Raw genomic sequence first — 130,584 nt, 5'->3', positions numbered from 1 at the left:
GCCCGTTTAATATGCAAATAAATATGTTGGGGCAGCGAGAGTGGCGCATATGTAAATTTGATGAAGCACTTCCTGAAGTCGAGCCGATCCAAGATATTCACAAGATACAAGAGCGCGATCCACACACTCCACGAACAGCGCCCACACGCTTAGCATCCACATTGTAGCGCGCCATTCATTTCGACGGCGACCACGTGGTCGGTTCTTGCCGCCGACTCTCAAGTTCAGGCGAAACACATAGACAAAGCGCGGAGCGCAATAAATAGGCAAAAACGCGAAAGAGAAACAGCAAAAGAAAACAGAAAGAGGAGCAAAGCGTAATGGCATACCACAAAAGAGCGCAAGCAACTAGCAACGATTGTTTACACGAAACGAAAAGAGAACGACAATAGGTTCTCGCTCCCTTTGTTACCGATCCGATAAAAAATTCACTACGAAATTTATCTCATTTTTTGATTCCCCTTTTGGGAAAAATCTCTGTCAGTGTAGCATTGCCCTGAGAAATAATTGAGGAAAACCACATGGTACGCGAAAATATTTCAAAGCGTCGACAGCGCAAACCAGTTGCCGGCAGAGACGAGACAGAGACAGCGAAAGCAGAGCAAAACACAGAGAAAAAAGCGGAAACAAATAGCAAAAAAAAAGTGGCAAAAAAAGTATTCAAAATCAATGACCGGTTCGAGCAGCAACACAAAGAATGATCGACTGTAGTCTAAATTCTGATTTAAATTATTTTTTGCGGATCTGAATTGCTACGATTTTCTCTGCGTTCAAGCTTCAGTAAGAGCGCAGTAATGTAAACAAAACTAATATTGTCGTTGTAGGGGTCACGGCGAAGGTTTACAGTGTACGGGGAGGCAAAAATTCCAAAGCACAAGCCGAAACCAGAACAAATTTGAGGCCAGGCAAAGGTAGAAATACAAAAAGCCGAAACAGAAACAGAATTAAAAACCTAACCTTACCTAATGTGGGCTATGAAGTGGCACGCAACACACTCACATTCACATGCTCTCTTCTCTCTTTGCTGACACACACTCCGCCCCCCCACCGACAAACACACCATTCACTAATACTCAGGCAGCGACAGTATGTACGCGAAAACGTGGTACGCCGGCAGCGACGTCAGCGTCGCTCATATTGCGTCGTTCACAAATTCTTACAGTAAAAAAAATTTGGGAATTAAGAAGGGGAATAGGGCAAAATGATGAAGAAGGGGGCCGAAAGAGCAGACGAGATGAATGTGGCGAGTGGAGAGGGCGGATAAAAGAGAAACGTTTTTTTAGATATGGTTTTGGCAGGTAAAAAGTTTCTAGTTTGTGGGAGAATTCTTAGCGGATGCTTCGAAATGAAACACCCTACGAAAAATGGAAACAGACTGAAAGCGTTCAGCGTGACCTCTGTGATTTAATAGTAATTAGCCGCTTTTATCAGGAGCCACCTTAATAAATAAACAATATACTTTTTTCTATCCACATATCCTTCCCTTCCCCATTGATCTTGCACTTAAGCTGGCACTCCCACCGCTTAGACACAACACAATCCAAAATGCTCTCTGCCTTGGCCACTTGTTGGATTCTACTTCAGCTGTACTTACGTTCCACAAAACGTTCTCTCTCTTTCACCACCAGAAACACACACGAACTCGCTCTCTCCGCGGACAAACTTTCTCTCGTCGCATGATGTCCTTCGTGAACGTCGATTTCTTACGACAAACTTTTCGCAGCCTTCGGTTCGATTGCTCGACTTGACTCTTCACCCAGTCCAAACCCCCACCCACTGCTCAAACACAGGCTGACTCGCTCGCACCAGAGCGGGATGGCACTTGTGGAAGGACTCGCCTACAGGCAGGTAACGGTAACACGTACCGGAATGCCCGGTCCTTTTCTTGTGACACACTTTCATGGCCGTGCATTCGTGCCCCGTTCCACCTGTGCACACTTAACGCCTTGGTTAATATCCCCGCTCCCGCGCCAAGTGGGTGTGGCCGGGTCGTAGCCAGGAGTCTGCGCAAGAGGTCCTCGCCTCCAATAGGTTGGTCCTTAGCTAGTTGTCCGTTTAATTGCCGACTGGCTGCGGGTCCTTGACGAGCCTCCTGGTTGGATGGGAGCAGCCTAGGGAGCGTAGCGTCTCGCACTGCTGTGTGCTACCCATCCTGCCGCAGGACTCCACCGACGGTTCCTATTGTTCCATCGTTGTCCGTCGGCTATTCCATTGCTCCTTTGATTTGTTTGCCGTCGGGCTTTGTTTGGTGGTTGTTAGGGCTTTCAGCTCTCTCTCCCGCGTCCTTGGATGTAGCTAAATATGTGGCAGGAGACAGAGACAGAGAGAGAAAGAGAGAGAGAGAGTGGGATACGGGAGCGGGGAGTGTAAGTGGGTGACAAATGGTAATGGTCCATTACCATATTGTACGCATACATTACACGTGTATATCATAAAAAGGTGCTTACATATTCACAACCATGGGTACACACACTTATCCGTACGTATGTTTGATCCGGATTCCCCACAGTCCTTGGAGGAATACGAGCAACTCCTCTTCCTTCAGCGTTTCGTCTTTAATTACTTTTGTTATTCAATGGAGACACACAATGATACCCTTACAATGATGTAATGATATGGTTTGGGCGCTGCCATATCAACAAGTTGCCAGCCCCTTGCCCCACGCCCTATTGTTGCCATTCTACTGGTCATCCTTATCATTATCATGGTCCACTTCATGCATCCATTAGGAAAATTATGCTCACGAGTACTGGTCCTCGTACTCACACACTCGTGTGTGTGTGTGTCTGTGTTTCCCCCAACATTTGACCCATTTAAGTCATTATAAAACCTCTTAATTAAACACTTTGTTCTGCGGTCTCCATGTCTATCCCAGAACTTCCCTTTTCCTCCTCAAAGTTGGTGTTTTTGTGGCCTGTGTTTCAGTCTCCGGGGTGGGTATCATATGTACTATTATTTGCTTTGCGTTATTTATGGAACATCTGTAAGGGGGCTTGTCACACCCCAAGGTACTCTTAGACGGAAGGAGAACCATGTAGGGGAAATCTTATTACTTATATTACTTAGATATTACTTATTGAAATCAAAGTAAAGAGTAGATTCTGGAGACGAATCATCTGCATTCTAACAAACTTCGGAGTACTCAGCATCCTTAAGGTTAAGATGGGTATCCAACTACCAAAAAGTAATCGCAATTACCAAACAGGGACAATATTCTTATCCTTGGATAAACATTTGTATCGTAATACACCTGCTATTCAATAATGAGTAGTTTCGAGTTGCGAAATACGTATTTACATACATATGTACACACATTTGTGAGTAGGTCAGAGGGCAAGAAAACGATGTCATCGCAAGCGAAGGCGGAGGGAGGTTGGTTGAATGCGAAGTGGGTGCCCAGCCTCTTACGTACAAGTGTACGAGTATATAGATATGATACGAGTGTATTTCAGGCTGCTTATCGTTGTTATCAATATGACTTCTTATCACTTGAGCAGGTCGAACAGTTGGCCCTGCCTATGTTGGCATTTATTTGCTGTATAAGCTAAACGTGAGGGAAGAAACTACTGAGCTTTAACAATCTTGTGGTCCTGGAGTTACTCAGAACGACTGGATGGAGCGATTCTGTTCTTCAAGAATATTTCCCGTAGTTTGTTCGTAAGTACCCCTTTCTTAAAATCTAATAAACTTGTTCTGCTTCTGAGGCTTCACTGTGCAAACAATTTTTTTTTGCACTTTTGATGGCTACATTGAACCTCTGCTCGAAGTTTTGCTATGCATTTTGCTGCCATTGGAAAATTCTTTGTTTCGCTCATTTGCATGATTATCACTGACTGAGAGAGATATACACATATGTACATATGTATACATATATACATATATGAACGTATGTATGCACTTATAGAGAGTGGGATCAATAATAGCCACTGTGGGGGGAAGCAATTTTTGTGGCAAGGGGCAAGAATTTGCTTAAGCTTTCGTGTGCACTTGTCTCGGCCTTGCTGATTGCAGTTCCACTTCTACAGTATGTGCATATATGTATGTACATATGTATGTATGTATTATTTATACATATATTCGTATGGGTTTTCCTTCTCATATTTGCTTGTTGCCGGGCAATATGAAAATGCAATTGCAATTGCAAACTGCAATTCCCACTCCGTAGAGCATGCGGAAATATGAATTGTTTCTTGGGCTTGAGCCTCCAGACTCTCCTCCTTTGTTCCAATTATAGATGCGAGTTGACTTTATAAGACTGTATCTCTCAAGTATATACGCACATATATTTTATATATATATTTATAATTATATATGTGCCGGTTTGTGTCTGGCGCTTGACTGATATCAGACCGAGGGAGTCGCCACCGTCTGGCGGAATTTCTGAATTGAATGATTCTGATTTCTGCTGCGGCTGCTGCTGCTGCCTCAGAGGTACGGAGTAGTAGGTCCGAGCAGCTGATTGCAAGTTCTTGGATGGCAGGCCCAGCCAGAGCATAAATCATTTCATGAATGAAGTTGAATGCACTGGCAACAAGTTGAGGCGAGGCGATATCCAGCAGACGAGAAGGCATTCTGAAATTCCTGTCATATCGGAGTAAGCGATATTTATGTGTTTGAATGAGAGTGGGAATAAAAGGAACATTTCTGAGATAGTGCCTCGGGATATAAATTAAAGGAATGAAGGTAATATTTCATAATTTATGAGACTTCCCTTCCAGAGAGCATCGCTAAACCTTTCGGAAATATAAATAAAAATTAGTAAAATTTCATTGATTTTCATCTCTAAAATTGGGGCTATAATTTGAGTATAATCAGTTAAGGTATTGTGTAGAAAAACTTGCAGACAAATTGTATCAGCAACCAAAAAATATTCACAGATTCTTCCCACATTTCTCCAGCATTACTTTAATGACCATCATTAGATCATACCTTCAGCTTCTTTGGAGCCGCTAGAACCCTTTGTAATATGCAAATCTTCTTAGTTTTTTTAGGGTTCCACATCCCATGTAACATGTTAGGCATTAAGGAAGACATTTATATTGATTAGTTGATTCATAAATTGAAACTATTCATTCCATAATCATAAATTATGCAGCTTTATTCTGTATAATTAAGCGATTAAAATGTAAAACATTTGCATATCAAATGATGATGGCCAGAAGTGGGGTCGGTCAAACAGCGGGGGAGTTTTTATGGAAAGATGTTGGGGAGGGATGGGCAATGCGATTGCCCTTTTGCCAAGATTTTGCCAACACAGCTGTCGATGGCTCCAGCAGTGGAGCCCTGGAACAATTGCCAAGGCAACCAATAGCCACTAAAAGGCTTAGATAATCCATTAGTGCCCCAAAGGCCAGGCCAAAAGGTATAAAAAGGGCAACAGCCAACAGAGTTGCATAAGCCGCAACGAAGAAGGGATGCTCTTTTGCAGGAATAAAGGAATCGTTTTGAGTTCTCAAGTTCGATTAAAGGCATGAAAGTAGTCATGTAAGAATTTGGATCATGGATTACATTTTATGATAAAAGAATCGACAATGATGAATAGAAGAATGCAATCAGAGATCCTTAGGCGCGCTATACTAGCAATTTTTGAATCTTCTAGGGATTATGCCAGTAATTAAAAAATTGCGATTGATATTGATGAATTGAATCCCTTTTCTACAGTCATTTACCAACAAAGATCCCCTAAATATAGTAGAACATTAAATACGATTTTTTAATGGGCTGTTAAACGATTATTTTATGCCACAAATTCCTAAAACTTGTTACAGAATCTTCGCAGAATCTTCCTTGTTTCTCTTTCTATCAAAGATGTTCTTCCGCTTTGCAGCAAACTTCAGGACAAACCCAACCCATCCTCACTTGAAAAGAGTATTGCAAAGAGGAGACACAAACGTGTCTACATTGCCAGGACGACAGCGATGACGGCGACGACGACGACGACGACGAGAATGTCGAGTAACCCCAATCCCACCTCAATCCCGCCCGCTATATCCTGTGCGTGCGGGTGCGTCTATCTGAGTGTAAGTGTACATGTCTGTGTGTGTGTATGGATGCTCTGGTCGACACAGCAATTTGTACAAGTCAAACCCGTTGGCGCCAAAAGTCTACGGTGCTGCCAATGGCAAAAGGAAAAACCCGAAAACGAAAGATGAAAATCGGCTTAAAAAAGGCGCCCAACCAGCATTGGGCCAAAGAGTGCCAAAGGTGCTGTATAGAGCAGCTCCCCTACACCCCCCTCTTCAGCCCCTAGAGAGGATAATTTATAACCCGACAAACTTTGCGTACAAAAGTTTTGCTCCCTTTACTTTTTTGTTGTTGTTGTGCTGCGTTGCGATGAAAAGTTTTCCACGTTGCGCGGCGTTGGCGATTTTTAATTCTTGCGCTAAATTGTTTAAAAATGTTCGAGAAGAATTCTGCAGAGCACGGAACTTTGACACCACGCCACCCCACCGCCACCTCCTTTCACAGGGATGCCTTCTGTCCACCCACTATTGGCAAAGGGATAACTAACAAAAAAGTTTGTGGCATGTTGACCACTTTGTCGTCGGCCTTTGGCTAGTTTTTTCTCGATATCCTGTTGGCTAAGGGGTGTCCGGGTGTGTTGGTTTTGTGAGCATGTATGTGACGGGCAGGGCAGATTTTATATGTTTGCCTAGCAGCTGTCTATCAGTTTGAATTTACATCTAGAACTTGGATGCCATAAGATGTCATGAAGCAAATTAAATGATAAGAATACTTGTATATAATGGGTAAGATTTTCCCTTCATTGAAAGGGTGATAAATACTTATACTAAGACATATATGTATATATTTATACCTTCCATTCAAAACTTTAATTTTCCACTCACCACCCCAAAAAGCGAACCCAATTAAGGGGTATCCTCTAGGCTTAACAACCTCTGGCCGCCCACCCCCTCACTCGATTCCTCACTTTGTGAAATTTCCGCTTCAGTGTCGATGCAATTTGTATTAGAAAACTTTGCTAGAATCGAAAGAGATAGCGACTAACTGTATAAGAGAGAGAGAAGAGAGAGACAAAAGAGAGGGCAAGAGCGCTTCAAAAGAATTTCAGAGTGCACAAAGTATCTGAAGGCAATAAATTCTTGGTAACGAACATTTTTACCAACTCTGATTTATGCTCAATTAGCAGGCCAGGCCCACCCCTGTTCAGCACCCATTGAATGCTACTGCAATTGCAGATGCAGATACGCAGATATACAGAAACAGATACAGATACGTATCCATAAACCTGACAACGCCTTCACACAACATTCATCAAAATTCTGTTGGTGCTTTTGCTGGCTTGACTTTTATGATATTCCCCCATGCCCATGCCCCTGCCTTGGCCTCTGGCTCTGGTTCCTGCGGTCGTAAAACCATTTAAGTTCCTGCCGCCAACGCCTTGGTGGATTTTATGCACGGTTAACCCGATATCTGCCGGGAGTGTGGGGTTTGTGGGGTTTGTGTGTGATCGTAAAACTATACACGCGCCTGCCCCCTACCACGAAGCGTCATAAAGGCGTCAAAGTCAATTTCTTTTATCCTTCCTTTTGGACCCTTTCATATGCTCTTCGCCTCTTCACGCAATATTTTTTATGACTTAATACGATTTAACAAAGTTTCCCTGCGGGGCGGGAGGCTGAAGAATTTCGTACAGACGAGTATATTATGGGGCAAGATAACTTTTAGAGTTTGCCGCTCGTAAAAATTAATTTAAATTGATTTCTCTGATGAGTCCGAGGCGTGGTTTGGGGCCCGTAATCAGAGCCTGTGGTTCAAGGAACTGGTTAGAGTCCTCCATAAATGCAGTTTCGTGTCAAGCGATTAGCAATGTGATAATCTGGATATTAAAATCTTAGATGCAAAGCACACGATGGAGGACTTGATTGGGTAGAAGGGAGGGATCTTTGGATTACACCTTCGAAGAGAAGCGATCTTTGGTGTTCGATTTTCCTTTTGGATTGGAGTCGAACGCAAAAACATCGAAGGTTCAAAGGTGATATCTAAGAACTAAAAGACTTCTTTGTTAACCAACTTGATTGATGAATAAACTTCTTAAACACGTTTAGAAACCTCTCTTCACAGCATTAAACATCTTCCATAAGCATAAACAACTTCTTTATTGTACGTACCACATGCCACATTAAGATTCGCTCAATTATTTCACTCAATTGCCAGCACTAATTGCATTCTGCGAGAGATGGAGATGGAGCCTGCCATGCTAGCCGATCTCTTATGGCCATACTTGGCACCTAATTTATTCATTATCTAACCATAAATTATATAAGATCTAGGCAAGCGCAGCTGTTGGAAGGGGTAGGGAAGGCTGGAAACCAGTTATCATCATCAACCGAACAATGGCCAGAGCTTTGTCCCAGTTCTAAATTTAGATAAGAAAATTTCCGCTCATAACTCTCATTCGCACAAAGGCACACAGAAACAGACATTAAACAGCGTGAAGAGCGAAGAGAGATGGAAGAAAGTTTAAGCGGTGGCAGCAAAGAAGTTGAGGCGTAGAGAAGAACGGCCAAAAGATTCTCAGAGAGAAAGTGACGAGGTGGCCGAGAGGTTAAGGCGTTGGACTGCTAATCCAATGTGCTCTGCACGCGTGGGTTCGAATCCCATCCTCGTCGATAATCGTTTTTTATTTCATTTTAAACTATTTTTCTTGTACTTTTTAAAAGCCTTACCTATAAGACTTTAGATATGCTATATCTAAATAGAAAATTGAATAAAAGAATATTTTATATTGGCTCTTTTTAGGGATCTATTTTTCCAAGTAATTTTCGGTATAATTTGAACAACAATTTTGTATTTTGTAACAGATTGCTGAGCTTAAAAATTTCTTAAGAACTTCTTCTATATTTTGGTAGATTGATTAATCAAACTTTAATCTTTAAAGCTGTCAAGGAATTCTGCCATGAATATATTTAAACAATAACTTGTGCAATGCAAATTTTAAATTGGCTTCCCAAATGTCACACAATTTTCACTTGAATTCATATTTAACATAAATCGAAGCTTTACTCGACAACTTTCCTGATTTGTTTCTTGCAGTTTTTTCAACAAAATTCTTAAATTTGTTCACCTGCACTTTTGGCAGCCTTTGTCTCTAGGCAACATTTTTTTTCTTCCTTTTTTTTGTGCAATTTCTTGGCTGGAGTCATATATCAATATATATATTTGGCTGCCTGATGTGCGGCTAGGCAGCGGCATAGCCAACGATATGAGCATGAATACGAGTCATCTCCCCAGTCATCCGGCTTAACCCAATTGGCCATAAAGCCAAGAGGCAAGTGGCAAAAGCCAGAGCCGCCTGCCACAAAATTCAGAGGCAGCCACACTTTGCCCTGATGAAAGTGGCGCGCGGCTAAAGGAATGGCAACCAAATGTTTCCACAATTGCTGGCCCGCTCCCCCACCCAACCCATCCTTCTCCAGTCCACACTTGTGGCCAAAAATCACAAAAAATCCAGCAAGAGAGGAAGAGCAAGAGATGGATGGAAAGCCAAGGGAAATGAATTGGATTGAATTGGAATTGTAGGCGATAAAAATAAATCTCTGCGAGTGCGCAACGCGGCGCCGTCAACAGCTGACGTGCTGCAGGATGACAAGAGCAGGGGGAAGCGGGGATTGGCAGTGTGTGGGTTTGGGGTTCTTTGGTAATGATGAAATTGAAAAGTTCTATGTGCAATGGTTGCCCCCCCAGAGCGCTCTCCAACCATTGCCATAAGTCATACAATGAGCAGTTTTGCTTTTGGAAATTTTTTGCATTGCTAGGGTTATGATATTGCTGGCTTAGATTAGGGGTGGAAAGACGAGCTCCCCCTCTCTATACACGCCACTGAGCCTGGGACACACATCAAGTCAACTCTGTTCGAGTCACTTCAATATGCAAATGCTGCTCAATCGAGCTTGTCTCTCATTTTTATGCCCCAACCAGCAAGCAGCAGTACAACACAGCATCCCGAGTGTCCCCAGTGCCACTTTAAAGTCTTGCTGGACAGGACCTCATCAAACATTTGGGCCAACGAATATATTCCTCAACTTTCCCATAGTCGCTCATCAAATTTGATGCCTTTTCTATCGCTGGCCATTCTGCAGCAGCGCGGAGGCTTCATAAAACGAATGGCGAAACACGCACACAAACTTTACGATAGGAACACACAAATTTTTCATTGGGAAAGAGATGCGATGCGATGCCATAAATGGTTTCGGGCTGCTGTCCGCCAAAGTGTCGCTTTGACGATGATGATTCGGACACATTTTTGGGTGGCAGAATGTCCTGCTTATTCCTCTTCATCTGATGATGATGAAGATGAAGATTGTATTGAAATATCTTGTGTATTGGATTAAGCTTAGTGTGGATTGTTTATGGCATGGAACATGCTCGTATATGAGGTTCTATTTGGACACTAATGGGCTATCGAAAGGGTTGGGAACTTGAGGGAAAACGTTTAAATTTTGTAGGCTGTCAATCTTTTAAATGTACTGCTAAGAGCTCTTATATTTTAGCGCATTACTTTCAAAGGAGATGAACATAATATCTGCATGAAACGTCACTCCAGAGTGCCATAAATCCATCAAATTGCACAACAAGACTTTAATATGTTTTCACATTTGCAGAAACTTTTTGCTTCCCCTGAGTTTCCATAATTTGAAACTCATTTGAACTTTAATTCACATTGAAACTTCACCTGCCTTTGCCTCTGTACCTGCCTCAAGGTCGCTTCAGCCAACAAACAAACAAAAAACCTACCAAATTTAAGGCCATGGCAGACATGGTCTTACATGGGCTTACCACCCACGCAACACACAAATGAGCCGGGCAGGGGTAGGGTAAAGGTTTGACCGGGTCTCTGGACAACCCATCGAGCGGGTCGGAGTCGAAGCGTCCGAGAGCTGATTGAATAATCGCACCATTGCCGCCCTGCCGCCCTGCCGCCCTGCCGCTCCGTCTCATGTGGGGAGGACCGTGGAACAAATCGTGTCTAATAGACTGATTAATATACAAGATTTCCAGTTTGGCTCAAGTCAAGTCGAGCAGAGCCTGATGGCAATCTCAATGCCCTGCCCAGCTCTATGCCCCTTGGCCACATCCCTCCATGCCTCGTGTGCCCATCTCTTGGCCACATGTAACACGATTCGTGTGGATTAACTCTGCTTCAAATTGATTGATTGTTAAAATGATGTATAGACATTTGATCGGTTTTTTTCCCACTGCTCGTTTTTGCCTTCTCGCCTTTGGCTTCACTTCTCTTTCCATTCCCCACCTCCCTGCATAGCACCTTCTACATCCAATACTTCCAGCGTCTGGCAGGCCTCACTTCTAATTAGTAACACTCTCAGGCGAAAAATTAATATTTGAAGATTATTTTCTCTCTGGTTTTTTTTTTTTGTATTTTAGCAAACTTTTTTTTTGGTTTGGCAAAAATTGTGAGCACATCAAATTGATTGAACGGAACGAAAGAACAAATTTCGGGGGAGGGTTGGGGATGAATGAGCCATTAGGATGAAACAACCCTTTGGTTTAATGGGAATAAGTAGCAGTATTCATAAAAATTATAATAATGTGATATATTAGTCGGATGTCCGGTTGTGTTCATTGATTTACACACTCCCAAGATACCCTAGAATTTGTGTTTATATGGGGTATATTGGCTATAAAAGGAAAGGCTGATGCTGCAGAGAAACAGATAGAGATAGCAAGGGAGAGGTGGTGAGGTCCCTTCAGAAACATTAAACCTTACTTCACTGCTAAGCCACACTGGGAGAGACCGAGCAAGGGAAACAGCATGAGCAAATCATTGCAAAAATCACTGAAAAGTTGATCAACTAAAAAAAAGTAAACAATTCATTGTAAATTCGTAGACTACAAATTAATTTTTAATCCCAAAGCGAGGTATTCAGCTAGTCGACACCCTTTTCACTCAAAGCTGCCTCCACCAGACAAAGGAAAACTGTTCCGCTGGAAAGTATTGCACTGCTATTTATATTTTATTATCCTTAGCACACATCCCACACTTTTTACCCAGAGATATATGGGATGTACATTTGGTTCCAACTCTGCCTCACCCTCAGCCCCACTCTCGCCTTCTCTTTCCCACTTGGTACACCTTAAGTGCGCTGTGTGGCATCCGTAGTTTGGTTATAAAAAAAAAAAAAAGAAATATTACACATTATGCCAAATTGGCGGAGACTGTCAGGCGACAATAATAACGTTTAAACTTAAATGCATGACACAATGGCAGACAGTTTTAGTGTTTGCCGGTCTTATAAAGTCTACAAAAATACCACGCACTGTAAACGTACACCCTCACAGGCCACCCAACCCCACCCCTCACCCACACCGGATTCGTAAGGGTTATGGTGGTATCCCCCATTGATAAGCAAAGCCTGGGATATGTTTATGCACTTTGGGCTGCCGCACTGGCAAAAGTTCCTCAAAAGCTTATCGCAACTCTTGCTCCAGAGTTTCTGCATACTTGGCTTTTGGTGGTTTTTAGCTAGAGTTTACTTAACGGTAAAATGTGGCAACTGGCAAAGGGGTGGGGGTGGGGGTACAGAGATCGAAAAGAAATGTGCAAAATAACAGTGAAAACTTATTGAATGACTTCGGGACAAAGTGGCAACGTAGCTGCATTAAGTGTAGCTTTAATGGCAGCTGAAACAGTGTTGGGGCAGTGTTGGTAAATGTTCGGATTTTCTGGCCATCAATTCAGAAGTTTATGGACAGAGCTATAGATATTAAACCAGTCTGCTAGAAACATAGTAGCTCGACACTGAAATTCACATTTTAAAGCGTTTAAAAACATTTCTAATTCTACTTAGATGTCTTTTGTTGACGTTTTACAACACTTTATGGTGTTGGAAAATTGTTTTAAGATAATATTACATGTGCCAACTTAGACTTGAGTTGGAGGATGATTTCAAGAGAGTGCAAGCTTCCTTTGAGCATTCAAAACCTTCGCTACAGTCAGGTGGGAATCTCTTAAGATTAACCAATAAAATTACAAATATTTTCACTGAAAAACAAGGTCATCTAATCATCAGATATGACCGCAATTTATTTGATAAAAAATACATAATTTACTTCCCCCCACAACGAAATTTAATTTGTCCCAAAGAAATAACACAATTTTCTCTTTCCTACTCGAGCCATATATCATTTATGTTTCCCTGTTCACCATTCATTATCTCCTCCAGCCACACAACCTTCTGGTAGGCGCTCAATTGTCTACCTAGAGAGTAAGTACCTCGATATCAAGCAGGTCCTGCCCCAAACCAACCACTCCTAATCTCTTGGGCAAGTAGGTAACTTATGTAAATGTTAAACAGACACTAAAAATGAAACAAAAGCAAGCAAAGTAGAATCCGACCTACAGCCCCACACAGCCCCAAAAATGTATTAAGACCCCAAATCTAAGCAAAGGAATAGGAGAAGGGCAAAGCCAAAGGAGAGCACGAGCAGAACCCAGGAGAAACTCAGTGAATCGAAAGGTATAAAGGATGTTTGGAGTCGTTTCGCCTAACGACACTAATAAAATATTGAACAGGCCATCGATAACCGAAAGGAGTTTGCTGCGGACGTCAACGAACCTTGGTGAGGGGCGGCAGCAGGAGTCCTGGGTATCCTGGGTGAGGAGAAACGCTTACGTAGATGGCAAAGATGACGATTAAAACAAATTTCCACGACAACCTGGCGCCGTTTAGCCAACGGAAGGAAGCGAAATTGTTAAACGCAAAAGTTGCAAAATGTCAGGGATACATTATGGGGCATGTGGGGAGCTGGAGGCAAACGGAAGCAAAGACTTTACGAGACACACACACAGACAGACACTCGAGGCGTGTTTGCACCTTGCTACCATAGAAAAGATCTGAGGGGTTACAGGAGGAGATGAAGGAGCCAAGTTGGCAAGTTGCAGACAAGTTTTAAATGAATGAGCATCGGCTTCCGTTCGATGCGTTCGTAGCTGGCCAATGCCCAGAGCTTGGGATATCCCACAAAGCTGTATCTCAGGGTTACAGATGTGTGTGTGTGTGTGTGTGTGTCCATCCTGTGAAGCATGACAATGGCCAAAAGGATGCTTGCTCGAGTGGCGACCACTTGCCAATTGCGATTATGGTTTATGTTCGGACCCCCCGATAAAGGTCGTCAATGGGTCGCCGCTGGGACACCACACACCATCGACGAATCCCTTTCGCCTGGCACACACGACTATCCTTTTCAAGGAGCAAGTTTTCCCACTTCGATATCAGTTACTGTTCGAACTTTTTGCTGACCATTCGAGCGCCTTCAATGGCTCAATTATCCTCCACTCTGTCTGTCAGGCTCTCTCTCGCGAAGGATAACTCCTCGTGGCGTCGCTCAAGCGCACACATACATAACTATACACATAAACACAGTAGATTTGAGCCGAGATTCCGAGTGTTATTAGCGTAATTGGGTTTGCCAGCCAATTATCCATGCAATGGGCCAAAAAGCGGGAACCAAATTTAAAGATTTCCGCACTTCGCCCTCACCCTCTTTCCGGGTGGGCGTTGGTTTTGTCCTTGAATTGAAATGTTAATGCAATTTCTCGCTCACTGGGTGGCAGGAGGAGAAATGTGCAACAGTTCTTGAAAATTGCATTTTCTTAATTTATTTGCTATGCAAATTTATTTATTGACTGACGCACCGAATGTCCAGCGTATGCCACAGACGATGGCATGGCCAGCCATGGCATCACGTTGCAACAGGGATATGCAACACACACACACAGAGAGAGAGAGAGGCCGGGAGACAGACAGTCGATTGCATTCTTCATAAAGGGAAATCCCCCACCAACAGCAGGCAGGGCCAGAGCGATGTGTCATTGAGCCCGAAGGCTGTGCTGTACTTTGGAGGGTGGCGCAAGGGTAATCATGGGTCCCATCAGCAGACAATGTTGCCTTTGCCTCCTTGGCTTTATTTGGTTTTTGAAATTAGAAACTCAAATCAGGTAATCAACGTGAATGTGTGTGTTTGATATAAGCCAATCAATGGAAATAATGCATTTTGTGTATGAAGAATGCATGGGAAATGCAGCAAGAAGTCAAGTTAAAGATCAGTGTAATTAAGAGGGAAAACAACTAGCTTACAGAACACTTCCTCGTTGATCTTTACGGGGTTATAAAGTTGACTAAAAGTAGTCAAGGAGGAGCTCAACACTTCTTGGACAACATTCTGAATATGTCTAGTGGCTTGCCTTACGAATTTCTACAAATTCCTTTTAGTATTTAAGGCTCCAAATTATTGCATAATCCTTCTGTCATTTGTGCCTCGTGTCATGTCCCATCTTTTTCGTAGACTTAAAGGCACTCAAAAAAGACTCCTCAACCACACTGTCCAACAAATTGGAGGAAAAACAATACAAAACCCAACTGTAAAACAGGAAGTGTAACCACAAAAAAGGGCAACAACCCCCTACCCTACCCCTTAAACAACGGGCAAAAGACAATGCAAGTCAAATTACGTCACGCGACCGAAAAATTGTTCGCCCCACACGCGAGAGGGAGATCCCTCTCTCACTCCAAAGCTCACTCCATGCTCATTTCCTCCTTCCCACTGCCCTCGCTCAGCAGCCCCTTCATCTTCCACCACTACTTCTGCTCTTACTCGCATCAAGTATTCTCTTCACTCATCACCCCACACTACTTCACCCATCGGTCTTTCTTCCTTCTCCCACTTTGCCATCTCTGAAACGGTTGCAAAAAATTTACTGTGTGAATTTTGGGCAGCAATCCGCACGTGTATGCATGAACATCCGCACCCAAAAGGAAGAAAGAGAGAGAGAGAGAGAGAGAGTGTGGCGAAAGGATATGTGGCATTGGCAACCACAATGCCAACCGAAATTGCCAACTTAATTTATGTTCGACGCTAATTAGCGCCATAATTTAATTTCCAATTGGAAAAACGAAGAGAGCCAAAAAAACGTTGAAGAGTTTTGGCCTGGCAGAAAGTGGCTGACTAAAGCATTGGGGTTGAAATGCGAATCGAGAACTGTGCTAAAAATGCAATAGGTCCTCCAGAAAAAAAAAAAAAGGACAGCGCCTGTTGCTCTCAATTGGAAATACAGTTATCGGATGCACTCTTTACCACAGAAAACACACACAAAAACGGCACTGCACTTGCGGTAAACACAATTTTCGGCTCTCTCTTTTTTGCTACGCTGGAAAGGGGTTATGACGATTATGGGATGAATTTTGTGCACTAGCCTGAATTAACTTCAGCATTACCTTAGGAATTAGTTTACTATATTTGGAATTATTTGACAGTTCTTCCTGTCTACTTGACTCCCCATCTTCATAACCATTTCCCCCCATTGTTCATTAACTAGTTACTCGTATGGTTATCGTCTTTCAAATAAAGGGTATCTTTTAGTCGCTGCGTATCCCTCTTAAAGAGCATTCTGCTGCTCTTCCATGCACACTGCATGCAAAATGTTGAAAACGAAAAAAATTCTTATCTGTCAAAATAAAATCGAATTAAATGCAGCGCACATATGGAGTGTGTCCCAAAAAACACACGCACACCCCAACACACAGTCACCCTCCTCCCTGCACCCATTTCAAAGCAGCGCCACAGCTCCCCCCGCTACACGCCACGAAAGCGCTGCCCCCACTGACAAATGATGTTGACCGCCCATGGTCATGGATGCTAATTAATCTTGATTTTCAACGGAACCCCAGGCGAAGGAGTGCAAGCAAGAAGAGAGAGAAGGATAGGAAGAGGGGTAGAGAGAGAGGTTGAGTTAGAGATGGAGCTGGCGAGAACGCTAGGAGTGGATATCCTTACGTCAAAGTGACAATTAAATTAATCATGATGGCAAACGATTATGTCAACAGGACACACTGACACAGACCAACCGCTGCGAAGGCGGCATGGAGGGTCAGTTCAGGATACGGACGCGTGCATATGGTAGTCACTGTGTAAGTCCGTACACATACGGGGAAAGGAAACCCTCGGCCAGGGCTAAAATCTAATTATATTCGACATCAAACTTATAATTAACATTTTGACCGCAGCACAAAATTTTGCAAAAAGCTAAAAAGAAACTGCAGAAAAAGTGGAGAAAAGTAGCAGGAGAAATGTGTAGGAGGCAACAAACACACACACACACACACACTCTTCACCCGAAGGCATGTGCAAGAGACATTTTTAATTAGTTTTGCGGTTAACACACAAACTAAAATTCAAATTTAAAGAAATTTAAACTTAAAGAAAAATGTCATAAAATAAAATTAAATTTAAAGAGTTTTTGATTGGAATTCAATATGCATTCTCGTGAAATCTGGAAATATTTCAAGTACTTTTGGTGTTTTCCATCAATCTTTAATGAAACCAAATGCAAAATTCAAATAAAATTAAAACAAAAATAATTCAATTCAAGCAAAAATCTAACATATTTCGATTACTCATCTTTTTTGCCAACTAAATTAAACAATGACCATATTTCTGGGAGTTTTATTGCTTTTACTATTCATTTGGATTGTGATTAAGGAACCCTAATATCAAATCAAATTTCAAATTCACGCGCCTAAGTATTCCACACAAATTGGCAGCACTCAATGAACCAGCAGTTGGCGAACTTTGAACATAGTTCTTAGCAGTGCTACCAGACCAGGTATGTGGCAGCGCCTACGTTTCAACCAGGTGCCGCCGAAAGAATTTCATCCCTGTGTAGTTTTCAAGTCGCAAATCTAAAAATCAACTCAATTTTTGTTGACTTTTTTTTGCTTAAATCTCATTTTCTAAGCACTAGAGCAGAAAGGAGTTTCTAAAAGTGGCAAAACTTAAAACAAACTAATTCATTTGTCCAATAAAATTATAAAGACAGTGTTGAGAGCTCTGACTAGCTAGCAATACCAAATCGAACATAAAAATCGAGTAATATCAAAAACAAAACAAAATGCACACATAGTGTAAACGTTTTCTACAGTCAAGTAGTGTGGTACATACATTGGTGGCAGCACGAGGCGGCTCGAGCAGCGTTAATAAAAAAAGTAAATTTTAAATAAATTTCTAAATAAACCAAAACCAGACAATAGACAACATGACGGAAGCCGAACAGGAGGTGGAGGTGAATGGCACCGAGGCGGACGATGAGGCGCAGGACGAGCTGGACCCAAAACAGAAGAAACAAACGCGTCATGACGGCGGCGCCGCGGATCTGGAACGTGTTACGGACTATGCGGAGGAAAAGGAGATCTCTGCAGCAAATATATCCAGTGTGCGTATAACCAGGTGTATATCATATGCCCAGAGAAGTAATCTAAAGGTTTCTTTGATCTGCAGGCGGTGGCACAGTTTGGCAATCAGCGCAACAAAGAGAACGAGCTGCGTGTCGCCAAGGAAAAGGAGCTGCAATTGGTCCAAGTGAAAAAGGAAGACATCGAACTGATTGTACGTATACAGACGTCCATCTGGACACAGTGTGGAGTGTGGGTATGCTCAATGGCATCTCCTTTCTTTTTTGCAGATGAACGAGCTGCTGGTTAGCAAAGCGCATGCCGAGAAGGTTCTACGGGAGCAGAGCGGTGATGTTGTGGCCGCCCTGGAGGCCATCATCAGCAATTGACGGTGCTACTGGAGTCCGAACCATCTGTGTACCATCTTTTACTTAGCATAACATTGCTTTATTTGTACATTTATAAACCTCTTAGTGAAGAAACAAACGTAAACAAAAATGATTTATAAGCGATGAATTTTTTTTGCTCTTGGTATTGCTTGGGTTGGGTGGAAAATCTAGTTGAACGTGCGTGCAACTTACTAATTTTAGCACACAACTTGCACACCCATTTATGCATAAATATCAATGTAACGAACCACTCAATATCATTGCAATCATATAATTATGGCATTTAACCAGTTCTCGCAGCACTCGCTGGCAATGGAAACACTTTTTATGATGATTTAGTTGAAATTTTATTCAGAGCATCGCACAACACTGAACCCAATGAACGACGATCGATAGGATGGGTGTCCTTAAGAAAAAACCAGTTTACAATTTGTCTATCCAATATGTTCACTTTTGCATGTATTGTATGAATGTATCATCGTATCATTTGCATTATGTCTAAATATCCGAATTCTAAATAATGAAAAAAGCACATATATCCATGGATTTCAGCCTCCCACTTATAGATACTCGTACTCGTAGATACGTGATGTGACTTAATGGCAGTTGCGCTCGCTTCGCTTCGCTTTGCTTTGCTTTCAAACATGCCGCAGAGGGGGGTGGAGGTGGCTAAATGGTATTGCACTATAATTTATATATTCAACTGCTGGAGAAGGACAACATCTTCTACCACGAACTCTGCCAGTTTTTACCTTCAAGCCATATAAAAACTCTATTTTGATTGGTCGAGGATGGTAAGGATAGGAAAGGTGTTTCAGTACACATATAAAAATGATAACAATCAAATGATAAAACAATGAAATTCATTTATAACAACTATAAGCAATGGGTGTGTATGTGGGGGGAGGTGTGGAAATGAGGGGGAAACAAACTACAACCAAGGGAAATGGCTTTTGAAAAGGGAAATTTCGTGTAGCATCGACGTTTAACTAGATTATGTGATTAAATACTTTTGCAGATTCTCGCACGAAGGCGTATTGATATTCTGCGCCTTGCGATACAGGTCCCGATCGCCAAACGTACGCGCCTTGGCCAACATAGAGTCACCTGTGAAGAACCAAACATTAGCCATAGATGCACGTGAAATTTCCACTGTTGTACTTACGATAGTTGCGTTCACGACTGCAAGAGTGCTTGAGATGATTGACAAAGTCCTCCTCAACAGACTCCTCCAGTCGCGCCACTGAACCCTGATACTCTGAATAGAAATTCTCCTTGACATAGTAAGGAACCTTTAGGACGTTCGTCTCACGCTTCACCGAGTATTTACTTGGGTAGAAAATGCAGTAAAGATTAGCAAATGTCCATAAGGTATAGGATAGGACTCTCTCGGGTACTCACTGCGAGGGCGTCAAGCTGTACATAGGATCAGAGATAAAGAAGGACGACATCATGGACAGGCCAATGAGCAGCAAGATGGGCAACAAATTAATCAAAGCCGATGAATTATTTCCCTGTAAACACAAACAATTAGACTCTAGATAAGCCGCTGCGCCCCCTTGGCTGGGTTCAAAGGTCACGTCACGTCACGCCACGCCGCATACCTCTCGATCCTCACGTTGCTGCCGTTGACGGCGTTGCTGGCGCATGTACACATTCTGTTGTGGGAAACCGCCATTGAAGAACATATTGAAGAGCTCCTCGGCACTGATGTCGGCCTGGAAGCCGCGCGAGTATCCATATTCATTGTAGTACTGTCCATGGCCATGGTTTCCGCCTCCATTATTATGACTGTGTCCACTGCTCGTCTCGTTTATGCCATACAGATCATAATTCTTGCGTTTCTCCGCATCGGTCAGGACGCCAGCAGCATTGCCGAGTGCCTTGAAGGCCTCCACAGCGCCAGGAGCCTTGTTCTTGTCGGGATGCAATTGTAGGGCCAACTTTTTGTAGGCCTTCTTGATCTCCGAATCCGTGGCGGTCTTACTGACGCCCAATACCTCGTAGTAGTCTTTGCATCTGTGCAAAAGGGGATTATGGAAATTAGTACAGCGGAAAATGGGAGAGGGTTTTCGTGGTGGACAAACTTTTTGATCTTGCGCACAGCCTCTAGCTGATCGTTGGAGTAGTCGGGAGCGGCGTTACGCGAATCCGAATTGGTGCGCTTTCTGGGTCCGCTGTCCTTTCTCATCGGCGGCAGCTGCTGGTCGAGACTTGCCATTGCTGCCGCTGCCAGGGGTGCTCTTCACCCTAGCCAGTAGCTCTAAAAAAAGAATATCGAATTAGAATTGATGGCAAATATGCGAATAGCTCCACTGCTTACTCTTTGCATTCTCCGTGGGATAGAGTCTCTCTGCCTTGAGTAGAAACTTTTCTGCCTTGTCGATTTTGCCCTCGGCCAGGGATTGCACTGCGAGGTCGATGCAGCGCTGTGCCTCGTCTTTGTTGCCCTCCATGTTGGTTGCTGGATGTTGCCTCTTGAACAGGTGATGACTTTATTGGATACTACGTGGTGTTCGAGGCGCTGTTTCGTCAGTAAATACTGACTTATCACTGTGTGCGTAGAGCAGCCCGTATGTGTGTATATATATTATATATTTCCGGACTACACACACTTGGCACACATCTAACAGGGCCTGCTACTGCGTTTTCTACTATCAGTTTAGGCGCTGCTTTATTGCTACTTGCAGCTGCCACTAATATTGCCTATTTACTTCAGGTCTTGCACTAAAATTTAATTGATTTTTACTAGGACAGGATAAATTTTTCACTAGGGCTGCATGAACATTGATGACAGTATCGATACAAGCCGATTTCTTCACAATTGTGCGATAGATCGACTGTGTCGACTATCGCTTCAGAGAAAATTATGGAATTTGAAATCTAGAAAGATCACGTTAAATGGAAATGGACAAATAATTTGCTAAGCAAAAACCTTCAACCAGAAAATCATTTTCCAAATTCAATTAAATTAACTTATATGTCTGCGATACATCGATGGTTCACACCATTCGATGGTGAAATCATCGGCGGAGCGAACATCGATGGTTTTGCAGCCCTACCCACGAGCACGAATGCGCTGATTCGGCCTTAATTCCGTCATATTTATTTAGTAATATAAAGTAATAGAAAAAAGCAAATGCAATGCTGCATTCGATGGGCTAGCCAAACGGGCTCCAAATACAAGTGAAGTGCAATAAAATTAATTAACGGCAAACAGGCGGTCCCTGCCCCGTGTGCCCCCTATTCACACCGCGTACGCTCTTGTGTGTTCTCTGTGTGTGCGTGTGCGTGCGTGTGTGTGCTTGTGTGTGGTGTTTGGCCTGGAAAAAGTGAAAGAAGCAATATTTTTTTTCGGCCATATTGTGTGTTGTCATTGCTCGGGGAAAAGTGCATTTTGAATGCAGATGCAACTGTCACACACACGAAAATATAATACTCGAAATACCCCGATATATCCATTGAGTAAATAGTGTTTGTGTGCCTGCCCGCTGACTTATGTAAATCGTGGGAAGAATAATACTATTTACATTCACAAAGAGGTGCGTATTTTCTTTGTGTGTGCGTGTGCATGATGGGTGGGGGGTTTGGTTTACTATTTGATTTATTATTAACTCTAAGAATTTAAAACTAGACAGAGACATTTGTGGTGTGGTTACTTTTTGCGGGATATACGGACGGGAACTCCGCCTTTGGGCATCAGGGGTATGCCATAGACACTGAACTCGATCTCCCGCTTCTCCTTGCGCATCTCCAGGTTAAAATTTGAGAGCACCTTGGCCACTGCAATCTTAACATTGACTTTGCCCATGCGAAGACCTACAAAGGAACACAAAATCTCATAAGAATCGTTCCAGAAATGTGGATCTATCAATCAATCTCTTACCAATACAATGACGCGACCATCGCCAAAGGGCAAATAGGCCGCTGGATTAAAGTTCTTATTCTCATCCAAATACCGCTCTGGCTGGTATGCCAATGGATCTGGGAAGTACTCTGCATCGCGATGCATTCCAATCAGGGAGATAATAATGGGTGTGCCCTTTTTGATGACCATTTTGCTATCGGGCACTGTATAATCCTGTGTGCAGACACGATTCAGCAGTGGCAGAGCAGGATATTTGCGTGCAGTTTCTGTAAATGAAACACAATAAACTCTTTTCCGTGCAAAGAACAAACTCTCCAGGCCAAAACCTACCCATTACGCAGAGCTCCAGATACTTCATGTCCTGTATGGCATCGTAGGTCAGCTTTCCATCGTGCTTCTCCAGCGCACTCCTCACATCCTCCACGGCCTTTGCCATCACCTCTGGATTCTGGGTCAGCTCGTAGATGGTAAATGCCGCCGTTGAGGCTGTCGTCTCATAGCCAGCCACAAAGAAAATAAACAGCTGTGCGGCAATAAAATCCTTGGAAATGGATTTCAGTCCCTTGCTGTTATTCTCCGCCGACCACATGCCATCATCGTTGCTAATCTGTCCAGTGTTTCGGAGCTGCAACAAGAGTTGCAACAGATCGCGTCGCACGATATTTTTCTCCTCCCTAAGATCCACAATGCGATGGGAGAGTTCCCTCAAGCGTTCAGGTCCCTCCTGAGTCCAGCCCAAGCGCACAAAAATCTTTTCCAATCTATCAATGAAAGATTCATATAATCGAGGAGTTATGGAGTTTGCTCAGTTGAAGTCTTACCCTGGATACAGGAAAGATGTGGTGCCGCGTAGAATATCCTCAAATTTATTCTGATTGATGGTTTTTGTGATGGCCAGGAATTCGTTGTTGGGATCAGCAAAGCTATCCACATCCAGGCCAAAGATTGTCGATGCAATGATATCCACAGCATAACTAAAGGGTTAACAAGTGATAATTAGATGTAAAAACTAATCGAAAGGCTTTTGTACTCACGTTAACATCAACGATTTCAATTCAACCTCCTGGCTACCCTCTTGTGGCAATGTTTCATTCAAATGTGCCACCATTTTATCGCCAATTGCCTCGGCAGTCGGGAACATGGCCTTCAATTTTCCCGACGTAAAGGAAGGCGTTAGCTTGGCCCTCAAATTTTTCCAGCTATTGCCCTCCAAGGCAAATATACTGGCCGACATGGGATCGTTCTTCTCATCCACATAGATGCCACGATCATGGAAGCTGGCAAAATCCTTGACCAAAATATTGTTCACCAGCTTGGCATCCCTCACCAGCAAGGCAGGACGCAGCGTCAGATACATGCCCATCACGGGCTCCTTTGTGGCAGTGTACATGTCATAGATGGCCATGCCAAAGGATCGTTTGCCCTTCCGCACGGAATCCAAGGCGCCAAATGGTATGGTGACACCCGCAGAGGGGAATCCCTGACGATCCCAGTAGCTGAATGTCCATTTGAGGTACACATAAAGCAGTGTGACTGCCGCAACCAGCAAAATAATTCCAATCATTGTCGGACAACAGATTCTCTACGTTTCTCTATGGAAATGATGTTGCTCTCTGGAGCGCTCAAACGATACTAAACTGCTAGATTCCACTGACGATTTATAGTCGTTGGCCTGCCGCGGGGTGTGTTTCGTTTCGAGAGCTCAGCATTTCACCATTTGTATTTGCAGCAAGATTGTGTTATCTCTTAAAATTACACACATAATCCTAGCAGCTTGACGATACTAGGGGCAGTATTCCCTACGGGTATTCGACTTCATCAGTGTGACGATGCGTTTTTCATTAGTTGTGGAAGAAAACAAACAATTTTTCTATCGACTATCAGGTACAAGTACTGCGACTGACGACGCGCCAATAATGATAATGATAGAGAAGCCGGCACTTTAATCGTATAAATAATCATATATTATATACAGATACTTTTGATGTGTGTTCTAATTGTTGTTGCTGAGTGCAGAAGTAGCCAAGGGAATAGAAATGCAATTTCATTATTAGTTATCAATTTGTATGGTAGTTTTTGGTGCGTAAATAATTTTACAGAATTTTTAGGAGATGTTAAGGAATATAAAGTCATCGTTTAATAACAAATTTCCTGTAATTTCCTTTAATCTATAAAAACGTTCATTAAAATACAGTTAACAAAATGTACCTTTTATCATCTTCGAAGTATTACCTACCTAAAAGGATCTGTAGACCCTTCGACCCTTACCGTCATAATTCTTGGAAAATGTTTGAGATAAAACATTAATATTAGATTAACGCCAGCTGGGAAAATAACAAGAAAACCCGAGATACAAAAGCCATAAACTCAGGTCAGGATATATTTTCTGGGCAAAACATAATCCCCAAAAGCCTAAGCAGGTTGTTTACGCTATTCAATTTATTTATTTATAAACGTTTAACCGGAATTTGTGCGCTTATTTTGCTGGACAAAATTTCATGAAATCCAAACGAATAAAAACCGGTTTTTAAGATGCTAATTAAGAAAACCAATTTAAGATTCTATGACATACGGAAAGGCAGGCACGTTTTGCACCCATATTTAACCAAGAAACGAGTAAACAAAGTTGTGTTTGTTCAATAAACTACGTTTACATAGATCAAGTTTTATGAATCTATGGAATCCAAAGAGTATAAAGACTCGAAACACCGCTTAGGTCATCTTGTTGAAGCTTACATTTTATTCATGTAAAACAACAGCCACAAAAAACGGCTTTACAACTAACTTAACTCGATTTAATGCCCTTGAAGCGTAACAATTTTTAAGACACAAATTGATGCAGAGAGACTTTTGTTTAATCAAAATTAATTTATTAAAGCTCTCAGCTCCCACGCAAACAAATACATACTACATTTATTAAAATACAACGCTCATATGTGAGTCTGTCATAATTAAACACATACATTATAGACAGATCTGTAACATTTTAGTGTATTACTTAAGAAATACACAGAAAATAATTAATTACATACATATGTACTCTGCTTCGAATCTGAGTACATTTGTAATTGGTGTGCAAAAAGTGTTTTGATTGCCTACAAAATCCATTCTCATTTTCGTTTAGTTCTCTTATGGAATTGTGAAATTGTTAATAATTTGAACGAAATTATTAAAAATATTTTATGGTTTTATTTTGTTCCAGATAATAGTCGCATGATCATAAGTAAGCTTGGCTGAACATACTCTTTCCGATAAGCAAAAATTAAGCAACATTTTTGACAAGAAAATTTTACGAAATTGATAAAGTTTTGTTTTGATAAAGTTCTGCCTAGGAAGTATAAACAAATTGATAAAAGTTGTTTTCTTGGGGTGTTACCTATGCAAAATAAATTGACCTTGGCTTAAGTGGTGTTCTTTGGTGGTTTCCCTTCGCTAGACAGTTGGGTGTTCCCCCTCTTTTATAGTTGGCTGTTTCTGTGTAGATCCCACAACTCTTTTAAACTTTGACTTTCGACGTTTATATGATGGTGCATGCATGTGTGGAATAGGAAGCGGAATTGATGGAAGAAGGGGGCTGGAGAGGGCTTCTCTCTGTCTGTCGTTAAGGTTGTTCACTTGAGAACTTTTGTGCGCCGTCAAAGGTACTCTCGTACTCGCGTTTGTTGTTGCTGTTAAGTGGAATGGATGGCAACGACACTGTCATGACGTTGGGGCATGGGCATGGACTCGCAAGACGTTGAACCGATATCCCATGTATTTTGGTATATTTTTTTTATAAAACGAGTTCGAGTTTATTTGTTTTAAAATAAAAACATGTTTTTCTTACAGTCCTCCCTCCTCGCCGATAAGCTGCGATTATTAAGGGACGCGTTTAGCTCCTAAAATATCACAAAATAAGGTGAGTTTTGTGTCTATCGTTATATCAATATATCATATCATATTATCATAATAATTAAATTTTAATCAACGTTCCTCTTGTTATTGGACTTTAATCAGGCATTAAATGATATCCATTGAACTTTTTTGTTGCCCGCAAAGATATTAAGTCAATAGCATTAGCTCTCCCTCTCCCTTCCTCTTTTTGCCACTTCCTCTCTCTCTGCTATTGTTTTGCCTCTTGATAAGCTTCTGTTGTTTCGCGTGCTCTCTTGCAAAAAATAGCCTTGATAAGGGCCTTGAACAGCCGCCGCCATCAAACATCTCTCAAAAGCCGCTGTGCTCTCTAAAAATGCTGCCCACCAAAAAGCTTGCTCTCAGCGCAAAAGCTCTCTCTGCGCGCAAAACCCTCTCTTTCAAAACCCAAAGAAAGACAAACAAATGCACAATCAGAAGAAGAAAGCTTTTCAGTGCTTTTTTTCTCTCCCACTGAACGCAAAAATGAGCTCTTTCGCTCTCGCGGCACATTGAGAATTGAGAATGTTTGAATGTTTTCTTGGTCGGGCGGGTGAATCAAAAATTGTACGGCAAGCTAAAACAGCTGGTGTGCTTTTTTCGTGCCGTCCGCGACTCCGTGCCACACAAAACCCCCCGTAAATGTACGTCGTCGGCCTAGTGTGTGTTGCTAACTAATTTTCCATAAAAAACCTATTCAAAACGGTAATGAGTACTCCAAAAGGTGCACTTTCCACACAGAATTAATGGCGTGACCCCTAGACGCGCGTGTCTCTCTCTACACAGAGTGTGGACTTTAATTGTAGTGGATTTTACTTGGGAAAAATGTGTATTAAATCTTTAAGACAAAAAGTGTACGATAAAAAGAGCTTTAACCGGAGGTTTAACCCACAAAAACAACGACAACGACAGCCAGCTTCCTCGAATCTAACGCCCTTCAAAATCGTTTGAGCCACAAAACCAACCAGAGACCAGTTTTTCCATACACATATCGTAACTTTAGTTAGCAGTCGGCTTTTTTACTCACGGACTTTCTTATAGAATCAACCCGGTAAATGTTCTCTCTCTCTTTCTCTCTATCTAGCCTCCCATTCTCCCTCTCCTGTTCTCTGTCTATCTTTCTGGTTATATCTGTTTCTGAATTTCTCACTCCATCGCGCTTTCTGGTCGTCGCTGACGCAAATCACATGTTTATGTGGTCGTTCGAATTTGATTAAATTTATACACAATTAATTTTTGTTTGCCCAGTATATGAGAGCTTTTGCTTTTGGCGTTGCCAGACTTCGCGTACACATAGCATTGACATTCTACAAAGGCAGAAAGAGACAGCATTAGCGAAAGAGAGAGGGCGAAGAGCGGCGGCGAGCACTACACATGTTTTGTGAAAAAGCTCTCCCCCTCCACATCCAAGCAATTAAAAACATGTGCTGTGTCCACTCTGTCTGTCCACTATTTTTGTTTATTGTTTATAAATGAGAGAGGCTACTCTCCCTCTTGCTGGTTCTGTTTCCCTCTCTTTCGCACTGCACTGGAGGTCAGTCTCTGCCGCAGCAAAACACCCACAGCAAAGCAAAAGCCGGCGTTGCGCTCTCAACTGCGCGAGTTTTTAGCTTTGCTTAAAGCTTATTTTGTGTGTGTGTTTTTTTCTTATTTTCTTGTGTGTTGTTTGTGTGTATATAGAAGCTCATATGTGTGTGTCGTGTGGAAACGAGTGATATAGGAAGAACCTTGTATTTATGCATACATATGTATGCTCGTGAGGCTATGGAATGGAATGGCATTTAGTAGGTTGTAGTTTTTGTTGTTGTTGCTCTACAGCTTTTGTTGTAGTTTCTCAATTCCGTTGAAGCTGCTGTCCCACCGCCCTTCCCCCCTGCTCTCTGCTGATATTGGCTTTCTGTTATCACAGAGTTCATTTCTTTGGGGTGTCTGTGGATGACATTTTGAATCAGCTTAGAACTTCGTTTCAAGTGCTTCATAAACGATGTTTTTGATGCATCAAAGCGAATCTGTTGATTATTTCGGAGTGAAAAGGTTATTTTTGGAACCACTTATAACAAACCTCAACGTTCTACTGCTTATTCTAGCCTTTTTCATGGTCAAGCAATCCAAATTGTTGATTGAAACGTTTTAAAATCAATTCCTCAACTTGTATTGGATTGGATAAAAACACCGTTGCTAGTGGTATCAATACAACTGCTTGCTTTACGGCTTCGTTTATTGGTCTTATTCCATTTACTGATTAAAGCAGTGGATGTTGTCAAACTGCTTTCCCAGATTCTTGCTGATACTTCCATCTAATTGGAAAACTGATTCTCTTGAACGAATGGTTAGCAACTGCTTGATACTTACACACCACATTCAAGCAGTAGAAGAAATCAAGCAGTTTCCTGAATTCCATTTAAAATGTTTTCCCAATCATTTCCCTACAAGTTTCAGCTGCTTCCTCCTGCCGCCCCTTCTTCTGGTTCTGATTCTACTTCTTCCTTGCGTCTTGGGCGTCAATGCTGACCTCCAAAGCTTTTTTTGCACTGATTTATTATGCCGGCTCGCAGCAGCTGCGGAAGCGCCAGAAGATTTCTACTTTTGCCTCATCTGTGCCGTTCCTCTTCTACTTCTTCGCTCCTCTTTGGTTCCTCTTCTGCTTTTCTCTTTTTTTATTTTTCTGTTTTTCTTTCTTGTGTTTTCTTTTTATTGATTTCATTTACTATTTAGCCCCGAAGGCTGCGGATTCTTTTTTAATGCCGGGCCATGTGCAAATGTCTAGAAAGAGATGCAGGCAGGGGTTCACACAGCGTGTGCAAGACAGGTCTAGACTGAAGGAGAGAGCGAGATAGAGCTTAAAGCACTCTTTGTTTAATTTTTGCTTATCAGAAAACACAAAAAAAAACACAAAAATTCTGCTGCTGCTGATAACTGGAATCGTTTTTGGTGCTGTGTGTGTTCCAGTATCTTTTTTTGTTGTTGCTTCGTGAATTTATTTTTATTTTGATTTGGCATTGAACATTGTACGCTCGGTTTTTTCACCCTTCCTCTTTGAAGTATGAGTGCCGTGCGTGATCATGTGCGTTGGTGTTGGTTATACCCTGAAAGAGGAGGGTATTATGGGACAGTTTTGCTTATAAATATGGCCTTGTCCACATGTCCGCGTGCTCGTTTTGTTTGTTCTCAAGCATAGAAGTCTGTCATTTTGAAGATAACTCAATGAAACTTTGGACATATTCTTCTTACGTGAATAGGTAGGGCATATAAGAGATACAGCCAAATCGGTTAAGTAAACTCAGCAAAATTATATACCAAATGAAATTCTACTACAAAAACCAATGAAACTGTGAAAAATCTAAATTTGCACCACCCTACCGTACATCTTTCACTAATATGATGTTTTTTTAAGAGTATCCAAAGCTTCGACCTTCGCAGACAGTTTCATTGACTTTTTGATTATTTCGCGTACAAATATCACGTATTTTAAAGGGGAGTACGTACGAGTATAGGAACCTGGTCATTATATGGTCACACACGTACGCTTCACAATTGAAATGTGATAAAATTTATGTGATTTTCTTCTTGTTCTTTGGATTCTTTATGTTTCTCTGGGGGAAGTAATTTTACCCCCCATTTCCCAACTGATTACTTTCGTTGTTGTTGTTGTCGTTGATGCTGGAATACCATTATAATCAAAATTAATTTCTTTGTTCAAGCACAAAATGCAAAGAACTTGAAAAGATTCTCTAAATAAATGTCAAAAAACGTTAAATTTTTATAAAACAAAATTTTGTGCAAGCAACCAATAAATATCAAAGCCAAAAAGTTTTGATCTGTGATTTTGTGTGCGAAAATTCTTTGTGGTAAAAGCAATCAAAGTGGATACGCTGGCGCTACCTCACGGAGGGCTTTCTCATGTTAGAATGGCCTTAGCCAGGTAAGAATCAGTCTCTTAACATGTCTAATTTGCATTGGGAATCTTCAGTCTTTGATATTTTAAGGACAGTGTGTTTTCAGATAAGATTTTTGTTTTATAAGCGCTTATCACATCAAAGATAATGCAAATCTTTAGTAATGATGTTGCAAGAAGACAGATAAATAAAACGTGATGTGATGCGAGTATATTTAGATACAGAATGTGTATCTATGACACACCTAAGGAAATTCGCAATACCCTCCAAAAGATCACAGATATCATTTAGCTATAGTTTGTAATAATCATCCAATATTTCCTCTAGATCCAATGTAAAATCGAACATAAAGTTTGATGATCTTGGGACAGACATCAATTAGTTTTTGTGCTGCCCCGGCCCCCACGCGTCATGCCAAAAGCAACAACAACATTCAATGTCGTCATTAAAAGTGATTACCGTTAAGCTATGAAAATATTCAACGATAGGAATCGGTTGGGGTTGCGTCGTCGTCGGGGGTGAAAATAATCAAATGAGTGCAGCATTTGATGCATGCATGTGAGCCTGTATCCGTGTATGCGTGAGTGTGTGTGTGCACATTAAAATTCAGGGGCAATGCCGTGCCTAGATGTAATTACCGTTATACTCAAGTGCAAAAAGTGCATATGGGAGATAAATATCGGCTGACCCCCTGCTACACCCGCTCTCACTCTCTGGCCCATCAAATGATTGTCGTTTTCATTAAAGTGAAATGAAACTTAAAAGCAAAAGAAAAGCAGAAAAACGATTAAGAAAGAGTAAGGTACGGGTACCCTGGCAGAGGCGATGATGTTACTTTAAGGTTTTGATTAACATATTTGAATCGATCAGATATGGATACATAATAATCAGAATATTGCTTTTCGGGTTTTCTAAAATTCAAAATACCTCTCTCTGTAGAGGGTATCAATAACTTATTGCAATTGGCGTAATTGTAATTACAAACTCTTTGCCGCAAGCCTTTAATGATAGCAGGGAGATGTGGAAACAACGGGGAAGTACTAATGGAGAGAGAGCGGGAATTGACTGAAGGGACAGCAGGTCAAATGGAGAGAGAGGCAGTGTGTGGGTGAGAGGAGTAAAAAGAGTGGAGATTAATAGAAAGGTAGAGTGTGATAGATACAGACGTTGGGTGAAGGTAGAGAGTGGAGAATGGTGTGGATTTGTTGTTTTGTTGTGTTTGACCCCTCTGCTGCTGCTGCTGCTGTTGCGCTTCACTTTCACGGATTTCAAAAATGTCTTTTGCATTGAAACTCGATTTCAACTATTTGTAGAGAGAAAGTAGACGACGGACGATATTCACACTTCACTCAAAATGAAGATCAACGGGCAATGCTCTGCACCTTCTCGAACATGTTGTTCTGCCGCTTAAAGACAGGTGTCTGGTGATATGCAAGCATTCTAACCTTCCCTTGCAGAATGAGATCAATGAGAGCACTCTCATGCTTGTGCATGCCTCACCTCGTTTTAATACACTTTGGGCATGCAGGCAAAGCCTCGTGCTAATTCATTTTAATTCGTTTGACCGAAGGTGAATCGCCGAGCGACGAATGTAACAGAGAGGGAGCGCGCGTGTATGTAAGTGGGGGGAAAATAGCGATTGCTTTGAGCCATGAGCTTGTGGGGCCTTGGAGGGGCGAGAGGTGAGCGAAGGGCTTGGCGTACACATGTGCACATTTTTTGCGACAGTAATCTCTCTTCACTTAGCGTTGCGGCTTCTGCTGTTTCTTTTGCTTCTCTCTTGCTCGTTATTTTGCTTTGTGCAAGAGCACGTTATATTAAGCAGGAGGTAAGATAGTCTTGCTCTTTGGGTGGCCTAATCTCACGTGTCTCAATATAGTCTAAAGAGAGCAAGAGCAGGCCTCCACCTCTCTTCTCTCACTGCCGCCTCACCCCTTCTGTTTGCATGAGGAAGTGTGTGCAAGCAATTTTTTTCTACTTTAGCGAAGGTGTTTTCATTTCCACTTTGTTCCGCCGTCGCCTGCCGCCTTTGCTGCTGTTGTTGCCAAGGCATATGTAATTACAATTACACGTATGCTCGCTGTGCGCGTGTGTGTGTGTGCTCATTTGTTGTAATCATGGGTTACAACAGCATTTTGCTATTGTAAAATGTACAAAATACGACGTACGAGCAAATGCTGCTGCGGCTGCTGTTTCAATTTGTGCCTGCGATAAGGTCGCGTCCGTCGTTTTGCTCTATGATTTTGCGTAATTATAGTTGATAAAATATTTTCAATGCTAACAAAAACCTTTTTGGAAAAGCCATGACAAGAGGTCATGGGGGTGGGGTTAATAGTCGGGGAGGTTTTAACGGAAAATTGGATTGTTATCACAGATACGGAAATGAAAACTTAATGAAAAGTACAGTTGCTTGGGATATAAACATTTTCTTTGCCATTGTGAAATTGGAGGCACTTTTTCGGTAAGATTATCTCCACCCGAGCCAACAATTTTCTTTACAACACACACAAATCCCCTTCAAATATATTAATGATTTCCCAATATCAGTTTTTGACACCTGCCATATGCTGGCCTCTCTCTGGCATCAAGGTTCTTTGACACCTAACGATGGATGTCCCTGCTGTCAGTTAGTGGAACCTGTTGAAGAGAGAAAGCGGGAGAGAGAGGGAGCTTTTAAGGTCTCTCTGCCATTGTCATAGTCCCGCAGAGTGGGTGGAGTGCTGGGGAATTGAATATGGAAATCAATGTGGTCAATAAGAGTGAAGGTTTTCCCCCTAATAAACCAATCCATAAATTCTACACGAGTGTAATGAATGGGGGTGGGGATGTGGTGCCTGCGTACCGTGTAAGACCCTCAAACTTTGTCATTTTGACGTTGATGGATAGATAAAGGGGAATAATGGGGGGTTGGAGGGTTGGAGGGTGTCCACAGTGTGATAGAGGTAAGGTTAGAAAACATACAACCCAAAAAAAAAGCAGAAACATACTCGTTCTATATTTATATCGATGACATGATTTCATTTCAATGTTCATGCCACACAAAACTCACGATTCCCGCACCCGATAACAATGACACACAATTCACGAGTGTGTGTTGCCAGACAGACGTTTGTGTGTGTGTGGGGGGTAGATGGAGGTTGCCAACCACCCGCAACGGAATACGACTACAATCATTGACCCTCAGTGGATGTCCATGCCTTCCAATCTGTCCCCCCGTTGAAATGCGTGTGTGGGGCGTGAAATTTATTGATTCAAAATATGTCAAATGTACGTCTCTCTGGCCTAATTGCTGTGGCACACCAAAGGGAACTATTTTGTGTGGATTGAGTGCTGGGGTTGGGTAGAAAATCCTTCTGAAGTGGGTACGGATTAGGGACGGGCTTTTGGGAGAGTCTTTAGAGGTTCTCACTCGTAGTTTGATGACAAAAGTGAATCTATGACAATTGTTGAAGAATTTAAATTGAAAAATATGAAAAAATGGAAAAAGATCCTCATTAACTATTTATCCTAGTGAAAAAATCTGTGAAATTAAATCCCAAAGTCTCGAACATATTTTTCTCCTTACTAAATCCAAAATCTCGAAAGCTCAATTGGTCTTTCATCACTAGTTCCATTTCCACCATTACAAATCACTCTCTCAATCCTTATCTCAATTACCGTTAATCACGTTCTCCCCCTCACTCTCTTTCTCTATCTCTCTTGAGATGCAGAGAGCAGCAGCAAACAGCATTCAAACATTTAACAAACAGAAATGCTTTACAACAAAATAAAAACAACAATAAAACAATGAAAAAGCCAAAAGGAGGTGGAGGCTAAAAGCAATACAACACACAACGCAGCAGAGCAGAGCTGAGCGGTACAGACAGCGCTGCAGCAGAGCAGAGAGCTGAGCGACCAGCTGACAAGCGACAAAAATGCAACGCCAACGTCCAAAGCCAGCAGCAGCGCGCCTTGCGTTGGCGTGCTTACATACAAAAGCAATGCTTCTGCTGTCGCTGCTGCTGCTGCCGCTTTAGCCTCGTTACAGCGCGTCAGCCGCGCCCTCGTAAATGGCAGCAGAAGCAGAAGGCAGCGCAGTCGCCCTCCATGTGGCCACAACAGAAAATCTCTTAACACCCGAATTCGTCACCAAACTTTGGACACTTACAACAGCAGAGGAGAGCAGAGGCAGGCAAGGCATAGAGAGAGAGAGAGAGGCCAAAAAGCTGACGTCAACGTCTGCGTTGGCGGGGGCAGCAGCGTGTACTACTTTTGTTTTCATTGAAAACGTTTGCTGTAATATGTTTGTGGTATGTTCGCCGTCGCAAGTCGCAGTCGCTGCCTCTGTTGCAGTCGCAGTCTCTGCTGCTCACATGGTCACTGAGCTTTGGGCTTCGCTGCTTCTGACACCATGTGCTCGCTAGCTAGCAAGCTAGCTGGCTCTCCCTCTGCCGCCACCCTCTCTCTCATTGTGGGTCTCTGCCTCTCTCTCTCCCTCTCAGTTTCTGCTGCCACCCCACTGCCGGCCTCTGCTGACTTCACTGCCTGGCGTTGCCTCGCTCATTTGTTTTGGGTCGTATTGACCTTCTTAAAAAGTAGGTAACCTCATTTCTCATTTATCGTGTACAACTTACATGCTGCCTCCTCTGCCGTTACCTCGGTCGCTGTTGATGTCTCTGCTTGCTGCTGCTGCTGCTGCCCCTCTGTCTCTGCCAGCTGAGGGTTGCTGCGTTGCGTTGTTGTGTGGTGTGGTGTAAGATCATGTTGTTGGCAGTGGGTGGTGGTGGGGGGGGTTGTCTCTGCTGTCACTCAAAGAAATCGCATCGCACGCACTGAGAACGCCTTAATTGTTTTGGCCAAGATTCTTTGATTTGTAAATGTAACATTTTTAAACGTTTTTGTGGGGATACTCTCTCTTTAAGGGCATTTTCCTGAAACGGATTAGATCAATCCAAATAAAATTGATTAATCCAGCCTTTTTGTTCGCGAATAGCCAGTCACGCGTTGTGGCGTCAATTGAGAAGTAAAAAAATCATTTGCCTAAAGAGAAAACCCTGAAGAGAGTGACTTTGAGCTTTTGAGGAAGTCGTCTTCCTCATTCTAGCACACACACACACACGAAGGGCATTCATTGCCAGCGCAACGTGTCTCTCTATTTCTCTCTCCCTCTCGCATTCAATTGATCGCTTCCTTGTGTCTCTCATGCGCTGACGTCACAAGGCAGCGGGTGGCAATACGACATGTAATTGAGTCCGGAAAATTGAGCAAGGTTTCCTTTTTGGGGCCCGAAGGCTGAAACATACATAATTTTAAATATAATTTGTGTTGCACTTATGCTTGAGAGAATCTCTCATTGAGAGAAGCATTGAACATTCAACGTTTTGTGCGCTCAGTTGAACAGAGTAGTGAGATGAGCGGCGGAGGGCGGGAGAGTGGAGCGTGGAGCGTAGCGTACCGGAGCGCGGAGGTTGTCGCCGTCGTCGTCACCGTCAGAGTCTCGTTTACTATTGACACCATTAATGCTGCCCCGAATGTAGGTCAATTGCGCGCTAATTGCCCCGCACTCGCCTTCTGCCGCCGGGGTCGACTCAATGCTGCCTGCTGCCTGCTGCTGCTGCTACTGCTGTTGCCAGTCAGTCGCTGTTTCTGCTGCTGTCGCTCTGCCACTGTTGCTGTTGCCCCTACTGATTGACGCCGACTTCGACAGCAGACGCTTGACCTTTTAGGCCTCAGGAGCAGCTGTAACTGAAGCTGAAACAGCAAAGAAATTGCTTATATTACGCGTACGCCGTGTGAGACAACTACAAAATAAAGCTCTGCTTTGGGAGGGATTACAGTTGGATGCTTTTGGATGCCCTACAAAATACCAGAATGTTTGCCAGGTAGCAGGAGAATTACATTAGAACTATTTCCATTTCAATCGTTATATCTATAAAATCTTTCGAAAATTTAGAGAAAATCAAAGAAAACATATCTTTCAATTGCGCAACAAATTCTCATAAAAAAAAAATTTTAGTTTAATTTCATCGAAATCTGATGACAAGTCGCATCCCCAAGAACTCCCAAACTTCAAGAGTATCAACAACTTCGCTTTGCCTTCCTTTTCTTCTTTAGGGGCACTCTTTTTGTGGCACTCATCAGCCCCCGAAAACTGTGACCTAGTTTTTGGCATTTTTTGGGCAACTGAAAAAGTTTTCGTTGTTCGCATTTGTTGCTGGGTTCTCTTTTGTATTTTTTGCATATTTTATGATTTAATCAAAGGAAATTATACACGCATATAGAGCAGAGGAGAGCCGCAGTGCCGCAGAGTCACATAGAGAGAGAGCATCCAATCCCATCATCAGGGTGTGCCATGGGGAAAGAAATGGAGAATCATACGAGTGGCAACAGCACAGGCAGAGAGACTCGACTCATGGGGCAATAAAACTGAAACTTGACCCAATTCTGATGCCTACGCTGCTGTCTGCTCTCTGGAGGGCCTGGGAAATGGCCTGCTCATCCGGATAGATAGAACCCTGAAACGTGTATTAAAATGATATACAATCACCCCCCTCTGTAGGTAAAAGGCAGAGAAAAATATACAAATTGAAGGGGTTATAAATCGATCGATCTATGAGCTAATTGAATGCTTGGGACACAGCATTGGATTCGGAATGGAAATCGTTTGAAATAGCAAATAAAACAATCATTTTGTTGAGTAATCCCAAAGAATGTTTTCCATGCAGTACCATAAATGTAAATATTGTTGTAATTTCCATTCAAATGTTCATATTTATGGACATCCAACAGAAAATCTATGAAAATTATGAAATTTTGATTTGAAATCTTGAAAGATTTATGTAAATTTTCAATTTTTCCATTGGAAAATTTAAGAGAAAATAGTACTTTGTGTTGGGAGTAAATGGTTTTCTGTTCTGTTTTGTCTGATATTGTTCCAAATGAAATTCGTGTAAAATCCACTCAACTGAAATGCTAAAATAATTTAATTTCATTTTGTTTTCTGCATCCAAATCATTATACGTTGCCGCCTCCCCCTCAAGAGTGTTGTTCCTCCTCTCTCTTTTGAAACCACTTGTTTGGCTTCTTTATAATTTCACATTTTGCACACTACAATTATTTTGTACTCAGTTGAATTGCAACAGATGTTTGCCAGCCCACACCCCAACCTCTCTCCCTCTCTCTCATTCTGTCTTCCCTTTGATTAATGCATTCAATCCCCTGATGGGAGACCCCTCTTTAGCCTTGCCCCTCGAATGGTGCTTCTATTTCATTATTACTATTATTAGTCGTTTTTTTTTTTGCACCACTCGCCCAGTCATTTGCCTGTTGCTAGCCAGTGGCTTGCTCTCCCATTCTCTCTGTTGCTTCCCTTTCCCAAGCTGTTTTGCCTTTTTCTCTCTCTTTCTCCTTGGTGCATTCTGCGCTACTTGTGAAAGGGTATACACACACATTCTCAGACAAGCAAAAATTATTAATTAATAACAGAATTGCTAAAAACAAACAAAACAAGCTAAAAATAAAAAAATGTTTTAATTATAAATTTATTTAAATAATTGTTTATACATAATATTAGTGGTAAAATTTATAATTTGGTATTTTGTTAATTTTTAAATGACAGATCAAAGGAATTATACAATTTGCAGCGCCCCTCAGTTAAGTGTTCTTTAACTTTGATTTCTGAAGAGTAACCATGTTTCGTTTTATTGAAATGTTCTACTTTGTCATCTGGTTTCTGTTCATTTGTACTGTCAATCCCCCCAACTGTCTGTCTGTGGGCTCTGCCTGTGGGTTGGAGGTATTCCCTTTCCATTGGCGGCCAGACCAGAGACAGATCCCAGACCAGAAACCTCAAACTCGAGAGTACGATAATGAGCGTAGAGCCCAACTACTGACCGAGACTGAACCCAAAAACGAACTGAAAGCGGAATCGAGAAACCAGCTACGGTTCTAGCCTTGTGATTGTTGTTGTTGTTGTTGTTGTTGTTGTTGTTGTTGGTACCTTTAACCTTTGGGTAAATGGAAGCAGCGACGCTCTGAGACATATCCTTGAAAGTATCTATCCGACGAGGGTCATCAACTACTGCAACTGAGGCTGCTGCTGCTGTTGCTGTAGTTACTGATTTTTCATGGTCAAAATAAAGCTCTGGATTACAAAAAAGGGAGGGAGAACTATAATAAAATATATAAAGTGAAAAGGGAGATGCAGTATTTGCCAGAGGAATCGTTGGGTGTGTCATTGGGTGCCGCAACACGCGCATCTAATGGGCGAGGGAGCAATCACCTACAATTATCATTAATTGCCTTTTTAGTTGGTTGAAATATCGATTTGTGCATTTGCATGTTGTATGCTTTCATGTTTTTCATAATCAATATGTAGCCTCTATATAGTGCGATGTATCTGATAGATAGAGACCGAGGCACACGCACATCCCCCTGCCAAAAGAGAGCGAAAGAGAAAAAAAGCTACGGTTTCAGGTCAGGGTTTCCACAAAAGTACACACACGCACCCAAAACTCGAAGCCAACTGCCCCAACCAGACCATAATTATCTGACAATGAGATTGCTGACGGACGGACCCCGGAATGGACCCTGAAAGAAGCGGTGCTGGGGAAGGCCAGAGGGGACGGGGTCTGTGGGGGCTAAAAAGTGAACTGCATTAATGAAAAACTGGGTTATAATTGAAATCAATGAACAAACGACAGGCCACAGAGCAACAGTTCGTAAATCCAGATCCCAAAAGTGGAATTTCAACATAAACAATGCATAAATCCAAAAGATACTTGCAACAGAGGCAGCGGTGGGATCCACGAGAGCCCTACAAAAGTCAAACGATTTATGGCGAGTGCCACCACAGTGGAAAGTCGGACTCCCGAAGGGCACAGTGGTACGAAAAGCTTTCGTAATTGATGGAATATCATATAACATATGGGTCGGAAAAGAAATTAAATGAAAATAGTGAATATTTAATAAAGAATGTTTTTAATTAATCGAAGAACTATTAAGAATATTAAACTCTCCCAATATTTCTCATATCAGTTCACCTTTCATGTTTGTTCATAATTTCCCATTATTATACCCACAAATGTAATTGATGTCCCACTGTAGAGTGTAGAGTGACTCTTTGCCCTGAGTGTTTCTCTATCTCTCTCTCCTTTGGGTGTTTCATTCCATTCCGTTTCGTTACGGCACGCTTAACCGCTTAACAAATTGAATTCAAGTGGCGGACGGTGGCGGCGGCATCATAAGAAAGGCAGAGACAAACCAGCAGAAGAAGCGACAAAGAAGCAGCAGCAAAAGAGGTAAATGTAAGAAGAAGAAGTAGTAACCGCAAGAGAAGAAGTCGCAGCAGCAGCAGCAGCACAAGAAGAAACCGCAAAAGAGAAGAAGAAAAAGCAGGGAAGCCTTCAAACAGCTTTCGTGCGTGACAAAAATGATGACAAAACTTGTCCATCCATCCGGCCCCCGTCCCCGTCCCGTGATGCACACATTTTTTTTGTAGAGCAATGGATGGATTTTCCGTTTCTTTTTATTGTCATCGTTTCTGCTTCCTCAAGATTTGCATGGCGAGTGTTGTTTCGATTCCATTTCATGGCGTTTCTGTTTCGTTTCACTGTTTATGCTTCTGGTTGACCATGGAAACGGCAGCGGCCGATCGAGAGTCAAAGAGACAGACATGGACATGCTCTTAAAGCTCTTTTAATCATCATCTCTCTTTCGCTTGTAATTTGTATCTTTAAGATACGCGAAAACGACTACTGCCTGCTGCATCTTTCTACACATCTTCCACAAAAACAATTTATGATGCAGCCCAAGAGTTAAGTCGCTCGAAAGGCGTGTCCCCACCCCATCCATTGTCTGTCCCTCGATTCTTGTGTGTGTCTGTGTTTCCGCTTCGTGTCCAAAAGTATCTCAAGAGCAATAACTACCTCCGCTGCTGCTGCTGCTGCTGCTGCTGCTGCTGCGCGGTTGAGGCTACCTGTCTGCTGTCGTATCTGTATCTGTCTGTTTGTATCTGTCTGCGTGAATGTATGTGCTGGCTACTTAATGTCGACTCAACTTGTATGGCCGCTGACCGCTTCCTTGTCTCTCGCTCTCCCTCGAGGTTGGATCTCTCGCTACCTCTCTGAGTTTTGAATATGTTTAATCCGACAACCTCTTCTCTCTCAACTGCCTTTTATTGTTGCTAATCGCTTGTATTATATCGCATTTCGTCTACCTACTGGCCATATCTTCAACTTTGATCTAGTATTCATCATTTTTCCAAAGAGGAAGGAAACCATGACACGGCCTAAACCCTCACCACTAATTACTTGACCTCTTCCCTCTACACCTTTTTTTCAGTGTGGTCTGGTTTTTAATTTGTATAATAAATCAGTTCTCATTTGAGAGTTCTCCCACTTCTTCTTCGCGCTCTTCGCTTCTTTTAGCGGAAAAGCGTGAAAATTATGCCATCTGTAATCTGTGAAACGCTTTCACCCAAGGAACTCTTGTCGCTTGTCGAGAATTTAACACTTTGTTGGCCACGCAGCGTAATTTGATAGTTGTTGGAAAGTATTTTACTTTTGTATTTGACTTTTCTGCCTGTAAGCAAAGATCCCAGGCCTAGATGATGTTGCGAGATTATTTTGAATTACCAAAAAATGTTAGATTTTGAAAGGGGATGAGTTTTCGTTGAATTGAGTATATTTTCCACCGATTTGACTTTAAAAAGGCGTTGAAAATCTCTAATTGGTCTTTGTAAAGACAAACGTGGAGTGACAAATTGTGTGACAGTGCTGGAAAGCGATCATGGAAATGCAAACATTTTTTTTCAGTGTGGGTAAACAGATTAAAGACAAAAAGCTAATGAGTTAGTGTTTTAAAATTACCTAAAATAAGTTTAAATCAATCTTAATCACGAGCCCCCCATAAACGACTGTTGGAGAAACCCTTAAATTGTAACAAATTTCTCAATTCCTCACCCACTTTCCATCTTTTTGCCATTCAACATACAATTAAGCTATTAAATCTTAGCCATTCACCCCATGGCGCTTTCCCAAGGCCCACTCACGCCCACTCGAACGAAAAGCCATGGCGAGAGAGGGGGAAAACCCATCTGGGGAAAATGCAACAACTAATCTGCAGAGTAAAAGTTAACTTTTGTTCGAAGAAAATCAAATGCGACTGCAACAAAACAGCAACAAAACAGCAACAGCAACGGCAGCGGCATCCCATGGCCATTGAAACCCATTTCACTTCCTGTTTATCTATAAGATACTTTTACAAATGAGCAGCAGCAGCAGCAGCGGCAGCGGCAGCAGTGAGCAGCATCGGGGCATCGACGAATGAATGCAGCTGCCATGCACACATATAATTAACTGCACAGAGCGTTTCGTGGATGCATTGGATACATTTGAAAGCGAGGCAACGATGTGAAATTGAAATTGAAATTGGTCCTTTTCACTCTTCAAAATGAAAACATCCCAAAGAGAGCAGAGAGCCAGTGATCAGTGGGGAGAGTGAGAGTGAGAGTGAGAGATGATGATGTGCCTCGAGAGTATCTTTCACTCAAATGAAAGTAAAGGAAAGTACTGCTGCGGGTGGGCGCCCGCAGAGGCGGAGTCAGAGTCAGCGTCGAAATGCCAGCAAAATGAAATCAAATTTCGCTTTCAAACAGCAGAAAAGCAAATTAAAAATGGAATAAATATTAGTCATAAGTGTTGGATGTAGAATTTATGCCGATTGCAATGGATAAGGGATTCAAAAGGGATTTACAGGGTATCATTAAAGGTTATCATCTGGACACTAGACATTATGGATTATGGATTTACATATTTTCTTCATTCTTTCTACATCACTAACTGCCTCTCTTGCTCTCTCGTACATTCACTCTTTCTCTCATTTGCTGTCTCGCTTTGGTTAAATGAAAGCTTGACGCTGGACCGACGACAGCTGCCGCAACAGCAGCGGGGCAGCCTCGATAACAGCAGCGGCAACAGCCACAGCAGCAACAACCACGGCAGACGTTTTCAAGGTGGCAACTGTCATTCACTTGGCGGCGCAGCAGCGGCAGCAGCAGCAGCAGCAACTGCTGTAAGCTTCAGCTTCAGTCTCAAAATCCAACTTCAGTTTCAGCTGCCGTTGGTGCTGCTGCTGCTGCGGCGTCCTCCTCCAGCTCTTTTGGCATTGACTTGACACCTTGCCAGCAGCTAAATTTATGAAGTGAGAGTCGCCCCAGAGTCAGTCGCCATGGAAGTGGAAGTCGATGAGACGGAGTCACATTCGAAGTCGGACTCTGGCAGTGGAAGCCGAGCCAAGACGCCGCTGCAATGCATTACTTTCTCTTCCTGTTTCGGCGTTAAATGAATGGAAATCATAAAACTTCACTCCAAAGCGAAATCCAACTTGAAAAACTATTGAGAGGCGGCCCAACTAATGTGGGTGCAGATCATTGCTGCAACTGCAATCTGTGGCAGACAGAATGTGTGTGTGGACTCCACTGAACAAAGACAATAACAAATGACAGTCGTCGGTCTTTTGATGACAGTTGTACTCTAACAGAAGGGTGTAACGATAATGGGGTGAAGCTTGTGGATCAAATGTTCCACTAGTTCCAGTGTTCCAGTGCGTAAAATTCCCATAAGCGAAAGGATAAGACAGAAATGTAAATCGGAAGTTTGCAAAAATTCTCTGGAATATTATCTGTTAATTTGTTTGATGCTTTTAAATGATAGATTTTGAAGAGTATCTAAAGATTTACTTCTCCGTAAATAGTTTTTATTGTTGGTTTACGCCGCTTGTCTGTCAGCCAATTCTCATCTCAATTGCTGCCACAGACTTGACGTTTTTGCTCTGTATCTTTGTGTCTTTTGTTGCTGCTGTCTGGTGTCTGCAGTTTGCTGTTGATTTCATTTGTTTAAAAGTTGGAAAAAAGAGTGGACAGCGCCAACACCCACGCACCAAGGCGGCAAAAGCGGAAGGGAATGGCGTCTAGACTTTGGATGGGACAAACCAAAATGGGAGTGGAAAATTGTTTTATGGATTTAGATAGAGAGATTGTTGGATGATAATTATGGGATTATGGTAGATGAAAAATCAAAGATTGAACAGAAATTGTTGCAATTATATTTCATTCTTATATATTTGATATTTTTAAATTATGCAAATTTTATTGCAGCAAATATTTATTTCCATTTCATTCCATAAACCTTTTAAACATTCCAAATATTAAGATGTATCTTTATCTCTTAGTTTGGCTTACGGTTTTGTGTATCCCATCCACACAATCGCTGGGATCTCTGAGGTTCACTGAACTTTTTCTGACTCACACGCAAAATGTTGTTTCGCTTTGGTTTTCTAGATTTATTTTTCGTCGGTTTTTCTTGGTTTTTGAGTGTGTTTGTTGCTGCAGAAAATTTGCATTTTGTACAATTATTTGTCGTCGTTAGTTTATTGCACAATTGGACAACAAGTCGAAATGAGTTTAACCGTAAAGTGTGGCTGACTGTCTGTCTGCTGATTGTCTCTGTGTTTGTGCAATGCTTAGCAGGCAGATACGGCGATACAGTGGGATGGAAAAGTGATTTTACGTGTGAAGAAAAACTATAGCCGTTGAATACAGATTCCCTAGATACAAACAATCCAGTCATTGCTGCTAAGCCACTCTGGGAGATGGCAAAATAAGATGATTTTAGCTCCTTAAGATGCAGGAAAGGTACCCAAACCCACCCCTTTTGGTTCTCAGCCACTCTGGGATAGGGATAAAAAGTATCTTAAGCTCTTCCCTACAAATGAGAACTGATAAAAGTTCTTGTTCTCCTTCGATTAGTAGGATCTTTAAATTTCTAATGGAATTCCCTTTATCGCATCGATTTATTCCCCTTCTGGATAACCTTTCCCCCTCTTAAACCTTCAACGATCCAATGCTTAAGCAATTCCCACTCAATGTCTGATCGATAAATTTGCATTTGCCACTGTGCCACAATATGTTAAAGTCTTGGGGTGCCCTCCCCGTCACCCCCCTACACACCACAGTTCGTTTCGGAGTCGAGACTCCACGATGCAGTGCACCTCCCTTGCTTCTCTCTGGTGTGGCATTCTTGATAAGTTAAGCTTTATGGTTGCGCTAGTTCATTAAATTTATTTTACAGACACACGGGTCGGGTCTCTGCCTCTCCCCGGCCCCGTGCCCCCTGCAGCAGCAGCAGCAACAATGTGGCTTGGCCCCGCTTTGTGGCCCTCCTGTTGCCGCACCTAAAGACCCAGCTTTTTGTTGAACGGGAACGGGAGCGGAAGAAAGAGAGCAACCAGAAGCACAGACACAATCCTGTTCTCCCTCTCGAAAACTCTCTTTCATTCTCTCTCTCTATCTCTTTCTCTTCCTGTATCTGTTTGTGGCATGAAACATCTCTCACAGTAGTCGTCTTGTGGCTGGGGCATAGTGTGGCAAAGTAGTAAATTTAATGTCAGTTGCATTTAAATTGAAACTTGAGTGCCGCCCTTCTGCTTGAAGGTTCTCTCTCTCTTCATCTCTTCTTCTCCGTCTCTTCCCTGGTCTCCTGATTCGTATTTTGCCATCGGTCTGCACTCTATCCACTTCGTACCGCAAACCAAATACTTCGTTTGTGGCTCTTGTCGACAGTTTGTGTTAATTTCAGAGTGTACCGCCTTTTCCGCACACATTTAGTTGCAAGTACAGTGCGTTTCAGTGCTTAAAGAACAGCTAATGGTAATCTTTTATTGCTAAGACACTCTGGGAGAGGGAGAGATAAGTAAAATGTTATTAGGTTCACTTTTAACACAAAAATCGATCAACTTTCGATTGGATATCGTTTGCTAAACGATTACATTTCCTATTACTCATTTAAGTCCTGGCCTTAAAGCTGCGCAACGCACAGTTTTGTGGGGCTGTATCTACGTATGTATCTCTCGCCTCTGGCATTGCTATGCAGAAAGAACGGGACATGCAAGGGACACAGCAGAAGGCTGAATATGAAGAGTGTAGAAAGATGGCAGGAAGATGGGGAGTGCAGATGGAGTTGGAGGATTGCCCCTGATTGAATCCCCTTAACCATTCCCCCGTGTTCGTTCTGTTACTGCTGCTGCCGTTTCCATTTCTGCATCCCCAATCCCTTTTTATGGTTTTCCCCCTCTCTCTCTTTCTCTCTCTCTGTCTGTCTGTAGCCCCTGCTCCTCTTTTCATAAAATTTAAAGTTGAGCAACGAGTAAAAGTTGGACCCTTGACTCTGGGACTCATCGTCGTCGTCGTCGTCGCTCTGTTGCTGTTGTATTACTTTAACGCGCTCCACTGAAAGATACAAATTGTTATGCAAAATGGTGAAAAGTTTCATTCGGATACGGTACGATACATGGTACAAGCGACTATATGACTGACTGACTGACTGACTTATTCTCTGGTTTTTTTTGTTGTGCTTACACTATGCAGGGGAAGGTATTATGATTTTGAGCAGCGGTTGGAAGAACGGATCCTTTTAGATCAGGGCTCGGCAATCCCATGGGTGCGGGACAATGCTATTTAAAACACAAGCGTATTACAATTCGTACCAATACCAATGTTCCGTTTTGCGTGCGTCTTCATTTAATTTAGGGTGCCGAGCCCTTTTTAGATCATACAAAAGAAATTATTTTAAACAATTTCGAATTTACAATTATTTATTTAGCATTTTTTACCAACCAAAAGCCTTATAAACGAGCGTCTCATTGATTTTCCATACCCAAGCTGCATCTTCGAGAGTATTTCTACCTTCGTTCTACGCATTTTCCTCTCTGCGTTTTATCTCAATGTTGTTCCCGTTGAGAAAACAAAAATAAAAGCAACACATTTTTGCTGTAAAATTGTTTGTTTTGTTTGATTTATTTTCATTTTATGTTGATCTGCTTTTTGCAGCCGTCGCATCGTCGATGTCTGCGCTTTTATTTAATTTTGCTTCCTTCAACAAAATGTTCATTGTAGCTCTCACTGTGCAACTTCAATTGGTGGTGCTTCATGGTGGTGCCCCTCACTGTGTTGTTGCCCCTCGCTTTCAGCGGACTTGTCATCCCAGCCACGGAGATCTTCCCCTTCTTTTGTGGACACTGTGGACACAGAGAGGCAGGCAGGCAGGCAGGCAGGCGGGCGATGAGGAAAAGACAATGCACAATGCGATCTTTATCAGAGGCAAAAAGCCTGGCAAAACCGTTGAGAGACGAAACTCATTGTACAATATGTTATTTATGTTGTTTAATATTCCCTTACATGTCACGGTCCTCCGTCTCCCTCTCTCTCACTCTCTACCGTAAGCCTCCTCCTGCTTTGAACCTTTATTAATCGGTTGTAAACCTTTAACTCTTGTCGTTTCAGGTATGTTTATCATCCGATGACATTTATGTTGACAATTGGCGAGGGTCTCTTGTGTCTTGTCTCTGGTGTGTGTGTAAGTAAATGGGGTTAAGCAGATCTCAGATTTGATCTATGAGTGATGGGTGGTAGGGGGTGTTTACATAACCAAAAGGTACAGTTGTGTTAAGTCATGGGAATGGGAGGAGAAAGGGTTTTCATGGGAATATTGGTAGGAAACTTTGGAAAGATAAAGAATTCCTTGCTCTTGTTTTATGTGCGAGAATCAAATCCAAAAAGGATATTTTTGCAGAGAAAATCTTTTCACAAACTCAATTTAAGGGTCCATCTCGTGTCCCTTCTGGTAGCCTTCTTTATCCCAAAAATTTCGATTTAAACCCAAAATTATGCCTCCAAATTATGTAAATTTGGCAGCAACATGAAATGAAATCCCCCGCAAGAAAAGTTTTTAACCATCTCTCTCGCTCTCTCTGGTTTTTTCGCGCAAACTTATTCAAAATTAATGGCCATCAGGCAAGAGAGAGAGAGAGAGAGAGGCAAAAAGCCGCCTCGACCAAGCCCGCGGGGCCATTGAAACACAAAACGCCCTAAACCTTGAGGTTTGGCTTCGAGTCGATGGCACGTTTAATGCCCCCGAAAAAACAGTCGCGTCGAGTCGAGTCGAGACACCTATATATAAGACTTCTAACGTCTATAATTACTAAGCAAATACACGCACAAATGCATGAAAGATACGCGAAAGATACTCGCAGATACGAAGAAACATGCAGATACAGTCACGAATGAGCGAACGTTCGGTCAATAGCCAGTCAGTCCGAAAAGCTTGTTAATTATGCCCCGTCCTCTAACCAACGAAATTATGACAAATTTATGTGGCCAAGAATAAGTTTTTGGAGTACGATCGAAGGAGAGAAGTTCAAATAGTCCGCCCATTCGAATAAACAAAAAACCGAACCACAACAAAAAATAAATGAAACAAAAAAAACACTACCCATAGTAACATGAAGACGAGCCCCAGCCCCACACAGCAGAGCAAAAAAAAAGACGCGCGAGACACATTCTACGGCAAACATTGCCCCAAAACTGAAATAAAATCGTGAGCCATTTGAAACTTATGACGGGACCGAACAAGGGGGTTCATGGTCAAATCAACCTGAGTTCGTTAAAACAATAAAAAAAGAAGCAAAGAGCGGGAGAGAGAAGCACAAAATAACAGAAAATCTGGCGAAAAAAAGAAACGCAGAATGCGAAAAACAAATGAACAAAATTTGTGTGTACTCGAGGGAACAAAATAAAAAGAAAGAAAAAGAAAAGGGTAAAGTGAATGAAACGGGTAGGATTAGAAGTAGTGAAGATTCGATTGAGAAAATACTGTATGCAGATTCTAGGGATGAGAATTATGAGAACATTTTTGTTAGATTTTATTTACTACTTTGCTTTTGTTTTATTTCACTGGACAAAAGTCATGTAAGCGGGAGAAGACATGTGGAACCACTCCTTCAATTCATCGATCTGCTGTACAAATAGCCCATAGCCGAACGGACACTTGAAAAACTGTCTTAATTCTTGCAAACTTCTCACCTCAACTTATCAAAACTCTTCAAAAGGGTAGCGCCGAAAGAACTCAAGCCTGTTTGAATGATTTTTGGCTGTCAATATTTATGGCTAGCAAACAATATTCTAATGGTTCTCTGTCTGTCTGTCTGTTGTGTGTGTGATATTTCGTGCAAAAGTTTATCCAACTCCCCGGGGAAGTATCTTGTAGCTTGAGCAAAACTTTTTGCATGTATCTCTGAAGTGCTCTCTCTATGTCTCTCTGTCCATCGGATGTCAGCCCCGTGTCTGTCCATAAATTATGCTCTCTATGGGCGCTGGGACTGGGGTTCTTTGCTGGGCTCTTCAGCTGCTTGAATATGTGTACTACAACTTCTAGTTTTGTTGTCGCTCGTTGTGCCTCCGCCTCTGCTTTGCTGCTCTTCCGTTTGAAGCGTGTGCACACCTTGAAAATAACTTCCAAGGTTGCCTCTGCCTCTGCCTCTGTCCGACGAGAATGATTGCCACTGCTGTCGCTGTTTGCTGTCTTTATCTATCAGTAGGTGCCCCTCCCTCTCTCTTTAGCTTTTTGCACGATTTCATTGTATGCCCCGTGCCATGTCTTCACACTCGAGGCACTAGGGTTCTGTGGTTCCCATCATCGGCCAGCCCTGTCCCTTGCCTTCTGCGGATGCGGTTGGGGCCATCCACGGGTATGAGTACTTGTCTTCTTGTCCAACTTGTTCTTCGTTCAACCCGTTCATCAGCCAAGTTCTGGTCTGGAAGTAGCTTTGTTTTGTGCTGTTTAGCCTTTAGCCGGTTGTTGGCCGCCGCTTGCTTGTTCTGTGACGTCAGAAATGCTTAGCCGGTTCCGGTTCTGGACTTAGTTTCCAATGTAAATCAATGCTAATCAAAAAAGGGAAGCCATAAAAAGTGATTTAATAAAGGGAAGTTTATTAGATGCTTAAAGAAACCCAAGAACTAGTCTTGGGAGTGTAAATTCATTAAATAAAAGTTCGCAAAAAGGATATAAATAAAAAGTTAGATTGGTTCATTTTATTCTTTGCTCAAATTGAAGTTTTAGTTTCAATAGTTTCCTTTTTTTGTGCTTTAGTTTTTTGGATAGTCTCCGAGTTATTTTGTGACTGTCTCACGTACTGCGAAATGTGAGCATTTTAATGATCTAAATTATGGTTACTTTATTGCGTTATTAATAACATTTTGATTGCATCACGTAGGCACGCAACGTACGGCAAAGAGCTCAGCTCTTCCCCAAAAATCCGATCCTCTGTGGCTCTTTTTCTGCTCTTGGGGCTGTCAACACGCGCTTCTTGGTGGCTCTGCTCACGTTTCACATACATATTTTTGGTGGCGTCCACGTAAATGGAAATGGCATGGAAATGGGTGCAAGGTGTGTGCGTGTGGTGCGAGGGGGAAGAGCCACCACTGGGGTCTGAGGAGTCTCTGTGTCTCTCTGTCTCCTCCTTGGATTGGATTCCATAAACTCGCGAAGGGCATTGTAAGTTTCATTTTGCAGCTGGTAGAAATCGTGCTTCAAGCGTCCAGCCTTGGGTTTGTCTTCTCCACTTACCCCTGCCGCAGCCCTTTCTCGTGGCACCCCCCCTACCCCCTAATCTTCTCTTCTCTCTTGTAGTTTTGTTGTTGTTGGTGTCTTATCAATGTTTTTCGAGTGCCGTTTTTCAGTTAATTTTCCGTTTCTGTTATTGAATTTTTACAACTGCCCAAAGTGGGTCAAAGATACAGATACAAAACCGAGACTCTTTTGCCTCTGCCTCTGCCTCTGTCTCTGTCTCAGTCGCTGTCTCTGGCTGCCTCTGCCGGCGTCGCAGTCAACGTCATTGTCGGCATCGTCGTCACATAATAAAGAGAGCGGCTCTGGCGGCGGCGGCAACGGCGGCGTCGTCGACGGTAATTTAATGTTCATTAATGTCTGGGGCATAATTTTTGGGTACTTCTTCGTTTGCGTGCAACGTGCCACGAAGAAGATGAGGAATGTGGCAAACAGCCAGAGAGGAGATCGGCGTCGATCGCTTCATCCTTCGACAGGCAGACAGCAGCTGCCTGACTCTCCTTCGCATTTAAATGGTTTTTATTTTGCATTCAGTTTTAAGTTTTTATTTTTAACTGCAGAAAGGGAAATACTTTTCAGAATTAAGGACTGTCCGATTTCATAAGTTTAATGTTGCCCATAAACGATCGGAATATGCAGATGAAACGGTGCTTAAGATGCGATGAAAGTGAAAGAGACTTTGGGGAGCAGCTGCCCTGGCAAGGAGATTGCTTATTTAGGTCCTGTGAGCATTAATTTTTGTGGTTCCTTTTGGGGAAAAATAAGTAGGAGATATTCGAAAAAAAAGTGCTACTGCGTTTGTTGCACCCATCGAATATATTTTAAAACTTTGAAGCCTTTTCAGCTATTGCATCCATGTTTCCTGGCTTCTCTTTTCAACCTTGGATATTGTTTCGTTCTTTCTGAACAAGCAGAAGCTGTATTCTGTGTAGCTTAGATGTCTCTCCTCAACCCTCAAGAGCCGTCTGTCGTCTGCCTCGTCATTTCTCTGGTCAGCTTCTTTCAACCTTATTTGTCGTGTGTCTACTTAGTTAGACTGCCTCTGGACAGTGCTAACTTAAAGAGTGTATCTAAAAAGACAATTTAAAGCCGTTTTTTGGTGTATAAAAAACGAATTTTAAACCATAATAGAAACGATTTGTTAGAACATTTAATCCTATCAAAACTATTCTGTGTCATCGTTTGAAATTATTTTATATTCAATGTTAATGGCGGTTACAACAAATATTCATTTAAAATCCGAAGAATATTCTAATAAATTCTATGAAACTCATACCAAATACTTCAAATCCCTCAACATTTTTTCGATCTACAGTAGAGAAATGTTTGTTTTCTTCTGATTTAACTTAAAAGTTGATTTACATTAAGTAGCGGCTGTTCAAACCCCTTTTGGCGCCGCTCTTACACGGTTATTTGAGTGTTAAGCACTCGACCACGCCCACCGCCCACCGCCTACTGCCTGCAAGCATTATCTTTCTGTAGATCCACTCAAGCGGAACCCGTGGCTAATCTGTGTGTCGTGTCGTGTCGTGTGTGTGTGTGGGTGGAGTGTTGCAAGCGCCACAACCAGCCCATAGATTAGGGTCTGAAGGGTAGATACAACACCTTTAGTACTTGACTCCGTGGCAGCTGCAGGGCTGGAAGAGAAATGATTGAATTCAATTGCCTTGATTGACTGCTTGATTGATTGTTTAGTCTTGAGGGTAGACAATTTTGGTGGGCGTGGGTGGGTGGATTTTGGCTCTAATTGAATTATAATAATAGCCAGAGTAGCGTAATTGTTCAGATCTATTCCCTGAGGACACTACTGGCATTTCTGACAGCTACTTGCAACATTTCTTACTCCATACTTTAATCCCCTTGAAATTCCCCTGTTTCCTGCACTCAAAATATCCTCAAATGTTCATCAATTACGAGAGAATTCTCTGTGCCCCCACACTAAAATTTCACCTTACACAACGGAAATGAAGCAACATCATCCCATAAACGTGTGTCAGTGAAGTCTTGCAAGATTAGTTTTGGGAGAAAAGGGGGGCAGGAGGTACTCCTAAGGGGATGGCAGAGTGGTTGTAGGGGGTGCAAAATCAATATAGTTGCTGCTGGAAAAATGTTTGCCATTTTGCGGGAATTGTCGAAGAGCCAAGCAGCGATAAGCTGACGCAGAGAAGAAAAGTGCAGGGAAACTGCCAAAAACGAAGATTTCAGCTTCTGGCTGCCTTCAATTTAATATCGGAAAAGCTCTTGCTTCTTCCTCTCACATGTGTCATGCAGTTTGGGTGTCGTTGAAATACTTTTTATCTCTTTATTTTCAGTGTAAGTTTTATTTTGTTGTTGCTTTTTTTTGGGTACGAAGAAAGCGTCAGGCGGTTGATAGGCAGCCGGCGGCGATATTGTTTCAGCTCCATAAACTATTACATAAAAAATTGAAAGCCAAATGAGACAAAGAGACAAATAGCGGAAGGAGAATGTGGATAGAGAGAGAGAGAGAGCGAGAGAGAAAGGTGAAGAGGGCAGGTAGCTGGAGAGTGCGGCCTGTGGCTGTGGTAACGAGAAATTTGCTTGAAGGAGAAATCATTAGAGACCAAGTGGGAGACGAGAGAGAAAATGACAGTGTGAGAAAAAGGCGGACAGAGACGGAGAGAGACAAATGGCAGGAGATATAGATATACAGCAGGAAGGCACGAAGTTGGAGCATAAAAGTTGTGTGCAAAGAAAAGAAAAATCGAGCCAGCTATCCTCGGGTATCCTTGAACATCCAACCATTCAATGGCAAGTCCAAATGAGGAGTCTCTCTCTTTCACAGCGTGGCTAAGCAGTTAAGGGTGTTTTTTTGTTATATTCCACCTTTCAGGCTTAAGTTATTTTTTCATTTTAAACCACGAGACAAACTTCAATAGAAAACCACCATACCCTCCTCTTGTAAGTGTACAACAAACTGCAAATTGCTGATAGCTGGAAAGGAGAGACCCATAGAGAGAGAGAGAGAGAGAGGAATAGTGGGATGCATAGATAAAAGGAGACAAAAGGCAAGTGAATGGTTGCTGCTTCACAGCAATGAAAGGAGGAGGTGGTGCTGCTGCTGCAATGGAGAAAATTGTCGTGAGGAGAGTGAAGGGGCCGGGCCGGGGCGGGCCATGCCATGCCGTGTCTATCGTTATGCGGTGATATATTCAGGCGATATCACCAGAAATCCCCCAGACCCCGAAGCTCAATTGAAGCTCGAGTTATGTTTATGACAGTTTTCCCTGCTGCTTGCTGCTGCTGCTGCTGCTTTCCATTTTCCATGCCTCACTCTATCTCTCTCTTTCTCGCTGTCTCTTTGGGAAAATGCAAATTTGTGCAACGATGCGTTTTGCCAGCATTTAAAACTCGCGCGTGAAAGTCTCCGAAGCCAAGTTAATAATAGTTTTGGCCTCAACTCCTGTCACTTGTGGATGTTGTGGCCAGTTGATGATCCTTATTAATGATGATGATGAATGCTGTTGATGGCTTCAAGAGTATGTATCTTTGCATATGCGAATGAGGAAGGAAAACATTTGATGAATTGTTTGAAAGTGGAAGACATTAAGAGATTCAAGTGGTAGGGAAGAGAAGACCCTTGTGAGCAGAGACGTTTCCGTATCAAACTAAGGAAAATGAGTTATTCTGGGAGTAAATCTCTCTGCATCTCTCTTACAGTGTGGCTTAGCAGTTAAAGAATGAGTCCTCAGACAACTTGCTCCCTTGCCATCTGTTAGTTTACCTTAAAAAAATGTCAAAAATATCAAAATGTGCTTCAAAACTCCTCAAAACTCTCTTCATAAAATCAAAAGAATTTCTTCAACCAATCGAATCGCGAATGCTTGCTTTCAATTACGGTTTTCACATGATTTTCGTCACACTTTTCTCAACTGATTTTCTCTTCAGCTTTTACGTAGCTCCGCTGCTGGCTGTTGGCTGTTGTTGTGGTTGATTTTTCAGTGAGTTGCTTTTGCAATTGTTGCCAGGCAGAAATCATTTCCAAAGGCCATTCAACGGTTCGGATCGGCAGCACTAAATTGTTGGCTTTTGCGCTGCTGTTGCGGCCATTGGCGTGAAATTTGTGTGAATAACTCGAAGCGAAACAGAAAACAACAAAAGCAACGACAGCTTTTCACTCTGACAACCCAACAAAAATCAACTAAAAACTATGCCTATGAGCAGGGGGTCGGGTCTGTGCTTCTCTGGCCGTGAAACAGGCGGCAGAGGTAGGCACATGGCACCACATTCGGGCCTTCGACCGGTGGGGCTCTCTGATCTGCGTTGCGTCCTCCATTTGGTCGGAGATTATGCGTGAGTATTTATTGTTTCAACTCGAATTGTTTGAATGTTTGGATTTGTGTGTGCCCGAAACGGGGCCCAAACGAGGGAAAACTTTAGTGAAAATCAAACCATGCGCAGATGCTCTTTTCCTTCTGATATTTTGTGGGAAATTCAACAGTTTCATTGTGTTTTATTCGTTCAAAGCAAACATTCAGCCAGTGAGTGTTACAGCAGCTTACAAATTTATATTACCCTAATTTCCTCCTAAGAGTATAACAAATTGTGGGGCTAACAAGCGCTCATTGCCAGACAGTCAGCCATCCAACCAGTAGAGGAAGCACCCATCAGAGAGGCCCAGATGCAGAGCCACAGATGAGACCCTCAAATACGTTTAAAGTAAATCCAAAACTTTCGATGGCTCTGGGCAAACACACTCGTGTGTGCGTAAGATCCGATGTGTGGAAGCCAACAAAAATAAGGCAACAAAAAATGGTCATGGATGCCCTAAAAGTCGCACATGACATAAAGGCAACACCAAAAACCCTAGACACCAAAAGATAGACGACAAATGGACAGCTATGGGCCAACGCCTAGGCCCGTCTTTTGTGTCTTTCTCCCTCACTCTCTATATATAGAGATCTCTAAAGAGAGAGAAAGACTGGTGGTGCCCTGTCAACTTTTGACATGATTGTCCAATGTCCGAATGTCTGGTTTTGGTTGATTTATGATTTGGGATTAATATCACATCTCTCGAATGTATTTCTTTATAATTTTTCGTTGTACCTTTTTGACGAACATATTTTGGGGGGTTCATGTAGATTTCTAAATGGATTTCAACTTTGGGCTAATTTCACTTTAACATTTCGTTGTCGTCGTCACAAAATGATTTCATATTTTATTTACTTTTACGGCACAAAATGATTTCTTTTTGTGGATTGTGTTTCGCTTGAACGAGCGATTATTGATGGATACTTTGTGGAGAGGTTCTTAAGTTTTATCGACCTAAACTCTTTGTGTGTGGCTTTAACGTGGAGTGTGGGTGAGATTCTGGGAATTTAAACGAATTTTTGGGGTTTTAATGAATCATTAAGGTCTTCAGAAATTTATGATCTCGTCTAACATTTTATGATGATGCTCTCAAATATTCACACAAAGCAGGAGTCAATCCCAAATGCAAGTCATAAATCATCAAGTCCTATAAGAAATTAAAGATTTTTTTGAATAAAGTGCTACCTAAAATGCATTTTATAGGGACTGCGTTTGACATAGACTTTAAAGTTCTTTCAGCAATTTATGGACTATAATAAATCAATATTTATGCTTTATTTAATGTACCTAAATTATGGATAATTTGTTTATGGGATTCGTGCTTTGTAGATGGATATACACATGGATAAATCGCCTTCTTAGAATTACATTTCCCTTACTTACATTAATTAATTTTAAATGTTCTCCTCTTTTATATCATTACAGGTATGTACACACGGTAATTAGTGCCGCATTGGGTGCCATAAAAGGGCCTTCCCTTCAAAAACCATAAAATACTATCGCCCTGATCTCGTTTGTCCAAGGATCCCATTAACGTAAATAAAAACACGTTTCCCAAGCGCGTGAGTAATTATAATTTATTTAAATCGATTACGACGAGGTTTCGAGATGGTGCTCCAGACAAAAGGGATACTCGATCGATTCGTATCGATGCGATCTCCACTCGCGGTCTGGGTCTGGGTCTTCTCTCTCTCTGGTGACCTATTTCGGAAAGCCCAGCGCAATTATTCATTTATAACGACACTAAAAAAATGTCTGAATAAAAAAAGAAGAGAAGGGAAAGGGAAGGGAAGCGATAAGCAAACCAGTTGAAACGATCCATCGATGCGTGTGCCCCAAATATCTAGATTTATTCCACTCAAAGACTTGAAGTCTCAGCTCAAAGCTGAGGGGGGCAAGCAGTCGATCATCTGAAGTTCTGATGAGGCGAATTAGTGGGTGAGAGCGCGAATAATGGAAGCTTGAAGATAAGGTGTTAATGATTGTTAAATTCTATTAATAGATTGGGTACACGAATAGAAGTTGGGCTTTGTTTCTGTGGTGTTAAGCTACACTGAAAGAGGTTGAGATAGATAATTACTATCTGAAACGGAACGGCAGAACATTTGGTGTCGTGTTTGCCTTCCCTTTGGCTCTTTCCACCACAGATCTTAACTGATTCTTGTCGTCATTCGATACGCTTCCTATCTCAGAAATATGTGCCTCTTTTTAACGTTAACAATCGCATAATCACAAAACAAAATGCTTGTGGATTTCAGCACCCAAATAAATAAACACACACCGCTAATCATCTGCTGCCCCATTAAGCCAGCACTTCTGGCGCTTAACCAGAAAAGAAGAGCTCAGTCAAGCAAGGGCACAACGGTCGGAGTCAGAGCCCAGGGCCAGCGTAGATGGATATCCACTACTGGCCCGCTCTGGGCTCCATCTACATCTCCTCCGAACATTAGGTAATCCTCATTTCGGTTTAAGTCCGCCAGAAATTGGGTCAAAATTTTCACCTGAAAACGTTTTTTTTTTTTTTTTTTTTGCTAATTTGACAGACGACAGCGACCGCATTTTGGTGGCATTTTCTGTTTCCTTCTCTCTGTCTCTGTCTCGACTTCATCTCCTTCCTCATCTGCTGTCTGGCTGTGCTTCTGTTTCTCCTTCTCCAGCTGCCCCCCGCGGCCTCCCCTGCGTCTTCTTCTTTGGCTTCTTTTACTACTTTTAAGCTCTCGCGCTTACAATTTTAATTGCGGATGCGCACACTTTCGTTTTCGTTTCGTTTCGTTTCGTTTGGCTGCTGTCTCTCGCTGTGTCTGTCTCTCTGGCTTTGTTGTTGCTATCTCTCTCTAATGATGATGTTGTTGTTGTCTTGGTTTGTTGTTGTTGCTGGGAGTCCCCACGCAATGAGTGAGGCCTACGGACAGCCGGCGCTTTTATTTGCGGCTTTCCAAAAAAAAGAAGTTCCGAAAGGAAAGCTATGCTTCAGGGTCGAAATATCTGCTACCCCGTGATGCACGCGATCTATCCTTAGCATGCTTGCAACAAGCACGAGGATCTGTTGAATATTTCACCCAGATATCTTCAAAGTTAAGTTGCACACTGCTAAGCCACACTGTGAGAGCGAGAGAGCGAAAGATGAAGAGTCATCCACTGGACAATATGTGATTCTTTCTGGCTATAAAGATAGGTGAATAAACGCTGGTAAACGCTGCTACCATGTCCATAAACCACTAATACCCTCGAAAAAGGGTATAAAAGTGAGACAAAAAACTAAAAAAAATACATCCAAAGGTACATATAACCGCAGCTTACAGTTTCACTTGAGGGAAATCGCACCTTACCTCTCCGTTTTCTCCCTTCCCCTACGCCCTCTGATCACGACTTACCTCACCTCTGGGTATGACATAACCCAACTTTTGCTGCTGCTGCGAGTCCGCTGCGACTGCGCTGCTCCCCGGCGACTGCTGCTCTGTGGAAAGTTAAACACAAAAATTTGTTTGTCGTTCGCTTTGAAAATTTTGCAACTTGGAAAGTTGCTTTTGTTGCTGTTGTGTTTCTGGGGCAGCAAATTGAATTTCACATTAGTGTTGCAGTTGCAATTATCCCCCAAAACAAAAATCGAGAGGAAAAACTACAGGAAAATTGTGCAATGCGGCCGCACATTTAGAAAGTATCATATGGGTACCGGCCCCTCCCCCGAAGCAGCAGCAGCATAAGACTTTCATTTGAATAGGCCTAGACCGAATGCTAACAAAACAAACACACAATAAATTGAGATACATTTCGGAAAAGTATCTCCTGCTTGTGTAAATAACGTCCCGTCTCTCCTTCTCTCTCTGTATCTCTCTCGCTGACCTGGCTAATGGTGGATAATAATAATAATCACTTAATTTGAACGCTAATTTGTGGCTCTTCTGCCACTGCTACTTTTTATATCTCTCCGAGTTGGTCCCCCCATTCACTTAATGACTTTCTTTACCCAAAAAAAAAAAAAAATAACAAAACAAAAACCGATTGAAGATCACCACGGGATGGAAGGTTGTGATCTGCTTTTTCTCTAAAGAGGTTTTCCACCGGAGAAACGTCGTCTCAGGGAAAATTATGCAAAAACAATGAAGAAAGGTTTACGTTTAGAAGTCGAAGTTTTAGATACTCTTTTACATAAATTTGGGTTAGAAAATGTAGAAAAAACGATCAATTTCATGAAGGATCTGATGGTTCCTATGAAAGAGTTAACTGATTATAATGCCAAGTGGTTATAGTGGCTGATTAACTGGCTTTTAACTGTCATTAGGATTAGAAATTATGCATAGTTATAATACCTGCTGTAAGAGCATTCACAATGAGTAATACCCTCTTTGCCTTGACGATGCCCTGCTCTGCTTTTGGCCACTTCTTGACTGAGCTTTCGAATGCAAATCGTCTCTCTGTTCATTTGAACAATTTCATTTGGGGTTTTTGAAAGTTCCAGGGAGGGAAATTTATGTGCCGGCCACAGAGAGCTACAACAACGATACCATAAAAAAAGCGAAACGAAACAGGGCAAACCGAACCAAAAACAAAAAGTTCCCGAGGGTCTGGTAACAATGCGGGCAATTCGTTATGAGTGGGTGGAAGGGGGGAGTGCGAGGGTGATGGTGAGAGGGTGTTATACGGAGAGTGGGAGAGAGAGAAGGATATGATATGGTCTAATGGGGGACGGACGCACGGACGGACGGAGGTTAACCCCAAAGTAAGTGCCAAGTGTGGGGGCGATAGACGGAGAAGGGTCCCCCGTCCCCCGTGCGCCGTCCGTCTGTCCCCATGACATTTCGACACGAACATTCGTGTTTCTGAACTATTGTTCACCATTTGATTTGTTGCTTGTTGTTGCTATTGCTGTTTCTACTATGGTAAATGCTATTTTAAGATGCATATTCGGGGAGAGAAAGAGAGAGAGAGAGAGACGGAGAGAAATAAATTCATTTTAATAGAGTTTTCACCTTTCGAATTGAGTTTTATAACTTGTGTTTTGGGTCGCTTGATTGGTCGGGTCGATGCAAGCAAGTCACTTGCTTTCGATTGATGTCATTTGATAGGTCAACAGGCAGTCGATTGCCGTATAACAGTTATATAACACGCGGTTTGTGGTTTAGTTTGATTTTGTTTATTATGAGTTTATTGTGTTATTTTTAATTTTTTGTCTTTACTTGTACTACATTAAAGTATAACCGTATAACAGTATAACAGTTTGTATAACACATGTATAACAGTTCTACGCATTGAATAACCGTTTCTACTACAGTTCAAAATCAATTAAGAACTATATTTAATCACTTAGTATCATAAGCTCGTAATAACTTTCTTATGTATAACACTTTCATTGTGTTTTGCATGTTGCCATGCGTATAGCACTTTTTAATGTCCGCTTGTGCAACTTATGCAAATTTATCATTATTCACACCCTTTTGTCAGTTTTTACCGCTCATGTATAACAGTTTGCTGACATATTAATCTCCAGCTAAGCTTCAAAGCGAATTCGGACTTGAATCCGCCCCCCACTCGAGATTCCCATTAACACCCCACCCGCTGTCGCACTCTTTCTCTTTTTCTGATACCCCTCCCCCTCGCCCATACACATTACAAATTGAATTTCCATTCGCTTTGCCAATCAATTCCAATCTGTGTATCGGTGTGTCCCCCCACAGGGCTACGAATGCCGGAACTATCCGGTGGCCTAAAAAACAAATTCATGCACTTTTTCCATCCATCCTCGTCGGTGTGTGTTTTTTTTTTGGCCGATTTCACTCGCGGATTCGTAACACCCAAAAAACGAGAGGAGAAGAAGAGCTGCAGCAGCAACAGCAACAGCGAAAGAAAGACTTTAAATTTATATTTAAAACAAAAAGAGACAGAAAATATCGCTGAAACCACCCGCGATTTGTTTGGTATCCAAATCTCACCCGCGCTATCACACACGACGATGGCGAAGACGCCGATGACGCTGAGGGCCCCACACTGTTGCCATCAACTCTCTTTTTCTGCCGCTGCCCGATTATCTACACCTTTCACCTTTCACGCCAACAACAACAGAAACAACAGCAACAACAGCAACAGCAGCAACAACCCTGGCCCGGCGATGCTCAACCTTTGTTGTAGTTTCTTCTCTCAAAAGCCGGCACCAAACATTAAATTTGCTTGGCTTTTGGGGCAGCCTTTCTAATTTCAATTGTCTTTTAGTTGTGCGATTGTTGTGCAATCGAATTAATTGTTGAACTCCCCCCTACAGATGCGGGAGTAACCCTAACAAGGGCGGGGATAACCCTAACAAAAGTATGTGTAGAGCCCATAGCCCTTTTATAAATTCCAATGATGGATAGCCCCAACATGGAGAGAGATAAAGGCATCGCACTCTGACTGTCAGGCATGCCTACAGTGTGGGCAACCCTTCAAAGACTCGCTGTAAATTCATCTCCTTCAAATACACACATCCCATCCTGCGCTCTTCTCTCCCCTCTTTTCTCCTTTTGTTACTGCTGCTGTTTATTTTCCTCATTCTTAGAGTGACATTTTGCAAAAACTGAGCCCACTAAAAACCCCGCAGCCAAAACTCTATCCAAAATTGTATTACATAAACGCTTCGAGGGATTTCCACATACCAGCAACAAAAACAACAACGACACACATAAAGAAAAAAATTAGTTTTACCTCTTTTTCATGGCTTGAGCTTTAAAAAGCGCAGCAAATTATAAAATAAGCAAAACCAAACGAAAAGCAAAAAAAATCCAAAGAAGAAAGGCTAGATTTTCGGGGAAACACGAAGATTTTGATACCTATGGATGTGAAGATTTTTTATTAAAATTAAGAAACAAAAATGAATTGATATTTTATTATAAAAATTATAAATATGACGGTCCCAGGAAGTTATTGCTGTTGTCTTTAGTTCTCGATAACATTTTTATAGAATTTTGTGGTGTTTTTATAAAATTATACAAATAAAAATTTCGTTATTTTCGATCATAAATATTTATGCCACGATTACCAACAGATGCCCTTTCAAGAATAACTTTAAATCAAAAGTCCTCCCAAAAGGTAAACCAAACCTTCTGCTTGAGTCGCTCATGCCCTCTACCTGCCCAGGGTATTTCAGAAATAACAATTTTTATCTCAGTGCGAGAGGCGCGAGAGTCGCCCACAGTCGTCGAGTCGATGCTGCCGCTGCAGCTGCAGCTTGCAATCGCTTTTTTCTCGGCTAACTGTTTTTTTGTGTGTTTTTTTTGGCAACACCAAAAATTGAAACCAAAAGAAACCCAAATAAACGGCTAAAGAAAGAGACGAATAAAAAATGAACGGCAAATGACAAAACGTAGCCGACGCCGATGCCGACGTCGTTGCCGTTGCCGTCGTTCGCTGGGGATATTACATAACAAGCGCGACGCGTTTTTTGTGCAAGCCTCAACGGCGGCAGCAGCAGCAGCAGCAGCGTCGTCATATGGCCCCAAAAAGGGGGCACGACAGCAGCAGCAGAGACAGCGGCATCAGACAACAAACGTAATAAGCGGCAAACACGAATGAGAGAGACACACAAACGCAAACACAACACAAAACTTTGGCTTAGTTTGAGCGAGCGAAACGGAACGTAGATCGAACCGAAGAGCCGAAGAGTTCCGAGCCGCTGCCAAGAAACGATCGAAAGAGCGAAACACCTTTTCGGGTGGTGGAGGTGGTGGTGGAGAGGGTTTCTTGCGGCTTTCTTTTTCCCCAACTGTAGCTTTACTCCCCCTTGCCGCTCTTCTCCTACTATCGCTCTTTCTCTCTCTGGCCCACAAACTGTAACTTGCATCTCTCCTACTCTTCTTTTTTGGGACTGTCCTAATTTCGCTTAATTACACATACAACAATAAATGCAACAAGCAAGGAATTAATACATTTGGAAAGACGAAGTTTTAGATACCCTTAAACAGCCAAATAGTTCCTATATTGTTCTACCTATTGTTCTACGAGTAATAGTGATCTATCAATAGAAAAATAAATTTCTCCATAATAAGTTTTGGGATTGCATTCGATTCTGGGTGATTGTTTTGAGACTTATGCAGGCACATAAGGGATAGGATCCATTCAGAAACTATGAAACATAAAAATTCATGATGATCCTTCTCCGCGTACCAAAATTCCCCTCCGAAAAGTAACAGCCGCCGAAAAGAGTATAATCAGAGCGAACTCTTGCAGATATTGTGCGTAACGACGGGCGGCGTCCGCTGGCGTCTTCTTTCACCGTATCCTCCCCAGCCACCTCGTCAGCTTGCTCATCTTCTTTCAGACACCATTTTAATGTTCCATCTGTCTGCTCCAAACCTTTTCTTCACATTTGTATTTTTTTATGTAATTCGCTTTATTTTTTGTGGGTCTTTGCGTTTAAATGTTTGTCCGTCGCCGTCGCGCACACCGTTTTCACTCTTTCATTTCGAAAATTTACGTTTATTTACAATTTGTCTTCATTTAGGGCGACGCTCAGACGCAGACACCAGCAGTTTTTATTTTTTATTATTATTATTTCTTACCACTTTTGAGGGCCAACTCTTTCCGCGTATTGGATTGGGGGCCCATTGTAATGTTAACTCTCTTAACTGGGCCTTGACGCGCCAGTCGCGTTGCCTCGTTTCTTTTTTTTCAGTTTTTACTGTTTGCCGTTAAGTTTTTCTTGGCTAAATATGATTAACAGCTGATTTGAAAGTTTTGTATTTTTTGGGGCCAGTGGCAGTGTTGGAAAGCCATGCGATAATTTAGATTACTGTAAGGGGAAATTTCAAGGAGTCCACAAATGTCGAAGAGGTAACATTTTAATTCCGATCGATAAGATTGTTTTGCTGCTAAGACGCAGCCCTCTTCTTTATTTTTTTTTACTGAAATATAAATGCTATTATTTTTTACTTTCGATAATTATTTCTTTGTGTTACTCGTTTCTTCACAAATCAAATAAATATTTCGCATGCATTAATCATCTTTTCCTTATCGTTTGGAAGCTTATTTTATCGATAGAAATATTTTCTCACCTTGAGCACATTTTTGGCGAGATATTGTGGAATCATTAATTATTGTTAAATCTATTATCAATACACATGCCAAAGTCGGCTTTTGAGCGCTTCAATGCAATTTTTAATCTTTCTTTCCTTCCATTAGACGGAATTTCGCGTATACGAAAAAATAAAGCCTTGAAATGATAAGAAAATGATAACCTAATGGATTGACATTTCTTATGGACAGACTTTTGGCAGACATAAAAACATTAATGAATGGAAATTTCTTGTGGTAAGGCATTACATATTAATGAACAAATAACATTGTGAACGTTCAGGTTTTGGAGTAGTAGTTTGCACAGCCTGGGGCTTATCGTTTTTATTCACAAATCAGAGTTTTATCTATCTGTTGATCACTTTTCGTTGGAACACTTAGAACATGTCCCATAAATGTTTCCCATTAGTCGAATTTCCACAAGAAAAACCACAAAATCTTCTTTCCAATGAAAAGCAAACAAAAATTCCCATCTAATTACAAAGAAGTCCTCCACTTAATGGCTTTTGAAAATCACTTAACAAGACACGAATCCGAACCGCCACCCAAGACGATGGCAGCCACCCAGCCCACTCCACCCCACCCCACACTTTTCCAGCCATAAAACCCAACCTGTGGCTAATTTTACAGACTAATTACAACCTAAAGCCCTCGTAATAATAAAGATAATAATAATAAAAAAAAAAAAGGGAAATTAATTACCCGCCGCCTTAATCCACAAACAACAACAAGTATCCCAGCGACAGACAGACAAGTGTCAAAGGTCAGAAGAGGGAAAAAAAGAACTTCTGGATGGGGCAAAAAGGGAAAACCTTGGACTTGATCTGTAGGGAAAGCAATTAAAAACAGAGGAGCAATAGCAGCAGCAATAAAAATCCATAAAAAGACAAAAGGCCAGAAAGTAAATTGAAACGGGAGTTGGACAAACAAAACGATTCTACTTGTTGGTATCTTTTTGGTTCTTGGCTCTTGGCTCTGACTCTCGGTTCTTGGTTCTTGGCTCTGGGCTCTCGGACCCTGGGCGCTGTCTCTGAGGCCTGCCTTGTGCCTGTCCAAGCGAGACGTATCCGGACAGTCAACGATATGGCTATGGGGTCTCTGGGCCCACCAACGCTGCTTGATATTCGTGTGTGGCTCGCTGTCGTCATCAGAGACCGCCGTCGTCCGGACGGTCCTGAGGCCGAGGCCGCCACTGCCTCACATGTTTGTTCCTCTGTTTGTCTCAGTGTTTATGTGTCTGTGTGTGTGTGGAGTATCTGTGTGTGTTTAGGCACTGCGTCTGCGCTTAATACACCCAAATACACACTCGTCAGAGCATAAGCCAATGATGTTTGCCCACAGCCATAACCCGAAACCAACTTTGGTGGCATTTTTTTGTTGTGTCTTGTATTTAAATTATTAAAAACAAAAAACCAAAAGCGCCCAGAAAATTGTATTTAATCGAGAAGGAGAGGCAAAGACGGAGTTCCCCATCCTAAGCAAAGGCTCTGCAGGAGTTTTTGTATTTGAATTTTGAAGTCTGGACAGATATGATATGCGTCCAGTAAAGACTACCTGGGATAACTACGGGACATAAAGAGAGTGTCGAAGTTATATGTATATAAAAGATCTTTCATTGATCTGTTTCAAGTCATGGATTAACAAAACATTGTTTGTGCGTCGTGCAGCAGTGCCCCTCAGTCAATTGAAACCTTTTCTTCAACTAATTAATTTCCTATGCTGCGAGTGTCTACTGTAAGCAGCGGAGAGACCACACACAAAGCCCAAGAGATACGCACACGCACTTCAAATTAGCCTAGGACGCAGATACAAAGATACATGAGCCACACATGCAGATACAGATACAAAGACGGTGCACAGGGCATGCAGGAGAGCAGGGAAACCACACATGCAGATACCCTCAATCCACAATCCACACCTGAAAGCAGAAGCAGATCTTTGTGTGTTCTCTCTCTCTCTCTCTATCTCTCTGCTATCCATCACACATCCATCCATCAGACAAAAGAGCAACTAAGCAGCGGAAAAGCCAAAAGATTGAATTATATGGCATTGAAAGTCGCTGTAATTGTTAGAGAATTGTTTGAGCTGTTGGAAAAAAGGAACCCAAAGAGAACTCCAAAGATCTTGCAGAGCGAAGAAAGGGGTTGCACGTAAGAGAATGAGAACGAGAACGAGAACAAGAAGTGCCATACATGAGGCACCGCACCACAGCAGACCACACACGATGGCTGGATGGATGGATGGCTGGCTGGTTCGTTGATCTACAGGTGCTAAGGTTTCCTCTGGTGGTCTTTTGCCTATTCGGATGGCACCTTTTCAGCGTTTAATGAGCGTAAACAAACTCCGTGGGATGCAATTCCCCGATTCAGGAGTGGAGAGCCTTCATCCTCTACTGCAAACTACTAAGACTTCTCCTTGTGGTTTTGGCCAGCGGGATGTGGTGTGGTAGATCCATCAAGGCGCTGCCATTTTGCAGTTGGCAGCTTCACAAAACCCAAAGACAATTTCATAATTTACCTTCCACACACAGAGCACAGAGGAGTCACAAAGGTTGGGAGGGAGGGGTTTGAATGTTTTGACATTTTTGTTTGAGTCCCGCAGATAAGATCTTGACAAAATCCCATCCTGGGTGTTCTTCTCCTTTGAATGATGATCGCTTTGTGTCGCTCTCTGTTGGCCTTCTCCTCTTGGCTGCCTTTTCTGACTCTTTTGTGTGGATGGATCTTTGTGTATTGAAGAAACGATTGAGAGACTGAACGGATAATCCCACAGCTTGACAAATTGTTTGCACAGAGACAATTTTGCACATTTAACAAATTGTCCAAAGATCTCAGAATTAGATTTTGACAAACAGGAAATGCATTTCAAATAATTTTGAGGATTGTTTGTTGCTACCTGAAGAGGCAGCTTCTCTGTCTCTATCTTTTCTCAGTCATCTGTTGCTCACGGTGGCTATTGTATAATCGAAACCACAAGCCAAAAAGCCAAATAAAAATTCAACCCAAGGCCAAGTGAAACTTTTCTTTTCCCCCCCTCGTACCAATAAAAGCCAGGCCAAAATGGGTTTGGTCTCTCACCAAATACGACACCGAATCGACTGGAAATTGTAAATCATTTTATGATTTATCTGTGAACTAGTTTTCGATGGGCGCGTGACAGACAAAGGTAATATAGGCCCGGAAAAAAGGCGAGTTACAAAACATCAAATACAGTCGGAAGGGAGCAATGAAGCTGGGAGCAAAACCACCGCGATCCAATCGCTCAGACTTTGTTTTATTTGAACCGAAACCTCATGTAACTTGAAATCTATTTGGGTTATCTTGAGGATTGTATAAGAAATCGTATTATATTTGAAGATTAAAGGCGAGTAATTGCACCTCCATCTGAGTCCTTATTTCCCTTAAATCCCACTTACAATTATTGGCTCCTTAACACATAAATTCCGTGTCGTAAGCGGCAATAAGAAAGCATAGAAAGGAGAGTAAACGAGTGTAAAAGAGGCACCAGAAAGCCAAAGCCAATCCAAGAGTCAAGCGCCGTCAAAAGCGACGACAAAGCGCAGATTTCTATGATCGTTGTATCTCTTTTTGTTGTTTGCTTGAAATGCGGAAAGCTGTGTGCTCCAATCATTCATTTGTTACATGAGCAACAGACACACACAAAAAAAGATTGTGAAAATGTGAAATGTAAATTTCTCGACAAAAAGCCAACCCGAAAACCGAACCGAAAAACGCCAATTGCTGCAAAGTGATTACGAAAAGTCGATCTCTCCCTCTCTCTCTCCCCCTCTCTCTCTGTGTCTAGGGTACGCTCTCCCTCTGTGGCTTTCTCACTCACTCTCTCTCGCACTCTCTTTGAAAGTTTCACCTGGGGCATGAGTGCGGAAGTGATCCCACAGCAGCAGCAGCAGCATTTTCGGAGCCAACGTATCTGTATCTTACAACTCCATTTCGAATTTAACGGATGCAATGTCAGCGTCTCGTAACTGGTTAATCTATTAGCTGCGATCTCTTGAGTTTTTGGTGTAGGGTTGAGGGAGATCTCTGCCTTTTTTTGAAGGCAATCACAAATCTCCAAATCAATTAACACTTTCGATGCGTTCCCCTGCCCACGCAAAGCGCTTACGCAGGCAGCGCAGTCAGCGAAGGCAGCGCAGTTAGCGCAGCCAGCGGCAGCACAGCCTCCAGTTTTGATTGCTTTGATTTCAATTTTTGTCATCTGAGGTGCTTGCAATGTTGCACAGTGATGCAAAAGGTGAACAACATTTTAGCGCAACATTTTATAACCTAATTCTCTTCATTAGATTCCATTTTATGCTCACTTTTAGTCCACTTTTTAACACACCTGCGTCATCTATTTTATAGTTTTTATAATCTTCTGTTTGACCTCAATTCAAACTTTTCGCTAAAACCCCAAATTCAAATGCCACTTGAACCACTGTGCCATGTGGCGGCGCCTGCCTCGATTGTGAAAATTGGGTTATTGTCAGCAAGCAGCAGCGGCAGCGGCAAAACCATTCAAGCGGCAGGCAGGCATTTTTATTAAAACTTTTTGTTTTATTTATGGAAATTAGTGTCAAGTAAATCATGTGCATGAACATATTGGCACACACAGAAACAGAAAACAGCAACAAAAACTTGCACCCTATGAGCGGTATAATATCAGCATATGGGAAAGCGTTAAATGAAATTTCTATTTCATTGAAAATCGATTGATGATGAGTGGCTGGCAGCAGCGGGAGAGAAAAGTCAGAGGAGGAGGAGTAGTAGATGCTCGGGTCAGCGGGCGCCATGAGGTTGTGAAAGTTGCAATGAAATTGAAACTACAACTCATTGAAGATTCAATGACTAAGTGGAAAAGGTGAACCAGTTGCTATTCGTAGATGCTTCCGCAAAAAACCATTGAAAAAACTGAAAGGAAGTTGAAATAGACGCCTCCAGCTGGCCCAAAAGGTCACTGAACGTCCGTTTTGTACAGCATTCAAAAAAAGATGAGCCAATCACACAATCTCAGACACACACTCAAAGTACGAATACGAATGCGAATAGATCCCCTCTTTATATGGCAGTGTGTGTGGGGGCGTTGATAACTTTGAAATTGATCGTTTGATGTTCCAACATACATACAAATGATTCAATTATGTTTAGCGAACGGATTTGCCTTGGAATCTCTGTGACTGGACCATGAACCTTTGACAGAAACCTTTGTTAGAGTCGCATTATTCTTGGTTGGCAACTGACATCGAGGTGAAACTACTGTACCCACGTTTAAGTTGCAAATAGATTGCTTAAATATAATTAAATGATAAAGAAAATGTTTGTAGATTTGTTCTGAAAATAGTTCGTTAGAAGAGCATTCCATGTGCATAAATTGAAATTCAAAAAGTTGTCGTGGAAACGCTGAAACGCAAACCAACCGAGGGTCATCCACAGCATAACGAGTAAGGTAATATTTTAAGGGTTTTCTACGGAAGTAATTCCCATAAAAAACTACCAATCTCTATGGTAATACCTTGTGGACATCTCAATTATGCCAGAGATTTCACAAGTTTTCGAAGGCACTTCACTCCGCCTACCCCCTACTGTTGGGGTGTTTGAACCATTTGTGAGTGTGCAAGGGGTTCACATAACTCAACTTTCAACACCTTCAGAGCGTCGGTCGCAACATCAAAGGGCGGGGTATTACTGTCAAATTTTCACACATTCTAGCAAAATGCCACATTGAGACCAGAGGCATGGACTTGGACGTAGTCCGACTGAAACCATCTAACTAATGAGCAGGCAAACAGACGGATGGATGGATGGATGGATGGCCACACGTGTGGATTGGTTATGGGTGATTGTTGCGAGAAGTCGGACGGAAGCTGCAACTAATGCGAGACATCTTCAGTGTTCGTGTGTGGCCATTACCCAAAAGGACACACACGAAGCCCTTTTGGCCTTATGCTAATTTGCAGGCCATAAATGAGACGAATGCTGCCGCCGAGTGGCAGAGCGGTGTGCAAGTAAGTAGTTGCAGTTGCACATGCAGTGTATCTGGATCTGCATCTGCGTCTGCATCTGTAGTTGTGGTAAGTGGAACTGCTACTGCTGCTGCGAAGAGCCATGAAGTGGCAGCGCAGTGGCGGGGGGCCCAACGCACTGCCAGAGCTACATGTGTTGCCAGTACCACCGACAACGCCCCATTTGGGTACACACACACAAACACAGCAAAAAAGTGACAAAAGAGAAGGATAAAGTGGAGTGGTTCGACCATAAAATACCCTTTGCACACAGAAGGCCAAATTGTGATGACTGTTCCCACACTGCAGGGTATCAAAATTGTCACCAAAGGATGGCCAAAAGCTTATGTGTTCCAATGTCAATCGTTCCAACAAAGAGAATATCTTGTGTGGGTGGGCGATAACTGTAATTCAAAGAGATAGGAACTGAAGGGAAGGCCGCCAGCCGCGGTCTTAGTGAAGAGAGACAAGAAGAGGGGGCAGCCAGCGCAAGAGAGGAATAGAGATAGATAGTGATAGCAGCAGAGAAGAACCGACCGTCTATGTGTGAGTCCAAGCGATTACGGTTTATCGGCCACGCCAAGGACCGACCGGCTAGCGGCCTCCATTTTGTGCCTTCAATCCTGTGACCACACACACACGCACGCATACATGTGCGGACACACGCGCAATAATTTATCAGCTGGCCCTCAAAACTTAAGATACATTCTCTCTCTCTGTTGCTCACTCACGCACGCACGCACTCACACACGTTTGGCTCTCTGCACTTGCGCTCAATTTTCAGTGTCGTTTTGTCGGTTGCTTCCTTTTCCATACGAATACATACAACTACAACGACCTCACACAGAGCAGAGCGTTGCATCGCGCTCTCTCCCTCTGACGAAAGTGTAGGTGTGCTCTGTTCTGCTCCCCCCCCCCCCCCCACGCGCTGAGTTGCGTTACATGAGGTGAAACGAAATGAAAACTGAAACGCTGCGGGCGGCGCTGCCGGCGTCGACAACAAAGCAGCGCAGTAGCTGTCCCACAAAAAGAGAGCGTCACGCTCTCTCTCTCTGTCTCTCTTGCTCAGCCGTCGACTTTTTCCAATTCACTGGCAGCATGCTGCAGAGCTCAGACTTGAAACGCGAAAATGAGTCGAAAAGGTATATTGAGCGATAGCGGTAGATTTCACATAGCATGCGCTGAAATTGCTGGGCTCCGTTTGGCTGTTGTTCATACCTTTTTTTTCGCTCAGCAACATTTTTAGGCACCTGCAACATTCGAAGGCGGGGCGGGCTTATTTGAAACGGCCTTGCGAACACGAACACGACTGAATATGTCCAAAGTTATACTCCGTTAGTCGAACCGAGAGGTTGCAGCCCGCAGCCCCAACTTGGCCAACTTTTGCACTGCACGGTTGCTGCGCGCGCGTCGTCCAATAAGTTAATATACAAAAAACAATATAAAGTACAAAAGTTTATAAATTTTAACGTAATATTAACTGTGGGATCGCTCTGCCGGCCGTAACGTCTTCTCTGTCGTAGTGTCGCTCTCCTCCGCCCTGTTTTCGAGTGTCGTTCGCCCACCAACCAACCAAACCAACCAAAAAAGATACAAGATACAACCGAAAATCCCAAAGCACACACTCGAAAAATTATACAAAATACAAGAAAAAAAAAGTAAGGCATGTGGAGCAATGTGTGGCACAAAGATTTGTTGAAATGAAAAAGAATTGAAACGAAAATTGAGTAATTTTGTAACAAAAAAAAAAAAACAAAATCTAAAATCCATACAAGTTGGTGTACTATAAAAGTGTGTGTGTGTGAGAGTGTGTTGATAAGATAAAGATATATCCATAAAGAAAGAGATAAAAGATTGAATTTGAATTATTAGAATTGAAAGTAAAATGTTTGAGCCCTATGTGAAAATCAAGAAAAAGCGAAATGTCCATGAAATTTATCAACAAAGCGACGAGAATTTAGAGCGAGAACGAGAACGGGAACGGGACCAACAGGAGCCGCAGGAGTCGCTGGAGGATAGTAGTGATAATTGTTGCTGCCTGGAGGAGGTGCCCCCATTAGCAGTGGGCGAGGGCGCCACTGTGGCAACAACAGGAACAGCAACAGCAGCAGCAACAGCAACAGGAGGAGCCAGCAGCAGCAGCAGTGGCAACTGCAGCCGATTGCAGCAATTGATTTCGACGCCGCCAGTATTATTGCGTAGATCTTCGCTGTCGCCGCCGCACCACCATCACCCGCAAGGGGGCAACTCTCCTTTGCACCAGCTTCCACCACAAGCTGTAAGCACACCACCGCCCACACCACCCACACCACCGCACCACCAGCAGCAGCAGCCACAGCAGCAGCAACATCTAGCTGCTGCGCCTTCAGTTTTGCAACAGCATTTGGGTCACCTGAATTTCGAAAGTGGAGCAACTGCAGCAGCAGCAGCAGCAGCGGTAGCCCAAGCGGCAGCAGTGGGAGCTGGAACCAGTAGAAGTGGATCGGCAACACTGGCACAACATTTGGCAACACCCAGCAGCATATTGCAGGCGGCATACAGCAGTGGCAGCCACAACTTGCAAAATATATTGACGCGCTCACAAAGTTCCTCCACCACCACCTCCTCCTCCTCCTCCTCCTCCACCTCCACCTCGTCGTCCGCACACGTTGCAAGCACCACCCCTGCCGCTGCATCTGCCTCATCGTCGTCCAGTTCCTCAAACAATAACAATTGCAGCAGCGCCTGTGCGGGGAATACCCATTACAACGGTGGCAGCAACAGCAGCAACAGCAGCAGCAGCAATCACCACAGCAACAGCATCATTGCCAGCCGTTTGTTTGGGGCACCATCATCCTCTTCTTCTTCGGCATCGTCCAGTCCCTCCTCCTCTTCGTCGTCGTCATCCCACCTGCCGTCATCGTCGCCTCATCATCTGCATAGCCATCATTCCGCGTTGACCAACTCCATCACGAATCGCATCAATCAGAGTATAAGGCGGCATCTCAATCAGCAGCAGTATCATCCCATCAGCGCCTCCTCCTCATCCTCATCCTCCTCCTCAAGTGGCACGTCGTCTCGTTTGGCGCATTATCAGACGCAACAATCGCCGATACACCAGCACCAGCAACAGCAGCAGCAGCAGCAGCATTATAATTGCGCTCATCCTGGACAACAGCAGCAACATCATCATCATCATCAGAGTAGCAGCAGCAACAGCAACCATCATCAACAACAGCAACACCACCACCACCACCAACACCACAGCAACAATCAACAGCAACAACCACAACAATCTCCTCTGTGCCTAGTATTATTAGTTAAATGCCCCAATTCTAAGGAATTTTGTAACGCAGCCGCCGCAAATTTCTGTGATAAAAGGTAAGGGAAACCTCCAAAATGGAACACTCCACTATTGTTCTTATGTGTGTGGCATGTGGCATGAGTACAGCAGCAAAAGCGAATGCTTAAATGCCATCAAATGACATTTTGTACAGCAATCTTATGTGAATTATTTACACCTCTAAGTGGTGGCAAAAGCATTAGAGAATTCAGCCAGAAAAGTGGCAAAAGCTAATGGAGGTCGGGCCTGCAAATAATCTTTGAACTTCAAAAGGGAATCAATCGATACTCGAATTCATTATAAGCAGATTACGAGAAGATTGATTGGAACCTAAAACTTAAAACCTTAACGAAAAATGGTGGATACATGGGTTCTAATCACACAAAACTCTACAAAAGTTTGGCGAAAGTTTATTTATAAACCAATAAACCTACATTGAGCTATACGAAAACCAACACCTACCATCACATATTTTTATGACTTCACTAACTAAACGATCTGGGGCATAGCAACAAGTAAAAAGTACTAAATTATGGCACATTTTACTCCGCTTATGAAGGACTTCGCCAAGGCAAACAATCATTAGCAGCAGTTCGAATGGTAAATGCTCTTGAGATGTGCTTCGCTTGTGGGGGGGTTTGGGGCTATGACTATGACCCACTTCCTTGGTACATATTCAGGCAGCTAGGACCTGCCCTGAGCTACATTTTGCATACACTCGTAGTCAGTCGGAAGCCCATTGTCACATCCTTGAATTACTGGAAACCACACAACAAACAAACCACTGAACAAACAAAACTTTTCATTGGTACTATTTTTTGTGTGTACATATATTATATTTGATGACTTGTAAGTTTTTTCTCTGTAGCTCAGACCTCGATGGATGGTTTTTTTCTGCAGTATTGTAGTCTAGTAAGACCTCGATAGATGGGGCGTTTTATATTTGTATGTGCATAAGGCTGACCTTACTTTTGCGTAAGTAATTGGTTTCCTCAATGATGAAACTTGATGATGATTTGCCTACCGATTCTCTATTGATTGGTGGTGGCACGTGGGTCACTGATCACTCCCGACCCTAAACCCTCTGCCCCCTTTCTGTCTCTCTGTGTTTCTCGTTTTCCCTTGCCCTGAAAATGTCGTAATATTGCATGGGCGTATAAACACAAAACTTAAGTAATTAAGTTTTCTCTCACTCTAGCGCACACTGTGCATCCCCTTCCTCATCTTCGTATCTGTTTCTGCCACCCCTAAGCATACTTTTCGTTGAGCTTTCACACACACACAGACACACACACGGGAAAAGCAGACCCCAAAAGGCGTTCGCCTAACCTCAAAAAAAAAGTATAACAATTTGGTAAACAACAAAGAAAATGTTTGTGTTTTATGCTGATGCGTTTTGTTTACCGTTTCATCCATTGAGTGGCACTCAATTTTCGGCTAATTAATGGGCGTGGAGAGCAGCAGCTGTTTTTCTCTGTCATTAAAGAAATGAGCAAAGAAAGGTAAAAAGAGGAAAGAGATGGACAGAGAGAGGGAGAGAGTCGAGCAGAGAATGGTGTGAGATTGTGTTGCACTGCAGAATTGAGACCACGGCTATGGCTGCTGCTGAGAGGGAGCGAGAGGGCAGACCTCTTTCTTAATTCTTTTGACCATGTGCCACAAAATTGTTAATGTTCTTTCGCCCCTTCACCCATTTTGCTGCACTTGTTGCACATGGCCTTGCTGGAGTGAATTTCTCTCTGATAATCAAGAACAAAAAGCGTTTCTTTGTGCCGCCTCTGAGTCATTGATGTGGCTGGGATTGGGGAGGGGGGCTATCTTTATCAGTGCTTTGGCCCCGCATTGACGTCTGCGAACACTACACACACACACACACACACACACACACACACAAGGTGGGTGCAATGACAGCAGACAGGCTGTACAGGGTGTCTGCGCTGTCATTCTGTCTCGCTCTGCGGTTTTTGGGGGACCAAACGGGAAGTCTGCTTCACTGCATTTTTGCTGCTGCTGCTGTGAAAGGGCCAGGGCTCTGGCGGCTGGCAGTCGCCTTGGCAACATTATGCAATGACCTCTTTCAGCTTCCGCTCTCCGCACCACTCTCCACGCTTGCTCCAACTATCCATCAAAACTCCCTTTTGAAAGCTGAACATAATCGTATACAAATGATATGATAGTTACTGGAGGGGAAAGAAATGAAAGTCTTTACACCCAATGAAAGATATTCACACTTGAAATTTAGATTTGGAACATATTACAACAGATTTAACCCTACAAACCATTAAAATTCATTTAATTATACAATTTCAAAGCCTTCAATAGAATTTCTGCAGGCATTCCCGTAAATGTTTATTTTTAATCAAATTATTAACTCTTTCACTTATTTTCTGATATTTGTGCGGTGGCTGCAATGCAACTTTCCCATTTTGTGACTGGCGCCTGCCACGGCTGCTGTCGTCTCCCATTTATTTTATATAAATTATTGAAAACTTTCAAAAGTTAAGGCGAAATTAAATTCATTAACATAGTTGCTGTCCGCATTGGTTAGTGCTGCTTTAGCATGCGGATCTGATGATAACATGTGGCACGTACAATTTGCAATGACTTTTCGATTAATATACGCACTACAAGGGTGCCAAAGGGTGCTAAAGGGTGACAAATAGTTTCTTATTTTCATGTGTTTTACAGATTTCCCAAAGTAATTAATGCTTCCCATCATCAAGATCCGGCAACTATTTCTTGCAGCAATAAAATACAATCTACAAAGGGGTGTATCTTTTTGGCTTTGGCCTCCATTCTTTTTGGAGCAATTGCTCTGTCGAATCGTGTCTCTTGAACTCTGCTACAGATACAAAACAGATTCAGGAGGAGTTTTCACTTTGCTTTAACACAGCACAACATTTCACCCAATAATCGTAAAACGAAAAATCTGAGTCGCTCTCTCACTCAACCCACATTTTATTTAGAACAAATCTCTTCGAAATCGGGCGAAAAGCAAACAAGAATTTCTAAGCCAATAAAAGAGAGCGAGAGAGAGGGAGAGAGAGAGGGTGACAGGGGTAGAGGGAGAAGACGGGCAGTCGTCTTTAAGCCAAATACAGATCACGAAGACGCATTGCGCCTAAAGAAAAAGTAGTAGAAATCCAAAGAGCAACAGCGAAGCGAAGAAAAAAAAAAGAAAGCACGACAAAAACAAAATGTGAAAACGCATGAAAGCCAATTTCTCGCCATCTCCCTCTCACACGCCGCTCTCTTCAGTGCCGCTCAATTTGTTTAGAAAGTGCAGAGAAAGAGGTAAAAGCGGCAAAATGCAAACAAGAAAGCTCCGTCCGGCGTCCGAGGCGTCGTGTGTCGGGCAAAAGTTTGCCCCAAAAAATGTTTGAATGGTGAAAATTGGGCACACATGGCAAATGTTGCTTATTAATTTATTGATTTCATCATGATGATGATCATGGCGAATGATTATAATGATGTTTGTCAGCAAACTTGTTATACAACAACAACCACAACAAAGAAAACACCAAGAGCCACGCGCTACAACTCCAACCAAAGAGAGACTCTGCAAAAAGAGACAGAGAAAGAGAGAGGTGCACACAGAGAGCTCACAGCTCGAAGACGTCATCAAACAAGTTTGACTCGCTTTACGATTACATAAAAGTGTTGCTCTCGTTTCGAACTTCGGAGCGGCTTCGTGTTTGCTTGCGATCGGGTGAAAACGTTCGCTGCCCACCTACGCGCTTGCGCACAGTCCGCGCCATACAAATAAGCACAGAGCAGAGCAGCGCAGCGGCGTCGTCGGCGACGTCGTGATGTTGCTCATTTTTTATGCTGCCTGTAATTTTTACGTAATCGAAATATGTTTTCCCCTCATTATTATTTGCGGTTAAAAAACGGTCAACTTTCATTTATGCTGCAATGCCCCCCGCCGAACCGAGCCAAACCGAACAAAAAAAAAGTGTCAAACAAATGTTGCAAGCCACGCCCACGGCCTACTTTCGGGCACACACAAAGTGTGACAAAGGCCTCGTCTTCAGTTGATTAGCATTTAAAAAAAAAAACAAACAGAAAAAACTAAGCCACGGCAGTTATGTAAAAATTAACAGCATACTCGTATTATGCGTGGAAAATGGGACGCCGCGATGACCATTGTCACATGCTGATGATGAGATCTGTTGCAATTAATTGGAATTTTATAAGGTCAGAAGGGGGTTAAAGAGTTGAAGGTTCATAGGTAGGTCTCCCATAGGTTTCCTATAGTTGGTTTTTGATACGGCAATTCACTAAAATCGCCAAACCCAATAGGTACATGTCCATTCCTGCTAAGGTCCCTATACTAGAGCTTTCTCTGTGACCATTTAGGGTCATAATCCAGTTCCCTAAGGGAAGAGGAGTTTTCCGTCTAACAAAGATTTCCCTGCAATCAAGGATCATTTAAGAGGTTAATGTATGGAAACATACATAATTTCCCAAAACTTTCAATGGTTTTCATTAGCGCAAACAATCGAATAGGCCCAAACAAGGTAAAAACAGCGAAAACATCGAAACAGAAGGCAAATTTCACTCCACTTACATGATTTCGTACGCTTGCTTTATATAACAACAAAAGCAACAAAAGCTCAGCAGAGGGGTAGAGGCGGTTGCAGAGGCGACGACGCTGTTGACTTTCACGAAAACTGCAGGCAAAACTGCATATGCGAGAGGGAGACAGCGTAAAGGAGAGGGAGCTTTCTCTCCCTCTGCAAAAAACGCAATGCGGATCGTGGATCGTATCGTGGAACGTGGATTTCGAGGGGCTGGGTAGGGGAGGGCAAAAGGCAAATGGACGGACGATCGGCTTCAGTGAAAGACCCCAAAACGAAATCCAAAGAAAACGAAGCATAACAACAAATAGAGAAAAAACAAAAGCGATAAAAAAAATGTTGAGCGTGGGAGTTTTGAAAATTAATATGCGTCAAACTCTTGACGACACACCATGGAAGGGGCGTGAGGTGGTTGAGTGAAGGGAGAGTTGTAGAGAAATTGCATGCGTTGACTTTTCTCTCTGTGTCTCTGTCTCTTTCTTTTATTTTCTTCGGGTGGGTGGGTGTCATCGTTGCTGCTGCATTTGTAGCGGAAGTGAAGTTGTCGGTTGTTGTTCGTTGTTTGGGGAGCAAACGAACCGAACGTGTTGCATGGAAAGAGAGTTTCTCTTTTGAAATCATTTTCATTGGCATGAAAGTTCACATTATTTAAATTAAATTGCCAACCGGCGACGCTTCTTCCTCTTGTCAAGCGGTGCCTCTCTTTCCCACTCAAAAAAAGATGAGCTATCTTTGGGTCGAGGCAGTGGATACCCTTTGATATTGTTGCATTGAATTATTAATAAACTGAGATTCGGAGAAGTGATCAACATTAATAAGCCAATAAAACAATATGATTCCCCTATGGGTTCCAAAAAGGTTCCATTGAATTAGCTTTCATCTCTCCAGAGGGCTGCAAACTCTTCAGCAATCACAGAATACCCTCCTTTTGTTAGGGTATAAAATATGTGTCTTTGCATTTACAATATGTAAAAAGAAAAGCGTTTCCTTTTGCTCGCCTCACTCAGCGAGCGACAGCAGAAAAGCGTTTTTCAGTCCGCTCCATTCATTTGTTGTTGCTTTGGTGGTTGGTTTGGTGTTTGGGCGGCGAGTGAAAGGAGGCATTTGTTGTTGTTGGTGAAAACTTTTGTGGCAGCCGCCATGCAAGTGAAAATTCATGCGATAATTTGTTGTAAAGTAAAAAAAAATTGAACAATTTTCACCATTTTTGTTGTATTGTTTATTATTGCCTTTTGCCTTTTGTTGTCGACATTCGTTCGCTGCGATTGTTGTTGTAGTTTTTATCAAATTTCATTTAAATGCTAATGAAAAGTTGCCGGAAGTGTGGAAAGCGCCAAAGCGAGTCGCTCAAATTATATAACTTTTCCACTTTTCTTTTTTTGGCGGAAAGATTTCGGAGAAAAGTTGTGAGCCACACACTCTCACTCTGTCTCTGTCTCCTCTGTCCGTTTGGGGCAGCTGCTGGCAAATCAATTTCACCTTCTCCGTCTTTCCCCTTTCCTTTCTTCATCTTCTTCCTCCTTTCGCTTAAGCCGATTTATGAGATTTCGTTAACGCGTGCTGCCCTGCCCCTGCTGGGCCGTTTTTTCATTTGTCATAAATTCACTCTGCTTTTTCGTTCTTTCTTCATCTTCTCTCCTTTGTGGGAGAGCAGCGAAGCGAAAGAGAGGCAGGATCGCCCAGGGTGATCCCAGTCTCCCCGTCCCTTCCTCGTGTCTGTGTCCATGTCCAAGTACATTCGATGCGTCGCAGCTGTCGGATGTTTGAACAGGCGCGTCCTCCCGCGTTAGGCTGGTACCTAACTACAGTGCGGGGCGGCATATATTGTTGATATTGGGAAGGGTCAGTATTTGTGGCTTTGCTTTGGACCATGGCTAATGGATTTCGGCAGCTAAGCAAGCAGCGCTAATGGCATGACTGGGGGAAATTAAATGGAAAGGAATTTGCATTCAAATGTGTGCGTGTGTTTGCTAAACAAATTTCATTGTAACCACATTTAGAGTCAAAATCCTCTCAGTCGGAGATTTTGAAGGTTTTCTCAATTTAAAGATGATATGAAATATATAAAGGGTTTACCAAGCGTAATACAATTTGTATTTAGTATATTCTTAAAGTCCCTGAAGGTCCACCCTAATCCACAATACAGTGCCTCGTCGCCAGCCGGGAAGCAGAACCTTACCTTCCTCCTGCTGCTACTGTCAGCTCATTAAGCTTCGGCTTCTTGAGCTTAACCTTCTTACGCCACCGACCCCCCTACCCCTCCCCGCGCATTGTGTCATTTGCCTTGTGGCGCCATATCCAAATGATTTTCAATGTCATAACGAAACTCATTTTTCGGCTCTTGGGCCCTTGAGAGAGCGAGAGGCGAGGCAATGGCTTGAGAGAGGGAGAAGAAGCAGCTTAAGGTAATGGCTGAGTGTGTGTGTGCGTGTCTCAATGCCAAATCAATGTCATTAACATTAAAGCACACTCACTAAAAATTGAACAAAGCGGCCCCTGCCTGCCCGCCTGCCTGCCAGCGAGTGCTAAACAGTGGAGTTGCGCTGCCGGCGTCGGCTGCTCTGCTGACTGATGACTGCTCTGTCGGCAGTTGGTTTTACGGTTTGTTCACCTTGACGAAATGCGCGTCAACCTTTTGCTCTGGCTGTATGACAGCTCACACATGCAAACGCACACAGTGAGTGAAGCAGAGGCCCATTGAAGGTCCTTCCCAGCTGGATTTGCTGATGGCCATCAAAATCGCCAGCACAGCAGCCTGCTGCCAGCACAAGGTATACGCTGGAGAAGGTACCCTACATAAATGGTACACTACAAGCGGGCTAACCTTCCATTGAATGTGCAGTGTGCGTTGGCACCTTGAAAAATCTCAGCCTTGCGGGAGAGCAGAACACAGGGGCTATTATTGTTGATGCTGGTGGCGCAGCCTTGTACAGATTTTCCGAGTTTTCCTCCGCTTAATTGTACCAAAAGTGCTGCTGCCGCGGTTGCCGCCGCGTCCGCTGCTGCATCTGCGCCTGCTTGCAACTCCGACACAAACGAGACGAATGTGTTTTGTTATAGTGTGGCAGATCTACCTCTACCTCTATGTATGCATCTCTCCCTCTCCTGAGCATCACCTTCACCCTATGCATCGCTGACCCATTGTTTGTCAATTTTCCACTCTTGGCTACAATTCTGGCTGTTCTGTTGGCCCTTTGTTTGCTGTCATCTGCAGAGCCTCTCCTATGCCTGTTTTGTGTCCTTAGACACGGATTTCCTTTCCGTTCCTTTAGATTTTGAGGTCCATCGGGCCATCAGTTTTCTTTTGCTGCTCCTGCGCAACGGTTGTGTTTTTCTTCGCTTGTGATATTCCCGCCTGCCGTTCTTGATCTGGTTCCCAGTACCCAGTCAAAGCCCAACGAACTTTGAAAGCTTCCAAAGCTTCATTCTTACTGTGATCTGCATATACTGCCATCTCGCTTTATTCCACACGCATTCCAGCTGCCTCCCTCGCACGCCCACTCTCTCAGGCGCTGACTAATGTGCGGAATAACGGTTAACGTTTGAGATTCCTTCGTTCCGCAATTATGATTCCACGCTGTCGCTGCTGCACTTTTTGGCGCATTTCATTTTGTGTTGTCCTCGCGTTTGTGTCGTCTTAATCGTGTTTTTTAACTGAAAATAACCCACCAGCACTTGAGTTTATTCTTGTTAATTTGTCGTTAACCTGTAATCTGTCTCGCTGAATTTGTTCCGTGTTTTTTGTGCGTGTATTTTAAACGGGCGGCAAGCTGGAGAACTCCCTGCTGTTGAAGCTGCTCAATCTACTCGCGAGGCACTCGACTTCTGACTCCAATTTTGTCAAAGTTGAATTCGAGCGCAGTATCATGGATTTAATACATGAGCCAAGGTGAAACCAACCTCACAAAATTATTAGTTTTACTTGAAAATTCTTCTTATCTCTCTCTCTCGCTGTCTCCTTTCATCTCATTCTTCAACTGTCGGAAGCCCATCTTTCCATTTGATTTCTCCACTTACCCTCTTCTCTGCTGCTTCTCCTCTGTATCTACAAGAACCTTGGATAACTCTAAAACTCAGTTTCTTCTTCAAATGAATGTCATAAAAGACGAGTGTCGCCTTCCTCTAATTGTAATCCATTAAATATCTCTTCAATAACTTCCCATGATCAATCTCTCTCAATTCCTCGGCACCTTTCTTATTCTCCCACAAAATAATGGAATACAGTTTCTATACAACCAAAACAAAATGGTTTCCTAAGCTCTAGATATCTTGAAGAAAACCATCATTCGAAAATGTATTTTCTACAGAGGTTATCTAATAATTTTAACAAAAATATTTATTATATCTAATCATCTATTTTTATGCATTTTTTACAGATTGCCGGTGAACGAATGTCAGGCAAGCCAAACAGCTAGAGTCACCTCGAACCTGCACGCATCCAGTAGCACGATGGCGGTCAGCCGTGTACCCTCGCCGCCCTTGCCGGAAGTTAATACGCCAGTTGCCGAGAACTGGTGTTATACGCAGGTAAATTCAACTCCCAATCCCTAACCTCATCCTCAGACTCCCTCCCTTTCTGATGATAATCCCACAGGAGGGATTAAATTTCCATCCCTATGCACACAAACGTCCGTCTGAGCATTCCACTTTGTGTGGATTTTTGCATTCCTATGGATTTGCCGATCGAATTTCACAATTTTTCGTGTAAGCCGAATCCATTTTGTTGTAAGGCGGTAAATGCATTTCCGTTTGGGATACAGGTGTGTGGATTGGTGGCGTCGGGTGAATCCATTGAAGTTGGGGGAAGAAATCGGAGATGGACTCCCAGGAAGGGAAGATTAAACTGAATGTTGTACTAACTCTTGCTCCATCCTCTTCTCATCTTTCCAGGTTAAAGTGGTTAAATTTAGTTATATGTGGACCATAAATAACTTTAGTTTTTGTCGGGAAGAGATGGGTGAGGTACTCAAATCGTCCACATTCTCAGCCGGTGCTAATGACAAACTGAAATGGTAAGCAGATTAAACATTTTAAATGGAATTAGATATCTTAAATATCAACTCTTTCTGTTTCTCTTCCAGGTGTTTACGGGTTAATCCAAAGGGTCTCGATGAGGAGAGCAAGGATTACTTATCGTTATATTTACTATTAGTTTCGTGTAATAAATCAGAAGTCAGAGCCAAGTTCAAATTTTCCATTCTGAATGCGAAACGTGAGGAGACCAAAGCCATGGAATCCCAAAGGTAAATCCATCAATCTTCATCATCCCCGAGGATCTTTACTAATCAATCAATCACATTTTGGTTTCTCCTTTGTAGAGCTTACCGTTTTGTGCAGGGCAAAGATTGGGGCTTCAAGAAATTCATTAGACGCGACTTCCTGCTGGACGAGGCCAACGGCCTGCTGCCGGAGGACAAGCTAACGATCTTCTGTGAGGTTAGCGTCGTCGCGGACAGTGTTAACATCTCCGGACAATCCAATATTGTGCAGTTCAAAGTGCCCGAGTGCAAGCTCTCCGAGGATCTTGGCAATCTCTTTGACAATGAGAAATTCAGCGATGTGACGCTCTCAGTGGGCGGTCGAGAGTTTCAGGCGCACAAGGCCATACTGGCAGGTAAGCACAAATCAACTTTAAATCCACATTTGGAATCTTCTTAACCGAAATATGTATTATTTATGTTTGCCAGCGCGCAGCGATGTCTTTGCGGCCATGTTTGAGCATGAAATGGAGGAGCGTAAGTTGAATCGTGTCGCCATAACCGATGTGGATCATGAGGTTCTTAAAGAAATGCTGCGATTCATATACACGGGCAAGGCGCCCAATTTAGAAAAAATGGCTGATGATCTCCTAGCGGCTGCTGATAAGGTAAGGGAATCCTCACAATTGCCTCTCTTAAGATTGTGTATTTAATCGGGAATTTCTATTTTGATTATAGTATGCACTCGAAAAGCTGAAAGTGATGTGCGAGGAGGCGCTGTGCGTCAATCTCTCTGTTGAAACAGCAGCCGAAACATTAATATTAGCTGATCTCCATAGTGCGGATCAATTGAAAGCACAAACGATAGATTTCATAAATACGTAAGTGTTTTAGCAATAGTTTTCCCTTTGGTTATGATTTACTTACCTTTTACCTCTTTCGTACAGTCATGCCACCGATGTGATGGAAACCTCTGGATGGCAAAATATGATCACAACACATTCACATTTGATAGCGGAGGCATTTCGTGCACTCGCAACACAACAAATCCCACCAATTGGACCACCAAGGAAACGCGTGAAAATGAGCTGAAACCACACTTCAACAACAACAACAACAACTACAACTACAACAACAAAAACCCCTAAAGAAACACCAACAACACCAATAACAACCTACAAGAATCAAAGCAATATCCTATATGAAATTTACCATAAATGCAATCATTTGTTCGATCGTTTGGCAGCTAACCTCAAGAGAAAAACATGCCGCAGAACAACAGCAACAGATACAACAATTACACCAACAACAATCAAATATTTCAACAACAAAAACAACAGGCAGAATAATATCATGAAAATGGAAATGGAGTTAGAGTTAGAGTTGAAGAATGATGAAAGAAAGATGGAAATGATGAGCAGGAGGAGGAGCAGGCAGTACCGTATATTGTTTCGATTTTTGAGTAATTTAATTCTTTTTTTAACATAATAATCTTGATTTTAAATGTATTTTTATTTTAATTTTGTTGATTTATGATTATGATCTTATGCTTAAAATGTTTACGAGTAATAACTATCCATTAATTCTACGTTTAAGTCCAACAAACAAAAGAAACAAACAACAAAAATTACTAAGTAAAATAAAGAAAAAGAGAGCAGAAACACGAAAAGAAAGTTGAAAGTATAATAAAACCTATAATATAAAATAAAGTAAAAGAGTAAGAGGAGCGATAACAAAAATCCATCAAAAATGAAATAATAAAAAAAAAACGTAAAAGCAAACAGAAAATGCAATGAGAGAAAAACGCAACTATTATTATTATTCTAATTGTAACGAATTATGATTACCGATTACAAAGCGTACACTTTGATTGTGATGTATATTCGATGCGAGAGAGAGAGAGAGTATGAATATGAATATGAATATGATTATTATGACGAGGATGAGGATGAGTATGACTAATGTTGAGTGACGAATAACGAATAACGTGTAATGATGAGTATGTAATTGAGTAATGCATAATGATACGGATATGATAATGAAGTTGATTTATACTATATTGTGTGTATATGTAAACTCGGAAACAATTTTCTCCATTCATTCAAGGTTTTATTTCACCTCTTATTGTATCCCCACTCTCCTGCTTTAGTGGAAGAGTGTGGACTCTTGGCAGATCATGGTATTCCTACTATTAGAAGCCAGATCAGGCAGTGAGCGTTTACCATGTGAAAATGTCTATCAGAAGGGCTGCTCTTTTCCTCATTGCAATACAAAATATCATGCCCCCAATGCTACCACCGCTGTAACACCCTTTTACACCCCACCAACATTCTCTATTCGGATCCCTGGAAGAAACCAGAACCATGTTCACACTTTCTTTGCATGTTTTTCCTCTTTTAATAAATCTTTGTTTGAAGCAATTTAAACAGAGCCACTTTTATCTTTTCGTTTAAGCGCAAATGTAATTAATTTGTTGTACAAAACTCTTTAAACAAAAAAAAAAAAAACTATCATAAAATAAAAGCAAAACGTAGCAATTTGTGTATAGTAAGCAGATAAAAACCACAAAAAAAAAACGCATCAATTCATTCATTTTGTGGCATTCCCAGGGAATGTTATTTGGGATTGAGGTGGAGGATGGCAACAATAGATCCTCCCCTTAGTAGCTCCTTACCATAGAAACTGCAACTGCGAACAAGACCGAACGAGTAAAGTGACAGACAGTAAAGTAAACGTGATAAAAACTTATCTAAACTAAAGTAAACTTTAAAGTAATTGAGACATTTTTATATGCTAAAATGCAAATCGTAAGAACACATAAGAGAACTCCTGGCTTCCTGGGAGTGTGTCAAATTCAGGTATTCAGGAAAAGAGAACAACAACAACAAGAACAAATAATAATGATAGTGAAAAATGCAAATGCAAAAACTTTCCATTCAATATCGTACTTCCGTTGCATTAACCGAAAATGTATATAGAAAAAAAACTCCTCTAGCCTTAGTCGTCGCATCAATTCCATTTTGTTTCGACTGCACAAGAATGCTTTAAATCCGTGTATGTGCCGTGTGAGTGTATAATATTAGCTAAAGAATAGATATTCCGGAAAGTGCAGCTATATGTTTGCTTTGTCATTTGATTCACTTTGTCGCTCGCTCGCAAGCTCGATTGAGAGTGTTGTGTTACGTTGCTCTGGCAGGCATCAATTCTTACCAACACTGAAAAACATTTAAATGCTTTGTGGAAATTCAGGTACGGGGTACGGAAACAGCGGGTAGATCTGTTTGGAAATACAAAATCAAAAACTTATGATCTTAAATATATAGAATACACGTATTTAGTAATGCAAAAAAAAAAACAAAAAGAAAAAGCGGACACCAAGAGAATCAGATACACCTTTTATGCATGCGCCAATCTAAATGTGTAGGAGAGCCGAGTGAGAGGGGAGGAGCTCATCGTAAATCTAATTGAAATCTACCATAAAGTAAAGTAAAGTAACTTCGAAATGGGCAATACAAGTGAAAGCAACACACAACATTTTTAAAAAGCAAAATTGTAATTGTATTTAACAATATTAGATAATAAATAAATATGTTCTAAAATGATGCGAAGGCCTATTCCTACTTCTTCTCCTGCTCATCGAGGAACTGCTGCAGCAGGGCTCCATCGATGGGAATGTTTAGCTGCTCGGAGCCATCCACGCTGCGCTTCGACTTGACCAACTTGTGGTCCAGGAACTCCGTAAGCTGGGCGCGCAATGCCAGATCCGAGCTAACCAAGAAGGACTCGCGGCAACTTGAGTACAGATCCTTGAAGGGCATGCCCTGGTACTGGGCATTGCCCTTGTTCTTCAGCTGGTACTTGACAATCAGCATGTAAATGCCGCGCGAGTTGGTCGTCAGCGAGCAGAAGACACTGCGCATCGAGGACAGAGCCAGCTCGCCAGAGTTCTGCACCAGCAGCGAGTTCTCAAAGGCCGTCTCGTCCGTGTAGGGCAACATGGTGGTGCAGTCCCACCAGGAGAAATTAAAGTTGCTCAGCTTTCCCTGGTCCCACACTGGAGAAGGAAAGTAAAACCATTAGAAGACAGCCCTCAGGGAGCAGGGACCGTCCTGAGTACTCACAGAGTGGTGTGTTGATGTGGTCTATGGATGCCAACATATGGATGTTGGGTACACGCGCCAGGCGCGACAATATGGCCTGGGCTTTCACATTCCGTAACATGGCACCGTCCAGGTTGTGCACGATCAGAAAGAGATGTGTCTCTGGTATCAGTGCGAACTCCTCCTCGATCATGTCTACAGCTTCGTGTGGATTTGTCGGGCTGATGCCGGCATCCAGAATCTCACTGGTGATGCTGTCCAACATATCCTTGATCGTGAGACTGGGAAAGAAGCCGTTCACAACCAGCACCGTCTGGCGGGCAAGTACCTCGTGGTGAAAGGACTGCAGCAGCTGGCGCTTGGAGCCGAGCCCGTACAGCAGAATATTGAATCCTTCGTTCAGAATGCACATCCATTTGGGAAAGTACGAGCGATACTCCTCCATGATGGCATTGATGGCAGTCTCGTGCTCCGCCGACACTTTCATTTCGGAGAGCAGGCTGAACAGACGATCGGCGGCCAGGCGAGGATTCTTCAGCCGATCCAGAGTGTGGTCTGAGGTGAGAATCTTGCTGCTGGCATGCGAATGGAAGTAGCCTTCGCTCTCTGGCACAAATTCATTCGATTTTTTGGCCCGCGCCGACTGTCGCAGGCGTGCCGCTGAAGGCGTCTTGGGCAGAACGGGCACCACGATGGCACGGCGCGCCTTGCAGGGTGTCTTGGGCTCATCATCGGCAGCATCGTTGTCCGAGGAGTGGCCGTCGCTGCTGCTACTGCTGCTGCTGCTAGAGCAACTGCCACTGGGCCGATAGTCGCTCTCGTCTCCAGAGAAATCCTCATCGGAGTCGGCCACAATTTTGGCAATCTCTGAAAGAGAATTTTAAGTGAGAGTCAACAGGTTGGCTCAGGCCAATACTCACGATTCTTGACACGGCTGCGCACATGGGACGGCGTCTTTGGCTGCTCTGTGGGCTTCTTTCGCTTGGTGTCGGGCGTCTTCACGCCCAAGCGAGGCGTCTTTGGCGTCTTGGGTGTACGCGGCGTGGCACTGAGAGCTGCCAGAGCCATGGCATCCCGCTTCTTGGGCGTGTTGAACCCAAACAGACTGGCACCGGCCACATTGTACTCTGACTGAATGAGGTTCAGGTCTGGCCGGATGGGCCTCTCATCGATTTCCGCCTCACCCTCGCCAACCTCCTCCACCCCTTCCACGTTGCTCTCCTCCTCGCTACACTCCACATAGTTGACGACAATGTGCTCGTGCTCGTGGTCCTGGCGCTGGCCCTTGCTTTTTTCCTGATATGCCTGATACTTTTTGGTGGGACTGGGCTTGCGTGCGGAGCGTCGAGTGACTGGCTGTGATCGCTCCTCTTCAGATCCTCCTGCATCACCATCTCCCAGATCGATCAACGCCGTGTCCATGTCCACGACAGATTCATCATCCGAGATGTTTATTGTCTCCGCGGATTTCGGATTTCTCGATTTTTTTGCTTCTTGGGTGTTCTGTACTCGCCATGATTAGTGGCGCTCATTGTAAAATTATTACAAACTTCTACAACAATATCAAAACAAAATTGCGAATTTTTTATCAAAACAGCGCAGAAGAAGCGGGAAACCATCGATGACAACATCGATAGTATCGATTTGGAGCAGGCCCGTGACAATTTCATACCTGAGTAGTTGTCATGTAGCGAAATTCTTCAGTTTCTATTAATTTAATTCCTCTATTTTTTGTAAATTTTCATGGCAACAATGTACGTTGATTTGTAATTTTGTAAATTTTTTGCCGATCATGAAAACGTTGGTATATTTCGGTTTATTCTGTAAGGTTTTTTTGAGGGTCATGGGATCGATAAATATGCGGTCACACTCTCTCTCGATTCCGGCGCGGTTTTTGACCTAAAAAGTGTGTAATTTAAGTTTAAAAATAAAGTTAATGTTGGAAACTAGACTATAAACTGATTATATACGACCACAAAACTATCAAGTGCGTTGGTTTTCGGACTATATTCGTCCTTCCCAAGTGGCGAGAGTATTATAAATTTGGAAATTGCGGCATCGTTTAAAACGTATATATTTATTTCAAACAATTATATATCTACTTCAGTTCTTCAATATACTATAGTATTACTACGAAAAATCAGAGCGTGGTGCATGATCATTTTGTGTGCGTAAGTATTGGCCGCTGGGCTACGCATTAACCGTTAGGTCCGCCATGTTGATTTTGCATTTTCTTTCGTCTTCTTCCATTCATATGTACACACACACATCATATGTTTTTTTTCGTAGCGTGGATCTCGAATTTTCCATTAAGTGATTTGTAATTGTAACAATGAGTACCGTTGCTGCTGATAAGTTTTGTGCAGTCTGCGGCGATTCCGCTGCATTGATGTGCGAGCGTTGCATGGAGCCGTATTGCAACAGAAATTGTCAAGCCGCGGATTGGCGCCGCCACAAATACTCGTGCATTCCCATGCCGTAAGTAGAATTGCAGAATTTTTGTATCTTCCATGCTTTCGTGTGCGTTCCACTTTCAGTGTGTTGGTGCCAAACACAAATGCGAAGTGCTTGGAGGAGCAGCAACTTTCTGCCAAGCCACTGGTTTCCAAGCCAAATCATGGCGCTATTCCCAAATCGAATCAGAAGCCAATCAATAAGGAAGTGAAGACCGTCGACACGGTATCTGCCTCGAGTTCAGTCAAGAGCGTTGGATCACCAACAGCCGTGAGCCCTGAGCAACTGTCCTCTGTCTGGCGTGAGACATTTTTGCCGCCGCTAAACGATTTCTTCGAGTGCCGCGTGACGCACATGAAATCAGACGGCGTCATCTGGGTAGTGGATGTGGCCAATATTGAGCTCATGGAGCAATTCAACGAGGGCATGCAGCGCGTCAAGTCAATGCTTCAGCTAGCCAAATGCGTCAAGGATTCGCTGGTTGTGGTTCAAGGCGACAAAAACATTCAACGTGGACATGTGCTCTCTGTGGACTCGCAGTCAAAGACTGCGATGATCCGTCTGATCGATCATGGCTCTGTGGAAATGTTTCCTTTGCTAGAAATCTACGGTCCGTTGTCGCGCATGGCAGATATCAAAACATTTGCGATTCAGGTGAAGCTGCTGTCGAACACAGGCGTGCAGAGCAACAAGCATTTGACGTTGCGCTTACTGGGCCCCAAAACACAGGAGGGCTTCTACCCGGTTCAGCTGAAGCCCAAGATGACAATTCCGCTCAATTTTCCGATTAAGATGCTGCAGATGAACCCGGAGGTGACTGTGGTCACGATCCTTGAAGGTTGTCTGCAGCGCGAAGAGCAGCCAATTGCCCTGCTCCAAATATCTACGATTGGGCAGATTAACGCCGCCATGAGTGACAAACTGGACGGAAAGCCCAGTCAGCAGCAGCCGATCTCTGGCTCTCTTCCATTAGATACGTGCACAACCGTATTCTTGGCCACTCGCACCAACCAGGGCTACCGACGCGCCTTTCTGCTGGACGTAATTGATGCGCCGCCCACGCGCACTTTTCTGGTTTATGAGATGGATGAGGGTCGCATCTCCATCACCACGGACGTGCGTCGCATTCCCAGCGAGCTGCTCGGTCATCCCATTCAGACATTTGCCATGAAGCTGAACGACAAAGCGCAACAGCCACCGCTGAAGGAACTGCTGGAGAGCTGTGGTCCCGATTTTACCGTCAAACTCCGTTTGGATAGCATTCAAGGGCAGGAGAAGGTGCGCAAGGTTAGTGCCGCCTTGCTGTCCAAAGGCAAGCAGATGGCCGAAGTGGAGCTGAATACGTTCATGGGAGAGGTGTCCACTGTGGGCCACAAGTACTGGCGTGAGGCGATAGAGAACGGCACGATGGTTCGCATAACTCACATTGTCGACTACAAGGAATTCTTCATCAGCTCCATGGAGACCTTGTTATATGCGAACCTTTTCAAGCGCATGGAGAAGAAGTGCAGACCCTTCGGTCCCTCGGACCAGATTCTGATTGGCAGCATTGTACTGGTGGCAAGCCCGAAGCTGGGACACTTCCGTGGCACGGTGAGCAAATCGCACAAATTATATGAAAAAAGACATTATAAACCCATCTTTACAGGTCTGTGGTGTTGAAAACGACTTCTTTAGTGTCTACAACATTGACACTGGCGCAACGTACCTTGTGGAAAGTCAGTGGCTGCGCATGTCCTGCCGCTTCCTCGAAAACATGCCCGTGAGCCTGTCGCGCGTCCAACTTAAGTCAGTACGCGATATTCCTGAATGTGCAGTGATCCCAAAAAATGCAGGCTGTGAACTGATGAAGGAGTTCTTGGCTGATAACGTTGAATTTCGTGTGGAGTTTGTTGGGTCAAGCACTCAATTGGTGGACTTGCATTCGGGTTCGGGCGAGGCGACTTCGCTGGCTCTACGAATTTTGCCGCTGATGTTTACGCCCGTTTCGTTTAAATCGCAGGAAGTAGCTGCTGCTGAACCAGCTCCTCTGGCAGTTCCAGCTTCAGTGGCAGCTCCTGATCCAGCAAAAGTTTCTGCTCCAGCGACAGTTCCTGCTCCGGCAGTTGTACCAAAAGAACTCACGGTCAAGACGCGTCCGGCTGCTTCAGAGATGTCAAATGAACTTCTTCCACCCCTGCCGCTATCGCCCCCAGCTTCCCCCATTATCGCGACTAAAGAGCCTCAACAGCAATTCCAACGTTACTTTTACAAGGATGTGCCCAAAATTCTGATTCCACTGGGCGAACGGATCGACGCGTTCCTGCTGAATGCATCGGAATTATCCAAAAGTGGTTACATCACCGCCTGTCACTTTAAAAACGATGACGAGTCCGTGTACTTTCAGGATTTGTTTAGTTTAATTAATAGCGAAGGCAAGTCGTCGCACCCAAACATTGAAAACTATATCCCATGGTAAGTGCCAAGCCAGTCCATAAGGCCTACAAGTAATCCAGTTTTCCATTCAATATTCTTGCCTTAGTGTTGGAGAAATGTGCCTGTCCATGTTCAGCGAGGACAACAGCTGGTATCGGGGCATCTGCGAGGAGATAATCGGCGATAAGGCTCGCGTTTTATACTGCGACTTTGGCAACTGGGAGATCGTTTCCTTTAAAAACCTTAAGCCCATCAGCTCGCGTCTTGTGCAGGGCATCATTGCCACCAAATGTTACGTAGAGGGTACGTAATCGGGGATTACCTGATAACTATAACTAATCGTCGGTTGCTTTCAGGTTACGAAAAGTCGCAGAAATTCAGTCTATGGGAGGAGCATATCAAGACGAACCTGCACGTTTTGTGTCGTGTCAAGGAGGGCCCCGACTCTAATTCGCGTACCATTACCATCCCCGATCTGGACGAACTTGTGACACAAAAAACTTCCTAAATCATTGTCGAGTTTTACATTAAGACAACAAGGACCGCGTTCCTTCATTATAATCTCCTAGTAATAAGAGAATCTCCGTACACCCAAAGTGTACGTATCGAATTTTTTTGGAAAACATTCGTTTATTTTTTGCTTTTTGTTTTGTTTCTCGACTTGGCAGGTCCTGCGTAGACGATCGTTTAATAACATACATAAATCAATAAATATTTCGATATAATATAAATACATATCCACTGGTAAACATTCCACAACATTTATCTTTCCACTATTGGAGATTCAATTACAACACTTATAATGAGAGATTACAACAGCATTCATTGTTCTGCCAGCTTGGCGAGGAGCACCTCCATCGCATCAATGTTGCGTACGGCGATGATGCCAGTTGCATTTCGCTTCCAATCGGTTTCAGAGTTCTGCATCAGGTACTTGAGGGCCACTGGCTTCTGCTCCGACACGCTCGCACCAAAGTCGAAGACGTCACCGCCCAGAGCGCGTAGAATCGCCTGCGGTGCACAGGTGTCCCACTTGAACGTGGACCCCTTGCTGAGGAGATACAATTCCACCTCTCGGGTGATGACTTTCAGGGCCTTGTGCCCGGCGCCTGCGGAGAATGCAAACTCGTAGCCCAGGTCGAGCAATCGCTGGAGTATATCCGACTGCTCAGAGCTGGAGAAGATGGCAAGCTGCCGATGCTCGTCGCGCGCCTCAAAGTGACAGTTGTGGGCCTGCAGACTCGGCAGGCAGACGCCCCAAAACATCGAGGAGCTGTACACGTGCTCGTCCAGCTTATTGCCAAAGGGCTGAGCAACGACTCCAATTACGGGAATGCCCGTGTCTCGTTCATAGACGCCTATCAAAACGGTTACACAGTCCAGGCCGGTGGAGGTGATGCCGGGAAAGTTGGTGAACATCGTGTCGCCTGAGATGTACTCTGCGGTGGCGTCTACAAAAACAAATCATTAACAGCTGCCATGGGCTGGCATGTCCACCTACACACGTACCAATTGGATCAATCCATATGCCCAGATTGGCATAGTCCAGCTCCTCGGGAAGCTCTGGAATCTCGCCCAGCGAGCTGCTCTCAAAGTTGACTACGCGATGCACTTCGCCGGCCAGTGCGCTTGCTGCACCCTCATGTCCACTGAGTACCGCCTCCAGGCAGGCGGTGGTGTCCGCTTCATATGCCCCCACAGCAACGGTGACACTCTCTTCCAGCTTGTTGGTAAAGTTGGGCGACTCCTCGCCGAGAATGGCGTCCTGCATCTGGGGAAAGACCGCGCCCACCTCGTGTTTGATGGTCTCCTGGATGAGCACATCGGCCAGCGTTTTAAAATCGTGCTCGAACCGCTCGTTGGCCTCTCCTTCCGACTTTTCCTGGACGAGCAGCGACAGCAGCTGTTCATTCACCCGGCATGTCCTGGCTATATTCGCCGCCTTTTCCGCACAGTTAATCAACACCCGCAAGAGGTTTGCCTTGTCCTCCGAGCCCATGGTCCAGTCCTGCTTGCCAATTAATTAATTTAATTTAATTAATTGTTAATTGTTTACATATTTTGTATGGCTTCCAGTGTGACCGCGGAATTATCGTTGAAATATACCGTGAGGGTCTCGAAAATATACCGAAATATACTTTTCCATTTTCAAAATATATCGTGAATCTAAAATCATTTACCTCGATTTTGATGTTCAATTTAACATTAACAGCTGGTTTGGACTCTCGCGAATCTTGGTGAAAAAAGGTATATGATTTTACACGGTGAGTACACGGTAACTTTGTTACATGGCATCTACATTTTGTGGTTGACAAGTTGAATTTGATGTTGATAACGAATTAGTATTCCATTTGGACTCTTAACGTGTGGCTCTTAATGGCATTTCTACACGTTTTCTACATTTGCGTTTTGGTGCAAAACGCGTCTTTAAAAATACTGGAAAATGGTCCAAAATACTAAGCTAAATTTAAAAAAATGCAAGGTGAGTGAGCTAAACAAGGTCGTCTTTCCGCTTGATCGGAAATCAAATTCCTCAATTTTGATGCTGGGTTTATTATTATAAGCTACTGAGGAACGGTCAAGTCAATTAAATGGAATACTTAGTAAATACTTTTCATGGCTTTTTCAGCGCACCTTTTGGTGGCTTCCTTTTAGTGCTGTGAAGCGGGAACAAAACGGAAACCTTGCAACACCACAAACACGTTCACACATAGAGATGAAACTGTGTGTGTACATTATGATATCGATATATGGCGGCAATTTTTGTAATTTTCAAAAATGGTCCAAGGGTCCCTAATGTATGAATGATTCAATTATTAACTTTACATCACGTGCAGGCTTAAAAACGAATTAATTGAAGAGTTCCATTTATCAGGATGCCCCTGCAGCTGAAGGGAAAGGGTTGGGCAACAACTTTCACATCTTCATTGAAACAATTTTAATTGGCAATTAAAAATTACGCACTCACCGCCCCTTTGGGCCTTGCTCAGCAGACCTGCCCAGCCCAGCCCAGCCATGAATCATGCTCAGCCCAAGGAGCTGCCCGTTCCCTTCCCGTTGAGGGCTTTGTTACAGCTGCGGCTGCTGCATAATTTGCACCCGATCTTATCAGCGAGCACTGCTAATGATTCGCATTAATGATGCTGCATCCATGGCCCGCTTCCATGCTCTCCCCATTCCTGCGGCATCGCTGTACCGATCTCTGTGTTCTGGGTTCTGGGTTCTGTGCTCTGGCTTTTCGGGTCTTACGCACTTTGGCATCTTGTGAAATGGGACCATCAATCAGTGAGCTACCACTGCCCCAGCACTTGGCTGCATTTGCATATAAATTGCTGCTAATGTCGCGCTATCAAAGTGACTGCATCAATGCGGCATTCCTGCCATGCCTGGGCCAGTCCTGGAGTGGCCCTCGGGCCCTGTACCGCTTGTGCTTGCTTGGCTTATGCTAATTTTTTCCCAGGCCTCTCCGCAGGCCTCTCTTTAGTCCTCGCAGCTCCGGCCATTGATGTTTGGATAACGTTGACTTGATGACTTTGCATAATTTACGCCGCCGCCACAGCCACAGCCACAGCCGCAGAGAGCAACGCAGAGACCTCAACTGCAGCTACATTTTGGCTGCTTTGGGTTAATTTTTCACTCAACCACGTTTGCCTTTTTAATGTGTTAATATTCATGGGGAAAACAAGGCACAGCACGGCACGGCACAGCACAATGTTTGCTGGTTTTCCTCCTCGGACTCAGCCTCGTTGTGTTGTGACTTTTGACGTTTCAATTTGGCCCGTTGCGTGATCTTTAGCCGCACAATTTTTCAAACTTGCGGGCATTTATCAACAGCTCAGGCAAAGGCATTTGTCATCATGCCCACGGCCAGATCATCCCCGGCTCAGGCTCAATGCTGGTATGCAAAATTTGATTTGGGACTTGGTCTCCTTTTGTTGGCCATTAGCAAAACTCTCTCTCTCTCTGTACCCCTGCTCCTCCCGCACGGCTTAACAGCCTTTTAATTAATCGCCCGAGTTGAACAAATTCTTAATGAGTCTTTAATTAATCGCCAAAACGAAACACACTCGACTGGAGGCTCGCTGGCAACGAATTATTTAAATATTTTATTGTGACTGGACTGCCGTCTCTGTCTCTTGGATGTGGCTCCACCCCTGAGGTGTCTGAAACGAGTTTTGACGCTTCCCAAAAACTGTTTGCTTGATTATTTGCTTGTTTTTATGAATATAAAATGCCCCCCACAAACAACAGTCTCTGTGTTGGCTGAGTTTCAGAGCTTCATTAGAGATTGTGCAGCTTTGTTCGCTCACTTTTCCAATTTATTGGGCTGTCGTTAGGCATGAGTGATGAACGCTGCTCAGCGCAGAGCCCCGTGCAGTGGGGCGTATACTTATTGTGGGCCACTTGTGGGTCCCAGCGCCCACTCAGCCGCCAATTCTGTGTTCTCCAGCCATCTTCGATTTGTGTGCTGGGGCCTGCAGCAGAAACTGGATTGGCTCCGAATGCCATTCGCTCTGCGGTTTGTCGTTGTGTTAATTTATGCGCTTCAAGGTGTTTGCCTTTTACGCTCATTGGCAGCTCGCTCACTGCCCTGTGTGTTTCCTTGGGGACTGGCGTTCCTTCATATTTGCATTGCTAGTTAATTGTTTGCATTTCGGCGAGCAAGCGTAGGGTGTGGCTGCCACATGACCAATTATGGCAGCCCCCAAGGCCAAATGCTGATCAATGGCCGCGCTCTGGCTCTGGCATTAATCAAGTGGGTGAAGAAACAAATCGAAAAGCAATGCCCGAAAGCGAATGTCTTGCAATTGCTGTCCTCAAATGTTCCAGTGATCCACAGAAGCCAATCTCCTACCGCTTGAACCATTCACACTCATCAATTTCAATGCTGAAACCAAACTTCTGCTCTGGTGTAAGCTATCCTGGCTGTGCCACCGCATGTGTCCCTGTCCCATTGTGCTCGCGCCTAACATTTGACCAGCGATTGCTGGCAGAGCGAAGCGGAAGCGCGAAGAACATGCAACATGCGGCATGCGGCAGTCGGCTATAATGCAGCCACAAATGCAAAGCCGCTGCCCTGTTGGTTATAAATTTAATGCATTTCGGCGCATAGTTTGCCATTTTGCCACTTTAACATTATTGTTATGATGATAAGCGAGCCACAGCGAGCGCGGGTCCAGGCCATGCTGGGTCTGCGGATACATCCTAGGGATGTTGCACCATCCTCGCCTTTGTCCGGCTGTTGGCTGTTTGCTGTTTGCTGATCTTCAATGCGATCTCTGCAGCTTGTTTGGCTTTCCTCTGCATTTAAAATCATTTCATTTTCTGGGGGCCAAAGTGTGAATATAATTTAATGTGCCTCTGCCTGCCTGTGCCTGTGCCTCTGCCTGTGCCGCACTGTGCAATATCTGCCGTGTGTCCCTGCTGCAGAGAGATTATTTATGATGCTTGATTGGTTTTCAAGTGATCATAAAGTAAGTGATCGCCATCCCCCGCTTGCTCGCAGCCAATTGTGGCGCTGTCCGTTGGCATTGAGTTGGCCCCGCGCTGGCGTTAATATGTAGATTTCGGAGGCGTAGATTTATGTCCAGCGGGAGTGGGAGTGGAAGATGAAGTTAAATATGAGTAGGAGGAGGCTGCTCCCTGCTCGACCCTGCTGGCGGAGATAGCTTCATCTGGGGCTGTGCGCTCTGTGGCCAGATCCTGCTCGAACTCCCCCAAATGGCCTTCAACATTTGAGCGTTTAAGTGACATTGATGTTTGCCCCACTGGACAAGTCTGAGAACGCGCCTCGCGTCTGGTATGCGCTCCGGCATACCAAGTGCAGTGCAGGGAATTATTAATTTTCATATGGGAGTAGGAGCTGTCAGCTGTGCTCCCCATCAAGCTGGACATGAGGAAGACATACAAAATAAATTCTGTGGCATTTGCAGACAGCCAGCAGACAATGCGCATCGAATGGCTGTGTCTGTTTGGGTTTCTATTTCTTGGCTTAATTCGGGATTGCGTTTCTGGCGGCAATCACTCAGAGTGTGTGTCTATTGGGGGTCTATACAAATGTTAAGTGATTGAAATCAACGCCAACTCCCCCTGCCAGCCGAGAGCTTTGTCTGTTCTTTGGGCCTTCTTGGAGCTGGGCTGTTGTCGGGCTGTGTTTTGTTTTCGCTGCTTTAAATGAACGTTATTAAGGAGATGTTTATCGCTGAGTGATTTATTCATTAAAAAAACATTTATTAGCCAGCAAACGAGTCAGGCATGCGTGTGTGTGCGTGTACATTCATATTCACACTCACACTCACATTCACATTCACATTTATGTAGCTTCATATTCACCTTCGCATTCGTTTGCTGGCCCGCTTTTGGACGCCTCGTCCGCCTCGTCTGCCTCGTCGCCTCATTTGTGCGGCATTAAAATGCGAAAGCGTGTTTGTTCCTGGAAAACTGCACACACCCCCTCCCCAGCCAATCACCCTTCTCTCTCCGCTCTCTCTCCACACACTTCTTATCAGAATTGCGGGTGTGGTGGACCCTGCCAGGTGAGGCATGGCATGGCGTGGCGTGGCGTGGCGTGGCGTGGCATGCGGCTTTGTTTTATGAACTTGCACACATTTCCTCACTCCGCCGTGTGGGTGTGCGTTTTAATCGCTTAATTAGAGAGTCTCTTAATTGACTTGGACTTGGACTTGCGGCTGGGTGCAGTCGAGTTCGTGGCTTAAGTCTTTTGTTCCATGAAGAAGTTGCGGCAGGACACCGCCAGCAGGAGAAAGCTTCAATTTCTAGCTACTTCTGGGTTATCATTGCCCTCCCAGGCGGCTGCTCGACCTGTTCTTGGCTCAACCCATTCATTAGTCCCATTCCATTGGCGCTGCCTGCGCCAAACCTGTTGATGAGCCTCCACTCTGCAATTTGCTTACATGCCCCACAGTCAGGACACACCCCTGGACCATGCGCACTGCCGCTTCCCATGCGCAGACATTTCAATTAGCATTTTGGCTAAGCATCGCGTAAATATCAATAAAATCAGGCGCAAGTCGCGACTGGCACTCGTAACATAAATACTTGTTAGTCGCCGTGACATTCGCTTCCAGCCGTAAGTGCTCGTCGTTTGTTGAGCAAACCAGGCACCAATCCACGTGATGGCCTTAGCCATGGTTATGCATCATCAAACTGCGCAGTGGGCGCGGGAGAGGTGCCTTCTGGTGGCATAAGGAAGCGTCTAAATGATTCATAATTTATGCCTGGCTCTGTCTCTCTTCCATTCCCACTCCCAAATGCCATTCAATCGCTTCGTTGCTTAATTTTTCCAGCTTAACGCATTGGCTTGTGCCTTCTCCACTCACTCCCTGCCTGTGCCTCTGCTCCTCCCTGTTATTGTAATGCATTTTGGGCTGGCAAAGTGCGTGGACGTCGTCGTCGTCGTCGTCGTTGTGGCTGTGCCTGTCGTTTGTCTGCTGCGTTGATAGTTGAAAAAATTACTTACAAATTACATGCGTAGCTTATGCCCCCGTGCCGCCTGCAGCTTGGCAAAGACTGTGGCAGGGGCAGGCACTGCGGCTGTGTCAGGCATTAGTGCTGTGTCTCGTGGCTGGCTCGTAAATTGCATTTTCCAATTGAATTCTGAGCACTGCGGCGGCGGAGTGACAGTGCGCAGAGGTCGCAGCGATCGCCAGCCTCAAGCAGGGAGTGGGTTTGGGGTGTAAATATCCAACACCTTGCTGCTGCAAGTGCTTCCTGGAACTGTTCCCATCATTACGGCATTTATGCCAAGTGCCAAGGGCTCATTAGCATATAAAATATGGTTGTAATTACGCCTGGTAAATAATGCAATTTTGCAAATTTTATAGGCCATGTTTGTGCTAAATTAAAATTATTATAATTGAGTTAAAGTTGGCAGGGAAGGGCTCGGAGTGGCGCAGGGCAGGGCTCGCTGGCTTAGTGGAATTTCGCATGGTTTTAAAATGCAACGCGGAACATGGCCATAAAGTGTAGCTGCGTTTAGCTTAAACAAGTCGACAATTTAAAAAGCCAATTTGCGCATAATACGACGAACGTGAGCGAAAATTTAAAAAAAAAGAATTGCAAGCAGCAAGGAAGGTAAGGAAAGGGGGAAGGTAGCGTGTTGCGCTCGCCTGTGTGTGTGTCCGCGCAAATTTCCACGCCAATGACCATTAATGCAAATGTTGTTTGCTCATTACGAAATCATTGACCGACCGCCCGCCCACTCAGTCATGCCACTGGCCATATGACGACCCAGTTCGGTTTGCAATTCGAATTCAAATTTCAAATTCATCCTAATCGATAGCAACAGCCCACATGCAACCTTGCAAGCATTGCACGCAATCAATATTGACGATCTGGCAGCTCTGGCACCTAACAACCTCATTTTTGGAATCTTTCGTCCACTTGCTGGCGAAACTAAAAGCGAACAACCTTACTTGTAGAACCTTTCGTCCACTTGCTCGCGAAAAAAAAGAGTACAACCTCATTTTTGGAATCTTTCATCCACGTGCCATCAAAAGTAAAGAGAGCCCATTATTTTGTTTGACTATTTCGTGCATTTGCTGGCGAAAATAAAGCGAACAACTCATTTTTGGAATCTTTCGTCCACTTGCCGACGAAAATTAAGCGAACAACCTTACTTGCAGAATCTTTCGTCCACTTGCTGGCGAAAATAAAGCGAACAACCTAATTTTTGGAATCTTTCGTCCACATCGCGTGCGCCGTCATTTGTTTGTGTTTTCATTGAAAAGTAATAAAATGGGCAACCGAAGGCAATTGAATGCATTTTCGTTCAGCGTTGGAGACTTCGTCTTCGCGAAAATGCGAGGATTTCGCGCATGGCCCGGCCGCATTGTAAACCGAATTGGCAGTGAATACAACGTGTATTTCTATGGCACGTGGGATCATGCAAAGGTGTCAGAGAATCAAATTTTTGACTTTGCAACGCACTCGAGTCGGTACGGAAGAGTGAAGAATGATCGTGACTCCAAGGCCGTCCGTTCGTTCAAAGCTGCCATGCTGGAGATTCAGCTTGCCATGTCTGAGCCCGATCTGGACATTTCTTACTTCAATACGGTGGGTCAGCTAACGGAGGAGGGTGTAAACCCAGAGGATGCTGCCACTGAATCCAGCGTCCCGGACTCCGACTCGGACTCGGATTCGGACAATGGTTCGATTAAGCAAAAACTTCCATCCAAGCTTCACATAGTCGGTGACAGCGACAGCGACAACGAGCCGGAGACGGACGCGAAGGAGAACAACTCTCCAAATTCAAACTAACCTAAAATTTTGTTTGTTTTTTTTTTTGTGAACCTGCGCCGCAACCAAAATTAATTTCAAAAATACCAAATATGTTCGCTTATCAAAGAGGCAAGCTTTAAATAAAAAGAAATTCATGTGAGTGTCTTCTCGTGCTGATTAGGGAGGTGCGGGCGTGTCTCTGGCCATAATGGCCGCTGCGTGATCTGCTCCCTGCCGACCCACACACATATGCCAACCCCCCGGTCGCTAATCGAAGCCCACTTTGGGGGCACGTTTTCGCATTAAATGCTGCACCATCAGCATGGCCAAGCCAACCCCTGGACCCAGCCTCCCCAGGGGCGTGTGCTTGCAGCCTGCGCCCGCAGGATAGTTTAGCTAAATGCCATCGTAAAAGAGCGTCGGCCGTAAAACAAACAAGTCAGCCAGCAAGGAGCGGCGCACATTCCCACCCTACATTCGGTGATGGCCTCTGGTTTAATTGGACAACGGGAACAGCAGCAGACGGGACACCGCTTCGATTAACAAATTATCGCCACCGCAGTAAATGAATCGTTGCAGGTTCCGCATCCGTAAGGCATTCTCCAGGTACTCACTCGTATTTAGGTTAACAAGAGGGCTGCTGCATCAGTGGGGATGCTCCCGATCATGGGGATCCTGGCTGCGATGACCGCAAATCAGATTCAGTGCGCCGGCAATGAGATTTCCCAACCGCATCAATTTGTTTTAATGCCAAAAATGCTTTTGCATTACTCCAACAGATTGCGGCAGCTGCCGAATCGATGGAGGCGGAGTTTGCAGATCTGCGAGATCTGTTGGTGGCTCCAGCATCCTTCACCCGACAGCTGTCGTTGTCCTGTGTGCCTCTGCGGTCAGCCGGTGCCAGATTGTTAAGGAGTTTAGTCAGATATATGCATATGCATGCTGGCTGTGGGCTGGTATCCCCATCTGATTCCTGGATACCCCAACCTCCACCCCTGGACCCCTGTCCAATGTAGTAAAATGTCAAATTAATGTTACAACATGTCCAACAACTTTTGATGGCATTTGACAATGTTGAGTGGAAATTCCTGCAGGTGACGCAATTTCCCTGTAATTTGTTTGGCCGCACGTACGTGGCATGGGCATGGACATGGGGCATGGACTTCGACTTCGACTTCAACTCCAACTCCAACTTCGATTCCATGCAGCAGTGTCAGCGCGATTGTGCCTGCCCAGCATTAACAAAAAAACAAAACAAAACCACTACGAATTGCGCCGAGGGACCTGCAACTGTTTCGAGTTCTAGCTGATGGTGTGTGTGCTGGGGCTGGTCTGGCTGCCGTGTGGTTGGCTGGGGGCTTGCCCCGTTCGGTGTGGCAAGGTGTCAATGTGTGGGCATGTCGCACACGTGTGCTGCTTGCCTCTTGCCCTAGGGCCATAAATTTACTTAGTTTATTTGCTGCTACGCTGCCACTGCTCCTGCCACAGAGCAGACAATGCGGGGACGCGAGGCCCAGTTCAACGGAAATTTGTGAAGGAAATCAAATTAAAATTTTGCTAATTTATCAGTCGCTCCAAAATCGTGAGCCCCCAGTCCGTTGTCCAGTGTCCGTCAGGGGGCGGCCGCTAATTGGCAGAGAGGAAGGGACTGGGGCCGAGTTTGGTGCGAAATTTTTGCATTTTATCGAAACGACTTCATCGGGGTGTCTGAGGCCCGCTTCGAGGGTTGAAACAAAGGCATTCTAATTAAAATTCCCAAGTGTCAAAAATATTATTTATATCTTTGCCAGCAGTAAGTGCATCAATCAAAGGTTTGTGCACAACCAGCAATTAATTGTTTGGTCATCCGCAGGGTTGGATTGCCGGAGCAGAGAGTGGCAGGCTCTGTTAAAATCAAATTGCCGCATCGTTAACACCCCAGGGAAAGTCGATTGGATATTGGAATTGGCATGGCATAGGAATTGGGTTTGGCCGGGTTAATCGATGACTGATTGTCCAAACGGAAAGTTACACCAGACAGCAAGCAACGCAGGGAACACAGGAGGGAGATGTGTCAGAACTTGACTTCACTTCGGAGGTGGAACGGCACACTCCCTTCCCTTTGTTGCCTGGGGTATGCTCTCTATTAAAACGATTATGATAGATCAATCCACCCCTGTATTCAGCAGCCCTTCGAGTGAGCACATGTTATTATTTGTTTTTGATGAAGTGGTTGATTACAATCGGCCCTCCCCAGCCATTTGCAGCCACCCTTGTCGTTGGAAGTTGGAACCCCCCGCCAGGTACAATGCCCAAAGTGGTAGAGCCATCAATATTTTATGTTTATGGCCATGCGCTCTTGTGGGTCAGCAGGTGAAAATCTAGCTGGTAACCTTTGTTAATATACACGAAAATGCACGCTCCAAGTATGTCGAAGAAGACATCATCGAATCGAATTGAATATGCAAAGCCTCAACGCGCAGTGATTTTTATTTGCCACAGTGGGTGGGCATTCTCAATGGGAACACGCCGCAGCACTAATGGAAACTTGCGTAGCTATTTAATTGATTTGTGCCAAAAGTTTTATGGATTTTTAAAGCCAGGCCCGACGAACACAGGGCTGAATAAATGGAATCGTTTGTTCGCCAGCCAGCCAGGCCCACTCCTAATAGCCATCGGAGTGAGACGGCGACGGAGACCCCCGGCTGATGAGCGGGCCTAATTATGGAACAACCGAAATGGCAAATTAGCATAAAATTTAGCAGCATTAAAAATTATACTTTATTATGCTCCAATCCCTCGGGGGTGTGTGCGTGTGCCTGTGTGTGTGTGCTCCTTTTTATTGTTGCTCTGTGACTAAATTGATTAATGAGCCAATTTAATAGTTTCGTCTGCTTATGGAGCTTTTTTTTATGACACTTCAAAAATTATGACGAGCATTTCCAGCTATTTTGTTTTGCTTTAACCCGTTGGGCGGGCACATGTTGCACAATTTGTATTCAGCCTTCCTTCCCATTTTGGGCCCACAGTGAAAGTGCTTGTACCGCTCGATAGCTCTTAAAAATTGGCCATAAACCTCGTTTTTAGGGCTGGGCGGATTAGACGCTGGACGGGTTATGGTCCGGCGTTGAGGTGTTGCCGGCACAGTTCTTTCACGAGCTTTGCTGTTGGGCGATTGTGTGGGTGGACCTTTATTTATTTTTTGGCACTTTTAATGGGTCCATTAAAGGTAGCTCTTGATTTATCTGCTTGAGATGCTAATGGGGAGGATAACATATGGTTTTTATTGATGAGCTTAGGGCGTAGAAAGAGCTTGGGGATATGGAAAATTGTTAGATCACATTTGTTTTCCTTGCTTTGGCTTTTTTAAGCGTCAATTATAGATAGCCGCAAAAAAATACGCATTGAATCTTCACCATCAGCTGATTATGCCACAGTGTGACCATTTCAAATATATCGGTCCAGGGCTGCTGCGAATTCCATGCAGTCACATGGAAGGCTTTTTGCTGGCGTCAAATTGCAATTGCAACACATTTTATATTTGTAGAAATCTCAGTATAAATACTAAGGAATTTAAGGATAACTTTGTCAGATTGAACTCACATGTGATTGAAAGTCTCTTTCTAGTTGTGAATTGCCAGCATGTCAGGGGATCAGGGCGAAGTGCCCACTTGCAAGTTCGAGAAACTCCAGCTAACTGAGAACCTGGAGGAGAGCGAGTTCTTTCAGACCTACTCCCGCCTGGAGACGCACTTGGAACTGCTGAAGGACTCTGCGCGCACCATGGCCTATAAGGATGCAATACTACAGAATCGACAGCTCTTCGAGGGCAAAGTCGTGCTGGATGTGGGCTGCGGCATGGGGATTCTGTCGATCTTTGCGGCCAAGGCCGGGGCTAGCAAGGTGATTGCAGTGGAGAACGCGGACATTGCCGCCCTGGCCATGCAGATAGTGAAGGAGAATGGAAAGGAGAACGTGGTGAACGTCGTCAAGGGACTGATTGAGGAGGTGGAGCTGCCCGATGGCATTCAGCAGGTGGACATAATTGTCTCCGACTGGATGGGGTGAGTAACCCAAGCCAGGAAGCACACTCCCCACTCAATTCTCTCATCATTAGGTCCTCGTTGTACGTGGAGGGCATGCTGCATTCGGTGCTGTTCGCCCGTGACAAGTGGCTGCGCCCTGGAGGCCTGGTGCTGCCCAATGTGGGCAATCTGTGGATTGCTGGTGCCTGTGATCCGCATCGGTCTCTCAACAATGACTTCTGGAACAACGTCGAGGGCTTCGACATGAGCAGCGTCAAGTATGCGGTGGCCCATGAGGCTGTCGTGGACTGCGTGGCCTCCCAGAATGTGCTCACGAACTCGTTTCTCGTGCACTCGACTCTCCTGGAGAGTGCCCCCAATGAACCGATTAAGTTTCGCAAGGTCTTTGCGCTGGAGGTCCTGCGCACCGGAATAATTCACTCGATGATTGTGTACTTTGACGTGGGATTCTTTGTGGGCCAGACGGAGAAGCCCGTGACTCTTTCCACCTCGCCCCAGTCGCCCTGGACACACTGGGAGCAGACCGTCCTGCATCTGGACAAGCCCGTGCGTGTCCAGGCCAACGAACGAATCACCGGCGGATTCGGGATGTTTCCCAGTGCGCACAACAGTCGCTGCATGAACTTCGAGCTGTGCGTTCGCTCGAAGGAAGCCCAGGGCCTGGTGTCGCATTTCAAGTACTTTAACTCCTCGCAGAAGCTGTAGCTCCTTGCAGAAGCTGTAGCTGGTGGGCATCGGGACGTGCGGTGACTCAAATGCCATCAACAGATATTTGCCTTATTCGCGTCGATCATTAAATGCGCTGAACAGAAATGATAACTGCCATAAAATGGGTCGTTAAACGCGGTTCGAGAAGTGCCTCGGGCACGGCAATCAATCGCTTCGAAGCTTAGAAAGTGGACAACCGAAATGTTAACGACTTTCCTAACAAATTAATTTCAAAGCAAGAGTAGAAGAGCTGAGATCCAGCTCGGGCCAGAGGAGAAGCGCGTTCGGGAATGTGAAAATGCCTGCGACTGCTCTTCTCCCCTAATTAATTGATGGGACGTCGTATAAATTTGTGAAAGCCAACGCCGTGGGCCCCACAATGAACGCCTTTTATGCGTTTATAACTCTATTTACTATTTTAGCCATTTACATTGTTGTCTCCCGTCTCCGTCTGCGGCACACACACAAATTCTGTGTCGATTTCGTGTAGGGGTCGAGAGGCTACAGAAAATCTCTTGTCAGCTCGTTTTGTGTTTGTGCATGGCTGGTCTTTGTTAATGGCAGTTCTTAAAAAGCCATAAAACTGCTTTATACGTTCATGAAATTAATATGCACACCATTATTGGACATGATTATAAAATATTGGTTATCTAGCGCACACAAAAGCGCCACAAATGAGGCAACGTCCAACGAGCGAACGAAGCGATCTTTGATTTCGGGCCAAGCACTTGTTCCAGCGTTCCAGCTCCCTGCGGCGCACATTAACAAAATTCTAAACAACAGCCGCAGCCAGAACGCAGGCAGCGTAGGCCCAACAAACATCTCAATTTGTATTGCTTCCCGCTTCACCCCCCATCCGCGCTTACTTGTTCTCCTGCACCTTGTTGTCTGGGTATCGAATTGCTGGCATTTGTCAACGGAGCGGGACACTGCGCAACGAGCCATCTATAAATTAGAGACTCGTTAGACAGCTTAACCCCGAAGCCCATGGGGCTAGTCCTGCCAGAGCCTGTTCGTTGATAAGGTCCCACACTTTTCTCATAACAAATTAAGTTATTGCCCCACTCGCAAGGCGATAAGCAGTGGCCATGATGTGGGGGCAGGACAGGACAGGGCATGCCATGTCTTCTAGCATTTTTCCAGCTCAAATTTCAGAGTGAAATATTTCCATCACTGAAGCATTGACTCAAAAGTCAGATAATCTCTACTCTCTATTCGTCAGTCAACGTGTAACAACTAACATAAATTTACTCCAATTTGTGAACCAAACTTAATATATTTTTCCAAGCACACATCTTCAAGGGGTTCAAGATGAAGTACAACGTTCAGCCGGTCGTGGATTTGGACCTTTTGGAGCTGGCCGAGATCGAAATGGGCATTGCTCATTTTCCGATGGAGATCGACGACGAGGTTTTTATTTTAAATGAGGAACTTTTGGATGAGAATCGCGGCCTTACATATGAGGGAACTGACGATGCTAATGCTGTGGAGGTTTATTCTGATGTGCACTCAGAGGACAATAATGGCCGCGGAATGGAGGAGCAGTCGGATGATATAGCGGACATGGTGATGGATGAGAAGACTTCAGACGCTTTTGGCAAGTTTATTAAGAGCAACTTGGAGCTATTCAAAGACAAGGTAAGTCGTTGGTGAGTTCTTGAACATATTCCAATGACCAACCATCACGCTCTCTAGATTATCCTGGACGTTGGCTGCTGCTGTGGCGTCCTCAGCCAGCACTGCATCCTGGCTGGGGCTGCAATGGTCATTGCCACGGGCAATCAAAATGCTGCCAGATATGTATTGGCGTTGGCCCTCGACCATGGAATCGAAGATGTATTTTATCCAGTCAAAGGCGACATTTCCGAGATCGAGTTGCCCATGCAGGTGCAACATGTGGACGTCATAGTCTCGGAGTGGACAGGGTTCGTACAGCGTTGGCTTAATCGATGGACGACTGATCAATCGTTTAATGCACTGATTTAATCTTCTTTACAGCGCCTCAGAATTTGTTGGCTCGCGCCTACAGGATGTTATCTATGCCCGCGACAAGTGGCTTGTGAAGGGCGGCCTAATATTTCCGAATGTCGGACAGCTGTTCATTACTGGCCTTTATGACAATCCCATAACATACACGGAAGGTTATCAGGCCGCAAAAGTAGAAGACAGTGAGGACCATTCCACACCGTCGTCTGATTCCGATTCAGGGGAGGCAAACGTTGGGCAGAGCCCACAGATCAGGGAATACTATGTGGGCCCGGTGGATGTGGTCACGCAAAAGTATCTCCTGAAGACTGTCGATCTCCAGACGCTCCCGGCTGCTGAGGCATATATCTCAAGTGAGTTCAAATTGCGAATGTTGGATGAAGGCCCATTCGTGGCTCTTTCGCTGCACTCGGACATCTGCGTGTCGCTGCCCAACCGGAAGCTAAAGCGATTGTTCTCCACCGGGCCCACACACCCCGAAACCTATCTGCTGCAGACGGTTCTGGTGCTGGACAACGCTCATTTTGTTACCAGGGAGACGCAACTGAAAGGTGTTTTGAGCCTTCGCCGCAATTCAGATGACGGCATAGAGTACTCCCTGCACTTACGGGGGGATCAATTGGTAACAGATTTGCTGGCCGAACTCTCATTGGGGGACGATTTTTACTTGGAAATCCTTGAATCCTTGCCATCATTGTTCGGCGAAGAGCGCATGATAGATTCACTCTCGGATGAGACTGATTTTTATGTAGGAATTGAATCCTTGGCCTTATTGTTCAGCGAACAAAATTCAGAAGTTAATGTGGACCAAGACACCGACTCTGTGGCAGAGGCAAAGCATCAGTGACAGGGTCATACATTTGTTAGATGCACAGTTTTGTTTAACAAATAAAAGGGATACGATGAGGCAGTGTTCATGCTGATGCTGCTTGATGTATTCATGGCAACGTTTTGGGGGCAGTTCGTCTGGAAGGCCAACACGTCGATCGTTGTTGTTGCGATGAGGATACAGGGATGAGGGGTTGTCCATCGACATGGACTGCGGGGACTGAGCGATCGTTGGACGATCAAAATTTATGGCCGTGCTGCATCAATTAGGGCGGCGGCGATCCGACGACTGCTAACCGTTGCTACTCAAAGACAATGGGCCCAAGTGTGGATCTCTTTTTGTTCGACTTTTGCTGCTGCTGCTGCTGCTGCTGCTGCTGATCGGTGTTTAGCTTTGACGTTGCTACAACGATTTAAAATGATGTCGCGCATAATTCACCGATCGAGGAACGAGGATCGAGGATCGAGAATCGGCGTCCACGCTCTGCCAGACTGTGCGTCGTGATTTGGCTCTGGGGTCGGTCGGTCGGTCGGTCTGCCCTCGTTTACAGTAAGAGTTCTTTTGTTCTGATCTCATAACTGATCGCTGATCGCACTCGGTTAGCTATAAGGAGCACTGGCCCCGATCCTCGGCCCTCGGCTAATGTCATTCGCTTTCCCTTTATACCTTCCCCTCCATATTCTCTTCTCTCGATCACATGCTTAAGTGACATTTCGTCTGCTGGAGCTGTAGATGGATGTGGATGTGGATATGGGTCTGCTTTTGCCTCTGCATCGAATGCCGAGCCCAGGTCTGGGTCCGTGATGGATTAGCATCGTTTTGCCGTGAGGATAATGTGTCGTCTGCAATGATTTTCGTTGACATGTGTTTCTTTTTTATTTCGGCTTTCATTTCAGGGCCCAGTTTCTTGGAAATAATTATGCTACTTTTGTGCAAAAATAACAGCATTTTTGTACAAATTGCGTAAAAATTTAAATTGCCCCAGCAGCAAAGATGAACGGATTTTCGGTTTTTTGTTTCCGCGGATTGCAGGACGACGCAGAAAATTGCTTAATAATGAAATGCCAATGGATTAAGCGCAATTTGTGCGGCATTCGGACGGTCGACCCACTGATTGTCCCCCTGGAACTTTATCTTTATCTTTATCGTGTTTTTTTTTGCTGCTCTCCGATCAGACCAGCCACAATCATCATCATCATTATAATCATCATTATCATGGAGGAGAGCGACGTTCAACACGTTCGATTTTTCAGCATTTTATTTTACACCTAACGAGGCCGTGATGGAGGAGCAGTGACTGGCTCTCTCTCTCTCTTTCTCACGTTTACTCTCCTCTCCCGTTGTCCCTTTCACACGTTGGGGCCTCGAAGCGTTTTCATTAAATTCGCTTAATAGCGCAATATAATTTAAACAAGTAGTAACATAAAATAAAACTCACAGCCACGCACTGAAAGGCATAAAGAAGAAGCAAATTACTCCAGAGAACCGAACACAGAAGAGAGGAGAACCGAACCGCAGACATCGACAACGCATTCGAAATTCGAATATGAACGAACACTCCTGGCATGCAGCGGCATGGTGTGGCCTGGAGGGAGCAAGGCAGAGGGAGGTCCTACTCAGTGGTCCCTCAGTTCCAGTTCCCGATGCCGAGTCCCAGTTATGGCGCATGGGCGAGACCGCTCCACTGCCCAGTGCAATAAGTTCGCTTAACGAGGGTTTAATTTATGATTTGTTATGTTTCCGGTTCATGTTCTTGTTGCCAGCAAAATTATTGGCCATAAAGCTAAGGTGTGGATTATAGTTGCTGGCAGTAGTAGCAGCAGCCAGCCAGCCAGTCAGTCCAAGTCAATGTGAAAGAGAAGGGAGAGAAGGCTGATGAGGTCACCCTTCGACATGGCATATGCTGTGCTCGGGGTCACCAAGAGCTGGCTTAGTGGGGTCACCATTTTAAGAGTACATCAACTGCATCTTTATCCTTTTCCCCAACTGGGTCTTGCACTTGTGTCCCCCAGTCATATTCCTCTCTGTTCAGCAACTGCTTTGGACAGTTTTGTCTGTGGCCCACTAATAGTCCTTAATCCTTTCACGCTCACTGTGCATTTTGCAGGCGCTGCATCGTTGCGTTGAAAATCGATTTGTATTTTTATTTCCTACCATTTTTTGTTCGTGGCTGTTGCGTTGGGCTGCGCCTGCGCAAACAACTCGTCCCATGGATAACAACGGATAAGGGAATAAGCAAAGACAAGCCAAGACACCGGCCAGGAGGTGGACTAGCCCCGCGAAACGTGAACGGGAGGGGAGCGGACTGCAGAGCGGAGCTCTGGTCGGAAGGTCCCAGCAACGCCAACGAGTATCTGGTGGAACATAAATTACGCGACTAACAAGCAGCGCCCCGTGCAGCTCAAACAAAAAATACAACAAAAAAACATCTCGCGGAGGGGTCGAGGAACACTTCATACTTGGGAACAGACCTGGGGGACTAACGTATTGGGCCAGAGACAGAGTCAGAGTCAGGCAATGGGCATGGGGCATTGGGTCCTACCAAAGTGAGTTGCACAAAATTATAAATGAAAGCGGGTGTTGGACACTGTTGGACTCTCGCAGCATCATCCACATCCCATTCCATTCCACTGCAAATCCCATTCTCAATCCTCCAGCCATTTCCAGGTACCACATCCACATCCACATCCACGTCCACGTCCACGATTAGGTGCTGCAATTTGGTTGGGGCTGTCTGTGATTGAGACCGAGGCAGTGCTCGAAACGAAGTTAAAAATCAAATTAGCGAATGTGTTGAAAATTAAAAACAAATTCACGGATAAATTGCATCTGCCAGATACGCAATTATTATGAGGGCAGGCCCTGGGTTGGGCCAAGGAGAGAGAGAGGGCGCGGGGAGGACAAGACGTGGCTAACTTATGGACTGAGAGACAGCCAGACCCACTGCTCTGGACTCGGCTTGGCTTGGTTCTGGATGCTGGATGCTCGGTTCTGGTACGGAGGCTGTGTGCGCCTTTGCGAGTATCTTGTGTGTGTGCCTGTATCTGTATCTGCAGCTGTATTTGTGTGTGCCCTCGAGGTGTTGCAATTTGACGTTTTTTACGCGAGTTTTTATTCCATGAAATCCGCATGAATTTCATGAGGCTGCAGCAGCCACAGACGCAGCCTCAGACGCAGCTTCAGCATCGCACGCAGTGCAAATACTTGGCCCTAAATGGCTCTCTCTCTCTCCCTTGACTCTTTTTGTTGTTGTTGTTGTTGTCTGTGTTGGCCACGGCGAAAAACACGTCGAATTAACACGCTCTAAGGGGCAGCTGGATGAGTGCTTGTGGTTGAGATGTGGCAATGGGTATGGGGCATGGGCACTGTAGACTGTGGACTGTGCCTCATCAGCCAGGCTTTTTTGTACATTTAAATGTTGGCAAATTAGCTGAAATTTCTTCTCGCAATTTGCATGTGTGTGTGTGTGTGTGTGTGTGTGAGATATATAATTATACTCGTAGTAGTCGCATTTTTTTTTGGCGAGGGTAAGCTCCTGGCAGCCCAAAAAGCCGCTCAGCTGGCGCCGTGTCTGCGGCGATTCTCTGGCAAATAAATCGCGCTGCTGTTGAACTTTTTATCTCTGCCTGCAGGGAGACGACCACGACGACGATGAGAGCCGGGACAGAAAAGGGACAGAGGCAGGGACAGGGCTGGCAATGGCACTGCTGCTGCTGGTGCTGCTGCTGCCACCACGGAGCTGCCAGAGATGGAAGTCGGCCACGCCCCTTGTTGTCCTGTGTGTGCTCTGGGAGCTCTGGGGCCTTGGCAACTCGCAACTTGGAGTCGAGTTCGGTGCCGTAAAAAAAAGGGCGCAAATTTTATGAGCGCATCGTTTAACAAATGAATTTACAACCGTGCAACGCCCAAATGTCTGGCGTTCAAATTCAAATTCCTTGCAACGAAACGACACGAAACGAAACGAAATCTTGGCCCAGCTCCCAGAACCACAACCGCAACAGCAACCAGAACGAGTGTCCGAGTCAGAACCTGAGCGGAGGATAACTTACGTGGCACACGGAGGCGTATGCTTCATATATGCACACCCAGGCAAACAAAACGCAAAACACAAAACCCAAAACCTATAGAGGAGCATGAATTATGTCTGGCATTTGGCCAAGTGATTTAAAACAAATACGCGAGGCAGGGACACAACCAGGCCGAGACGGAGCGTCATCATCATCATCATCAGGAGTATCATTGGCGTAGCATTACGTGCACGATGGGAATGGGAATGGAAATGGCAATGGGAATGACATTGGGACTGGGACTGGGACAGGGAATGGTGATCGTCGTCTGGCCGGCTGGCCAAGAGTTACATTAACGCTTTCATTAGCCCAGTTTTCGCCTCGCTGGCCGCCCTTTCATCGAGTCCCTCCACTTTGTCGCTCATAAATCGAGATCATTGGCAATTGCCAGAGCGCGTTGCTCCACTCGTTAAGTGCAGTTTAATGAGCTCTCTGGGCTCTCCAGTTGCACCTTGTTGTCCTCCACGGCGTGCCTGCCGAGGGGCCTGGTCAGCGTTTACAATTTGGTAATTGTCTCTGGCCTGTCAATAAGTTTTTATGGCCAGCCAACCCATAAAGGGAAAGCTTCGAGTATCAGTTTCGGTTCGAGTCTCTCAGTTTAAAAATTTAAGTTTCAGTTTTTGGCTACTCGTCAATTACCGACACGATCACAAATTGCCCGAAGAGACGAAGCTGGTAATTTGTGAACTTAATGTCGGGGATGCAAATACAGAAAGGGAAGCATTCGATCGATCGAACGATCGACTGATCGATCATGTCAAGGATACGCACACTTCCTGCGGTCCGCAAATCAATTTTTCGACAAACTTCTTAGATGACGACACGACACGACTACACCTCAAACACACATAATGGAATCTCACACTTGGGCTAAACCATATGTAAATAGCCGAGAGCGGTCGGGTCAGGCCAGAGCATGGCGATCCTCGGCATTGTCCTCGAGTCCCGTCTGTGGCTCAGCTGCCGCACAAAGAGCGCTGTCCTGTCCGGTCCTTCTGTGTTGGCGAGTGGCACTTCAGGCTGCTCATTGTTTGCCTAATAAATGACTGGCCATTGTCGGGGGGTATAAATGTCAAAAGGTTGCCTCTTTTGACACCCCAGCAACGGCTCGAGAACTAGCACAATGAAGCGGACTCGGGCATGTCAGTTTTTCGCAAATGTGTCAGAGCAACCCCGTGGCCGAGCACACACGATGATCATTTATGTGTCATTAAGACATCCACTGAGCGGGACAGAGCAGGACAGAGAGTCAGGGCGAAATTAAGGCGATCCAATGTCGATCGAGGAGCAGCAGCTGTCAGCTAGGAACTGGACTGGATCGTGGATCGTGGACCGTGGACCGTAGCGGGCGCAGCTTGAGATCGCCATTTGGTCGGCTAATGGGGCCGCCGGGTTGCCGCCCATATATCCAGCACATCCAGCGACTGACGGATCGGCATGCAAGGCACATGCATGATGAAGTTGTTGCACTGATCACCGCTCAAACGCTCGAGCAACGAGCAACGAGCATCGAGCATCGACGGGGGTCGGGGGGCCAGTCAATTTGCTGCAAGTTGCCGGACGCGTTTGTCAATTAAAATCAAATTCATTTCATGCTAGAGCAAATGTTTGAGCGAAGCTGGCAGAGATCGCGGTGCTTGGGAGCGTTATGGGAATCGTACGGGGATTCGGTACGGGTATCATTAACCACTTAGGCGCTAGTGCAATAACTTTTAATCAACCAATAAATTTGGAGCGATTTATCAAAAAATAAGCACGGAGCAGCAGGAAGAAGGAAGAGGCAGTGCCGGGCACTGGCCAGGACGCTGAAAATGTTGTTGGCCAAATTGCCTCTAATAACCGCAATCGATCGTTATTTTTTGTGGTTATTAATACGGATGCGTGTCTGGAGTTGCGAGCTGCGAGCTGTGAGCCGATGCTGATGCTGTGGTCCGAGTGGATCTGCGATCGATCTGCGATCTGCAACGGCTTCTCAGGTAGTTCACAAGTAACTGCAAATTGCTGCCGTCGATAAAACTCAAATTGGTTGGAGCTCACCCCCATCCACCATCCACCATCCGCGATCCGCGATCGTCTCGATGCGGCAATCGATCGTTGAATTTGCCTAATGGCGACGGCCACTCAACACAAACACCGATCGTAGCCGGTACCCACGATCGATCCTCAATCTCGGTTCCAGTCTCCAGTCTGCGTCTGCGTCTGCATCTGCATCTGCAGCCGTCGATGGCTGCCCTGATTGACAGAGACCGATCCGATCCGAAGCGATCCTCGACTGGCTGGGCCTCTCCTCGATCGCGATGTTTACGCGTGCATTTAGCATGTTGTAAAAGTCTGATGGCGTCCATTATAATCAATTGGCCGGGCTCGTAAAATTAAATGATCCCGCAGGAGAATTAAGCGCCAATTACGCGCTGCCCAAGAAAATAAGAGGAGCAAACTGTACGAAGAAGTATGTACATATACGATTCATACATAAATACATACATAAATATGTATGTATGTACACATTTTGTATGTTGGCCATTGACGCTGCAGAGTCTCAAATTTGGGACGCGAAACCAGAAGAGGGGAAGAAAATCGTTGGCCCCGACTTAATTGCAGCATTTAACTTGTCTTATTGATCATAATAACTCCATAATGGCGGAATATGTGCGTACAATATAATAATCAGGCGGGTATCGAGTGAAAATTGCAAACGGGAAATGCTCCCCGCCAGCCACCAAAGGATACATGGGACGACAGGCAGGGACGAGCATGTGGCCCGCGGAGAGCAGAGAACTGCCCACGAAAGTGGAGCACCAGTGGAGAGCCCATTCTACCGCAATGGTAGTGTGAAAGCAAACAAGCAGTAAAATTAAACCCTTCTTCCCCCAAGCAGGGCAGAGAACTGATCAACTCGTAATGGGAAATGAGCTCCAAATTTCAACTCAATCAGCTTAATGGGCTGACAACTTTGTAGCCTGCATGGATCACTGAAGGAGTCAGATCATTTGGGAAGACCATCGCTCCGAGGCGGGGCAATGATCTGAGCAGGTGCTTTTTCCTGCCGCCTAAAACGATTTCAATAAAACGATCCGCTTCGAGCGAAATGAAAGTCTGTCCAGCGGCTTAAAAGTGCTTTAAACCCGAAAGGGGAAGTGCACAGATTTGAGCTTAATCCATCCTGACTTTCAGTTCAGCTCATTATAGATGACTGCTGTTTACATAAGCATCAGGTGAGTGTGTGTGTGTGTGTTGACAGGAAGTCTGTCAGTGACGAGGAATGCTGTGAGACTCCACTTGGGTACGTGCGCTCTAAGAGAGCATTTGGCATTCGATTTACAGTCAATGGTGAACTATAAGGGTTGTACATATGTTCATATATCTGTATGTATTTATGTACACAAGTCGCAGACCAATTGCTGATAATAATTTACATGAAATTTACATATGTACTCCTCGCTCACTCCCTTTTGTGTGTGACATTTACACTCCGCAGTGGAATGCCATTTTTATTGCAAACACAATTGCACGCTGCTCCCTCTGCATTTTTGGCAGCCAAACAAAACATTATAAATTAAGTCATTTAACATAATTTCGCTACCAGAGTGCGACCGATTGTGTAATGGGGGAATGAGGAATGGAATGGAATTGGGAACAGCAGCAGCAGCAGCGACAGCAGCGGCAGCAGCAACAGCTGCTAAACGAGGGGACACAACGCATGTGCCAAATGCAAAACGTATACAGAGGGAACACACACCACACACACACATATGGCTGGACAATGGATCGTGTGGGTGCAATCAGCAGCAGAAATGGTTACGGCAGAGGTACAGCCAGTTAATTTACAGCTCGCTGACGCAGCGTTGGCCAGGAGTCGGGAGGAGAGGCCACGAGGAGCAACTGAATAGCGCAACTAATTTTGAAAAGGCAGGCAAACAAAAACGTGCAATAAACGATGTCCACTTAGCCGAACAATGGCATGAAAGGAGATCGGGAACAGGGGGAGGCGTGGCAGAGTACATTCTCCTACGTATCCTACGTATCCCGGCGAAGATTGAGATATCCCAATAAAACCCGGCTTCCTTTAATTAATGAAAATGCAATGACTCGAAGGTGTCGCTGTTGCCCATCGTCTTATCCGTGCCGAGAGATCGAGAAGCGAGCAGACCCTCGCCTGGCAGATGTTGCGCGTCTCTCAGTGAGCGGAAGAGAGCGGGGGGGAAGTAGATGGTTGACAAATTTATAACAAATATTCACGCGTGCTTTGGCAGGCAGTCCTTTGTCCAATTATTGTCTTGCAATTGCCACCGAAGGATCTAACTGCTCTGCTCCTTTGATTTCGCCTGAAGTGGCTGCTGGCACCTCCCTGGCTCTCCCTTTGTGCGCTTCCCTGAAAAGGCAATCGAACGGAATGGATTGTAATGGGATGGCGGTTTAGCACATTTTGTGCCGAGTCAACAATAAACCATAAGAGCACAAAGCCAAAAAATAATGGAATGGTCGTACTCGCACAATAAATGGGAAAACAGAAGAACAATTAAAATGAAATTTTCAAATTTAATGCCTCTGGCATTGTGCGGCACATTGTACGCTGAAGGCCCTCGAGGGTGCGCTTCTACGGAATTTAAAGCGTCAAATCCACTCAGTCATAACAAGCCAATAGAAAACAATCAGCCAGTGTCGATCCGGGCAGCAAAGGACCGCAAAGGCGAACAACATTGTTCCGAAATTGATTTGCACGCCTTGGCAACCGACCGACCGGAGACCAGAGACCAGCCGAAATGAGGCAAAAATATTAAAAAAATGGCCAAGTAAATGCTGCTAAAAGTGCCGGCCAAAGCGTTAATTTCATTTGCATGGCCATGCATTTTGGCCCCAGCTCAACTGGTTTGCCCATGGATACCCCGTGGACACCACTTGGTGCTGCTCCCCCTGCCTACGGCCTGCTATCTGCTGGAAATTCAGCGAAATCTCGCGATAAAATGCATAACAACTTCATTCACAGCGGGCGATGCCATAAAAGTGTTTTAAATCGTGTTAATAATTTTGTGCAGCATTTTGCCTTCAACTCCAAAAACTTCGAATTGAGAAAAGTCCTGCTGTGCCTGGCACGTCATCCACATCCATTCAGCTCCACTCCGTCCGCACTCCCCATTGCATGTATGGCACTCACTGGGCTCTGTCTGCCAGATATTTGTGTGCACTTTTTTTTGTCTTTCCGATTTTGCTTTTTTTTTTTGGGTTGTGGGGTGCCCGAGGGCCTGCTGGTCGCTGCCTTGGCGTGGCCTATTCACACCTGCAGCCCAAAAATAAATTGAGCCTGCTGAAATGTGTCTGCAGGCTTCTCGATCTCCATCACGTGATCGATGCAATTAATTATAATTTGTCGTTAATGCACAGACCCCAAAAACAGCACCAAAGATGGGGCCCTCAAATGAGGGGAGAGTGGCGTGCGTGATGGGTTGCTCATCGGGTATATCATCGGAATATGCATATTTGAATGACTTTTTATGCTCCAATGGGGCTGAGTGCGGACATCTTGATGGACAATAATTTGGCTCGTTAAAAAGTAATCTACTTTTAAGGTTGGTGTATAAAATGTAAGTGAAATCAAAGAGCTCTTAATAAACACGTGTAAAATCTCTTCATTTATCCTTTCATCTATCTATTAATTTGTCTGTCTGTTGAACTATATCTTTATCTACACAGAAATATAACCATCTCCCCAATACCTATCTATCCCTTCATACATTTACAAATCTCTGCATCTATCCACTCACACACCCAGCAATTCATCTTCAGCTTTTCGCCAGCAACAATTTGCTTAAATTTGAGCTGCAACTGCCGCTTGCCATGCTGCCAGAGATCACAAAATCCATAGATGGCAATAAAAAGTGCAATAACTTGGGCTTTCCATGGGGGCTTAGAATTGGGTTGTCCGTCGCACACTGCCACAGTGCGCTGTGTGCACAGCCCGATAAATATTTCACATAATGAATGCCCGAGTTTGGGCCGGCTCTTGGACTTGCCTAGGAATATTTATGTGGCCATAATGTGATAATAAGCATGCGCTGATATCCTGCGGAATTATGCTCCACAGCACAGCACAGGCTGGCTGGATGGGGATGTGGTGGCCAGGTTCAAATGTTAAGGCGCTTTTCGTGTTCCAGCCCAATTGCTCAATTATTAGGTGCGGACTGCAGCAAGTAGGGTGGCTGGAACGGGGCAGAACTCGAAAATTATATGGCTGGCATTAGGCGAGTGAAATAAAAGTCCATTACAAATGAAATCAACAACTCATTGCTCATCGGCTCAGGGGCGGAGGCTTCAGCTTCAGCTTCAGCGCCAGAGTTCCCAAAAGAGGCAACACTATCATCAGCAGCCCCCTCCACACACCGATCGGATACCCCCACAGCTCCACAGACTGCGCTCTCTCTCCTTGTCTCTCTCTCTGTCTGCAGCTCTATCGATAAGCAGCAATTTCTCGATTCTCGATTCTCGAAGTGAACCCCATTAAAATATGATAAATTGCGTCGATTCAGTGCAGTTGATTTTAACAAGACAATTTAACAAGCGTAATTTAATATTTGACAGAGCGGCGGAGCTGTCTGAGCGGTGCGCTCTCTCGCTCTAACCGCAGCGGCAACAAAATGGAAAAACGACCATGAAAATGATGTAAAGTCGATGGGTTGTTACTGAAAATGTATCTCACCCTGGGGAACACTTATATAGATGCCAACCGAAAAATTGCCCGGGTCGGACTTCAAGTGAGGCGCTGACTTCATCCGTTAATCTCGGTCGTTGTCGTTGTCGTTTTTCGTTTCTCGTTTTCGTTGTCTGGTTTCTGGTGGTGGATGGGAATGGGAATGGGAAGGGGAGCCCCGCACCACAAGGAAAACACTCTCTTCCTGGGGTGGGTTGGCACTCGGTCGGTCGGGGGTTGATGTTAAACATTATAAATTAAATGGGTCGCCAGCGATAAGGTAATTGGGGTGAAATGTGAACATGGGAATGTGGTTGACTTCGAGTGTTCGAGTGTTCCAGTTCGAGTGTTCGAGAATGACTTCCAGGATGAGTTAGGATGTGATGGAGCTGTGGGAACCGCTGTAATCATTTGATTTATATGCTTATTGCATGACTTATTTACGTGTACCATCGGCAACTCGATTAACCAAATTAAGCAATTATGGCACAGAAAAAGAATCTCTGAAAAGTCAAGCGGTCATCAGTCGCGGAGATTGATCAATTTATGGCCGCGAGAGAGACCAAATTGAATGTTTATTTATAGACTTAATTACGGGCTTCGGGCATCAGGCATCAGGCTCTGGCTGCTTGGCTAATTAACCTGATCCACATAAAGCCAAATGGCCGTCGGCTGTGGCGGCGGCAGTCGGGGCCTGGGGGGCTTGCGGGCTGGCATGGAAAAAAGGCCAAAACGAAACCCAAAACTAATTGGCCACAAATCGAGATTGACTTTAATTAATTAACCCAGAGCGGAGTTAGTCCGAGGCATTTGATTGAGTTGTGTAAATAAATCTTATTGGAGACTTTTGTCGTGAAACCCGAGCGGAGAGGGAAGGCCACTCCAGACAGCGATTTCAGCTGGTTTGCATCATTATCTTATATAAAATAAGTTATATATATGTGTATGTACATTTAATTAAATCCTAAAAAGCCAATCAACAAACAAATCACTTGGAACAATGTCCGCAATTAGCTAGAGATCTCCAAATACTTGAACAGAGAGAAAGAGCGCTCGAGGAACCGCAGCAGCCATTTCTCTGTCTAGACGCGAGACCCCACACCATGAGAAAGCACTTCAAAACGTTGACAGATAAAAGTTCAGCGAACCCCCCGAAAAACACTCGTGAATGCTGTTCAAATTACCAACCAATGGGCAGACTCTGCTTAATGGCCGCCATATCAGGCAATTATTTTCAAATTGTCTCGTTAGTTTTTGAGTCAGCTACATGGCTCGGCAGCAATTACAATTGCCCGCTAGATACGAGTATATACTCCATGGATGTGTGTGTATAGAGAGAGTTACGCTTCAACACACACGCACTCACCGAATATAGAACATTTCCACAGAATTCCATCCGCCAGTGCAGTGCCTCTGGGGCCACAGGAAGTGCGCACTTAAGTAGACTTTGAATAGTTTCTAATTAACGGCGACAAACGGCGTAACGGGGTTGACTGATGGACTGCTGGCCTGAATGGCTAACTGACTGACTGACTAGCCGGCAAAGTGTGCAATACGCACAAAAGGCAGTTAATGGCTTCGAGCAAAGGGGTTGGACTCGATCATGGGAAGACGATGAAATGAAAGATTTCAGCTGCAAAACAGGCTGGGAAATTTTCACTGAAAGGAGCGCAGAGAGAGATTGTTTGTCATGGGAGGAAAACGTGGACATATATGAGACTTCACAGTACAAGAGTCACCAACAATAAAGCTACTCAAAAACATAATTAAAGACCTACTTTCCATAGATTTTTCCAATCGATATCTTACCTCTCCCCATCCTACACGACCCATCCCAACTGATCTCTTCCCTCCCCATCAACTTGTAATAATACCAAAATATACAACACCTATTAGTCAGTGAAATGGTTCCATAAAAATAAAAGAAAATCCCTCGTGTCGTATGCAAATTGCTGCTGGAATTTCTCTGTGTCTGTGTTGGGAAACCGTTTTCTAGTTGGGTGGCTCTCGCGGCGAGACTCTCTTCCAGTCTTTGTTGCCCCATAAAAGTGCCTCACACGACGGCTGCTGTAAGCTGCCACCTGCCACCTGCCACCTGGAGGAAATTCTTTAAAAAGCCATTATCGGAGCTTAACTATTTGATACATTTTCCAACCAGAAATGAATAGGCTACTGTTGGCAGCGGAATCTGCATTCGAATTGAAGTGGAATGGAGTGGATATGGCCGGGGACTGGGCCCATAAATTTCGGCTGCTTAATGAAAGTGTTAGAAATGGGCAGACACCAGACTTATCAGTGACGGTGGCAACGGGAGGGGACACACACACTACACGGATAGGATAGGAGTTTAATAATAACGAACCCGAAAACCAATTCCGACAGCCAGCAGCAGGTTGGGCCGCCGGCGGCTCGTCATAAGCTGAGCATTTGATTTATAGCGAAATTATAACGCATTAAAATCAAAATATATATCACGCCAAAGCCGCGACTCTACCCAGTCTTCTGGCGGGACTATGACTGGAAGTCTCTGGCTGTGGCTCAGGCTTTGGACCTGACGCTGACTCTGTCTGCAGCTGAAAACCAAACAAACTAGTTTCTGACATTTTAATAAATCGATTGGCATACAAGCCGAGCGGATCGGCGACAATGTCTTAAGCCGATAATATTATTAACTCTGTGAGTTAAATCGAACGTTTTGTATGTTTTGAAGTCGTTTATCAGGCGCTTAAGTCGCTCTCTGTCTCTGTCTCTGTCTCCGTCTCCCTCGGTTGGACAGCTTCCGACATTCCGGATCGGCACTAAGACTTTGGCTGCCAGTCGCGTGTTAATTTCGATTATTAAGAAACCCATTTAGCTGGGCTTGTTGCCCCATAATTGAAAAGTGATTTGCAAATGGGCGTAGATCTCTCCTGCCCTACCCCTCCGTGTGCCCCACTTTTGTCCCGTGATTTCAGTTAATTACGTAAAACACACACACACACAGACTGAGGAACTTGACTTGTGGATAGTGTAGAGCTTCGCAGAGCAGTGGCTCCAGCTCTGTAATGAGACCTCCAGGCCTCGTGCAATTATTAAATGAGCGCCAAAGCGAGCACTTGCCGTACATAAATTAGAAGCTAGCTGGCAGTTTTTTATTTTTGTTGCTGTTGTAGTTTTGCGGTTGCGACACAATTATCTAAACGTTTGCATAACCATAAGTCGCAGCCGCTGGGGGAGAGCATCTTCCTTCCAATGCCCTCAGACAGCGTCACGTCATTGGGCAACGCCCACATTCACGTGTGGATTGCGAGCCCACAGGGGCAGCGACTGGAAGCTGAGCTAATCGCTTTACTCTCCAGACTCAGAGACTGCGCAGTGTACGGCATCAGCTGGAGTATATAAATATTGTATATAAAGAGTGTAAGGGTACATAATGTACAACAGAGATTGTGGGTTTTCAACTGAAATGATTTATAATAGGTTTTTCTTGTGCTGCTTTAGTTGAAACTGTTAACTAATGAATTGTTGGTGGAGCAAATCACGAGATCAGACCACAGGGGGAACACCCAGAAAACAAACATGCATCAAAGCAGCGTAGATAATTATCAAATTACGTTTTCAACTAAAATTAGGGCGACGATCAAGTAGAAATACTTTGTAGAATTATTAATTTAATAGTTACACATTCTGTGGTGGGGTTTTCAGCACCAAAATATCTGTGCTCTAGGAACAAATTTCAATATCAATTGCTTACTGCTGGCTGCCCTAAATTCTCCTTAAACTGAAACCCAAACCAATGCTAATTCTGTGCGCTCTGTCAACCAATTTGGCTGTTTATGAGCCTTGAAATTGTATTTTTAATTGGGCATAAAATTTAAATATCCCTTCAAGTGCGGCCAGGACGCACACAGCCACTTGAGAGGCATTCCCATTTCCAGTTCCAGTTGCATTTCCATCTATATTTGATTGGCATGACAAAGGATGCATAATTACATAAGGACAAGGCTGTGGACGGCTGCAACTGCACCCGAGATGGCATGGCATTGCCTGGCATTACATGTGTTTTCGAGCTACTTGTTTAGCTGCGATGCTAAATGGGTGCTGCTGCTGCTGCTGGGTGGCAGGGCACTTGAGGCAGGGACACTGGACCACACAGGCATCCGTGGAGCGAAGAATGAAGTGATAAACCAAATTGCTTAAGTGGCAGGGGCAGCAGCAACATGAATGAGTGCCAGCTCGTTAAACGCTCGAGTGTATGCAAAGACTGGTCCTAGGCTGTGCCTATGCCAATGGTAATGCTATTTTCCCATGCTCAAGTCATTGATTTTAATGGCACATTAAGCATACGCCTCGTTGCCGCCGGCTGGAATGCGCTGCCAACCATGTTTAGAGCAGAGTCAAATCAAATTTTATGATGCTACACTCATGCGTATACGTATATGTCGCAGTCGTCTAATTTGCATAGCTCCAAGCGAGAGAAACAATAAACATTCCCCCAGCATAAAACACGGCCCAGAACAATGGGAAAACAGTTCGATGGTGAGAGCAGAAGAATTCCATTTTGGACACGTTTGTTCCAAGTGTGTTTTGGAGCGCGTTGCGTAGCTGTCAACTTGGCGGAACCGATTTTGTTAATGATGGGCCATATAAATCGAAATTAACTAAAATTGTTATAAAAATCCATTTTATTGCCCTTTTCGTGTTGGTCTTTCCATTTGGACTTGCCTTGGGCCGCCTTTTGTGTAACTCTTTGTGGCATTTTGGATGTTTTTTGGTTTTTTGTCTTAGGTGTTGCTCTGGCATTTTGGAAATTTGATCTAAAGTCTCGTTGCTGTTTCGTTTATCACAATGCATTCCTAATGACGGGAAATTAATTCCGAAGGCTTCTCCTTCGACTGTGCAGAACTGCCACATAAATCAATATTTCCATACTCGTATTATTTATATTATTTGTGTGTAGCTTTTAGCTAAACACTCGGAGCGGAGCGGACTGCGGACCGAGCCCTGGGCGTGGGCGCTGGCTTTGTTCCGACGCGAGATGCTCGTGCGGTTGCCATAAATCAACATAATTATGCTTCAACGGTCTCTTCAAACTGTATCGTATAGAATTACGAAGAGAGTTTCGGGGTGTGGCTCTGCTCGTGCTAAAATTAGCACTAAACAAAAGTTTATTTAAAGAATAAACTCTTTCTTTCAGCAGCAGCAGCAGCAGCGGTGGTTTCATGTAAATTGAGGCCCTCTGTGTGTTCCATTCATTCAGCGCTTTCCATTCCATTTTGACAATGTCTTAAGCCTAATCCCCTGCTTACCTTCTTTGCCGCACTTCCCTTGACACATCTCTGCCAATTCCCCCCATGGAGCAACGAGGCAGCAAAGAGTCGCAAATGCCCAACGACAGCTAAACAAACATTAGTCACAAAATTGCCTGCCAACAGTGAAATGAACAATATCTATATGCCATAAATATCCTTGGGGTGCTGCCATCATCCACTCCCTGCTCGTCTGGATGTGGCCATCCAACCCCATCTCGCGGCATGTCCGGGACCCATGACGACCCGGCTGTTTACTTTCAAAACCGTTTGCCATGCGTAAATGACAAACGATTTTGTGAAATTATTATTGCCATTGTCATCATCGCTTGGCCTAGCTGCCGACCCATTCTCGGTCTTTGCTTCCACCCTCCAACAACATTCTCCCAATCTCCCAATCGAAATGATGCCCGCCTGCCTGCCTCGCACTTTGCGCTGCTCAATTTGGCAAACAGTCAGCCGTTGACATTATCCTTCCGCTGGCGCGGCACTGAAAACCAATAAGCCACCAGCAGCCAGCAAAACCCACATCTATCCGGGGTACAGTGGGACCAAATAGTAGTGGAAAACAATTCAAAATTGTTCCATGAATCTCGCTTCCATGAACCATGAACCATCATTTGATGATCCACAATTTCTCTTCCACTTCTATAAGCTCTGGCCCCACTGTACTCTCTTCTGGCAACTAAATCCCACAGCAATTGCTGCTGGCAATGCGCACTAATCCGAAAGCATACTCTCACCACCCACTCAACGAGCCGCCAACCCTCTGCCCTGGCATTGCCCTTGTCCTTTGGCCACGTTACACGAGTTTCCGGAATGTGCACCGCCCTCATTCGGCCCAGACCCGCAGCCAGGGTTGCCCTCGTAGTGTATTTATTTTATAACATTGCCAATCAAGATGGCTGCGCAAACATAATCGCACACAGACAGCAGCAGTGGCAGTGGCAGTGGCAGGCTCTTTATCCTGGCCGCATAACGTGCTTTTTTGCATGCCCCAGCATCAACGTCAGCTCTGGGGGCCCTGATCCCGTTACGGCCCGCAGCCCCCACCCCGGTTAAGGATCAATAACACTTTTGCCACCATTCCGGCAGGCATCCTGGCTCTCTGTCTGTCTGTCTGTCTCTTTCCCGGCCATGATGTTGTTTATTTGTTCTGCAAGCAATTTCAGCTCTCCCTCTCTCTCCCTGCTCAGCGAGTGTGTGTGTGCATTATCCTGTGTATATCCATCCACATATGTACATGATGGTCCCTGGTTCTGGTTCTGGTTCTGGTTGTGTCCTTTTCAATTTGTTCAATGATTCGCAAGCAAATTGATTCCCATTCAATTCCGCGCCGTTTCGCATCCGACAATTTCGATTTTTATTGGTTTTCTTTCCATCTCTTTCTCATCGGCTGCAGCTCTCCCTTCTCTCTCTCTCTCTCTGTGGTGTCACTCGGCCATTTTGTTGCTTGTCCTGTTTTTCGTAGGACCTTCGTTGGACCCGAACCTCCTCTCTCTCCGCCCAGTTTCCGGCTGCTTTTGCTTTTGGTTCTCGTTTTCTACGTGTGCGAAAATATAATAAAATTGTAAATTGGTTTTTGTTCGTTTATTGTTGTGTATATTGTTACTGATATTGTTATTGCTTTGGTTTTGGGGTTTTGCAGGCCTCCCTCTCTGCTTAACGCTGCCCCCCGCACCGCTTCCATGTTGGTCCTTTTTCGGTTGGCCATTTTGTGATTGGTTTTGTCCTGGAATGTGCCACGCCGGATGTGAGGCTGACATGAAATAAATTAATTGGAAACTCAATTCGTGTAAATTTATTAAATGTAATTCAATTTCTCTTCAGCTATGCTGGAAATTGGTACCAGAAAGTGTGATAATGTGGGGATCGAACTCTTTGAGATCTGTGGATCTCCAATTGCCTCGCTCGATATTCTCCCACAATGTGGCACCGTTCTCACTTCTCACTAATCACATACGAAATTGCAGCTACTGGACTTTGTGTGATCATAAACCTCTTCGAAGAAATCTTTACAACTTGGCCGCCACGGACCTCAGAAGCCTATGAGAAATCAACTTCCTACTCAGCAACTGGAGGAGCGAAAAGGAGGGGGCCGACAGACAGACAGACGGCCGAGCAGCACAAGGGGCTGTGGCAAAAGAATGTTTGTCACAATACATCAAATGGCTGCGAAATGACACAAAACATGAACGCGTCACTTTCCATCACTATCACTCCAAAGTGCCAGGCCGACGAAAGCACCCGGCTTGACCACTTGGCCGAAGCTAACAAGCCAACTACCACAGACCAGAGCCAGAGCCAGAGCCACAACCAGACCCGATCGGACCCGACCAGACCAGACCAGACAGTCTGACGCAGCCTCAGAATCAGTCCCAGCCTCCTCGTTCCAGGTTCAGGGTTCAGATTCAGGTTCAGCATCAGATCCAGCATCAGCATCAGCTTCAGCTTCAGATTAACTGCGCGCATGCGCAACTATTTGCGCACATTTTAAATGGGCCGAAGAGTGGTCGGGGCTTGGTCTTGGGCTGGCTGGGACAATGCACCTTTGGCGAGAGGAGTGGTGTTCTGGTGACACTCCACGCCAGCGTCGTCGCTGGGTCTGGCCCGGCTGCCTTAATCCGCCAAGCAATGCGGCAAACGGCGATGACGATGATGATCATGGCGATTATTTGTACCTCTTCTTGTAGGATGCTTGGAGTTAGAGATGAGAGCGTGAACTGTGCAGCATCACGCACGAGTCGAAGACTCTTGCCTTGTTTTGGGAGTTCTTTCCGTTTATTTCTCGTGTTCCCATCACTCTCTCATCTCTGGCTTCAGCTGCTGCGCCCTCAGATACAAAACTTATACACAGATTGTTTTCTCTCTGCTCTCCGCACCCTCCCTCTGGTTCAGTTTTTGTCGCAGCAATCTCGTTTGACCAAAAACGACTAACGAGCTGAAGCTGAAGCTGAAGATGGAGCAAAGAGAGTTGGAAGCTGCCGCTGAGCGACTGCCAGACTTGATATTCAGCGACAACGACAACGACAACCACAGAAGAGACAAACGACAACAGCCACAGAGAAGAGACAGCGGACAAGCACAGCTACAACGATGACTTCTCAGGCTGTGGCTGTGGCTTTGGGTTGGGGCTCTGGGCTCCGGCATCATTAATCCTTTGCATTGGCAACGCCTTGTATTGCAAAGCCGCCGCGTAAGTTGTCATGTTTTTGTCGCTTTATGGACTTCTAATCGTTCAATTCTATCAAAAAGCTTACGCACTAACAAACGTACCCAAAAACCGGAGTGGCAGCAACGGCCCAAAACCGAACCCAAAACCCGAACCTGAACCAAGTCGGGCAGCCAATTTTCAGGCAGTCCCAGATTAAGATATTTAGATTGGCCCACGACGAAGACGACGACACAGACGAGAGCAACTTATTTAGCACCTTTACCGGGCAAAAACGGCCCACGGGTCCCCACAATGGAGATGGAAATGGCAAACGGAATCGGAATTGGAAATGGAGTTGGAGTTGGAGTTGGGATCGGGGACTGGCTGGGATGTGGCTCTGGGGCTGAGGGGATGGCACCTGAGGTGACAATAAGCTTGTGGCGAGTGTCTGCCTCGTTGGCTGCTGGCTGGCTGCTGCTGCCTTTGGACCCATGAAATTTGGTGCAATCCTTTTTGCCTTTTGTGTGTGTGCCCCGGGCCACTGATAGAGTCTTTGTGGCATTTGATGGGCGAATTTGTTACTTAACTTGACCAACACGCAATTGCGGGCAGGGGGGGGGATTATCGCATTCCATTGGGAAAAGAGGGGGAAAAGAAGAGGAAAGGTGCATAAATTGAGTGAGCAATCGGGCATTAGAGATACATTCGCTTCTCTCGGATTCAATTGGAAAGTGTTGGGCTCGGGGGGAAGTGAATTGAATCTTCGAATCAAACGGTGTATGTTTGGTTGTCGCTTGTGAAGGGCATTGGGTCAAGAGTTAATTTGCATTTGAGTCTAAAGGCGGGACTTTCAAATCGGGCCTCTTGAGTTATTGTAATTAATGCCAAATTGGCCATAAAACACAACATTTGCATGTCAAACAGCGGATGGTCTGTAAGAAATCCAATCTTGGCACACAATTTATGCAGAAGAGACACAAAATATTATTCATAATTCGGCTGGCATTTGCCGGAAGTTGCCATTGTCCGATCGACTGAAATAATTAAATATTAAATATGATTTTGGTTTTGTTTTGCCGTTTACTTTTTGGTATCTCGAAGAGACATGCTCGTCTGTTTTTTTGCTGGCTTTTGGCCCACGCAGAGCCATAAAGTATCAACTCATAGAGTCGCTCGAATGCTAAACGCCATTCAAATATAAATAAATGTCAATTTGTGCACGCTTGGCCATAATCAAGAGCCGGAGTCCAACAACCAGGGGGCCAAGCCAGGGGCCACAGCCGATCCCAGGTCTAAAAGTTTTGTTTTGTTCTCAGCCGGAGACTCGAGCTAAATGCAAATTAAAGCTCATTAATCCCCAAAGAGATATTTTCAAAAACAGCGGGACATTAATGGGCTTCGCACTTTGCCGAACAAATACATACATAAATACATATTTACATACATAAATACATACATAGCCAATACCCGTTTTTTGCATAGAAAGTGGTTCTCCTTTGACCACGGGGTGGGAGTTAACTGGGGACCCAATCCACTCCACTCCACTCCACTCCATTCCATTGCTGAAGTGATCGTAAAACATGCCATGATTACTTTATTAAGCCAAATGTTTCATAAACAATCGTCTTGTCGTACATAAAACTCGAGTCGCGAGTCTCAATCTCATTGGGACTCTGCATTTGAATCCGATACTCGGCCATCTCTGCGCGGGCGTTTGTCTACCACCGAGAGAGGGAGAGGGAACACAGTAATCAAGCGGCGAGCGTTTTGCTTAGATAAGTCACTTGAGATAAATCTCTTGTGTGTGTGCTCAAAATTATGGGTTTCAGATATTGAAACAGAGATACGGACAGACACACACACAGACAGCTGGTGTATGGCACCGACTGGAGACTCTTTTAAAAATTCAAATTTCCATCTGCCATCTGCGAAGAGTTTAACTAATTTTATTAAATTGTGCATTTGTTACATTTCGAGAGGGGAAAAACACTGAGAAACTGTTTGCAATTAAGCCAAAGACTTTGCATAATTAATTTGAAGATCGATTAATGAGCAGCAGTGAATGTGGGAATTCTGTGAGCCTTGGAAGTACGAAAGTTTATCTATCTTTGATTACAATCAACTGATCGAGGGGTTTCTGTTCGCTCTCCCTGTGTATTAGCCACGCATAAATGTCTAATAATGATTCACGATCCATTGGTTTGCTTATTCAATTAGCGCTTTTTATGCCTTTTGTCCCAGTATGGTCGGTGCCAGCGCGAAGGTCTTAATTTTATGTCTTTTGGCCATAAACAGCGCACAGACTTTTCTGCCAGATTTCGTATGCGAGATATCCACACCCACACGTGAAACTGATCTGAAATGAGAGTGGAGTGTGGGGCTGCAGAGGGAGAATGTCTTCGATGTCTTCATTGCCTGGGGCAAATTGTCACTTCCTTCCTCAATGGAGGAGCTTCCACTACTGTGTTGCCTGCTGCCTAGACTTAATTTTATTATCCAGTTCCGCCATCAGACGGGACCAGAGTCGGGTTGGGGGTATTTGTCGCCATTGTGGCCAACATGGTCGTGTCTAGCGACAAATTTAATGACTTACTTAACCTCATTGAGAGTGAGGCACTCTCAGCCACACACACTTGCAACACTCTCTCTCTCTCTCTCTCTCTCTCTCTATATGCCATGCGGTGTATATGGGCGACAAAGTCTCCGCCTTGTTTCTGCCACAAACGACAGCCTGTTCGAGCTTAGTCTCCCTGCCCGAACCCAAAGCCGAACTCGATTTCGGCCTGGGTCTGGGTCTGGGTCTCTCGTTTCCAATCGCCTCGACTTGCTAACTTAGCATTTTTTAATGACTTAATTTACGTTCGCAATAGGTTCCACCTTCCACGTTTATTGTTTTGACTAAGTACAGCGAGGGAGGGTGAGCGGGTCTTGACTTTCGGATCGTCTGGCAGACTGGCTTCATATGATGACTTTATAGCTGGAAGTCGCGTAGAGCGTGCGACGCCCTCGAAGCCATACTCCCAGTCGGTTCTGCTCCTTATCGCTGCGCTCCCATCGTCGTCGTCGTCGTCGTCGTTGGCCAGGCTTCCTGTTCTGCTCCAACGTGGGCTGGCTAAATATAAATTGTGGCCACATTGGAGTCGCAGCTTTGGCTAGCACTTGGCCACATATCAGAGGGGGAGAAGGTGTGTGTTTAGGCTGTGGGATGGAATGGGAGTATATCCAAGGGCTGAGCGGGGAAACGCTCAGTTTATTGTTAATTTAATTGGCCAATTTCGTGAAAGTGTTAGCTTTTGTATCTGCTCGCTGGAATTAGTTGCACAGTGGGACGACAGCCGATGGGCATTGGGCAGGGCATTGAAGAACTGAACAGCTCCAGCTGCCCTTCCTCTCAACCTCTCCAACCCTCTTTTGCCCCACTGTTAACTGCATTTGCTCCCACAAATTGGTTGAAATTTATTTATTTATTTAG

At 44.3% G+C, this 130,584-nt stretch overlaps 10 protein-coding genes and 1 non-coding gene across 14 annotated transcripts; 7 read left to right on the top strand and 4 right to left on the bottom strand.

Moving 5' to 3' along the window:
- Positions 1-8,551: 8,551 nt before the first annotated feature.
- On the top strand, positions 8,552-8,633 carry Trnas-gcu. The gene has a single exon. It is a non-coding gene; the product is annotated as a tRNA-Ser (tRNA).
- A 9,320-nt stretch (positions 8,634-17,953) lies between these two features.
- Positions 17,954-18,717, top strand: LOC117896376 (huntingtin-interacting protein K). The gene is made up of 3 exons (XM_034804654.1): positions 17,954-18,250; positions 18,316-18,423; positions 18,500-18,717. Exons 1-3 carry the CDS (start codon positions 18,074-18,076, stop codon positions 18,596-18,598), a joined length of 384 nt encoding a protein of 127 aa, XP_034660545.1. The 5' UTR covers positions 17,954-18,073; the 3' UTR covers positions 18,599-18,717.
- A 338-nt stretch (positions 18,718-19,055) lies between these two features.
- LOC117897588 (dnaJ homolog subfamily B member 12) lies at positions 19,056-21,054 on the bottom strand. Its single transcript, XM_034806541.1, is given in 7 exon segments — positions 19,056-19,705; positions 19,764-19,927; positions 20,000-20,112; positions 20,203-20,617; positions 20,686-20,783; positions 20,785-20,861; positions 20,922-21,054. Coding segments are annotated over 7 exon segments (1,113 nt in total). The 3' UTR covers positions 19,056-19,592.
- A 1,123-nt stretch (positions 21,055-22,177) lies between these two features.
- Positions 22,178-24,107, bottom strand: LOC117898678 (probable cytochrome P450 6d5). Its single transcript, XM_034808261.1, is given in 6 exon segments — positions 22,178-22,417; positions 22,485-22,499; positions 22,502-22,732; positions 22,797-23,227; positions 23,288-23,440; positions 23,501-24,107. Coding segments are annotated over 6 exon segments (1,524 nt in total). The 5' UTR covers positions 24,031-24,107; the 3' UTR covers positions 22,178-22,253.
- A 6,030-nt stretch (positions 24,108-30,137) lies between these two features.
- On the top strand, positions 30,138-83,841 carry LOC117898676 (protein roadkill). Of its 3 annotated transcripts, none has more exons than XM_034808258.1 (8): positions 30,138-30,279; positions 81,340-81,490; positions 81,854-81,975; positions 82,045-82,206; positions 82,282-82,577; positions 82,651-82,829; positions 82,900-83,042; positions 83,109-83,841. In XM_034808258.1, exons 1-8 carry the CDS (start codon positions 30,266-30,268, stop codon positions 83,251-83,253), a joined length of 1,212 nt encoding a protein of 403 aa, XP_034664149.1. In that variant the 5' UTR covers positions 30,138-30,265; the 3' UTR covers positions 83,254-83,841. The 3 variants fall into 3 exon arrangements, with proteins under 3 accessions (XP_034664149.1, XP_034664147.1, XP_034664148.1); XM_034808256.1 differs by lacking the exon at positions 30,138-30,279 and adding an exon at positions 70,853-72,421; XM_034808257.1 differs by lacking the exon at positions 30,138-30,279 and adding an exon at positions 80,564-80,852.
- A 1,887-nt stretch (positions 83,842-85,728) lies between these two features.
- LOC117898677 (origin recognition complex subunit 2) lies at positions 85,729-87,890 on the bottom strand. The gene is given in 4 exon segments (XM_034808259.1): positions 85,729-86,215; positions 86,283-87,128; positions 87,182-87,746; positions 87,749-87,890. Coding segments are annotated over 4 exon segments (1,980 nt in total). The 5' UTR covers positions 87,881-87,890; the 3' UTR covers positions 85,729-85,778.
- A 228-nt stretch (positions 87,891-88,118) lies between these two features.
- Positions 88,119-91,867, top strand: LOC117898675. The gene is made up of 6 exons (XM_034808255.1): positions 88,119-88,432; positions 88,551-88,739; positions 88,799-90,308; positions 90,364-91,169; positions 91,237-91,433; positions 91,487-91,867. The coding sequence occupies exons 2-6, from the start codon at positions 88,594-88,596 to the stop codon at positions 91,636-91,638; spliced, it is 2,811 nt and encodes a 936-aa protein (XP_034664146.1). The 5' UTR covers positions 88,119-88,432; positions 88,551-88,593; the 3' UTR covers positions 91,639-91,867.
- LOC117898679 (inositol polyphosphate 1-phosphatase) lies at positions 91,741-93,194 on the bottom strand. The gene is made up of 2 exons (XM_034808262.1): positions 92,640-93,194; positions 91,741-92,581 (listed from the first exon to the last, which is right to left on the bottom strand). The coding sequence occupies exons 1-2, from the start codon at positions 93,127-93,129 to the stop codon at positions 91,953-91,955; spliced, it is 1,119 nt and encodes a 372-aa protein (XP_034664153.1). The 5' UTR covers positions 93,130-93,194; the 3' UTR covers positions 91,741-91,952.
- Positions 93,195-99,539: 6,345 nt separating this feature from the next.
- LOC117898963 (hepatoma-derived growth factor-related protein 3) lies at positions 99,540-100,409 on the top strand. The gene is made up of 2 exons (XM_034808702.1): positions 99,540-99,648; positions 99,776-100,409. The coding sequence occupies exon 2, from the start codon at positions 99,888-99,890 to the stop codon at positions 100,407-100,409; it is 522 nt and encodes a 173-aa protein (XP_034664593.1). The 5' UTR covers positions 99,540-99,648; positions 99,776-99,887.
- A 3,563-nt stretch (positions 100,410-103,972) lies between these two features.
- Positions 103,973-105,130, top strand: LOC117896806 (protein arginine N-methyltransferase 1). Its single transcript, XM_034805310.1, has 2 exons — positions 103,973-104,413; positions 104,467-105,130. The coding sequence occupies exons 1-2, from the start codon at positions 103,992-103,994 to the stop codon at positions 105,098-105,100; spliced, it is 1,056 nt and encodes a 351-aa protein (XP_034661201.1). The 5' UTR covers positions 103,973-103,991; the 3' UTR covers positions 105,101-105,130.
- A 1,176-nt stretch (positions 105,131-106,306) lies between these two features.
- LOC117896693 (probable protein arginine N-methyltransferase 1.2) lies at positions 106,307-107,975 on the top strand. 2 transcript variants are annotated; one of them, XM_034805145.1, is made up of 4 exons: positions 106,307-106,545; positions 106,591-106,741; positions 106,799-107,028; positions 107,102-107,975. In XM_034805145.1, the coding sequence occupies exons 1-4, from the start codon at positions 106,415-106,417 to the stop codon at positions 107,934-107,936; spliced, it is 1,347 nt and encodes a 448-aa protein (XP_034661036.1). In that variant the 5' UTR covers positions 106,307-106,414; the 3' UTR covers positions 107,937-107,975. The 2 variants fall into 2 exon arrangements, with proteins under 2 accessions (XP_034661036.1, XP_034661034.1); XM_034805143.1 differs by having other exon boundaries at positions 106,308-106,741.
- Positions 107,976-130,584: the final 22,609 nt, after the last annotated feature.

This window comes from Drosophila subobscura, chromosome O (genome assembly GCF_008121235.1).
Source record: "Drosophila subobscura isolate 14011-0131.10 chromosome O, UCBerk_Dsub_1.0, whole genome shotgun sequence".
NCBI classification, from domain to species: domain Eukaryota; kingdom Metazoa; phylum Arthropoda; class Insecta; order Diptera; family Drosophilidae; genus Drosophila; species Drosophila subobscura.
This window is presented reverse-complemented; position numbering and strand designations above follow the sequence as displayed.

Excerpts from the sequence above, each read along its gene's own strand:
- LOC117896693 (XM_034805143.1), top strand. The coding sequence starts at position 106,415 with ATGAAGTACAACGTTCAGCCGGTCGTGGATTTGGACCTTTTGGAGCTG. Across the intron at positions 106,742-106,798 it reads TGGAGCTATTCAAAGACAAG|ATTATCCTGGACGTTGGCTG; the intron begins GTAAGTCGTTGG and ends CACGCTCTCTAG. Across the intron at positions 107,029-107,101 it reads ATAGTCTCGGAGTGGACAGG|CGCCTCAGAATTTGTTGGCT; the intron begins GTTCGTACAGCG and ends TCTTCTTTACAG.
- LOC117896806 (XM_034805310.1), top strand. The coding sequence starts at position 103,992 with ATGTCAGGGGATCAGGGCGAAGTGCCCACTTGCAAGTTCGAGAAACTC. Across the intron at positions 104,414-104,466 it reads ATTGTCTCCGACTGGATGGG|GTCCTCGTTGTACGTGGAGG; the intron begins GTGAGTAACCCA and ends TCTCATCATTAG.
- LOC117898679 (XM_034808262.1), bottom strand. The coding sequence starts at position 93,129 with ATGGGCTCGGAGGACAAGGCAAACCTCTTGCGGGTGTTGATTAACTGT. Across the intron at positions 92,582-92,639 it reads CATATGGATTGATCCAATTG|ACGCCACCGCAGAGTACATC; the intron begins GTACGTGTGTAG and ends TTGTTTTTGTAG.
- LOC117898675 (XM_034808255.1), top strand. The coding sequence starts at position 88,594 with ATGAGTACCGTTGCTGCTGATAAGTTTTGTGCAGTCTGCGGCGATTCC. Across the intron at positions 88,740-88,798 it reads TACTCGTGCATTCCCATGCC|TGTGTTGGTGCCAAACACAA; the intron begins GTAAGTAGAATT and ends TTCCACTTTCAG. Across the intron at positions 90,309-90,363 it reads TGGGACACTTCCGTGGCACG|GTCTGTGGTGTTGAAAACGA; the intron begins GTGAGCAAATCG and ends CCATCTTTACAG.
- LOC117898963 (XM_034808702.1), top strand. The coding sequence starts at position 99,888 with ATGGGCAACCGAAGGCAATTGAATGCATTTTCGTTCAGCGTTGGAGAC.
- LOC117896376 (XM_034804654.1), top strand. The coding sequence starts at position 18,074 with ATGACGGAAGCCGAACAGGAGGTGGAGGTGAATGGCACCGAGGCGGAC. Across the intron at positions 18,251-18,315 it reads CTGCAGCAAATATATCCAGT|GCGGTGGCACAGTTTGGCAA; the intron begins GTGCGTATAACC and ends TTTGATCTGCAG. Across the intron at positions 18,424-18,499 it reads AGGAAGACATCGAACTGATT|ATGAACGAGCTGCTGGTTAG; the intron begins GTACGTATACAG and ends TCTTTTTTGCAG.
- LOC117898676 (XM_034808256.1), top strand. The coding sequence starts at position 70,947 with ATGTTTGAGCCCTATGTGAAAATCAAGAAAAAGCGAAATGTCCATGAA. Across the intron at positions 82,207-82,281 it reads AAAGCCATGGAATCCCAAAG|AGCTTACCGTTTTGTGCAGG; the intron begins GTAAATCCATCA and ends TCTCCTTTGTAG. Across the intron at positions 82,578-82,650 it reads GCACAAGGCCATACTGGCAG|CGCGCAGCGATGTCTTTGCG; the intron begins GTAAGCACAAAT and ends TATGTTTGCCAG.